At 31.6% G+C, this 111,988-nt stretch overlaps 3 protein-coding genes and 2 non-coding genes across 7 annotated transcripts; 3 read left to right on the top strand and 2 right to left on the bottom strand.

Moving 5' to 3' along the window:
• Positions 1-8,208: 8,208 nt before the first annotated feature.
• Trnap-ugg (transfer RNA proline (anticodon UGG)) lies at positions 8,209-8,280 on the top strand. The gene has a single exon. It is a non-coding gene; the product is annotated as a tRNA-Pro (tRNA).
• A 6,538-nt stretch (positions 8,281-14,818) lies between these two features.
• Positions 14,819-35,396, top strand: LOC126739881 (fibrinogen C domain-containing protein 1-like). 2 transcript variants are annotated; one of them, XM_050445700.1, is made up of 6 exons: positions 14,819-15,098; positions 16,145-16,352; positions 25,698-25,854; positions 25,916-26,244; positions 26,650-26,883; positions 35,008-35,396. In XM_050445700.1, the coding sequence occupies exons 1-6, from the start codon at positions 15,039-15,041 to the stop codon at positions 35,205-35,207; spliced, it is 1,188 nt and encodes a 395-aa protein (XP_050301657.1). In that variant the 5' UTR covers positions 14,819-15,038; the 3' UTR covers positions 35,208-35,396. The 2 variants fall into 2 exon arrangements, with proteins under 2 accessions (XP_050301657.1, XP_050301656.1); XM_050445699.1 differs by having other exon boundaries at positions 14,820-15,098; positions 16,145-16,364.
• On the bottom strand, positions 35,286-81,070 carry LOC126739878 (valine--tRNA ligase-like). 2 transcript variants are annotated; one of them, XM_050445695.1, is made up of 16 exons: positions 80,881-81,070; positions 75,782-75,965; positions 75,547-75,728; positions 75,196-75,492; positions 74,972-75,148; positions 69,335-69,563; positions 69,120-69,278; positions 68,815-69,061; positions 58,920-59,025; positions 58,746-58,870; positions 58,509-58,668; positions 52,817-53,118; positions 42,305-42,493; positions 35,792-35,909; positions 35,420-35,736; positions 35,286-35,366 (listed from the first exon to the last, which is right to left on the bottom strand). In XM_050445695.1, the coding sequence occupies exons 1-16, from the start codon at positions 80,984-80,986 to the stop codon at positions 35,307-35,309; spliced, it is 2,958 nt and encodes a 985-aa protein (XP_050301652.1). In that variant the 5' UTR covers positions 80,987-81,070; the 3' UTR covers positions 35,286-35,306. The 2 variants fall into 2 exon arrangements, with proteins under 2 accessions (XP_050301652.1, XP_050301651.1); XM_050445694.1 differs by having other exon boundaries at positions 75,196-75,728.
• Trnah-gug (transfer RNA histidin (anticodon GUG)) lies at positions 44,373-44,444 on the bottom strand. Its single transcript has one exon. It is a non-coding gene; the product is annotated as a tRNA-His (tRNA).
• Positions 81,071-81,528: 458 nt separating the features above from the next.
• On the top strand, positions 81,529-111,589 carry LOC126739805 (zinc finger protein 599-like). The gene is made up of 12 exons (XM_050445622.1): positions 81,529-81,696; positions 93,930-94,048; positions 94,102-94,296; positions 94,361-94,453; positions 94,511-94,693; positions 94,750-94,859; positions 94,914-95,041; positions 105,042-105,295; positions 105,448-105,684; positions 105,739-105,870; positions 111,127-111,239; positions 111,295-111,589. Exons 1-12 carry the CDS (start codon positions 81,626-81,628, stop codon positions 111,409-111,411), a joined length of 1,752 nt encoding a protein of 583 aa, XP_050301579.1. The 5' UTR covers positions 81,529-81,625; the 3' UTR covers positions 111,412-111,589.
• The last annotated feature ends 399 nt before the right edge of the window (positions 111,590-111,988 follow it).

Raw genomic sequence — 111,988 nt, 5'->3', positions numbered from 1 at the left:
TTCTGTGACATGGATGTTAGTACTCTATGTTGTACTATTGCAAATAAAAAGCATTTATTATTAAACTCTATTGAATCTATGTTTGTGTTAGTAAAATAAGGATATTATTAAAATACTTTTATTTGTTTCTAAATATCTGATGCTAACCCTATTCAAAAAGGTCCTATTTTCTATTAGTAATCTTTTTAAATAAATAAATAAATAAATAAATATGCCTTTTATTTTTAAAATAACATAAACATGGCTGAGAAAAAAAAACATTATTAAAAAGCTGAAAAAAAAACATTATTAAAAAAAAAGTAGCATAAACCACTGGCGCAGTCTAGCTTTAAAGAGCTACTCTACTGAACCAGAAGCTATACTTTACCATCAGTAAATAAATTAGGTAGTTAAAAAAAAAAGTATCTTAGGCAAATTAATTAGTAAATTACAATAAATTATTAATTAAATATTACAATTAGAAGAAACTAGAAGAAACTTGCATAACAAACATTAAATTTGCCAGAAAAATTGCACAAATAACAAAAGCCACTAAAAAAAATCTCCATTGGTTTGCAAATTAAATAGATGTTCCTTGAATTTTATTTTAAAAGATTGAATTGATAAATTAATTAGGTTTGTTGGTACTTTATTAAAAATATTTGCTGCATTATAAGAATATGACCTCTGAAACATGGCACTATGATGAAGTGGAACCGTAATTCTTTTAGAAAACCTTATATTTAAACCATGAACAGTGTCCCGAAAAATTAGTCTTTCTTTAAGGGAGACAGGGGAAGATGTGTCATTAATTATTTTCAATAAAAACACTGCAAAATGTAATATCCTGCGCATATCCATTTTAAGCCATCTAATATCTCTATATAAATAAGATACATGGTCAAATTTTCGGAGTCCATAAACAAATCGAACGCAAGCATTTTGGACCCTTTGAATTCTTACCCGACTTTCCAAATCTAGACAAAACCCATAAACTACGTCAGCATAATTAAAATGAGAAATACAAGGGATTCACATAATTGTTTTCTTAACTTTACATTTAACATATGGCGGTTATTATACAATGTTTTCAGGGACATAAAAGTTCTTTGAAAAATTTTTTTAAGGTGTTCCTTAAATCTTAATTGTTCATCCAAAATAACCCGCAAGTTTTTACCGTTGTTTACAAATTCCAATCTTGTATTATCGAAATTAATATTTATATTAGATTTTAAAAACTCACTTTGATTTTTGTTACCAAATATCATAAGCTGGGACTTATTAGGATTTAATTTTAAATTGTGATTTTTTGAGTTTAAGCCTAGTGCTTGCAGGTCTTCATTTATGAGTGATTCGGCCTCTTTATAGTCGCTGTAATCAAAACAATAATAAATTTGCGTATCATCAGCAAATGCCTGAAGCTTACAATATTTAAGCGATTTTAAAACATCTGAGGTATACATAATAAAAAGCAAAGGACCCAAAATAGAACCCTGCGGTACTCCACAACTAATACTTACTTGTTCAGACTTTCTGTTATCGGAAAAAATCGTTTGATATCTATTAGACAAATAGGATTTTAAAAGCAAATAGGAGTTATTATTAAAACCGTAATACTTAAGCTTAGCGCACAACAAATTATGGTTAATGGTGTCAAACGCCTTAGAATAATCCAACAGCACTAAAACGGTATGCATGTTTTTATCACAAGCTCTAAATAAGTCATCAGTTACATTACAAAGTGCTACCGAAGTGTTAAAATGTTTCCTAAACCCACATTGTAAATTTGGTATTATTTCATTAGATAAGCAATAGTTATATATCTGATTATAAAGAATTCTTTCAAAAATTTTCGAAACGGCAGGCAAAATACTTATAATGCGAATGTCATTAAGAGCTGTAGGAGTAGACATTTTAGGCAAAGGTTTTCCCATTGAAGTTTTCCATTGATCAGGAAAGTAACTTATCTCTATGCAACAATTTATAATGTGGGTTAAGTACAAGTCAACAAAGGGGCTACAATACTTAAGCATTAATGAAGAAATTTCATCGGTACCTATCGCAATTGTTTTTATATTATTTAAAATTTTGTTAACCTCATCCGGACTCGTTAAATGGAAACTAAACATATTCGCATCTCTATAAAAGTTATTATTATAATAAGACGTTTTTTCCTCACAGCCTGGATTGACTTGCGCAGTTAAGTCAAAAAAATTATCTCATTGGGATCAGAGAGAAACGACGGAATTAGACCATCCTTATTCTTACAAATATTAAAACTTTTTAGTGCATTCCACAGCTGACTCGGTTCTCTTTTATTTAAAAAAAGTGAATCGATATACTTCCTCTTCTCTCTCCGAACCCGAGACAAAGTAAAATTTCTTAAACCTTTGTAAGTATTCCAATCTTCCAATAGTTTTGACTGTTTGAATATACGCAAGGCATCGTCCCTTTGTCTCATAAAGATTTTTAGGTTTTCTGTGAGCCATGGTGCTTTAGGCTTAGTAATGCGAGATTCTCGGACAGGCGCATGCCTATCGAAAAGGGTTAAAATAAAATTATTAAACATAGATATCTTCATATTAATGTCATTTTCGTAAAAAATATTATCCCATGGCAAATTGTGCATGTCTGCATTGAAATTGTATACATTAAAATTTTTAAAACAACGGTACCTAACAATTTTTTGACTGCAATTTATTTTTGCTAAATTTAATTCACAATATATAATTTTATGGTCGGATACGGCATCAGCCGATAACACACCCTTATTAGAAACCAACAGCACATTAGAAACAAATATGACATCTAAAAGAGTACTTACATTTGCCGTTACTCGTGTGGGCTCTTCATTTACTTGATGTAGGTTGTAGTTTTCAAAAAGTGTAGTAAGTGGATTTTGAAGACTCAATAAATTAATATTAAAGTCCCCTAAACAAAAAGTTTCTTCTACAGCAGGATAAAGACATGAAAATATATTATCAAAGTCAGCGGTTAATGCACCAAAATTTAGCGTTGGTGGCTTGTAAAAAACACAAAAGCCATAATACTTATTTCCCAACCTAATCTTAAAAACAAGTTATTTAAGTTTAGGATTAATATTAAAATCAAAAGTCAATATATCAACTTGATATGTACATTTAACAAAAGCAGCCACACCTCCCCCCCTGCCGACCCTATCTTTTCTAAACATTTGGTAACCCGGAATCTTAAATGCGTCAGAATCATCCCCCTCAGACAGCCAAGTTTCAGACAACAAAAATATCTCAAAATTATTTGCTTCTATCATATCACGTAATTCAGCAAAACCCGTAAAGATAGATCTTACGTTTAAGTGGCCAACTTTGAATTTACTAGTAGTCATCATCCAGTAACCAATTTGATTCTTATTAACAATAATATATGTATGTATAATTATAGCAAAAATGCGGATTTTTGATTAGGCGTTTGCTCTAGATGTTGCAATTAAATATTAAAATTATGAGATTTATTATAAAATGGAATTTGAATTTTTCCGCCTTACTTTGGCCACGGCTGTCTACCATTTTCATTGGCCCAATTAGATACGTCAAACTGTCATATTAGTTACAACAGTTTCCGTTGCCAAGCGAGAGGACGCTAGTAGAGTTGTCAGAAGAATCTCTTTCAGTTTGTATGCAACCACTACTTCTCTATATTTTTGTGTTTTGTGAATTTAATCAGAGGCGGATTTACGCAAAGGCTAAGTAGACTGAATCCTAAGGGCCGTTTCACATGTAGTCGACGCTCAGCGCTGACGATCAGTGCTGACCATCAGCACCTTTACCACAGCATAAAGAAACCAGCAGTCGCACTTCAATAAAAATACATTGGCTTGAACAAGCGAGTTCGGTGCATGTGTACTAACGCAGGCGAGGCATATTTGCTTATAGTAGGGATGCCGCTGACACTCGCTACGGTCCACGCGGCTTTTGCCTTGGCTAGAGCCGGACTTAAACATTTTTTTAGATATTATTATCTTGTAAAATAAAAATACCTACATAGTACAAATATTAATTTTTTAATATTAATAAAGTTCATACAATAACAAAATATTTAAACAAAAGTAAACATCGCATTTCTACATCTAACAACGACGATATAGAAGAATACGTGCAGGACGTTAATTAGGTATGTACCATAAATTTAAGAGACCATTCTTTGAATAATTTTAAAACAAAAAGTTCATATAAACATATGTCCAAAAATTCTTCGTTCTCAATATACAGGTTAAAATTTAACAACAACTAAAATATACGCAACTGACTTTTGTGCAATTTTTATTATGTTCTGTGGATTATACAAATAAAACTTTTTTGTCTCTTGAATTTTTTTCGTATCATGCTTAGTTAATAATAAATTCCAAAAGAAACTTTTCCCCAAATTCCTTGTGTGATCCAGGGATATGCAATTAAGTGGACTTTTTTTTTCTCGAAAAATAAGCGAGATACGAAAAAGTTGTATTTGTATTTGAGTGAATCAAATAAGATATTAAAAATGGCACAAAATTCAGGTGCCCCAATTTTTTTGCCACAAATATTTCTTCAGGTCCCGTTCGAGATTACACTGAACCTAATAAATTTAATCATATTAGGGGTAAATTAGCTCCTTAATATTATAAATAACACCGCCAGAGAACTTGCGGACCTATGTTCATATGAACTTTTTGTCTTAAAATTACTCAAACAATCGCCTGTTAAATTATGTATGGTACATACTTAATTAACACCCGGTATAGTAACGGTTTTAGATTAACATCTGACTACATAGTAGTTTAAGGACAACTAATTATACAAATAAAGTAATATTTCAAAACAAATAGAAACTCTTAGGCCAATAAATAAAGACAAATAGTTGGCAACAATTCAAAACAGTTCTAACATCTGCGAATTTTTGTTATATTATTAAGTACCAACTAAAGTAAAAGTATACAATTTTGCAACTCTCTTAAATATGACAACACTGTTAAAATGGCAGAAATATAAATAATGTCCTTAAAAATCCAAAAAAAATATTACATTGCTGCAACCTTAATTGATGCTTAATTATGTTATTTAAGCCATACAGCCAAATTTGCAGCTATTAAAAACTTTGGCAAAGTCAATTATTTTGCTTCATTAAATTAAAATTAAATTTTTGACATACCCCTCTTTTAATACGAAAGTTTTTATAAAAAACGCTACGCTTTGTAAAAACGCTATTAAAATAGTCACTAAGTACGGCGCTGAACTAGGCGATACACCTATGAACACAGTTCGATAAACAGTGAGCTCGGCATCCGGAGAACATGGCTGCGGCATGGCTAAGGATGCTATAAGTTCGCTTACATTTTCGAGCGGAGTGCGACTGCTGGTTTCTTTATGCTGTGCCTTTACTATCGCGTTTTCACATGCTGCGGATGATTAGTTGTTCAGTATGTATCTGCGAAACAATATCGTGCGCGCCGTTGCCGTTTATATTATTTTACGTAGAAGACGACAACAAAAACCGAAGAAAAAGATGTTGTGGATACACCCACTTGTACTAGAGCGAAACGTGGCAGGTGCATTCCACATTATACTCCAGCCTCAGAGAAGATGAAAGAAAATTGTATAAATGAATCTTTCAGGCTTTCAAAAAAAATTGCAAAAGCATGTTGTCTCTTACATAATTTTGTACGAATAAGAGACCGTTACTATTTTCACATACGTTGTCAATAAGAGGTTTAGAAGATATCGACATATCTACTTCTTCAACAAGATCTGCCACTTCTGTTAGAAACTCTTTGGCAAATTATTTTACTAGTTTAGGCAAACGCGTCTTGTGGCAAGACTCGAAAATTTAAATTTGTTAATTGTGTTAAATATTACTTATACAATAAAAGTTATGCAATCTGATACTATTTTGTTTTGCTTACCTGAATCATCATACGCACATATATTCATCATCACTGACGGTCAGCGCTGACCATCGGCTACATGTGCAAACGGCCCTAAGGCAGGAATTATTAGAGACGGCAAAATCATGATTAGAAAAAAAATTATCGAAAATTTAAAATTAATATATAATCTTAAAAAAAATAGAGCTGAATTATAAACAATAAAAAGTAGATTTCTTCTTTTGGTTCTTCGTTTTCAAGTTTAAACAGGATTATAAATTCATATCATATGGTTGGTGAGGGTGACTTATCATTTTATTTTTAATAGATGTTTTTAAATTATTTTTTGTGCATACTTTTATTAAGAGGTATAGCGATTTAGGTAAAATTTTGACAATTTTGTTTAAATACAAACTGGCGCATCAAAATCGTAACAGAAGCAATTTTGGGCAATACGTTAGGTTTTTTTAAAGTGTTGGGCTCTATTTTATAAGTGAGGTAAAAAAGATTATTTAACATTTTTGACAAATGGTAAAAACTAAACAAACGACTGTCTAGAAATCAATATAAATATATAAGGGAAGAAAAAAAAGAAAACGAAAGAAATTCTAAAAAGTTTTAAAATTGTATAAGAAACTAACCAACTCGTATAAACATGAGCAGGTCGACCAGAAGTACAGGAAGATTCTTGCTCTAATTCTGTAGATTTACCTAAAGTCCATCTAGAACCACCGACTACATTTTTACGCTAGAATAAGATGCATTGTGCTGAAGATTATCCTGGACCATCTTTAGCACAAAAAGAAGATAGCACATCTTGTCATCTCTGTAATTGGATAATAAACGAATATACATGTAACTATATAGCCAATCAGAATTTTAAACAGAAATGGTGAAGAAACTAGTTGAGACTGGATTGCTTATTTGGTAAAAATTAGGTCGAGTGTTTTGTGTTTGCTCGCTTTTAAAAAGGATTAATTCTCAGTTTGGCTCGGGTGGCTATTTATGACTGGAAAAATGTGGTTAAAAGGGTTCAAGAACATTCAAAAGAAGAAAAATTCAACCAGCAAATTTGACATATATGAAAACGATGCGAAGAAAATTTGTGTACTAATTGAAGTAACGAACCACATGAGGAGAAAAATAGCTAAACTACGACTAGGTGAAACAACAGATAACCAGGTAATTTTGACTAGAAGAAATAAATTAAGAGCTTCAAGGTTTTTACCTATAATTGATTCCTTTCTAGTTAAAATTATCAAACGGCGGGCATGTATTCACATGAGCGCACAAATTCACATGATTTGTGTATTTTGTGTTATCGGCCACTATGGTCGCGCTGTAGTCCTTTTTGTCCTCGTGTTATATAGTATATAATTGTAAAATTGATTGTGTATAATTTGTATATGTATATATTGGGCAAATAAAGAAGTTTTTTTTTATTTGATTTGATTGATTTGATATTACAAAGAATTTGATAAAAAAAATTCTTTCTTCCTAGATATTACTCAACTGAGGAATATGAGTTCTGGTGAATTAAAAAGAACTGTTTCTACTGTATCTACAGCAGAGCTATCCCAACGACCTGGACATAAACTTTGAAGGTGAACCATCACATTATCTGGAGCATGAGTTACATTCTAAAAAAGTGGCTGATAAATAAGTGGTTTAAAACAATGAACTTAAAAAGTATATATCCAAATACTAACATTGCATTTAGATTGTGATTTATCGATCCCAAACTGTTCTGCTAAACGAAGTTTCTCTTGTTTGAAACGCATTAAGATATATTTAAGATCAACCCTTGAACAAGAATAAAGACTATAGAAGCTTTGGCAATATTAAATATTGAACCATAATTTGTGACAAATAATATAAATTTCATTGATATCATTACACTGATTTTGCAAAAAAAGAAAGTTCGAATAAATGTAGGACTTATTTTTAAATTGTGCATTTTACTTTTAATTTTTATATTTTATGAAATACAGAAAATATTGACTTTAAAATATTAAATTAAGGCAAGGTGGCAAAAAGTTAAATCCGGTACTGATTTTGATAATAATAAGCTAATTAGAAATATATTGAATACTATAAAATTAGCATCTATATAGGTATATTCTCGTTCTCGCAATGTTAAGTTACTTTTAATGTAATACATTTTCCCTAAAAATTCTTAGTTTTTCCAACTTCTGGAGTTCTCATATTAGAAAAATAAACTGTATGGATTACTTAATATATCTTATAATGAAGTCAAAAATGTATAAAATTGTATCTTTATAAAAATATGTTTGCATTTTCATATACATGAATATGTACATATCCATCAGGATAAAACGTAAGATACGTATGCAGGCTCAGTGGTCTAGGGGTATGATTCTCGCTTTGGGTGCGAGAGGTCCCGGGTTCAAATCCCGGCTGAGCCCGATTTTTTTTGAGCAAATAATGAATTTTTAGTGCATTATTTATTTATTAGAATATTTTCCTTATACATTAATTTATATTAAAATATTAATTCAGATTCTTTCCTTATACTCGTACCGTTGATTGAATATTTTACTCAAATGTTCAATCAACGCTCGTACTGAATACAAAATTGAATAGTAGGTAGTTATACAAAATATTTTTATGATTTGAAAAACTGTGAGTATTTTCTTATACGCAATTATTTGATTGAAAAAGTTGTTTTGGGACTTTGGATATAAATGATTGTATCGCTTTATTTTGCGACTGTTTATTTCGGGCTATTCAACATTAAGTATGTACCTTTAAAAACATTTGAGACATCAAAGATTATCCTTTCCAAGCGACGAATTGCACACTTTGATCATAGATAAGAAAAAAGCTCATAAGTCATGCATGGAGTCAGCCAATTCAAATTCAAACGTAGCTTTATCATCATTAAGAAGGTTGTCAACAAAGCCCTTTTAAAACTAAAAATGTAATCAAAAGCGAACTTTTATAATTTAAACAAAGGTGTCAATATGGCTGGCAAGTAGTTAGGTCTATAAAAAAATATATACCAAATGCAATCCCACTAGACAAAATTAGTTAGCTATAGCAATAAAGAAAAGCCAACAACTATTATCAGGTTGGATCATCACTAAAATAGTCCTCAAGAGTATAATAAGACTAATTAACTAAAATTTCTGGGGTTACCTTTAGTTGCTCAATATAAGGACTGTCTTAGTATAACACATAGTTATAATTTAAGAAATAGGTATCAAAAATGTTACGCCACATGTTTAACAGATGTTCTGCATACTGTGCTAAATTTATTAAATTTTTTTATTATCAATATTAATTTTACTAGTAATAATAATTCATTAAAAATAATAGAGATATTCAGCATTTAAAGGAAGAATCGAATTTCATTCCCTATTACAATATTAATACACCCAGTATATTATTAACTAATGATTATTTTAATATTTTTAAACCGTATATTAAGTCATCGTAAAAGGAATGATTGAAGCCGTTTTGCAAGACAATAAAATATATTTTTCTTGTATAATTGACCATTGTATTATGCAAAGGGAGTGGTGAAAATAATAAATAAATTTACCGTTCAAGGTTATGTTATGCACCTACACAATATCGGTTAGAAGAACTATTTTAGTGTTTGCTACCAAATATATAATTGAAAATACAATGATTCAACTGCAGAAATCAAAATAAGAGATATATACATATACAGGATCAACTGTCTGCCAGAAAAACATGAATAAAAAAGTGCCTAAATAAAATAAAACTTCAACTGCTTGACAATGACAAGAAAAGTCCTTCAACTGCCCGAAATAAATAAGATATAGATGGATAACTTGAACTACCTAAAAAGAAATATAACGAGCTGCAAATGACTGAAAAACGAAACAAGAATTAACTGTCTGGAAATGGAATTGCTTAAAAAACAAGAAATCTTATTGAACTTCATAACATAGATAGAGATAAACAATTTCAACTGCCTGAGAGACAAAAAACGTAAATAATGAAAAACTGCTTGGAAAAAATCAAAAGATCAACCGCTTAAGAACAACAATAAAAATATGAGAACTTTAACTATTTAATAAATGAAATAAAAAATTATTCAACTCAACAAAATAAATACGAGATAAATATTAGCTTTAACTGCCCCGAAGGAATAATGAAAAAAGCTTCAAAAAAAGGAGATAGAAAAAAATCAGCCAGAAAACCAAAGGAAGCAACCTTAACCGAAGGGTTACAGTTGTATTAAATAATGTAGCTTATGTTTTCTTAGTGCGGATGCTGTATTTTCCCTTCCAAAAACCGAGTTAATAGAGCTGATTAAAGAAATTGGTAGTTGGCTCCTGTTCGGAATCCCGTCTTAGAGAGTATCCTAATAAACGAATTGTTTTGTCATTTGACTTTCCATATTAACTTCCATTTTTTAAAACTGTATTGACTCAGCTTAGGGTTGTATCACACAGGTAACTTATGCTTCCTTATTGTGGACGCTGTATTTTTCCTCCAAAATCGGAGTTAATAGAGCTGATTACACAAATTGGTTGTTGACTCCTGTTCGTGATCCCTTATGTTTTTTTTTCACTTTTCCTTTGGAAAATATTTGCCCTTAAACAACGATTAAAAAATAAATGAATTTAAAAAAATCTAATATTATATTCTTTAGTTTCTCTGAACTTACATATATTGAAGTTCGGGATATTATTAATAATAAAAAAAATTAAAATATAATCTCATTATAAAATTGCTTAAAACTCTCACAAACATCATTGTGATTTCTCTTACCAAATAGTGATAGATAGTTGTATTGCTGAAAGAATAGTCAAAGTAAAAAATAGCTTTATTGTTACATAACATAATATGTTGTTAACAAAGCATTATATAAAACCTTAAAGATAGTTGACAACATAATCTTTTACAAAAATTTAAACAATTCTTACATACATAGAATATAGAACACACGCAACACAATTAAAAAAGTAAAAGAAGAAAAAAAAGAAAAAGTAGTAAGAAGCCACGTCACGCTACGCAAAACTCTTCGCTGTCAAAAAGTTGTATTTAAAAACTCGTCTAGAGAATAAAATGCTTTAGCAAGTAAAAGTTTCCTTATATTTTTCCTAAAACGTTTTTCACAATTTATTAGCCTTATATAAAGGGGTAGATAGTTAAAAAGCCTTCTGCCCCCGTGCACAATAGAAGACTTAAATTGCTCACTTTTTGGGATAGGCAGAGGCAAAGAGAAGGTTGTTCGAAGACTGTAACCCGAGGAGGGGGGGGGGCTAAGTTGATGGCGATATTTTTTGTGGATAAGACAAACGGTCTCTAAAATAAAAAGGCATAGCAATATTAGGACAGAACGTTTTAAAAATAATGGCCTACAGAGGCTACAAAAGGGAGCTACACACATGTAGCGTATGGCTCTTTTTTGCAAAATAAATCGAGAGCTGAACAAATACTGAGAGCACACACCCCAAAACATAATACCATATCTCAGATGAGACTCAATAAGAGCATGGTAGGCAATTTTAGCCACATCAAATCCCAGAGAATGTGTTATTACTCTAATAGCATAACAATTGGATGATAGCTTCTCTATTAAAGAGGAGATATGATTTTCAAAGTTTAATTGCTTACCAATTGTCACACCCAAAAATTTGCATGTTTTAGAAGGACTTATTGTTTCATTTTGCAAAGTGACAGTTCCAAAGTTACATTTAAAAGTTAAATAAAATATCAGTTTTAGAAATATTATAAGTTAATCTATTAGATTCACACCATGACTTTACAAGAATTAAATCTTCATCAACAATATTCTTTAACCTCTTGGGGTCAGTGTCATGCCAAAGTATTGTTGTATCATCCGAAAAGATAGTAAATTTGCCCCTAATTGGAATTTGAGAGATATCATTGACATATAGCATGAACAACATTGGTCCAAGAACAGAACCCTGGGGTACACCCGCATCCATATCCAGACGGGATGACATATCATTATCAAAGAATACCCTTTGTGTTCTTCCAGATAAAAGAGCAACTCCTCTGAATCCATAGGTTTCTAGCTTCTGCAGCAGTATTCTTTGACTTAGACAATCAAACGTCTTGTCACAGAACACCGCCGCCGCACTCTCCCCAGTGTTCAACCCCATGTACAGACATTCCAAAAAATTGAAAATAGCATCAGAAGTACCCAGTTTCGTCCGGAATCCAAATTGCTGATGGTTAAGAACATTATGCTGTGCGGTTCCAGAAATTCCATCATCCTAGTTTTTACCAATCTCTCTACAAGCTTGCCAAGCGTGGGAAGCAGGGCTATGGGTCTGAAATTTGATGGGCCATCATAGTTTCCACCCTTAAATAATGGTATAATCAAGGCATCTTTAAGTAAATGTGGAAAAGAATCAAGGGTTGGTTGCGGTAGCGCTATTAGGACCTTTAGTGACAGCCCATCCCATCCAAAAGAGTTCTTAATTTTCATTGAGGATAGAGCTTCCACTATTTTACTAGAATCTGTTGGTCTAAAATGTTTCAGGGACCTTAATGTTGTGTAGGTATGAGCGCGGATCTATATAATATTGATAGACCCAAAGCAACACCCTGGAAAAAATGATTGATGTTTCGGCCGACACCGTGTTATTAGAAACAGAAGGATTCCCACGTTCACCACGTAAGTCATTAACAATTTTCCAAGACTCTCTAGACTTATTTCTTGATTGGTTTATTTTACTTGAGTAGTATAAGTTTTTTGCCAGTTTCACTGTACCGCGGTAAATTTTGCGATATCTATTAAAGTGGGATATAAATCTGGAAGTGTCTAGGGCAAACTTTCTTATGGAGTGCAAACACCGAAGATTTTTACCAGAAATTAAGCCCTGCTATACCAGGGTCTTCTCCTTTTTTCCCTAATTCTCATCGTGGGGAAAGTTAACTCAAAAACATCCACTAAAGGTGAATGGAAATTCTTAAAAGGATCGCCGTTGTTAAGTATGATACCATTCCAGTCTATTGAACTACAACATTCTTTAAATTTACAAAAATTTTTTCTCGTGAACAACCTTCCCCTCTTTTTTTTCTTGAGGTACACTTTTTTTCACTCAGAAGAAAGGAACATAATACAGCCTCATGATCAGACAACCCAGCATTTACAATTCTACATACAACCTACGTTTCACAGAGCGTAGAGCAAACATCACCTAAAATTAAAAGATTTCAGTACTCTACATATCGACAAATAATTGTTAGAGTTATTGCAGTCTAAAAAATTTACATGTCACCTGTCAATATTAGTGATGCATTTACTGATATTTGGCTTAAAATATAAATATAATATTTCTAGCTTTTCTTAAAAGAGTTGTAGTTATCATAAAAAGGGAGATCCAAAGGTGCCAGAGAACTAAAGACCAATATCTGAACTCTCAAAAATATTTAAAGTCATTGAAAAGTGTTTAGGCAAATCAGCTCATCACATTTTTTAAATTGACAATCTTTTTTCTGAGGGTCATTTTGGCTTTAGAAGAAGAAGGAACATGGTTATGGGAAAATTGGATTTACTCTCTGGTATTCTAGATATACATCCTGTTTATACCAGCCTTGAATATAGCTCAGTCTTGTCCTGTGACTTAAACTAAGATACTTTATAATATAGAAGAGCCTTGTAGTGAACTTATTTGAAGAGACCGAGTCCACTTGGTCAGGGTGTTAAACATCTCCCTCAAGGGTCGGTATTTGGTTTCTAGTAAGCGCAGGGAGTAAATCTATCTGTTTGCTGATGACACAATAATCAGGGTCCGTGAGAGCTCATTGGATTTGTTTTTATGAGATCTGAATTGACTTGCGAGGTAACTGAGGAGTGGTTTTCAGTTAACAGGCTACTGTCGAATACAGAGAAGACAAACAGTATGGTGTTTGGCTTGGGTGAACCGGGGGACTTAAATATAGGTACTTCAATTTATATTTTCATCTATGTATTAATTCCACAGGAATTCTGACCGGATCGACTTGTAAGTAACATTTTCCTATTCCGTAACTTTAGTTTACAAAGGAGAGCTTTGCGTTGCATGGCAAGACTATAGGGAAGTATTTGGTTCACTAAAATTTTGACATTTCCATTTGATTAATTATCTATGAAAGCCTCCTATCCAAACATTGAGATACACCAAGATGGGCATTCCTATCCTACAAGACACAAATTGGATGCTGCAATTCCTTACAGCAGACTAAAGAGATGCGAAACAGCAACAAGGTATTGAGCGCTTAAATATATAAATAAAAAAAGATGAAATTAGGATCTGTTGAGTACTCATTCATTTAATTCTTTTGATGAATTTTTAAACAATACATTTTAATATATCTTTGTGTGTGTATCTAATTCTCTACAGTTTTGATCTTAGGTAAGAAGTAATTGTATTATATGTAAGACTAATTTATTATATTAGTAGGCTCTTTTTAATTTTATGGTTTTGTATTACTAAATTTTCTCTAACTATGACGTGTCTAAGTGTATTTGTAGTATTAATACCATGACTAAAGAATTAATGAATAATGAAATAAATTTTAAAAAACATATTGAATTGCCTAAAATTAAAATTGGAACTGCTTAAGGTACGAAATAGAAATATTGTCAACTGGACAAAATAAATAAGAGATGAATAGAAGAAAAAGGGAAAAAGTATTAACTGTCTGCAAAGCAATTAAAAGAGGTTCAATTGCATAAAAAGCAAGAAAAACAAACTCTAACTGCATGAAATAAGTAAGAAATAAATAGCTTCAACGTCCTGAAACAAATGCCAATAATGGTTGATAACGGATCTCATATCCAAATTATTATGAAGAATCATAATGAAATATACTTAAAATCAAAATGACATGCACTTTACAGACAGGCCGTTGGCCTAATTCGTTATTGGGTAAAGTACCATCTTCTCAATGCATTCTGCGCAGTCCCATATCAAAACAAGTATTTATTCTTCAAAGATCGAACGGTGGTTAGCGGTTCATTGTAGTCAATGAACCACTTGTTTTAAAACCGGCTTATCCTTGCGGGAAGTGCGCGCGGGAGGTCTCCAATATATACATATATTTCTATTTTTACTCTCCCGAAATTTTTTTATATAATGAACATAGACCTAGTTGCCCGTTTCAGAAACTGATTATCAATTTGTGAGTAATTCCCATAACATTTGCGAACAGAGACGCGTAAACAACCATGACATTTTTATTGGGTGTTTTGGGTGTTATTGTTAGTATTCTACTGGAAGCTGAAGGGGTAAGAGTCGAAATCTTTATTGTTTTTTTTTTGCAACAATTAATATTGTCATAATATTGCACATATATCTTGGTTTATTAATGCCAAAACCACGAATGTGCAAATTTTAAATTTTTCGCCTATATGTCAAAACAACGAAAGAAAATAAATAAAAAAATTAAAAATCAATATAAATTTAATTTGCAACTTGAACAGTGACCAATCCTAATTATACATTAGCATTCTAAAAAAAAGGATGTATTTTTAGTGCTCATTCCAATATTAAATGGGGGTTTTCTCAAAACTACAAATTTGCACATTCGCGGTTTTGGCATTGGAGGGACGATATGGGATGTTTGAAGATTCGTAACAAGCAAAAGTTGACGATCACTAGAAAGAAAATTATTGAAGCTATTGTTTTTACTGTATTTTGGATTTAATTTTTTTTATCCAGGAAATTGTATTTTGCTTCTTAAATAATTTGGTCAAAAGTCTGGTAGATATAGGGATGAAAGAATTTGTCATAGAATAATTGTTTTTCGTTTTTTCCAAAAAATATAAATTTTTTTTATTTCAGGCAGATGTAACATTTTCGACTGCCTGGAATTAATTAATAGTTATTTTGTCGCAAAACTAATAACGAAAAACGGTAAATTCCCTTTTGAATAACCCCTGTAACTAACACTACAAGGCAACTTCCTTAGTCCAGTTGACACACGTCACGTGATCGATTACATATTAATATGCGGAAGGTCACGTGAGAGATCTGTCCAAACTAAGCTCCTCCCACTTCTTAACGTGGCAATTCAAGATGGCCGCCGAGAATGACGTACCAGGGAAAGTCGATAAGATATAGGGTTCAAACAGTTCCTCATAGAATATTTGTTAATGCATTTTTTATTTCTTTAGCTGAAATAAATAAATAACGGTTTTATCGCGAAATTGTGCAAAAGTCATTATTCTTACTTCCTGAAATGTATGGGAATCACTCAAAATTCTAAATTTCTTAAGCTAAATTCCCGTCCAATTTCAATAATCTAATGTAATTTTCTTTTAAAAATACGAAGGCTACAACTGAACGCAACTCCAATTTAACTCCACCTACACGGCAACAATGCGACTTAAGTCTTCTGGAAAACCGACTCCAATTGATAGAGGAGCATCTGAACGAGAAGTTTAACGGACTGAGGCGGGATATTTGGAGTAGCTCCCGGTCAATCGAACAACAGACCGCAGCCACCAGGAATGTCGTGGAAGAGTTACGAAGAGGAATCGGTACGGAAAGAGGTACAACATTAAATACAAAAATACAGATTGTTCCCTATTTTTTAAATAAGTATGTACCAAAGAAGACTTTGACAAAATGAATGTAGGATTCAGAAAAATGAATGTTCTACTTATATTCCGAGCTTATAGATAGTAAGTTATTTATTTTATTGAGTATTACCTCACTATTACAGTGAATATCAATTTAGAAAATATATCTCATACGATCAATTATTAAAAGGAACTTCTTCAAGTATTTAGAAGAAATATCAACTTAAATCTTTAACGATACCTTTTGTTATATTTAATTGTCTTACCTACCCAATATCTTACCTAACATTATTTTTCCTTTAATTGAAATTGAAAAGAACAATGAAAGAAAAAATATAGATAGTAGACATATCTGAGTCAATCGTAATATATTTCTTAAAATCCTTTATTAGAATTTCCTTTTCCAATATAAATTTTGAATGTTATTCATACGTGTTTCTGAAAGATGGCTCACCCTTAAACTTTGTTATTTTTAAATATAAAAAAAAGTTAAGTTTGGCAGTACCCACTCAAAACATAAAAAATTACTGTAAAAGCCTGGAATAAAATACAAAATTCTTAAAGAAAAAATATTCACATTCCTGAAATAAAGTGAAAAAATCTGAAGAGATCTAAAAAGAAAAAAACTTTTATTAATCCGAAAACTAAGCATATATCAAAAGTTATTTAAAGTACTTGAGGTAGATGAGATGCTTGACGTTACATGCTTGAAATAATATGAAAACTTACTTTACATGATTGAAACTTATAAAACAATATAATAGTTACTCCAAATCCTAGAAAACACCTTTTACATGCATTTAAATTTCAAAGCCTGAATAAATAATGAAAATTAATCCAAATGCCTGGAATAAAATAGAATGTCTTTACACATCTGGAAGAAAATACATATTCCATACATATGAATGACTCCAAAGCCTGAATTATTAATTGAAAGGCCTAAAATTAAATAAAATATCTCTACAAATCTGGACGAAAACGCATTTAAATAATTTCGAAGCCTTGAATCCTAAATGTTATAATAAATTAGATAGTACTGTTTAAAAGATACTTATAAGACATTATAAACAACAACAATAGGCAAAAGATAACAGCTTAATGAGAAAATAGAAACTCTATATCACACTGGTTTTTAATTGGCTCAAAAAGTGATTTCTACCTACAAATCTGAGTTGAAAAAAGAAGTGCATGCATAATTTGTTGTGTGAGAGGAAGCTGCTTGTCAATCTACCAGGAACATAAAGTCTAATTTTGTGGAATAGATCAGATCAGAAGATGAATTATTGGGTGACGAAGGTCATAAAAGTAGGTCCAATTATCATGTTTCCGATAGGTCTAAAGGCTAAGAAGATGTAGTTCACTTTCAAATTCTTTATTAACTATATGTAAACGATATACAGACCTATATTTAAGGTGAGGACGAACCAGAGTACAGTAAAGGAGTTTTATGAAATTTGAGAATCTCTGGAGCGTCTCTTGATGAAGACCAACATTTGTATTGACGGTCGAGATCATGCTGTACTTTAAGGCAGTCACTAAGATTTAAAACTTTGCAATAGATCATCGTCAATCAATAGAAATATACAGCATTTAAAACAACTAGCACTAGCAATGTCATTGATGAAGAGAGTAAAAAAGTGGGACTCTTGGGGAACACCGGAAATACCTGAAATCTCATTCTAGTTCTAATTACACACCCTCACAATTTACTTACTATTAGTCAAGCTGAGATAATTCATTTAACAAAAGAGTATGATTTACACTCTTTTGTTAAATGGACCTGACTTCTTTCTTCAAAAACAAAATCAACCAAATTAAGGACATTTAGCTCAGTGGACCGTTCTGTCATAAAGCTGAATTGTCTGTTATTTAATTCAATGATAAGAAAACGAGCAAGATAATCATGGACAAGTTTTTCAAACAGATTGGGAACAATATTGGCTTATAATTCTCAATCTGAACATTATTACCAGATTTAAGAATAGGCTTGATAAAACTGTATTTCCAAAATTCATCATAAACCCCAGATTTCAAGGGTTAACTCAATATATAATGAAAATTAGTTTAAATTCTTGAAATAATTTAACATATGTCTCTACAAATCTGGAAGAAAATACATTTTCCATGCCTTAAAATGACTTTAAAGCCTGGAATAATAATGAAAATTAGTCCCAAAATCATTAAAACAATCAGTTTAGTTCAAAATCCCGTCACCAGATTAGGAATATTCGCATCAATGAAAAACTAAATATTTTATGAATTTTTAGTCTCTTTTTGAATGTTTAATGTAAAGTTAAAAAATCTGATTTGAAAATATTTTAATAATAGTTGTAGTATATAAATAATGAATATGATTTGATTTTTTAAATAAGTGTCAATTACATGGTATGAGTGAACTCGTAAAAAAATGAAAAAAGAAGCCCATTACTCCATTTAAAAATTAAGTAAAAAATATTAATTTTTCCAAGTGGAATTGGTTTCCAATAGATTTTCTAAGTGGTTCCTAGGAGAGAAATTTGGCGCTTCCAAATTGCTTCAAAGGGCAAAAAAAGCACCAGGTGATACTGTTAAACCAGGTGATACTGTAAAAATTAAGTATTTTTCCACCTCCTTAATAGTTGTCCTAAATTTAATGCACAAGTTGACATATGAGAGGTCATTCTACTCAACGTCATTTTCTATCAAACACATTTATAAGTAATATCTTGGAGAAATTTGAGATTTCCTCAGTATACTGTAATATTCTTGGGTAGGTACATTCATCGAAGCAGCTAAGACATTTTTTACTTATAAATCAGATTCTACCTTCCTATGATGATATTTATGAAGAAACTAATTGTTCCAAGTTCCAAACATGTTAGAGTATGTCCCTATGGAAGAAATATCCGCAATAGAACATATTTGTAATGCGACGGTATGTTGTGGAATTGATGTAAATTGACCAGTTAATTTATATTCTCACTGAAGGAAGTCAGTATTTCTAAAATAAAAATTTTATCAAATCCTATTAAATTTTATCAAAAAAAAATTGTAATTAACACATTTTAGTTATTTTTTTTTTCAATTTCCCACGTTTGAGCAATTAAAGATATCGCCACTATTACCGCGGTACCTAATTTATCAATGATGTCACTCGCGCATACTGCATAATTAGGTTAAATAAATAAAAATACATCAGTAAAATACCAATTAGTAATATAATATCGAGTAAATTCTTTTAAAAGGCTCATATTTAAATTAAAATACCATTATAATGAGATTATCGGATGAGACATAAAATGGTGTTTCCCATGTCTACTAAACAAAATCGTCATGTTATAAATATTTTTCATGGAAATTGGAATATGCTTAGAAAGTGCTAAAATGGCGGTTTTTAGGTAGGAGTTTTACGACCTTACTGAAATGTTTTTTTATGCATATATTATTAATGTTGGTACCTTTGACATGTGTGGAATTCTTATAATAAATTTGAAAGAAAGATACTTTATTTGCTTAAGAAATAAACGGCTTCATTAGATTGGCATAATTTTTTTGTGTCTCCATTATATTTCTGTTTCTTTTTACATTTTTTTGACTTTCGAGTAGGTATTTCATAAAACCCTTTACAAGTATTTTTTTTGGCTGGATTTTATAATAATTTTTTATGTTATTCCAAGCATGTGACATAATTTGGGTATGTTCTCATGGAATTTAAAACCACAACAATTTCTTGGATTTTTAAGACATAAGAAATCTAAAATTTGACAAAAGTTTCACTGTATTTTTTGTTACAAATTAGAACAGCACCTTTAGAATTTCTGTAACCAACTTCCTTTGGAGCATCCTGAATGTATGCAATTAATTGATAATGTTATTCATATACTGCTATTTACGAGATATGGTCATATAACCGTGATGAAGTATTACTTGTGTAAAAAGAGGAATAATGAAAATTATTTTTTATGCAAAATCTATAATAGATACTGGGTTTATATGCACATTTTTTTTACTCCATTCGAACAAATTATTACCAAAGGGACAAAATTAATGAACAAGCTTAATGAAAAATAAGAAATATATACATAGCAGAACGTCGATTACCCCGGGTAAGCTAGCCGGATCCGAGCCTTCTCCAGATAAGCGAAAACACCAATAACCCGAAGACCTCATTTTAATTTTTTTACTAATTTATTAAACAGAAGATAAAAGTTTGATTATATCTACATAATGTATATGCCATGTATAACCGTATGCATTAAACAATATTATGTAGGCATATAAATATTATACAGGGTGTTCATTTGAAAACTTCCCACCACGGATTTATCGAAAACCCCTGTTTAAAAAAAAACGTCGAAATACGTCAAAAGGTTTGTCAAGGGGGACAACTTTCTATCCTAAAATTACTTCACCTCCTTTCACCCTCTGCCCACCAGGGTCATCCCCTTAAAAATTTTAAATGGCAAGGGGTATCGAGAAATAGCTTGTTTAAAAGGTCTTTCGACGTCTTTTATTTTGACGTTTGATTTTTTTAAATCAGTCGATTCGTTTTCGAGAAAATTAAAAAAATCTTTGTTTATCTTAATTTGTTCAGATAGAAAACAAAAACATGAAAATATCAGTTTTTATTTCAGTTCAAAGTGTCAGTTCAAGTGTTCAAAATGTTGCCCGTTTTTTGGCCAAACCTTTTTTGGCCAAACATATAGGCGATGTTCAAATTCCTGACGAACATTTTCAAAAACATGTTGTGGGATATCATGGCAGCTGTCGATGATGCGTTGACGAAGTTCATCCAAACTTTCAGGTTGGGGATTAAACACAATATATTTCAAATGACCCCATAGAAAAAAGTCTAACGGCGTTATATCAGGAGATCTAGCAGGCCATTCTATAGGCTCCCTTCGCCCTATCCATTTATCTGGAAACTCGTCGTCTAGCCATTGCCGAACGGGAAGAACATAGTGAGGAGGAGCGCCGTCTTGCTGGTAATATATTTCAGAATAAGAAGTTGAACATCGCCTATATCATTGTTTGGCCAAAAACGGGCAACATTTTGAACACTTATTGAAATAAAAACTGATATTTTCATGTTTTTGTTTTCTATCTGAACAAATTAAGATAAAGATTTTTCTAATTTTCTCGAAAACGATTCGACCGATTTAAAAAAATCAAACGTCAAAATAAAAGACTTCGAAAGACCTTTTAAACAAGCTATTTCTCGATACCCCTTGCCATTTAAAATTTTTAAGGGGATGACCCTGGTGGGCAGAGGGTGAAAGGAGGTGAAGTAATTTTAGGATAGAAAGTTGTCCCCCTTGACAAACCTTTTGACGTATTTCGACGTTTTTTTTTAAACAGTGGTTTTCGATAAATCCGGGGTGGGAAGTTTTCAAATGAACACCCTGTATACAACTATGTATGTAAAAAAATCACTAATTTGTATTTGTTTTTGGGCTCCATAAATCCTGCAGTATATAATTTCTTTTATTTTTCTAAGCTGAAATACACGAATGCCAACAGCTCCAGGCTGTTCTTCAAAATAATAAATAAGTACATTTACCTACGCATTGATCGTCATCCATGATGACCCTGTTTCTTGGTGATCACATTCTATCCATTCTTGTATTTCTTTATTGTCCATTTATTCCACATTCATTTAAGCGATTACCGTTTTCTCTTCTATACCTATTAAAGTCATTATTTTATGAAATGCTTTTTTAATGTGAACCAATTTCACTTCACTCCATGCGTGAGCTACTACATAAATTGCCTCTTTCAAAATTAGAGGTTTCCAAAATCCCACAATGACACATTCTCCCAATGGTCTCTATAACTGCGGTATATTGGCTGAGCAATAGATATTACATTCGGAGGATAATATGCTATCTGCTGACTTTAGTTGTTATACATCAGGATACGATGGTGCATTGTCCAGTAACAATACAGCCTTTGGTGGAGGATTATTTTGTGTTAGATAAGCTCAAACTTGAAATATATATTTCTGTCTTAAAAATGACTCAATCCATCCAAGCTGCCTTTTCAAAATAATAATCAACAGGCAGTGTCTTTGTAAAGCTAACCTGGTGCACTAGTTTCTGAGCCTGCAACAAGTGTCTTTCTCGGCATTGCTTTCCAATAAAGTCCAGTTTCGTCTCCATTATATACTTGCTCAGGTTTTAGGTCGTGCTCAGTTATAAAATTTTTAAAATCGTAGCAAAATTCTATCATAGCTACATTATTAGTACTTAATTTCTCCCCTTGAACAGCTAGTATTGCATGACGTTTTTTAAATCTCTAGAGCCAACCATAAGATGTCGAGAAGTTGCCTTTAATTTTCAACTGCTCATGAAAGTTTTAAGCTTTGCTAGCACACATATGTCCTGATACTAGACCCATTTCGATACTTTCTGCAAGAACCTTTTGGCATCATCAATTTCTCGGAAAGTAAAACCTTTTAGAGACTTCCCGTCAGAAATAGGTCTTGTACTGTCCGCTTTAGCTACAAAGCTCTGTAATTCGGCTTTTTTCGTCACAATATCACGGTTTGTTTTCCAATGTTCTATGTTTTATCCAACACAGCAGACTTATGTATTTTTTAAATTGTTTTAAAATTTTCATTAGCACCCGTACGCTACATTTTGTACGTCTGTTTAAGTAACGTTTTACGTTTAACTACTGAGCCGGTCGACGAAATGTGTGTAGACAGAACGGTTCATACATACATTTCAAGTATATTTAATTTTTGTATATTCTTTTACAGATTTCTAAAAGGTTTATATCTATTTATCTATATCTCACTTGCATTAGATTTAAACAAATGTTCTTATAGAATTTAATTAAAATAGTTTTGCGTTTATTGGCTTAGAAATATTTTACAGCATTCTTATAGTTACTTCAAGTTATTTAAATGTATAAATCAAATTTAAAAAAGTTTATTACCAAAAAAAAAATATAATTATATGAGAAAATAAAATTTGACAATTTTTGGTAAAAGGAACTGCTTCGTGAAACAGGCTTTAACAAGAAAATGACATTACAAACCATCATATTGAAACTGAAAAGATTATAAATAAACACAAAAAAAAAATCCTAATTAACCTAAAAAAGAACAAAACTAAAACTAAAAAGGGCAGAAACTAAAATGGCAATGCAATTTGGCTGGCATGCGACGGAAGGCAACAAGAATAGACAAAAGATAACTACAAAAGAAATATTAAACAGGCCAGCTTATCTTTGGTCTCAGTTGATTTTGCAGTTTATGTTAAACATACTATTAGGCATCTCGTTGGGAGTCGAGAAGAATTTGCTTAACCTTGGTGTAAAATTTATTAAATGGCAAATCTTTAATATTATTTGGCAAGTTATTCCACATTGTAACTCCGACAACCGAAAATGACTTGTGGAAGTTACTTGTTCTATGTTGAGGTATTCTAAAACTTACGAGTATTGTGTAAATGCGAGAGAGTAGTAAATAACTTATTTAAATAAGGGGGTTGACCCGACTTTATTATTTTATATATAAAGGCATATATGTGTAATTTTCTTCTCCTTTCCTTATTTAAAATTAAGACTGTATTTTTAAATCTGTACAGATTTAAAAATGAACTGGAATTTTTTCTCCATTAATCTCAATATTTATACTTTCATATAAGTGTCTCAGAATTCCTGAATTACAGCCACATAAAATGATGTTAGATTTAGCAGGGTTAATTTTTAAGTTATGCTCATTGGAATAATTAACTATGTTTAGTATAATTATCCGATTTAATTTTTTGCTCAGAAATATTAAAATTTAAAAAAATTAATGGCACGTATATCTGAGAATCATCAGCATATTGTTGTAATTTACAATGTTCAATACAGTTATGCATATCCGCAACATAAATCGAAAATAAAAGAGGTCCCAATATGGAGCCCTGAGGAACACCAATTTCCAAGTCAAAATACTTTGAGGGCTCCAAACTTCCATTGTTGGTTTTTAACAACACCAAATGTGATCTATTTTTAAGATATGAATCAAAAAAAGAAACCGTGGATTCGGAACAACTTAAATATCCTAACTTTGCAAGGAGCATTGTATCAAGTGATTTATTGTATCAAACGCTTTGCTAAAATCAAGCACCGCCATGCAAGTACTTTGTTTACGTTCTTCGTTAAGTCTTATATTATCTAACATTCCCACCAGACTAGTCGTTGTACTATAATTCCTCCTAAATCCCGATTGCGTATCTGGAAGTATACCAAATGAGTTAACAAAATTATAAAGTTGTTGGTGAATATGCTTTTCTAACATTTTAGAAACTACTGATAAAATACTTATAGGCCTTATGTCTTTTAGTTCTTTTGGATTAGAGATTTTTGAAATGGGTCTTATAAGTGCTTTTTTCCAGATATCGAGATATACATTTGTAAGAATGCAAGTATTTAAAATATTTAGAAGTGGGTTTTTACAAAAAGGTAGGCAAAGCTTGATGTCATTTATACAAAGTCCGTCAGCTCCTATAGCATTTGATTTTATGGTTTTAATTATACTGTTAACGCTTTCTTCATCAAGAAGACTTAAATTTAATTCTTGATTACTATTATTTCATTTATTTTCATTATAAGAATTTAATTTGGTTTGTGATATATTATTGTTAATTTGGTTAACGCATTGAGAAAAATAATTATTTAGGACTTCTGGATTACTAAAATTATAAGGCAAATCGGTATTCTTTAATTTAGTTAGATGTAGTTTATTAGCATTTTTCCAAAAATCACGATTTTTTTTTGTAGAAAGTGTGTTAATATATGATATTTTTTTCCCGCTGAATAGCATGTTTTGTATAGTTTCGCAATTGCCTATAATAGTTTAAATTTAACTCAGTTTTATTTTTTTAATACTTTTGCAGTGCTTTATCTCGGAGCCTAATAAGCAATGTAATATTCTGTTATCCAGGAAGTAAATGGTTTATTTTTAATAGTTTTAGTCTTAATTGGAGCATGTTTGTCAACTAAACAAAGTATATTGTTGTTAAAAGCCAAAAGTTTATCGTTAACGGAATTTAGGTAATAGATACTATCCCAATTAAGTCTTAAAGCGTCATGCTCAAATAAATCCATATTAATAACACTATAATTCCTACAATTCATTTTAAAATGTCCCTCTTTACTTTTAGGAAACTCAAGACAATAGAATACGAAAGTTGTGATCACTAATGGTTTGTGGCAAAGACAACGAACCGACTCCATAAATTGGGAAATTTTTATTTATAATAATGACATCACATAGATAAATGATTATATAATATACGTACCTTTTAAGGAATTTCGATTTTTTACTAGAAAGACTTCGTCGCGACCCCCATCTACAATCCCAAAGTACCGATCTTAGCCAAAAACTAGAACGAGAACTTCAAACAGTTATATTATCACTCAGGCTACTAACGTCCGAAGTAGCCGTCATAAGGGAGAATGTTTCAAAAATCGTAAATTCCACTAAGTAAGTATAGTCCATTCTCCATTATAAGTTCGTGTTTTATTACATATTAATTCTTTTATAGTGCCATGAAAGACCGCCATAATATAGAATCCAACATCCAGCAAATATTCAAGCCATCATCATCAAATGCCGTACCTTCAAACTGTCAGGAAATTAGGCAGAATAACCCTGGGGCCGCCTCAAGTATTTACTTGGTCCATCCGAGGGGTAGTAATGAATCTTTCTTTGTGTATTGCGACATGGAGGCTCAAGGGGGAGGATGGCTCACCATACATAATCGCTTCACTGGAGAGCAAGATTTTTATCTGGATTGGCTTCGTTATAAAATCGGATTTGGAAATGTTGCTGGGGAACATTGGTTGGGGTTAGAGCATATTTATGAGATAACAGGTATAATAGAAAAAATCTGTATACTTGGGTGTTAAAATGTTTATTTTTGCTTTAAAAGGTAACAATAGGAATTAAAAATATATTGTATTAGAGCCAATTTAAGTTTCTTCCCTCCATTTTTCAAAATTTCAAAAGCTAAAATGCACTTGAATATTAATCCAGATAAAAAAACTGCTTTAAATTTACTATTATAAAATGAAGGAATATGCAAGAATACTGGACAAATTTTCCTTTCGCAAATCTATAAGCCTTCCAAAAACAAGTTTGCTTCATAGTATTCTGTTCAAATAAAAATTAAGCCTTGTAACCTTAAATATAAAATTGAAACGCGAACCAAAATTCTAAAACCTTTTTATCAGTTCTATGCCCTTTACATTTTATATATGTGTACATTTTTAATTCTAGGAAAGGAAATCCATGAGCTGCTTATTCAACTAGTGGACGTAAACAACGTCAAAACATACGCACACTATTCCCACTTTAGTTTAGGATCTGAAGAAGAGGGGTACCCTTTGAAGGTCCTTGGGGGTTACACTGGTACTGCGGGCGACTCCTTAAGCTACCACGCAGGAAGTAGATTTAGTGCTAAAGATAGGGATGAAGATTCTTGGAATGAAGGACATTGTGCCCAAGCTCATGGTAAGTTTTAGTTCATATGTGACAAGAAAATATATTACGCAATTTCTAAATGTTTTTTTGTCACGCTATAGGGAGTCCCAAAATGCTTTTAGCAGTATAAAACTTCGCCATTTTTGAAGAAAAGATTTGAGCCAATGCTCTTTTCAAAAATATTTTCAAAACTATCCCTAATTAATTCATCCCCGAGAAAACACTCCTATTTTTTTTCCAAATAGCACCCCCATTTTTTTAATAGTAGAAAAGAAAATTTTTATTTATTTAAAAAATTAAATAAAAATGGTGTCATTTGAAAAAAAAAATGTTTGTTGTCTTCCGTAAAAAACGCATTTAAAATTTTTTTTTTCAATCTTCAAAAATGGCGAAGTTCTACATATGCTGTTAAAATCATTTTGGGACACCCTATATAGCGTGTTAAAATTTTATGACAAAAATTACTTTCCTATTAAAATTTTTTTATCACACATGTACTTTTATGAAATTTTGTATACATCATTAGGATGCCATTTTTGATGTAAAAGATATTTATCATCTTTACCAGTGATGCCCCTATGGATTTTATTAGAATATTTGAAAGAGTGAAACATTTTTGTCATTCTGTTCATTCATATTTTTTTTAAATTTGGTTTAAAAAAATATCTACTTATTTTTTTATTTTTTTTATTTAGATATTTGGTTTTTTACCAAATATCTCATATATTTGGTAAAAAACCATTTTTGATGTTGGAAGATATGTGATTACTGTTTAAATTAAGTTTTATTGATTTTAATATAAATTAATAAATTGAATAGTTTTACCAAAAAAAGTTAAATAAATAAAAATATTTAGCTGCTTCTTGGAATGTGATAGTGACCAGAATGAATAATTATGAGTGTTCTGGGTGTTTAGGTAAAAAAAAATTAGAAAAAAAAATTATTTCTTTGCAACTGTAGAATTTTGACTTATTCATACTTAGGGCTCTTAAGTATAATTTCAATATGAATTATTGCAAAAGGAATAAGAAAAAATTACTCATTAAATGTTCAAATTTTTTAGTATATTCAAAAATTTCTGTCCATTAACAATTTCATACTTAATTTCAAGAAAATTGCCAATTTTCCGGATATCTCCAAAGCCAGAATGTTAGGAATCTTATGTTTCTACATTACTATATCGTTCAGAAATACTCCTAATTTTGAGTTCATGCTGAAGCTTTACAAGTGCTCAAGAACAAAATAAAAAGTAAAGTTACCAAAATGCAAAGGTATGTCAAAACCTATTATAGTTTATACCGTAATAATTCCCTAAAATTAAGCTAAGATTTAATAAATTTAGCCTGTTGGCTAAATAAACTAAACAGTTTTAAGGAATCCAAGTTGATTAAAATAAGTAAGAAAATAAATCAAAGAAGGATAAAAAAGATTGCTTTACGTAAGATTTAAAACAAAAAAAACACAAAGTTAGTAAAATTAGAGAGGTTCCAGGCTAAAAGATTTATAATTTCCAGAGGTTCCAAAAAATACAGCTTTTAATGGTCCATTTTTTATTAATTTATTTAATTAGCCCGATCAGAGACTTCATCAAATGGCAGTTAAAAAAGACGATAGAAAGTAAAATATAAATTTGTAATTATGTTACAATAATTAACGTACCTGGAATGCATAAAATACTTAAAATAAAAACAATAAGTCAAAACGACCAATTTACTAATTTGACAGAACTTTTTGAAGAAAACTCTTGAACTCCTTGTTTGAATTGCCTTGTTCTACGTAGAATACTTCATCCAGCATTGATTTTCCAGACCGTCTTATTATCGATGTGTATGTGAAATTTTAATTCTAGTTCTCAGAATTTTATAAATACAATTTCTATTTGTTCGATTAAAGATCGTTTTTTTTTAAACTTGATGAGTACATTTTCACCGAAAATAAATTACACATTCCGGGAGGGAATTCAACTGCTGGTATCATATACACGAAAATGAGATACACCATAAATTTAAAAGATACAGTATAGACAATTCCTTACGTTTTTTTAAAACTCGATAAGTACACAGTCTACTTGATAACTCGAGAAGTAATGAGGCAAAAATTATTATTAAAAAATTCAGGGTGTTAGTTTGGCGCAGTTTGCAATAAGATACAGATCGGCGCTTGCCGTCGTCATGTGCTTTTGTTTTTAAGCGTTTCTTTTAATTTAAATATTAAGGGAAATTATAGTAAAAATGTGTACCTCGCGAAACAGGGAAGAAAGTTTTGTATTTCTAAGTAAAATCACGATCAAGCTAAAAGATCAACAATTAAGGACTATAAAATAGAGAAGTTAAGCGATGGTATTACCTGTAGTCTAAGTATCATTTTGAGAACAAGGCGAAAGGCGTAGTTTGTAAAGTATAGGAGAACTAAAACTGTCAAGGAATTAAATACTTTGTAAATACTAAGGTAGATACAGACAACATAATAATACCTAAAATTTACTACAGAATTTTGAGAACTACGTGCACAGGACCCGTGCAGTGTCATTTCTAACACTCAGAGTAGAACTTTTACAGGCCAATGCTTTATATTTCACTGTAACCACGTACATACAATTTTATCTCTTCGGCTTTCCGAGATTATGGTACATGGAAACGATGCGAAAAAAATAAAGCAAGATAAAATATAATGCAGGTAGTTGTGCCTAAGCCTAAATCCAAAGAAGCGATATGGAAAAAGACCTGATCCTACACCACCTCGTGAGAAAGGTGGAGGGTGCTATAGGTCATGGTAGGATCTACCTGGGTGCGTTCATAGATATTGAAGGGCCTTTGATAACACCCCTTTCAAAGTAATCTGCCAGACATTCAAGTGCCATAGCTTAGAACCCTGTTTGGTGAGTTGGATAGAGGCCATGCTATGTATCTGTTATGTATCTGCTCAGCTCAACAGTAAGGTTGTCAAAACGGTGGCGGCTAGGGGCTGCCCAAATTGAGGAATATTATCCCCAATCTCGTGGTGCCTAATGATCGACAGCTTGATCGAATATGTCGACAAGGCCGGCCTATATAATAATAATAATAATAATAAATCGTCTTTTATTAATCATGCATATACATTACACAGATTTAAATGTTTTATAGGTATATACATATAAGATTAAGGTTAAAGAATACAAATGGCGAAGTTTAGCCTTAGGCTACTCTTACACTTAACCATCCCTATTCTAAATCAAAAAAGAAGTGAAAAGTAAACATAATTCATAATGACACTAAGTATTTTGTAAATTTAACAAATAAGTTTTAAACTGAGACCTAAAGCCGTTTAAACTAATATCTCTTAAATAGGGATCTAAGGAGTTATATAAAGATACTGCATTATAGGCAAAACCTCTTTGAAAGAGTGCTGAATGATGTTGTGGCATAGTAAAGTGATTTCCATAACGAAGTTCACGGTTATGAATAAATGTTCGAAATACTAACTTTTCCCTCAAATATACAGGAATATTTGATATTAACAACCTCATTAGAAAAGTAGCAAAATGATGCTTTACCACACCCGACATATTTAACCAATTTAATTGTTTAAATTCTGCTGAGACATGATCATATCTCCTCAGACCAAATATGAAGCGACAACAGTTATTTTGCACAACTTGCAATCTATTTTTTGTCACTAAATCTAAACAGGGGTAGTACACTATATTACAATAATAAAAAATTGGCAAAACCAGAGATTCACAGAGTTTTTTCCTAATATTAAAGTCTAAGATATATCTGTTGGCATAGAGAACTTTCATTTTTACATAACTTTTTTGAAGTAACTTATTCACATGATCTCTGAACCTTAAATCAGTATCAATGATAAGCCCTAAGTTCTTCGCATTTTTAGAAAATCCCAAAGTTGTGTCGCCCAGTTTCAGGTGCAACCTACCTTCTAGCAGTTTTCTTCGCTTTTCTGAACAAAAGAGAAGTACCTCTGTTTTTTCAGGATTTATCTTTAAGTTATGTTCTCTTGAGTAATCATTGATGGATTTTAGATCGTCATTGAGAGATTCTTCAGCTTCTGCTAGTTTATTGGGGTCAAAATAATGCAAAACCTGTTTATCATCTGCATATGACTGTGAATCTGAATTTTTGATTACCTGGAAAATGTCAAAAATGTATATTAGAAACAAAAGTGGTCCAATTATAGATCCTTGTGGTACACCAGATATCACAGTCTCAGCAGAAGAAAACTTGTTACCAATTTGTACGCGCTGTTGTCTATCTGTCAGGTAGCACCTGAAAAAGGAGACAGAGCATTCGTCAAAGCCCAGATATTTTAGTTTAGCACACAGTAAATCATGGTCTATCAGATCAAAAGCTTTAGAGTAGTCTAGGGAGACTAGGACAACCGCAATATTTTTGTCTAATGCCCTTATTATGTTGTCAGTTAAGTTCAGAAGAGCAGTAGTAGTACTATGTCCAGACCTAAAGCCTGACTGATGAACTGGGAGCAAATTATTAAGATTTAGGTAATTTAATACTTGTGTGTGAACAGTTCTTTCAAGAATTTTAGATAAGACAGGCAACAGGCTTATGGGACGAAGTTCATTCACAGCAGTTACTTTTCTGGTCTTAGGAACAGGAAGAATTATGGACTTTTTCCAGTCCTCTGGAAAATACCCAGCTTCTAGGCAAGAATTAACAATATGTGTCAAATGAGGTAGGATAGCAGGAAGGCTAAGCTTTATCATAAAAAGTGTCAAATTGTCATGACCAGAAGCATTGGACTTAATGGAATAAATATTTTTTTTCACTGAACTGGAATCTATCATATTAAATTGAAAGTGCAAGTTGTTCTTAAGTTTATTTGTGTTATAGAAATGTATTTTTTGGTCACATTTATTTGATTTTTTAAATACACTCAAAAAGTAGTCATTTGCACTATCAGGATTAACAGAGTCAAGTGGAAATTCACTATTAGAAGTTTTTGAGCTTACATTTACATTCATATTTTTAAGATTTTTCCAGAGTAACTTACTATTTTTTTGTTGTTCCAAAAAACTTAAATAGCCCTTTTTTTCCCTTCGAATAGAAGCAAGTGCAAAGTTTCGAGCCCGCTTATAAGCTTCAAAATCAGCTAATGACTTTGATTTTTTATATTTTAAGTTAGCCTTATCACGTTCCTTTAATATGGTCTCTAGAGCTGGTGTAAGCCAAGGTGCTGGGGGTTTATTAACGCGGACGGTCTTTATTGGTACATGTTTGTCAAATAATTTTATTAGGTTCTGTGTCAGAAATTGTACTTTGTCATCTATATTTGGAAAATAATATATGTTATCCCAGGGTATTTGTAAAAGCTCTGTATTAAAAAGGTTTTCATTAAAATGTTTGTAACTGCGGAATGATATTATTTTCTGGACTCTTTTAAGATTTGGTAAGCGTATATTACAAAATGCCAACTTATGGTCACTTATCCCGATAGCAGAGATGGTGCCAACATCCATAATACATAGGCCTACGCTGTTGACCTGGTAAACCTGTGCTCGGGAAAGGACGTAACCACATTGCAGGGCTCTCGATGATGAGGACTCTCCGTATAGTAGTCAAATTCCTAAAAAAGTATCGCTCCTACTATTCACGAAGAGACGGAACTTTGGCACACTAGCTGCTGTGTCGCGGATGGAGTGCAGTTGCAATATTCCAGGACACTTTGATTTCTTCGAATCACATTAAATTCCAAACTCTTCTAACACGATCAAGTAGACACCACAATTAGGAAGGCTACTTGCAGAAGGGCTTTAGACACACCTGGAGTCTGCCCCCTAAGATCCTTCACTGGATGTATTAATCTTTTATCAAACCTTCTCACATTCGGGGTGGTTTGGTGGCCATCTGGATAGAGTCTGGCTCCTTCATGTCTCAGCATAACGAGTTCCATGCGAATGGCACCAACCAGAGCGCTAGAAACTCTGTTGAGTCTTCCGCCATTGGATCTGGTAGTATAATTCGGGGCAACAAGGACTGCACATAGGCTACATGTCCTTTGTGAACTACGGGCTGGTGAGACTGGTCATGCAAAAATTTGGTCACAAGCCGTACAGGAGTACCCTCGCCGTCTGGTGGGTAGTGACTGTATGGCACCTGAGACCGTGGATTACAAGGGTTTTGTGACCCACATCGCAGGCAGAAAGGATGGGCATCACTCCAATGAGCCTACACTGCTAAATAACGGGACAATCTGGTATACAGATGGCTCCAGAATGAATAATAGAGCGGAGGCAGAACTCTGAAGAAGAAATGGTAGGATGCCACATATCAGCAGAGCATACTCGCTAGGGGACCATGCTGCTTTCTTCCAAATTGAAGTTTTTGCCGTGTTGAAATGGGGAAGGAAATGCTAAACTGCAGACCCCGCCATACTGTCGTATCAATCTGAGGAATTGGTAAAGGTGGGCTGCAGGGCACAGCTGGTCTGGGGACATGGTCACTTAGGCCATTCTGGAAACGAGAAAGCGGACTCCTTCGCTAGACTAGGATCTGCAGAACAGCCGGTACGGCCTGAACCAATCGACATGGGTAAATGCCTAGCAGTTGCATCAATAAAGAGCCTGCTAGACAATCGGACCCTCTGACGAAAAAAATCTTTCTCTGGTTGAGAAGCGAGGAGGTCGAGACCCAAAACAATTTGATTAAGATATTGCTAAAGCTATAAAGAACCTCATAGGCAATTAGAAATGTAGAGAGAGTCACTACATACGTGTAAAAGTCGAAGAGGTTACCTACCTACAGAATCAAATGTAAAGAAAGTATACAATACCTTTTGCGATACAAGGTTTTTTAAATATTTACTAGCTAAGTAAAATAACATTTTTTAAACAAATTTTACCTTGGTTTCGGAAACCCGCACTTAGATACAATTTTTGGTGAAAATTAAAACAATAAATGAACTTGTTACTAGCTCTCGACTTCATAAGATGAGAGCAAAAGCATTTTTCAAATGCTTTTAAAGAAAGCATTTTTAAAGTCTTTACTTAAAGTTTTCTATTCAAGACAAGTTTGGCTTTATAAATTGGCCCTTGCGCATTATCAACTTTTGATTGGAAACGCAGGAAGGTCGGGGCTGGAACGAACTAACCTCTGGGCTGTTACATTATATTAGAAAGATTGAAAGTAGACAATGTACAAGGATCTAATTTTGCAGTTATTTTTAAACTCTTGCAGCAGAGAATAAGAACAGCATAATGATGACTGTACTTATTAGCTTTTTGGAAAAGTCTAAGATGTTTAAAGAAATTCGTATTTTTTCCTTTAAAGAGTCCTATGCCTTTGTTAGGAAAGTTGAAAAACAATATCGGAAACGGAAGAAAAAATTTTAGTGCCAAGATAATATTGTGAAATGTTGAAAAAGCGTGCTTGACAACTTGAACACTGGATAAGTCAATATCGCAGAATATTTTGAAAAAAAACTTCCTTTTAAAATAACTGAAGGTCCTGTCCTTGGCCAGTATGTACCAGAAAATAAGTGAGGCAGTCGACTGTAAAGTTCGTACTAATTATATCAAAAATAGAAGTTAGATATCGGCAGGTCAACAAATTCCAGCAGTTTGTTAGCGACCTTAACAACAGGTGTTGAGGTTATCGATTAAGTTTCTTCTTTCTATAATGAACATCTTTATTTTTTCAGAATGCAGTTACATATGTAATTTTCATTATGCGGCAACAATAGTTATCGAGTTTTCATAAAACCGCATCTTTCTTTAATTTTTGTAATCTAATAATAAAGTTTATATTACATTACAAAAGTTGTTTTTACTTCTTTACTCCTATTTCATTAAACTATGGATAATGATAGTCTTTGACAATTAACTGTACACCAACAATGTATTCTGTAATGCAAAAATGACAATCACTACCAGTCTTTAAAAGGTACTAAATGCTGTACAAATTTCGTTTGTACCTATTTCGTAAATGTGGAACATTTTGTGAAATAACATAGAGGGCGTTCATTAAAAAAAAACATATCTTAAAACATTTTTGAGAATGTAAATGTAAACATATTTTTAGTTTGTAGATTTTTGCCAACCCTTCAACTTTGCTATAGAACTTTTTGCTCTATCATTGCCGTACGACTGATTGTCGCAGCCTCTATAATAGGTTTATAGATTATTGTAACTGATTTTTATAGGGGGCGCCTGGTGGTACAAATCCTGCGACAAAAGCAACTTAAACGGTAAATACTTACCAGGACCACAGCCCGATATGTTCGCTTATCAACCGATGTACTGGGATACATTTACCGGCCCGCAGACCGGACTAAAGTACGCTAGAATGATGGTGCGTCCCAGGCAGGAAGTCGGGGAAACTTTAACGTCGATGAGAATGTAAAAATATGTTTTAATTTGTATTATTGCTGCCATATTGTTTATTACATAGAGGATACTGTGTATGTAAATTAACTAGCCATTGAAATGTAAAAGACTATCTTTATTGTTTTAGACTTTGTATATAAGTAATTCTATCTATTTTTTCGTTAAGTTGGGCTATCTGAAACAATAAATAATAAATAAAATTTGACGCTTGTTATAATCTTAATTTACCTTTCTGGTGGCGTTTTGTTGTGTTTCTGGAGAAGCTTTTTCTCTATATGCGGCTGCACTAATCATTTGATTAAGTTTCTCCAACTCCTTGAGCAGTTTTTCTTTTTTCTGTTCCATTTTTCCGATGTCAACTTCTAAGTTTTTCCTAAGCTCTTCTGGAACGACAACGTAAACAGTGTTTTCCCTCACTCTCTCTTTCACTAATCCATTTGTAGTAGGTTTATGGTCTAGAATGTTAAAAGTATACAGATGGGCGAGGTCTTTTATCACTTGGTGAAACTTCTGTGACCTGTCAACTGTAAGAGTTTCTAAATACGCTGAAAAATTCATTAAAATATTATATCATAATAAGCATTATTTAGCAACTTTTACCCTCTGGTTTATACTTGAAAGTTATATTAAAGATTTTCTTTAGTCGTCTAATGCAGGTTATAACATCAGTGATTTCTTGTACCTCGGCTTCCAATTCTGAATTTTTTAGATTTAAAAGCTGGAAAAGTAAATAAATAATGGTAAGTATCAGTGTGTTCCTACACATATTGTTCAGAGAAGATTCAATTAACATAATCGTAATAGAATGATGCTTTTTCAATGTGATTGGATAAGTTTTGCTACAAAAATGTAATGTCTAGACGGTCCAGAAATTATTTACTTTTAAAAATTACAATATTATAAATAAATAAAGAACATTAATTATACCATCACAATAATGTGTATAAGGTGAGTAAGTTAAGTAATGCCTAAAAGTGTAGTTTAATTACCACCTAATAGCAAAGACTTAAAAAATGATTTTAAACTATATATAACTTAAAATAATCGAAAAGTAGTTGGTTCTATGACGTGGTATATCTATTTGTTTTCTAAACCGTAAATTCACCCTTTATCATAACAACTTCAGACCTGTAGAGAGGTTCCTGGTATTAATAACTTTATGCATTATGCTGCTAAAGTCGATACAAATATACTAAATATTTATTTATATCATAACAGTTTTCCACAAGTAAAAAGAAAACGTATATAAATATTTGGAATACTAAAAATTGTAAGACAGGATGCATATATGTACATGAAAAATTAGTTGAAATCACCAAAATTATTATACTCTCTAAAAGATCTTTACAAAATCCTAGAACATATTCCTGAGGTTAAAATAAGCCGATTTAAAGCAACTTACCTTGGTCCAAAGTTGCGTCGTTTCTTAGTTATAGGGTGGTAAATTTTAAAAAAATAATAATTTATTTAATTTTTTTAACATTTTGAGACATATCACTTTGAAAATTGGTACCTAGGGGTTTTTTGGTATGAGAAACTCGGTTAGAGGGCATCCATACTGCACTGTTGATGGTGTAAAATGGCCACAACTTTTTTGCAATTGTGGTTTTTTTTTGTAAAGGAAAACACTGACTCAACTAACGGTTTTGAGTAAAAAAGGTACTTTTATTAGAACCTGCTAAAATTAATTGTTACTAAGATATTTCGTGTTTTAGTCTTTGATGCCGCACCGGAATAATAAAAAACTGGAGTGAAATTTTCTGTGTTGTTATTTTAACGTGGTTTGAGAAAGATTTATTTAATTTAATGAGGAACTATAATTTATTTAAAGTAATTTTAATTATTATTGGTTAACGTTGGTCAAAATGACCTCCGTCAACATGAATACACATATTAACACGGCGTAAAAAGTTAAAAAGTACTCTTTGCATCAACTCCTCATCGTTTTTTTGTATGTTGGCTGCATTTTGAATCCTTGCCCATGACTCTACTTCTGTATTAATTGCTTTAGAGTACACCAGACCGCCACAAAAATAATCTAATGGAGTCAAGTCGAGTGGGCGTGGTGGCCATCGATTTGGATATTGTTGATGCAAATAATTCCAAAGATTTAAAGTGAAATGCGATGGAGCACCATCGTGCATGAACCGTATATCTTGCCGAAGTTGAAATGGCAATTCTTCTAATAAATCTGGCAGCGTATTTTGTAAATGTTTTAAATAATTCACACCAAATAGTCTTGGTGGAAAAATTACAGGACCGATTATAAAATTGACAATGATTCCCGCCCACACATTGACCCTAAACCTGTTAAAAATGACTTATTTTAGTGACATTGAGATTCTCATCAGTGTACACATGTTCATTATGAAAATTAGTTACACCACTTCTCGTAAAGCATGCTTCATCTGTAAACAAAATTTGCTTAGCAACATTTAAATTTTGTTGTCTGTTTTCATGACAGAAGCTCAAATGTTATTTAAAATTCGTAGGCAAAAGGTCTTGTATCTTTTGGTGTAGTGTGGATAAAGCTGCTGTTCATTCAACGTTCTTTGAACCATATCCTTAAGTGCATCTACTTCTAAACCTAAGCATCTGATGCTTAATATAGGATCTTCATGTTTTTTTCCAAAATCTGTTCCCCCATCTGTGGAGTCCTTATCATATGGTGTCGTCCATAATTGACAGTTACAGGAGTAACATTACCGGTTTCGCGAAGGTGTCTCTTAATAGCAGCAAATGTTTGATGATTTGGTATACGCCAATTTGGAATTTTTTGCCCATATACCCTAAGACTTTTTCGGCCATTTCCTTCACAATACCCAAAAACTAATCCGTCATTTCTGCAAAATTGTATGTTTCAGCCATTTTAACAAATTAGAAATTTAATTTTTACTAACAAGCTTAAAACACGGTATTTATTTTCGCACTAGCAAATTTTCACTGAAACACTTATCGTACGAAACCAAACAATGCATGGGTGGTAACGAAAATTCTTTGCAATAAAAACATTTGTTTAGTATTACTTTTCTACACATACTAAGACTTAAAAAAAATCATTTGGCACTAATTACTGACTGAATATCATTAAAAATAATATTATTATTTCTTAAATTCCGGTGCGGCATTAAAGACTAAAACACAAAATATCTTGGTAACGGTTAATTTTAGCGGGCTCAAACAAGAGTACCTTTTTTACTCAAAAACGTTAGGGAAATTGTTTCCTTAACTCGAGTTTCTCTTACCAAAAAACCCCTAGGTACCAATTTTCAAAGTGGTATGTTGTAAAATGTTAAGAAAATTAAATAAAATCAATTTTTATTTTTGAATTTTAATACCCTGTAACTAAGAAACGAAGCAACTTTAGACTAAGGTAAGTTGCTTTAAATGGGCTTAGTTTTAGAAATATGTCCTAGGATTTTGTACAGACCTTTTAGAGACACCCTGTATAAATATTCATGTATACCCTAAAAACTTTTTAAAATAAGACACTGTTTGACTTTCGACTTAAAATTTTTTAAATAGAAAAGGTCTGATGTGAAGTGGTAGCGGTACAACTCAAGGACTTTTTAATTCAATGAGAAAAACTGAACCTCTTAGTCATATATTTAAAATTTTTGCTAGACCGTTAGATAATGTAACTAGTTGAAGACTGATCCCAAAATATTCCCTAATTTTTAAGCGAATTAGGCGATTCGATAAAAGTTATGTTGCTAAAATAAGACTCTCCTTTACGAAAAATTAAAATTATTTGTATAGCTTTCAGGTGATATTTGGGAGGTAGGAAGCTTATTTATTATTTCAGATGCAGCTTGGAGATGAAATGATTAAATTCATTAGGCGAAAAATTATGTATGTCTACGTTTATTTTTTAATAAATTTGAACTTTCAGCTTCATTCCATAAGGCTTGTGGATCAAAATTATTTCTTGTTAGATAGAATTTAGGAAATCCCTTTTATCTCTCAATTCTTCATGAAGGTTTAAACTGGGATTATTATTTTTCATTTTAACAATAGAAATGGCAGCATTCATACTGTCTTACAGAAAATGTATGAATATTTTCGAGTCGAGAATTTAGAAAAAACCTTTTTTTGTGAAGGGTTGGCATTTTTTATTTGGGTTGACGTCTTGTGTTAAAAAAAGGCCTTTCTACAATTCTTTACAATTTTAAATGGTCACATAGATTAAAATAATATGGATATGCCTCTGCATTTGGTAAATTTAAAAATTTAATAAAGTCTATTGATGGAGTTAACTTAATCTGTTAATTATTTAGTTTTAAACCCACTTGATAAAAAATTTAGCACTTTTTAGTGCATGCACAGGATTTTTAAACGTAGTCATAAATTTTATCAAAATTCCACAAGGGTGGTCTGTAGAAAGTAATTATTGTTAATTTAAGTTCATCTGATTAAACTAGGCTTATTTCGCATTGCATTTCAACTGATATGGCAGATATATCATCTCTTCCACCATTTAGATGAATACTTATAAAGAAATAAGTGAAAGTGGAATATTTTTCTACCTTCTTTCTAACACATACTATATTAAAATACAGCTGCAAAGAATCAATTTCAAGTATTTTATTTCTTAGAAATTGAACATTCAAATGCATTACTGAAACCTTATTATATGGTAAACTATAATTTATTTTTATATTATTTACTTGTGGAAAATTTAATTTCAACATATTTATTTTATATCATAGTTTTACCAATGTAATAGCTTTTGCTCTCTGGACTTCTTAAAATTTTAACTTTATTAAAATAGCATATAATTTTAATACAGTGAAACTTCTCTAACTCGAATCTTCAAGGGACAGACTAAAAAATTCGACTTATGGAAAAATCGACTTACAGAAAAAAATGCCTAATTAAGGGGTTATTGTTTATTAGTACCAAAAAAAGTATTTTCTTCGTATAAAACTAAAATTTTGTATGTTGAATGTGTTACATAATATGTATGCATATCAATATGTTTATAAATTTTTAAGAAAAGAAGTCAGTTATTTTTTTTTTGTGTGAAATTGGTCCATTTTTCCTTATCTATAAAATCTTCTAATAAATTTAAAGAATTGTGTATTTCATATGGAATATTTTCTCTGGATAAAATAAAACATCTTATCTTTTCAATAGCAGAAATCGTCTCGTTAATTGTAGGTGTCGGAACAGTCTCACCTTCGCTTTGGCCATCATCTTCATTTTCTTCAGGGTCTGAAACAATACAAAACAATTCTTACAATCTAAAAAGGCATAATCTAGACTAGCCTATCTTTTTTATTTGGAACAAGATTTTCTATTACGCTTTCTAGGACCTTTTCATCAGTTGGAAAACCTGTTGTTTGTACATTATCATCAATCGTCACATAGTCTTCAACTGAAACATCACTCATGTTTATAGCCCTTCTGTATGAGGTCCACAGGGTTTTTAATTCAGATAATGGAACAAGGTCATCCTCGTCCCAGTTATCAGCATCTTGTTGAACTTTATCTTTAACAAATCCTGCTTTTCTAAAGCAATTAGTAATGGTTTGTTCTGTTACGTTCAGAGTTCACGTTTTATTAAGATCTTGAATTGCGTCACAGTTGTAGGAGTTGCCACTTCCATATGGGCTAAAACTTTCATAACAATCCGCTTCCTATAATGTTGCTTCAAATTTTTTATAATTCCTTGATCCATGGGTTGTAAGATTGACGTAAGGTTAGGCGGAAAATATTCAAGTTTAATATTTTTTAACTTAGATTCAACAGACTTGGGATGTGCAGGACAATTATCAACGAATAGTAAAACTTTTCTTCTTTGGACTGCAAATTTCTTATCAAGCTTTAATAGCCATTTTTCATAAATCTCACTTGTCATCCATGCTTTTTTATTAAACTCATAGTCCACTGCAAATGATTTAATGCCCTTAAAACAACGTGGATTCTTTGACTTACCAATGATTAGCAACCTAAGCTCTTCAGTCCCACTCATATTACTTCCAACCATAACTGTAATTCGTTCCTTGCTGTTTTTGCCACCATGGCATTTTTGTCCTTTAAATGCTAGTGTTTTGTTGGGTAAACATTTAAAGAAAACTCCTGTTTCATCAGCATTAAAAATGTCATCCTTATCATATTGACTGATCAGAGTGGGCAATACATTCTTTTGCCATTCTTCACAAGACGCCAAATCTGCAGAAGCACTTTCACCACATAAAGACATTTGAACGATGTTATGCCTAGTTTTAAACTTATCTAACCATCCTATGCTAGCTGCAAAATCGTCCCGCCCTAAAGCAGTTGGAAACTCCTTAGCTTTTTCTCTTATAAGAGTTCCAGATAGAGAGAGATTTTTATTTCGTGCCGTAGTAAGCCACTTAAGCATTGCTTCATCAATATCTTCATTCACACAAGGTGTAAGCCTTCTCCTCTTACAGTTTGAAGCGTAATCATCTTTTTTTTCTAAAAGTCTATCCTTGTTTTTTAGGATTGTTGACAGAGTATTGGGTGGTATCCCAAACTGTTCGGCAATATCCTTCTTTTTCTTTTCACCTTTTTCCACTTCAGCAATTAATTTCAATTTCTCACATAATGGTAAACACTTTAAATTTCTCTTAGCCATAATTATTTTTAATAAAAACAAATTGTCTTAATTCGCATACGCACCAAAAAACTGTAACCACAAAACCACGTCGCGATGAGAGCCTTTTGCCGTTTGAACTAATAAAAAGAAAAATGATGCAATAGCAAATCCATGTAACAAACAAGTTTTTGTCCTAGAAAAATGTCTGTACTTCCCCGCAAAATTCGAGTTAGCCATCGGCAATGCGTTAAACGTTATTTCGACTTATAGAAAAATTCGAGATAGAGAAATTCGACTTATAGAGATAAAATATCATATAAACTTGATGATACCTTTTTTAGTATAAAATATTCGAATTAGGGAATATTTCGAGATAAAGAAGTTCGAATTAGAGGAGTTTTACTGTATTCAATTTAGGTCTGTTGATGCCGTAAGGCGAAACGCATAACTCAACAAATAGACGCTGCTTTTATGAGACTCTGACTTGTATGTCTAGGTTTTTTTTCTTGTTAATTCATAATAAACTTGCAACTAAAATTTTAATATACCTGTGGAAACGACCGATCACACCCAATATTCCATAGATTCGGAAGGTGTTTGTGTAAATGTTGAGATAATGCCGGCATAAACGGGGCCAAAGCTCGAAGGCACTTGTCTAAACAAGTCAACAAAGTTATACAATGTACTTTTGCCACTTCTTCTATGGTTTTGTCTTTGAGATCGGTCTTCACTGCTTCCTGAAATTAAAAAAAAAAAAAACATAAAACTTTAAAAAGTAATTCCTAATTTATATAGGATATGGGGATTAGTAGGACCTTTAATGCTTGAACATATTAAAAAATATCGTCGGTCATGAAACAACTTCCATTTTTTTTAAATATTCTGTATACATTAGCACATACTTGGCCATTGTTAAATTAGCGTAAACGCATCAGTCTATTTGTCTGCATGTAAAAATAAAATCCTATAATTTTTTATTATTTATGATTTTTTTAAGACAAAGCCACAGTTAAGGTTATAAATACATTTTCGATTAGTTTTTGTTACTTGGGTTGGTTTTGGAGAACAAATTTTTGAACAGGATGCTTCAGATTTTTTATATATTTTTTCCTCCTGTATTGTATCAATTTTATGCGTTCTTATATGAAACATATAACTGCAAAACCAGATTTGATGATATATAACATATTTCATCTATAATAAATACCAAAATCATAGTTTTAACATAATGAACTTCCAGTTTCGTCTGAAATATTTAAAATTTTGATAGCAATTAATATTGCATCAGTCATAAAAATATAGCCTGTCCGTAAAATAGTTATTTATGTAACAAGTGTGTAAAATGATAATTTCTTTCTGAATGGAAACAATTAGCCGTAGGCGAATGCGACAATACTCACGAAAAAAAATTCTTCACAATATATAAAAAATTACTTTACGCTGTGTGTCAAAAAACGTCAAGAAAGTGATAAATTATAAATTAAATGTCAAATAAACGTAATTAAATGAAACATTATAAACCCTGGGAAGTGTCTAAAATGAGTACTTTACGTACGTAAAAAAATATGTCGGGTTTTGCACCTGAGAGTAGCAAATATCTGCTATTTCATCTAATTTTGTATTTTTTTAAATTCGCAATAAAGTTTAAAAAAAAAGTTTATTTTTAAGTTTAATACTATACAGGGTGTCCTATTTGCTATGTGTGACTATTGCTATTTCCGAAACTATAGGATATATAAGGGCGGTAAAATTAGAAAAAAAGCTGATGCTTATTCTAAATCTAAGTTTAATAGTTCGTGAATTACAGGGCAATTTATAAAAAACGCCAAATTTTATTTTAATTATAATTTCCGAAACTATTGGTTTTAGTAACTTTTTATAACTTATTTTGAAAGCAATTTTTATTCCCTGTAAAATGGTGTATCTCATTCATATGTTTCCCAACGTTTTAACGTATTAATAACCATCATCAGGAATTTTTAATTAATGTGGGCCTGATTTTTTTAAAATTGTAAATTAATTACTTGTTAATACAGTAAAAATTCTATTTTTTTGCTGAATAACATTATTGCTACTAAATGTTAAACATCAATAATAAAAGGAGGTATTTTAAAAAATAAATATTACAACAATACAAATCAATGATTTGACTAACTTTATAAGTTTATTTTTAATAAACAATATAATAATGAACAAAAATAAATCCAGAACTTAAAAATAAATAAAGGCTATTAAATATTATGTACATAATTATGAAATAAATTATAATTAACCGCATTGCAGCCAGTAATGAATCATCCTAAACCATTGTGGTATTCTGGTTTTTTTCTCCTGCAACCTTATAAACGATTATACTGTTTTAGGATTAAGACTGGATTTAAAAAAAAAAATGCAAATAGACTTAAAATATTTGTACCGAATTTTTTGACACCCTGTAAATTTCTTACTTTAAAATATTTTATTATAGTCATCTAAAATAAAATTGCAATTAAAGATTTCCTTGTCTTTTTTATAATAAACGTCCTTTGATGAATCCACTGAAATTTGTTTTTGACTTAATAAATTTTAATATCTTAGAAATAAAAAATTATCTCCGCCGTGACAATGTTCGCACATTGCCGTGACCAGGATTCGAACCTGGGTTACTACGGCCACAACGTAGGGTCCTAACCACTAGACGATCACGGCTATCGGAGACGTGAGAGTCTGTTCGCGACGCGACGTTATAAACGTGAGGCTTGCGCGTTATCGGTTTTAAGATAACTGGAGCGTGAAATCGGGCGTAGTGATGACGTTGTTGACAATCAGAACAGGGTATTTTATAAACCACGCCACTTTGTAACTCATTTGGTGTTTTATCTTTGCGTTTTGAGAAGTATTTGTTGATAGTTTTTTCATTTTTGAATGCTATTTTGACTTCATCATCAGAAACAACTCCTGTTAGCCTTTCAGACAAACCTTTGACATAAGGAATTTTTGCAAATTTATGGTTTTGGTTTTCTTTGACTTTAATAGGTGTAGGGTTGTTGTTAAGGATTTTGTTTAATAGTTTATTAGGAAAATTGTTTTTTAGTAAAATATCTTTAACTTTGTTAAAATTTTTTTCATGAAAACTGGAATGAGATAAGGCTATTGCGCGAGATTTTAGGTTGCTAATTATGTATAATTTTTGTTTAAATGAGTGATTTGATTGGTAGTTAAGAAATCTCTTAGAGAAAGTGGGTTTGTGATACCAATCAGTGATGATTGTATTATCTTCTGTTCTGATTAATAGAATGTCTAGAAATGGAAGTTTGTTATTTGTTTCACACTCTATAGTGAACTGTAATTTAGGGTGGAAACTGTTAAATGTACTTTTTATGTTTTCTATTTCAGTTTTTGGAATACACGTGGCAATGTCGTCAACGAATCTTTTAAAAAATGGTAACCTACATTTTATTTTCCCCATGCAATATTTCTGTAATTCTGACATAACTAGATCAGAACTTATAGGTGATAGACAGTTACCCATTCCAAGACCATAAATTTTTTTGTAATATATATTATTGAAAGTGAAATAACTATTTTCAAATACAAACTCTAAAAGACTTAAAAATTCTTCTAAAGGGATGTTACAGTGGTCTCTGATAAGGTGCCATTTATTTTGGACTATATTTTTAATTTTAATTCAGTTGGTATGTTGGTAAATAAAGATATTACATCTATTATTATTAGAATAAAGATATTAGAATAAAGTCAATTGGAATTTTAAAATTTTGCAATTGCGTGACTACTTCAAAGGAGACTTTTGTGTAGAATTGATCTTTTTCAAATGCTAAGCTAAGTAAATTTGTTAAATATTTACTGACATTATATATTGGGGAACCTATAAAACTTACAATTGGTCTTAGAGGAGTATTTTCTTTGTGTATTTTTGGTAAAAAATACATTTTTGGAGGCACTCCGTTATTGCATTTTAGTTTTTTAATTTGATCTTTTGAAAAGAAGTTTGATTTACACAAGTTTACTAATAGTTTATTAAGTTTGTTCTGAATAGAAGTAGTAGGGTCTTTGTTTAAAATTTGATAGGTATCTGTATTTAAGAGAAGGTTTGATTTTTGTAGGTATTCTTCCTTATCTAACGCGATGGTGACATTGCCTTTATCAGCCCTAGTTATTAAAATATTATTATGTTTTTTTAAGAATTCTTTCGTTTCGTTACTGTATTTTAGGTTTTTTTCAGATTTATTTAATTTATGTAGAATAGAAGAGTTTATAAAATTAGTAATTATGTTAATAGATTGGTTTCTTTTTTGTATTTTTAACTCATCATTATTTGTAAGGCCAATAGCATACTCTATATCGATAATAATCTGCTCAAGAGGAAAGTTATGATTATCATAAGGTAGATTAAATTTATTGCCCAAAGCTAAAGTTACTTCTACATTTTTTGGAAAGGTGTACTTTGTTAAATTTTTAAACCATTTTTTGTTTGTTGTTATACTGTCAACACCAGTCTGCTCTAAAATAAGACTTTGTAATTTCTTTTTTTGCTTTTGTTTCTGTTCTTTAAAATGACAATTATAGTACGAAAATTGCGATAGCTCAATATTTCAAAAATGAAAATACCATCAACTTCTCAAAACTCAAAGATAAAACACCAAATGAGTTACAAAGTGGCGTGGTTTATAAAATACCCTGTTCTGATTGTCAAGGTCTGTATGTGGGTCAAACGGGCAGGTACCAGAATTAGCGAACACGAAAGAAGCATAAAACCAACGAACTACGCAGCATCTGGGAAGACTGCTCTAGCAGAACACTCCTTCAACCAACAACACCAATTTGATTTTAACAGCACTCGGATCATTGGCAGAGAATCAAATTATAAAAAAAGAACTTTACTAGAAATGGTTAATATAAAAAAGTACAAAGAAAGTATTAACAAAAAACAAGACACCGATGATCTGAGTGCAAGTTACTATAATTTAATTAATTTATTACCAAAAAAAATAAAACTAAAACACAAAAATTTTATTTTTGTCAAAGAGTGTATGTCCCAAATTTAGATCTCACAGTGTATTCAAAAAATTAAGTTTCTGGTTTTGAACGTATAGGTACATACATCTTCCTTATCTACTAATCCTTAACTTATCAACATAACATTGAATCGTTGATTGAATATTTGGCCCAAATATTCAATCAACGATTGAATCATAAAAATTAAATAAATAAACGCTCGAAAGGAAAAAAAACATTTGTTTCTTGGCTTATTGTTGATTCTAGTTTGCCCATAATAATACCTACAATTTAGCCCATGTTAAAAATAATTCTACGCTCCTTTTATAAATGTGTTTTAATTATAACTAAAGAAACCTAGACTTAGGTAAGAGATGTAATGTATAAAAAATTAATTTTATATTGTTTTTTTTTATAAACATTTTTTTTAACGGATTGTATTTGAATGTAATTTTAACTGTGTCGTGGTTTTTGTTTTTTGTTGTTTTAATTTTTGTACACGTAAAGAACATTTATTTTAATAGTGTTTTTTATGTATTTGAAATGACTAAAGTCATTTGAAATTGAATCCATTTCAGTGTCCTGAGGATGACTTAATATAAGTCGAAACGTCGACATTTAGGTAAACAGGTTTCTGTTTTATTTCTGACCCCACCCAACAACCCTCCGCAATATTGAAGATATTGGGTCACAAACACGAAACTGAATAATAATAATAATAAATAATAATAATAGTATTATTATTAATAATGACAGTTTACCAATAAGTGCCGGTTTGATCCCAAAAGAGATGTTTATTGTGTTTATTGTGTGACCGTTTATTGTCCCAACACAAAGTTACCTACATGATATAATACTAATTACAAATTAAGAAAATATGAAATAAAGCGCAAGGGCATCAGCATTTAGGTATGTTCAGATTCAAAATATGTGATTTTATGTTTGTCACAATCCATATTACAATATAAAATTACAAAACATTAATTATCTTTGTACACAATACCTCTCGATTATACAAATTGTTACTCCTTGCTAAGCCTACGCATAACATGGGTGAGAAAACCCTTAATGGTTAAAAACTAAAACTAAGACTAAAAAATAGACCGATAATGCCTTAAAAAGAAAATTTACTATGGGGCATCAGAGATCGCATAAAAGAAGTCTAGAGATATAGCAGTATTGGGAAACAATTTAGCTAATATTAATTGTAGTTTTCGAGAAGAAAGTAAATCTTTTCAAGCGAACTGTCTCTGAAAGTTTATTTATTCATATTAACGATACAGTAAATTGTAGAACAGATACCTAAATCATTAGTACCCAATATAACCAGTTCCTGTACATCTAAACACATGACATTAAGTCACCAACGTAGGAACATAATCTTATTACACAATAAAACAAAAACTACTCTCTTAAAGAATCTCGCTAATAATATTCCGACAGTTATTGCTCACTGGAATCCACTGGTGCATAGCTTGATGGATTTCAATCGCAGTCGCCGATGAGTGTATTTAAAAGCGGTTTTGTTTTGTCCCTTAAATTGTGGAGTTTTTCAAAGAAAATTTCATGAAAATTTCATTTTCATTTCCATTTTTCATTTTCATTTTCTTACTCCTCCTTTTTTTGTAAATTATGTATATTATTTGTCTTTAAAATTTGATGTAAACATAATAACATTAAAACTGCCCGTTTTATAGTTGTTTTTTATTTAATGTTTTAATTAATTTATTTATTTGTTTATTTAATTGTAAATTATAACAACGAGCCTTGTCATTTCCAGCCTTGAAGAGAGCCTAAATAAGGGCCAAAACGTCAGCAATTCTTCTGAAATAAAATCAGTTTTATTTCAAGTCCTATCTAAAGTGGTATTATCCCAAAATTTTTAAAGTATCTACTGTGATCCCTATCAAGCAATAAAAAAGAAATAAATAACTATAGACCAATAGCGTTAACAAGCACAAATCATAAAATCTTAGAAAAATGCATTAAATTGAGACTATGCTCGTTCTTGGAAAATAAATATTTAATTTCAAATTATTCATTTGGCTTACTAACTCTGACAGATCTATATAGCACAGGTTTTTCAAATTTGTTTATTTTGCCATAAGTGTAATAATTCAATAATAATCTACTTAAAAATAATGTAATTGGCATATGGACAAAATAGGATTCTTTTGCGATTATATAAACGATTGCAATAGATTCACTTGCAAGTAAAAAAAAACTTAAAATTATTATTGATTATTGTCAATAATGAAACTAACGTATGCATTATCTGCTCTACTTGTTACAGAAAAATATGTTGCCAAAATACGTTTGTTTAAGAATATAATGTATTCTAGGAGCTTACTATATAAGAGGTCAATCTATTAAATATTAGACAGTTTTTTATCACGATTATTATAAAGTTTGGTTTTAGAAATGGTATTAGGCATCTATTGGTACAAGAGCAAATATAAACAATGTGCAACAACTTAGGATTTAATTGTCCAGCAACTCAGAGACTAATGTATCTAGTTAAAAAAAATAAAAACAGGATTGTGAGTGCTCCAGAATAATTAGGAGATTATTTTTAGAATAGTTAAGATATTTATAATCTTGGAAAATAAACTTTTTAATTTGATTTGAAGATCCACTATATCATAATTCCATATTGTTAGAATTTTTCTTTACTTGTAGGCGGGTTTCTTGTAATTGTATTATAGGTTGAGGTGTACTCCAGCACGAAGCTGGTCGAGCCTCACGAATGAAGAAATATACCTGATGATGGTCTGAATTAAACGAAACAGTAGTATGAAATTTGAGGGATTGTTATATTCTTGTTTTTGCCAACAATAGTTCTTTTGCCTCTAGTAGCTGTACTTACTCTTGAATGAAAAAAAAAATATGTTCGTTTAAGTTCTACATTTTAAGCCTTGTAAACCTTAGTTTAACTGCAAATGTCACATACATCCCAATAAACACAAATCAAGTGTAAAATTTTTAGTTCACTAAGAACATAAGCCAAGTAGCTTATAGAACATGCTGATAACAGATAAACGTCGAACGTCACAACATGATATATAGATTTTGAAAATAGAAAAAAAAAATAGGTTTTTACAAAAGAAATATGTTTAGCCTTAGTGCTTACGAATATTATATAAATATACCGCTAAAATGTTTTCATTTGTTGGGTTTATTTAATAGTGCAAGAAATAGGCCAATTTTAGCCATAAATTCTTTGAATTACTTAAGTACCTAATGAACAAGTTCCTTTTAACCCTTATAAGTAGATATTGTCTAGGTAGGTAAATATGGAGGTGTAAGTATTATAGGTACCTAAATTGTGCAATATTAAATGCAAACAGGTAGTTATATTTTATGGTATATAATGTAGATATATCCTAAAAACTTAATTTATTTTTCAGTATTGTTGCGCATTTGTTGTAAGAATGTCTAAGTTTAGCCCCGTAGTGTGTAAAGTGTTTTAGATTTTAAAGCAAGGACTATAGTACTAAACGTACATGATGCATTTGTGCATCAAATGCCTCTAAGTACTGTTAGAAATCTAGTTTCTACAAGTGCCAATATGACAGGCATAAGTAAAGCAACAATTTACAGACTTCTTAGTGACAGAAAAAGTGAAAACCGTGAGAACTTGCCTAAGAAGAGTGTAAAGAAAACTGCCGGTAGGAAGCCGATAGCAGTTGATGAGACAGCAAAGCATATCATCAGGAGGACAGTACATTCATTTTATTTTAAGAATGAAATCCCAACTATCGACAAAATTTTGACACTTATAAAAGAAGACGAAAATGTACCAGAAATGGGAGAAAAAAAAATTTGGAAAATTTTACACGAATTACATTTTTCTTGGCAAAAGAAAATAGAAAATCTATTTTAATAGATAAAGAAGAAATAGTCTGTTGGAGAAGAAAGTATTTCAGGCAAATTAAGGAGTATCGAAAGGAAGGAAGAAACATTTATTATTTGGATGAAACCTGGCTGATAAAAATGTTTATGGAAGCTCCCGTCAGGCTTTTTTAGAAGGTTTATCGACTGGCTTGAAGTCTCGCTCTGGTAAGGGTCACAGATTAATAATTACAAATATTGGGAGCTATAAAGGATTTTTAAATGGCGGTCTGTTTGAATTCGAATCGAAGTCAACTAAGGATTACCACGAAGAAATGAACGCTAATGTTTTTGAAGATTATTTTTCCGAAATGATCAAGTCAATTCCCGAAAATTCGATTATTGTTATGGACAATGCCAGCTACCATTCAAGATTAATAGAAAAATTACCATCATCCTGCTGGCGAAAAGGGGAAATAAAAAGCTGGCTTACCGAAAAAGAAATACGTTTTGGAGATGACGCGGTAAAAGCAGAGCTTCTGACAATAGTTACAGAAAATAAATCAAAATATAAAAGACACGTTGTTGACGAAATGGCAAAACAACACAATATAACTGTACTTTGTTTTCCACCTTACCATTGTGAATTAAATCCTATAGAGTTAATTTGGGCTCAAGTAAAAGGATTTGTGGCTAGAAATAATAAAACCTTTAAATTGAAAGATGTGAGAGAACTTCTGAAAGCAGCAGTGGATAACGTTACCCAAGAAAACTGGAGCAATACTGTGAATCATGCTATAAAAGAAGAAGAAAAGATGTGGACCCTCGATAATCTTCTAGAAGAAACTGTCGAACCCTTAGTTATAACAGTGAGAATGTCTGATTCGGATGAAAGCGATGAGAGTAATGAAATGTGTGATTTATAAATTGATTTTTTTTTGTATATTATTTCGTAAATATTTGTATTGTAATATATGTAACTATGGTTAATAAATTAAAAGATCCTTATATTTATGTACCTTTCTTATAAATGACAAGATATGTTTGGAGAGTTGAATTTTTTATTGGTTGGTATTAAAAAAAAAAAAAAAATTACAACAATTTTTTAAACATTTAAAAAACAATCAAATTGTATTAATATTGTATATATTAATATAGTATAATATATTAATATTGGTATTAATCAAATTTTTATATTTCATTTCATTTGCCATAGTTTTATAATGAGGCTTTTTCGCTTTTAAGAAATGTTTCTTGTTAATTTAATAAATATAGGTTATACCTACCAATCATACTTTTTCTAAAAATCTGTATCTAATAGATAATAGATAAAATCCAACATTATTTATAAATTTTCCATAACAGATAATTATTTAACTTAAAAATTAAAATCAATATCCATAGTCGACACTGGCAACCGACACTGGCAACCCGAAACCATTGTTCCGAATTTTACGACCTATTGTATTTGAGACCATACAGGACTTGTCCACTTAAAATTGGTAAAAACAGCCTGGTTTATCATTTTGTTACATGTAGAAAAATGGAAGACTCACCCTATATTTATGCTACTTCTGCATAAATAATGAGGCACTGTGCTCTCACCAAAAAGGAAATAGAGTAAGTTATAAATAATAATTTTTTTACAATATGGTTATACTACCAAAAACATTCTGAAACGTGAAAAAGATTAATTGAATATTTTTAAAATGTCGCATAATTAAGATATTTTACGAATATTCCTCCGCTGAATATACAAATATTAAATATATGGACCTGGCACGTAAATGGGACATACTTTTAAACACAAGGTCAAGACTATTTTGAATATAATGGTATAAAAGTAAAATACTATAAAATCTTTCTATGGGACATTTTTAAGATGTTCATAAAAATTATTTTTTTAATTTACTTGTTTGTAGAATCTATAAAAGTACTAAGATTAAGACATTTTATAAATATCTATTTTGCAAACAAAGTTTTTCCTGCATTATCACAGCAATATTCCAGTACTTTACAGGATATTTCTATGATACTAAAATATTTCGCTGTAAAAACGTTAATTCTCAGTTTCAAAATGGCAAATCGATATCATTTTGAAAAAAAAAGGTTATCTAGTACCACCAAACTGATATTAATTGTGCAAGGAAAAATTCTCGACTTATTTATATAGTTTTTAATAAATAAAAAACCTAATCCAATGTTTTACTATTTTCAAATGTATATACACTTACCAAGTAAATATCACAATATTCATAATACAGAAATTGTTTCAAAGCGGCCGTGGCAATATAGAAATCGAAATTATCCATGGCATTTTGCACAGTGCCAAGCATATGATCCAATCGACTAAGCACCCATCGATCCATAAGTCCGAATTCTTGATAATCAAACCGGTTAACTTCAAATTTATTTGGGGGCTGAGCCTCTCGCACTTTATTTATCCATAGCAGAGTGAACTTGGTCGCTTGCCATATTTTGTTACCGAATAGCTGGTTTGTGCGGCATTCGTTTACGTCGAAGTTTATTATGTGGCCTGAAAACAATTATTAAGATATTATTAATGCATATTTATGGCACAGTGTGCCAAATTAAAGGAATTTAATAAAAATTATGGAAAATTAATAACGTCCTTAGTGTGAAATGGAAAGAAAGTGTCGCAGGTTAAGGACTTCGAATAAAACTGATTTTATTTCAAAAATGTCGACATATCGGCCTTTATTTAGGCCATCTTCAGGACTGGAAATGACCCGTTATAATTTACAATCAAATAACCAGATAAATTATTTAAAAAAAAATTAAACACTATAAAACAGGCAGTCTTATTTTCTTATGTGTACATTATATCTTATAGATTACAAAAAAAAGGAGAAAGCATTTATTTCAATCCCGACTAAATACAGTAAACGATAGTGTTAAGATGTACATACCTATTTCTGTTTAAAAATCAGCCAGTCATCATGTCCAGTGATGAAATAAGCAAATATTATGAAGTGTTGCGCTTTATCTCTACGCTATAAAATTTTAAAAAATTTAGAATTATGTCCCTACATTGGTAGTTTAATACCATGTTTATTATAATTATTATAATAATTATCATTATAATGATGCAGAAACCGAAATAAAAAGTGATGTATTCAACATTTGCCAGTATAGTAGAAAGCATGAACTGAGGTTAAATACTGATAAAACCATGGTCTTACTCTTTACATCAAGCCCCAACTCACCGAGTTTCTCAGGGGATACATTCATCTTGAGATGGAGGATCAGTAGCTTGTCTACTCGAACACAGCTAAAAATTTGGGAATTGTATATGACACAAGGCGTAGGTTTGAGGATCATATTTCAACACTGAGTAAAAGGACATATGTAAGTTTAAAAGTTTTATACGCAAACAAACATATTTTGAACTTTAAAGTGCGTAAAAAATTATGTGAAACATATGTTTTATCAAAATTGACTTACGGTTTAACTCTCTTTTACCCATGTCCTACATAGGTTGAAAAAATGAGGCTTCAAAGGATGGAAAATAACTGCTGTCGATTTATTTATGGACTCAAGAAATTTGACCACATTTTGACACTTTTAATGTTTATTTATAAATTTCTAAATACAAACTTGCCTTTATATTTAAGATCTAAATTAATATTTAGGGATGAGACCCATCAGCGCTCTTTGAGAGTTAGAAACAAGTTAATTATGCCACAACATACTACTGCATTATTTCAGAGAAGTTTTTCGTTTATAGCTGTGTTTATTTATAATCATTTTTATAATTATTTTCATATTTCTAATTCTCTAATCTCAATTTTTCGAAAAAATATAAAGAATGTGTTGTTGTTTCATCAAAATGTGTAGTTAGTTTTTTTCCAGTTGGACTAAGATTACAGTTTTACATTGCATATTATAAAATTTTTTATTCAACTTTTAGTGGATTGTAGTAATAATTATATGTATAGGAGGACGTATTAGTATTTATTTACTTTTTTCTTAAAGACATTTAATAAATGCGTGTATAATTTAAGGGTTAATTTAAAAGTAGCGGTTTAGTGACTAAACAAGCTAGAATTCGCCCTTTAAGATTTAATAATGTAATAGTGTTATTATTCTTAATAAAGACATTATTTATTTTATGTTTATAGACGTACAGAACTGATTATATTGGGTACTAAGGTCTTATGTGTCTGTTCTACAATTTATTGCGTCGTTAATATGAATAAATAACATTTCAGAGACTTTTGGATTAAAATTTACTTCCCTATCCAAGATCGTAACTAAAGATTTAAAAAAAATTATATCGTTTTTGCAAACAAATCCAAATATCATAGTGATGAGGTCAGATAAGGGCATCTCTACAATTAACATATTCAGGAATGAATATACTATTGCAATGAAAAATCTGTTAAAAGACCCCACAACTTACAAACCTATAAAGTCTGACCGAATTTCTAAATTTCAAACAAAAATTAAAAGTCTTATTAGGAGATAAATAGCATGTGAGTATATAGATAAAAATATCTATAAAAATCTTATAGGTACAGGGTCTTTCCCCATATATTGACCCCCCCCCCCATACAGGGGTAATGCGAAAAGTAAAAAAAAAAATTTAATACAAAACTTTTGGGGTTTTACTTTAAATTTTTGAATCCGATGTCAAATTTTTTTTTTCGTTTAGAAACGTCAAATTTTGACAGATGATCAGTTTTTTTATGGAACACCCTGTATATGACTTCATAACGTTAGTAAGTTGTAAGTAACGTGCGTAAGTTGCATTAACGCTCCTGTAACTTTAAAAAAATAATATATTGAAGATCTTGGTAAGCGCTGCATTGTTATTGTTTGGCGTTTTTTTTAAGATAAATGAATTGACTAGAAACAATAAAAACAGAAGATTTATTATTACTAAGATGATATTTAGCATCTTTTTGTTGACAAGGATAAATTATTTTAACAATTGTTAAACTTTAATTTAGACGTAATTATAACTATAACTGCTCTATATGACCACCATCATTATCAATAGAGTTTATATAATCCTGCTCAATTTTGTGTATTGTATTCCTTATAAACTGTCTATGATTTTGATTGAAATCATCTATCGCAGTAATAATTTTTCTGCGAAGCTCCTCGACATTTTCAGTTCTCTGTTCGTAAACTTTATTTTGCAGGTAACCCCACAGAAATAAATCAAGAGGTGTCAAGGTCTGGACTGTTTGGTGGCCGACGAATTGGTCCAGTTCATCTAATCCACAGGTTATATCTTTCATTTAAAAATCTCAAAACAGGTAACACATTATGCGGTGGGGCACCATCTTGATGCCAAACTAATTGCTCGTATTGCCTTATGGGTAGATCTTCAAGTTTAGCTTCAATTTGATAAGTAAGCATCTCTAGGTATCTCTCTCCCGTCAAGTTGCCGTTATAAAAAATAGGTCCTATGACCTGATTATTTAAAATTCCACACCATACATGTAGAGATTGCCGCCCTTGAAACTTAATTTCCCTTATTATTCGGGGGTTTGTTCTTGACCAAAAGCGAACATTTTTTCAATTGTAAATGCCCGCGGTTGTAAAGGTGCACTCGTCGGTCCACAAAATTTTTTTAAATAAGTTATTATCTTCTTCTTTTAGCTCTAGCATCTCTTGACAAAATTCCACCCGTTTATTTCTTTGCTCTACGCTTAAAGTTTGAACAGGTAATATTCGATAAGCAAAATATTTGTACTTTTTTAAAGTTGAATAATTTTTTTTTGGCCGATCGATCAAAGTAAATTCTGGCATCTTCTATGGAATGATTTGGGTGTTCTAAAAAGAAATTCAACATTTTTGATGGGCAATTTGAGGGAGACAAAGGCCCGAACATGATAGCGTAGATCTAAATGTATTCAAAAATTACTAAAAACTTACCTACCTTCGAAATATAGCTAAATATGTAATTCTTCTTCTGGATCGACAAGAACTGTCCGACGTTTTCTTCGTAAAGTTTTCCTGATGCAAAATGCTCTATATTTTTAAACGTATTTTTTGCCGGAATGGCACGTAAAGGAAAAGTTCGACGATATTCCTATTGGCGGCATTTGCGTTATTATTATTTTTAAAAAATATACGGACGATGTCACATTTTTCTTCATCACTGCACGGCATTTTTTAACATTTATGGGTCAACAAACAAGAAATGACAATGTCATTTGAATGATTTGTTTTTTAATAAATGTCAAACAATAACAATGCAGCGCCTACCAAGATCTTCAATATATAATTTTTTTAAAGTTTGGAGCCCGATATTTCCGAAACGGTTTAATAAAACATAGTTAAACTATATATATATTTGAAATAAAAAAATTCGGCTCTTTTTAACTATGAAGTCATATACAGGGTGTTCCATAAGAAAAAACTGATCATCTGTCAAAATTTGACGTTTCTAAACGAAAAAAAAATTTGACATGGGATTCAAAAATTTAAAGTAAAACCCCAAAAGTTTTGTATTAAATAATTTTTTTAACTTTTTTAGCATTACCCCTGTAGGGAGGGGGGGATCAATATATAGGGAAAGACCCTGTACATAACGGTGTGTCTAAATTGTATGGCCTAAGAAAAACCCCTAAAACGAACTTAAGTTTTACGCCCTGTTGTAAGTTGCATTAAGGCTCCGGCTTATCCTCTAGCTGGATTTGTCCATTCTATTCTGTCACAAGTTACCTCAACTTTTCAATTTAATATCATAAACTCTTTCGATTTATTAAACTTTGTACATAGAGCTTCTCTTTCAAAGGGTTATGTTCTTGTTTCTTTGGACGTAGGATATTTGTTTACTAATATACCAAAGAAATTAGCAATCAATATTATTAAATCTAGATGGTGTTATACCTCTGCCTATACTACCATGCCATGTGAATTATTCTATGAAATAGTTAAAACTTTATTTGAAACTAGTTATTTCCAATTTAATGGTAAGTTTTACCTTCAACTTGATGGCTCAGCGATGGGAAATCCAGCTAGCCCAGTACTGGCCAACATTGTGATGAACTTATAACCAAAGTGTTAAAACCTCTTCCATTTAGATTGGAATTTATAAAGTTATGCGATGACACAATTTTAGCCTGTCACCAAGAAAATGTTCACCACGTTTTAATTTTCTTTAATAATTACCACCCACATCTTTAATTCACTATGGCGTTAGAACAGAATAACAAAATATCATGTTTAGATATTATCCTCATTCATAACACCACTGGTATAATTTCTACCAAGTGGTATAGCAATCCCACTTGCTATCTATCTTCTTATGCCACAGTCCACAAGTCTGCAATAGTCAAGGGTTTACTTTACAGATCATGTCATATCAGTAATCCGGAATTTCACGAAGAAAATTAAGAATTTACTCAAGCAAAACAATTATTCTACTTCCTTTGGAAAAAACAGAATGAGTCCATACAGGTACGATTGCAATATCATCAATAAACATAAAATGGAGGCTTTGGAACTACTATCACTTTTCATTGGATCATAATTTCGATTTTTCGAAAGTTACGATCTTGGATAGGAAAGCATTTTTTTTTCAAGAGAAATGTCTCTGAAATGTTATTTATTCATATTAATAAAGTAAATTGTGGAACAGTCAGCCAAAACCTTACTACCCAATATAATCATTTACTGTACATCTATCAACATGACATTAAACCACCAATTAGGCTTAATTCTTACATAATGTTTACTTATTTCATCACTTAAATTTGTTTATTTATTCATTCATTTATTTGTTTATTTAACTATAAACTGTAAAGTGTCAATTCCACCCCTGAAGAAGGCCTAAATAAAGGCCGGATCGTCAGAATTTCTTCTAAAATAAAATAAATTTTATTTGATGTCCTAAACCTGCGACACTTTTTTCCACTATAGAAAATACTTAAGTGTTTATTTTCTTACTTTTGATATTATGAGAAAGTAAAGTATATCTTAAAGCATCCGCCCCACATTCCGGAATCCCATTTGGAAACATCTTTTTCTGACCCTCGAGAGCTTTTTTTAACTCCTCCGAAGAAAGAATGCCAGTCTTATAGTTGTGCTTCAAAATTTCGTTCATTTTCTGAAGAAAAAATGATTTATTAGTAAATTTAAAATATCCTGGGGATGACAAATAATTGTCGGTCTAAAATAAACTACCTCCAATGTTGTCCCCTTAATAACATCTTCCGGAGCAACTACATTGCCCAAGCTTTTCGACATTTTTCTGCCATGCGAGTCGCATATAATACCGTGCAAAAGGATTTTTTTAAACGGCAACTGACCTTAAAATTAATAATTTAAAAATATATACAATCAGTGTTGTTGTATTACCAGTCAGGTGTGACCCTAACATGACCATTCTCGCCACCCAAAAGAACAAAATGTCGTGACCGGTCTCCATAAGGGATAATGGATAATATTTTTCCAAATCTTCAGTCTAAATAATAAAGTATTAACGTAATATTAATATTTAAAAAGTAAAGTGAATTTTTTATTAGTTGCATGTTGCATGACGGACCTAAAATAATTCATACTTAATAATAGAAAAAGAACAATGTGTCTCTGAATGACTTCAATCTAGTTAACATGAGCATAAAATATGTTACGCCTGTTTTTGTAGAGTATTCGAGATGAGCTGCGTAATCAAAGTAAAAAAGGGGAAAAACAATTTTAACTCCTGATGAAGTTTTTAATGAAGAGAAATTGTTGTAAACTAAAAGACCGAATTAAATTTTTTTAGTCTTAAGGTTACAGTTAAGCTAGAGTCAGAGTAATTAGTAAGAAAACTCCAACTATGGAGAAAAGTCTAGAACATATTGAAATTGAGAATAAGTTACACGTGTTTTGTCCATAAAAGCATCATCAGACCTGATCAATAGCTTCTGAAAATGACATCTTTAAGAAACAACAGTGTCCGTAGTTTGGACGACTTAGACTTGCTGTTTTTTTAAGGATGTGATCTTCAGAAGCCGTGGTGAAAAACGTGTAACCTATTCTCAATTTAATGGGCAAGACTTTTAACCAAACTTGTAGTTTTCTTGTAATAAGTAAGTATTTCTTTAAGAAAAAAATCAACGACTACTTTCAATTTAGAATAATTTATATTAAGTTCTCTAGATAGTATCATAGATACAGGTATTGGATTCAAGGAATTAACAATTTAGTTTGTTAAATAAAATAACTTCTGCGTTAAAACATTTATATATACATATTATATATTGTATTGATTTGTTGATAGGTACATACCCCTGTAGCCACGTCAGTTATTTTCTTTATTATGACTAATAACAGAAAATAACCAATATAAGAAAAAAAACGGATTATTTATACAGAAATGATTAACAAAATACAGCGTGAGTCGGGAGGAACGCACCAAACTCCAGATGAGTATTGCACATGTGAAAATAATTAAAAAAAAACCCATATGCTCTATATTGATTTGTTTTCAAAATGTAGCGCCATTACAAATAATATAAACATGGAATATAAGTATAACATATAATATAACTAATTATAGTGCTGTTTTATCCAACCCCTTCGGAGCAGGGACTCATTTAATCCAGAGCTTCAATCCTATCACACCTTATCCTGAAACCTATCTAATGTCCAATGAAAACTTATAAACAAAAAGTAATAAAACGTACTATAAAATACAAATTAATTAGGACAAACATTTCTTTCTACATCAATTATTATCTATAAGACAATAAAAAAGAAAAATATACATATACATTTTATAGAAATGGGCAAAGGCCATTTAGAAATTATTTTCTTTAAATTTGCGTTTCTGGTTTTATTCTTAAGTTCTTTTGGTAATAAAAATTGTATCCTTATTATCAAAACGAATTAATTGCAATAATGAAGATTTATAATAAAGTTTCTAAACGGGCAAGACATTAGTACTCTTAAAAATATTTTCCGAAATTGGTACGTTATTGATTATTTTAATTAATCGCTTTTGTAAAACTGCCAATAAACCAATAAAGTATTCTGATATGTCGCTCTCCAACCAGTTATACTAAAACTTTCGTACGATCTCTTTACTGCCTACATTATCTAAAGTCATCGAAAAGGTGGTTAAAAGAAGGATGTTCAATTTTCTTCAATGATTTTATTTAATAACTGCTAAAGAGCTTGGTTTTCAGGAGGCCAGGGGTACTGATGATGCTGTCTACAGTTTTCTTGATGATGTATATTTTTAATTAAATCAGGGAGGCTTGATGACAGCCGTGTTTTGTGTTCTATTCAAGTCTTTAGGTTGTGTAGGTTACCGAATAATGCTGTTAAAGCTCGAGGGATATTCAGCGGTACTCTCTAACTCGATAAACATAGAAATAGACAAGAAAAAATATAGAAAGAAAATATCTTTCTATGCGCGATTAACACTCGCTAACCTTTTCTCTATGTCACTCGGCATCGTTTGGCTTTAGACATTCTTATACTACCCAATCTATAAACATTAGCCTATTTTTATAGCTAATGGGATTTTTCACAGCCCACAATGTCAATTACTGAAATGTCATTCGACATTATCGATATTTTAAGTAATAAGTATGCTTTGTTATTGTTTCTGTTTTCACCCTATATCCATAAGGGATGCCGATAAGGGAAAAGTTTTCTTATAGATTTTTAAAGTAATTTTAGGTATCAATAAGACGGCGAATTTTATGATGGATTCTCCTAATTTTATCTTATCTCTTTCCTAGTGTGTATTTATAATAACTTAATATATATATTTTTTTTAATTTAAATATATTTACTATTAAATTTATATTTTAATATTTGTCTTAAAATATAGATTTAAGATAATAATATTATTAATTTTGCCTTAGAAATATATTGCCTTATATATATATATATATATATATATATATATATATATATATATATATATATATATATAGTATTTTCAAAATTTGTGAAGAGTAATAAAACCCATTTTATTCCCTTTTGTGGAATCACTGGGAATTTCCCAATTTCGGGGCGTAAATAAGCGTGGATAAACTATATATGACCTTATAAACTTAATGATCGTTTTAAACCTGAAAAAAGTAGTTAACAAATTATAGTTCACTCAAAGATATACCGTTGATCTTTTGACCGCAATAAAACCCTAATTATCTGTTGTAACCAAGTGATTTAAGTAAGTTATTTTTTGTGGACTTTTATAGTTTAACATTTTCTAATAAAATACTATTCTTTATTTAATTAGTAAGTTTCATTTAGAATTACTTTCAAGCCGACTCTATTCCCTTTATCGATTCTTAAAAACGTTGGTACTTGCACAATGGGGCTTAATGGTCTAATATGAGAATTTGTTGATTTTCAAATCTGCTACAAAAACATCCCCACAACAAAGATAAATACATTTTTCAATGTACTAAAAAGAGACGAAAGTAATAGCAAGACCATACAGACCATACTCTTTCTATATTTCTATTCCGAAGGTTGCCGACGGCAACCCGAACTCTACCCGATCGAAGCCAGTTGAGATTGAGAGTAGAGTTTAGACTCTTTTTTTTTATAATAGAAAGAAATTTTCTTTCTATCGAGTTAGAGAGTTCGCTCGATGGCTTTCGACGCCTGGCTGTTTCCTGATTTCGATCTTATCTTGATTACCATTATCAACATGTTGTGTGCAGGGGCAAAGTCCTCATCATTGGATGTTAGCTATGGTATCCCACATCCAATGATTTGGGTCCTATTTTGTTCCTGCCAGATATTAATGAGTTGAACATCTTCAGATGCTTCACCTTTTCGCCGATGATAGATACTTGAATACTATGGCAGGACATCACTAAAGAATAGTTCGACTGCAATCGCTTGTGTTTAAATCTTAGCAAGACTCACTTAATGGGATTAAAATGTGATCTGACGGATTTACTTTTTAATGGAAATCTTCTTCCTTGGGTGCCTGTGGCTAGCTTCTTGGAAAACTCTCTTCAGGATGCTTTGCGGTGAGAAAAGTTAGGTAACAACTGGGTCACCAATTCGCTAAAACAATATATTTTTCTTTATTTGAGTCACATCTCAAGGTCTAAATATCCTCTTCACTATTCAAAAGAGGGCAGTTAGCTTTATTGTAAATGTGCCTCTGCAGGACTCCTGCAAAACGCACATTGAGGAATAGAAGATCATGACGTCTGACTTCTCTCTTACACCACTGTATGTGACTCGTCAAAAACTTAATTTACCCTTCCTAAGAGTACTTCCATCACTTGTTCAGTTTTATTCACTATTGGTTTTAGAGCCATTAATTCATTAAAGGGTTTTAGAGGATTGCTATAGAAGTTACTTTTAGCAGACCTTATTATAACTTGGGAAAGTTCTACACGGGACATCCTTGAGGTTATTGTGGAGTTTTTTGGATTCCTTTCTTGCTGTGAATGAGGTTAGAGTTTTATTTATACAGTGCATCCCAAAAGTTATGTCTAAATTCATTTAAAATTCAGGGGTGTGTTCGAAAAAAAAACGCTCGGACCCGTCGATTTTTATTTCAAGATGCGCATTTTTGTACGTGAAGTTGGTATATACAGGGTTGCTCAAAAATAAATTACGACCTTCAACTTAATTTTTTCAAATGAAAGCACCTTTTTTTTATTTCATTTTTGAATTTCGCTTGGAATTCTACGTATGTTTCATGCATCATGTCCTATACCTAAAGTCAACAGTTATCGAAAAAAGACGACGAAACATTATTATCGAAGTTCACCTTACGAGTCACTTTATCACCGAGAATTTTTATACAGAGCAAAATTCCATTCATTCGTGTTTTTTTATTGTTGGCTGATGACCGTGTATTTTCATAGAAATTCTATGACAGCTGTACGCCAAACAGATATTGTCAACTGTGAAGTGTACGAACAAAGTTGCGGTTTTCACAATAGTAAAGTTAACGGAACGAGAAAAAATAGAAATTCTGTGCATGGTTGGGTTTGGTGATAGGACAAGTACTCAAAGAGAAGCTGCTCAATTATTCAATGAAATCCATCCTGATCGTCCTCCGATATGTCAAAAGGTGGTGAGTAGAATAGAGGCTAAATTTAGAGAATTCGGTCATGTTAGAGATCTGCCGAAATCTGGTCGTTCTGCTCGAGATGAAAATAAACAACTTGACGTTTTGCTTTCTTTGGAAGATTCCATGCACTCCTCTATGGCAGATTGGGGCAAATTTACACATGGCGAAATCTATAGTTCACCGAATAGTTAAAAAGCACAAATATCACCCCTACAAAGTTATTCCTGTGCAAGAGTTATTTGATGACGATTTCGATAGGCCGAATGAGTTTTGTGAACGCTTACAAAACATGTGCAATCTAAATAATAATTTAGTAACAAATATTATTTTTTCCGATGAAGTCATTTCTGTTTGAATGGTAATGTGAACAGACAAAATTGTCGATATTGGGCAACAGAAAATCCTCATTGGATGATGGAGGTAAACACCCAGTACCCTCAAAAACTAAATGTGTGGTGTGGAATAGTACGCGACAAAGTAATAGGTCTCTTTTTCTTTGAAGGTATTTGTTAATAGGCCAAATAATCTAGACGACTGAAAGAGAGAATTCGCAGAGAAGTGCGCGCCATAACTCCGGAAATGATTGAAAATGTGCAGAGACTTTATTGATCGCCTTGGATATTGTCAAGCCGTGAATGGCAACCATTTTGAACATTTAATCAATGAATCACTTAATTTTTGTTCTTTTTTTTATTTGTTACATGAATCGTCTTTTTTTCGATAACTGTTAACTTTAGGTATAGGACATACGTAGCATACATGAAACATACGTAGAATTCCACGCGAAATTCAAAGATGAAATAAAAAAAGGTGCTTTCATTTGAAAAAATTAAGTTGATGGTCGTAATTTATTTTTGAGCAACCCTGTATATACAAACTTCACGTACAAAAATGCGCAACTTGAAATAAAAATCGACTGGTCCGAGCATTTTTTTTCGAACACCCCCTGAATTTTAAATGAATTTAGACATAACTTTTGGGATGCACTGTATATGTTTTTTTTAATTAGTTTTATAGTATATAATATACATTTTACTTTTAATGACTTTTTTTATAATTCATGTTTTGTTGGATTTTGATATTTTAATGCTTTATAATAGAGTTTATAATTTGTTTTACTATTTTGTATATTTTACCTGATTTTATTATCACACTTCTTTAGTGAGGTATAATTATTTTCCGTATGTACATATCTTGTTGAGTTATATTTTAAGTATAAGTGCATGCATATCTCTTGTCAGCAAAAATGTATATTTTTTTAAACAATAAAGGCTTTGATTTGACTATGTTAACTGTGACCGGACAAATGCATGATACACAGTTTTTAGGTTTTTTTTATTGGTAAAATAGTTTTTAATTGTCTAAATATGTATAACAGCAATCGAAGTTTCTTAGTTAACTTTAATATGTAAATTCCATTTTAAATGGCGGACAAAGATAATGCCCAAATATATTGCATTAGTAGACTCGTTTCGCTTCCAAAGTTCATTATTTTTACTTAAAAGCATAACCTTAATTGAATTATTGGATGGAAATGCATCTTTATATAGTGAAAAACGCCAATAGATTGTATCAAGTCAATAAATTTTGCAGTACATTTTTTTTTTTTGAGTACAGACTTGTAGATATTTTATCTATCAAAAGAGCAATACCATCATTGATCTTCCCTTTAGAAATCCAAATTTTGCATCTCAAATTACTTTTATTAGTTTTTATATAGTTTGAATTAGGTTTTATAAAGTTGTAATCTAAGTCTGGCGTTTATTAAATTGTGTATTAGTTTTTTTAAGAGTTGTTCATCGTTGACTTAAATTATTATTGGTATTATAGAAGGTATAAGTACAGTTGTGGTCACATAAATAGCACACTTAGCCTTTTCATATATTACTTACAAAAAACAAATTCCTGACTGATAAGAAAATATTTAAGCAGTTAATCTCCTCCTAATATGCAAGACTCTATGTTTATTATAAATATATATGCACATACAGAATTTCATTCCAATATTAACGTTTTAAGGCTGGACACATAAATAGCACACCTTTCATTCTTATTAAATATATCGAGTGTTAATTAGTAAGTATTATTTTAACTTTTAAATTTTTGAATATTGTCAAGAGTAGTTTTGTTTTTAGTGGGTAGAAAGAAACATTGTGGACCAGAGAGGAGAGCTCTTATTATAGAAAAGAAAAATCAAGGCTTTTCTATTTCTGCTATAGCAAAAGATTTAAATTGCTTTAGGAAAATGGTTTATAATGCTCTGGCTCTCTATGAGACCACTCAAAGCACAATGAACAAGAAAAGATTAACAAGGCCTCGAAAAACCACGTATAACATGGATAAAATTATTATTAGAATAAGCAAGGGTAATCCATTTTTAAGTTCCGCCCAAATAAAACGTGAAATAGCAGACCAATATGGCGTCAATATTTCTGCAAGAACAATAAGAAGAAGATTATGTGAAAAAGATCTCAAAGGTTGTGTAGCTAGGAAAAAACCACTTGTTTCAAAAAGAAATATTAAAAAAAGATTGGCATTTGCTAAACAACATATAAATAAGGACATTCATTTTTGGAAAACCATATTATGGAGCGATGAAACCAAGATTAATAGATTTGGAAATGATGGAAAATGCTATGTTAGACGTCCTCCCAATCGTGCCTTAAACCCTAGGTACACAATTAAAACTGTTAAGCATGGAGGAGGATCAATTATGATATGGGGAGCAATGTCATGGCATGGTGTTGGACCTATTCATCGTATAGAGGGAATAATGGACCAATACAAGTATAGGGAGATTTTGCAGAATGTTATGGAACCATACATGGAGCATTTTATGCCAATTACATGTAAGTTCATGCACGATAATGATCCAAAACATTCTGCAAAATCAATAAAACGATGGTTTACTAAAAATGTGGTAGATGTTTTGGAATGGCCGCCACAAAGCCCAGACCTGAACCCTCTGGAAAATTTGTGGGATCACGTTAAAACCAAAATTAAGGTATTAAATCCCTCAAATCTGGATGAACTATGGCAAAACTTCCAAGAGGCTTGGAACAGTATTCCGGCAAGCGTGTGTGCAAAATTGGTGGAGTCAATACCCAAGCGATTAAGTGAAGTTATAAAAAATAAAGGATACCCAACAAAATATTAAATTGGTTTTGGTGAAAGTAAATATTTTTTAAGTGTGCTATTTAAATGGCCAGCATTTCTTTAGTTTTTTTGTTATGTTTCTTATATATTTAAAATACTCTTTTAATTTTAATTAAATACAACTCTTTGTAGAACATCTAAGCTAAATATATTATAAAAAAAATACAAAAAGGTTTTTAATATTTTTTATCGCAATTTAGAAAAGTGTGCTATTTATATGACCATAACTGTAGCTTCAGTTGCACTAGAGCTGTACAGAACCGGCCGCCAACTCTATTGCCTAATGAAAAAGTTGTTCATTAATAATCACTGGTCTTTCTATTTAAATATTTTTTAATATTATATCTTTATCATGCTCATGTTATGCCTCATATCATCAGAGCCGATTATCATAGCCTGATGTGTTTATAATTTTAAAAAATATAATTGTTAATTCGAAATTTTTGCCTTCTAAAAGATAATTGAATTTGTCTACTGGTACCCAACTAGCAATTTTAGTTACGGCTACAACATTGTTTGACTATATTACTTTATTCAAGTAATAAATCGGTACCTGGTACCAAAAAAATATCTTATAAGTTTAAATAACTGCCAAGTAAAAAATAGTAGTAAGAAATACTTAATATTAACTTAATACTAGACTATATAGTAATTATTACTTTGCGGTAACTCTGATGGTAGCTGATACCGCTTAGCGACCTGAACTAATTACCTTTACAACGTCGTTACTATAAAGTAGAAAATATTGGTCGGCGATTAAATGGGAACTTTTAAGTAAGCGCGATTACAAAGTTAAATTTCAAGTTCTTGCGACTACATAGGAACATCAAAATATTACCACGCAGTAATACGCTTTGAAGTAATATTCTCAGTAACAAGACCGAAATAGTTAGCCTTATTTCTTCTTTAAAGTAATATTTACCACCTTGGCTATTAAAGCAAATTACCTTTAAGTAATTATTTCTACTATGCAGTAAAATATACTTTATAGTAGCATTTTTTTGAAATAATTTACTTATTCCTAAGTCATTTTTATTTTGAAGTAACAAAAGAAACTTCTTGGTAACTCTAACAACAATTCGCCATATTTTTTTTAATTATTTGACTCCATTTTGTGAAAAGGTATTGCACGATTTTATAAATTTGCTAAAATCAGAATACTTTTACATTTTATGCAATTTTTATTAAATTATAGACTAGAGGAGTGAAAAAAATTATCTACCTTCTTTAAAAAATTAAATTTATATATTTAGACTTATTTTATATTTATATTTAGATATATATTAAAATATATATTTTATATATTTATATAGGTATATTTTTTTGTTAAAAGTCATTATTTTAATAAGGCGTTCTCTATTTTCGTCCTATATTGCCTATGTTTAACAGTAAAATTTGCTTCGTTTACATTTTTCCACTCCGGTAGGCGATAATATCAGCTATATTAAATACAATATGAATTAGATTAACCCCGATACAACGCCATCACTTAGAATAAAGACGGACATATAAAATTATTTGTGTTGACAAAGAAAGAGAATCAAAATGTTTGCATAATATTGTCTCAGTAACTTCTTAGTAACTAGCACTGCACGATTACTACTTTATGACATCCCGAAAACCACTATGGGACGTTAAAAAGAAGTTCCCGGGACGATAGAATTACGTATTTGCTACAGCAAAATCATTTCTAATTTTGGTAAAAAAGTGGTAACAGAATGGTGCCTAAACGGTTCCCGCGACTAGTAACCACAACTTTAAAGTATTCTTTATAGTCGCAATTACGTAGCTGTTGCCAAAAATGCTAGTTGGGTACAAAACAATTTACATCTAAAATTCTAGTATTCACCAAAAACATGGAGAAAAGAAGTTTTTTCTGACGACTCACTTTTTGTCTCTTCTAATGATTTTTTTTTATATACGAATTATTATTGTAGGTCTGCCGATGCCCTTATAGCCAAAACATGTAACCAATAAAACATTCAGAATAGACTACATTTTAAGTTTAAATTTTCTCAAGAAGCTAATTTGATTTAAAAAGCACCTTATTACCTTTTCAGGCCATCCATGAACAGAAAATGGCTGTAATCCAGAAGAGAACCATGTGTCCAAAACATCTTGATCCTGAACACACTCGATATGATTAATATCACATTTTAACAATTTGGACGCTTTGGCTTTCGCATTTGATTCATTTTCAGCGGCCACCCAAACGGGCTCGTTCATCGATTCTTTTTTATGACATGAATACGCTGGTATTCTATGTCCCCACCACAATTGTCTGGATATGCACCAATCTCTAAAATTTATTCAAAATTAAATAATTTGGTCCCTTTCGAAGAACATGATTGCTATACCTAATATTCTCAAGCCATTGATACCACACTTTCTCAAAACCAGCAGGTTCAATTTGCAGTTTTCCTTCTCTGACATCTAAGACGGCTCTTTCTGCCATCTGGGAACAGCTTAGGAACCATTGAGGCTTTGTTAAGTATTCTACTACATCTTTTGATCGACTAAAATACTAAATTATAAAATTTTCCATGAATATTTTGATAGGCGAAGGCGGTACCTACAAACGGGTACAGTCATTGAATGGTCACTGGTTCCTCTTAATAGCTGTACCTCTGCCAGTCGATTAAGGATTTTTTCTCTGGCGTCAAATCGTTTAATACCGGTAAACTCGTCGCAAACATTTGTTAAAAGGCCTTTTTCATTTATTACAGGGATAAGTTTGAGATTGTGACGTTTAGCTGCTTCAAAATCCGTTGGGTCATGAGCGGGAGTTATTTTAACAGCACCTAAATAGATTTTCTAAATTATTTACGAAAGTAGCTCAAAGATTATTTAGGATTGTGTTCACATGTAGCAATTGGAATTATTATTATGTAAAGTTAGCTTAAGAATTGGGTCTGCCAATAAGCTAACTGTTAACTTCGTGTTGGTATAAAGCGGCATTAAAAATAGCGTATGTCGTTTATGACTTCCTGTAATTTTCACTAATTTAATTTACTTTACCATATTAAAAGTATAGAACTTAAGAAGTTTTTAATTTTACCTCATCAGCAGGTGGTGGGCTTGGGATTTGTTGGAAAAAAGTAAATTCTGTGTTGTGGTGTATACAAGCATACAGTACCACTTAAAAGTATTTGCCCACCATGTATTCTTTTTAATATTTTAAATTAGATACAAAAATCTTATCTTTATACCATGAAAACAAAAAATATTATCATTGGGCTTCATAAGGCTGGAAAGACTAACCGTCAAATTTCGACGGATTTGGGAATTCCAAGGCGGACTGTCGATTGTAATGTTAGGAAATTCAACAGAGAAGGGACTATTAGCAACAAACCTCGATCATGAAGGCCAAAGGCTATAAGTTCAAAGGAGGATTTAAATATCATAATTACAAGCAAACGCAATAGACGCCTTACCGCCTCTGAAATCACAGCAAAAATCAACAAGGAGTGTAAAAAAGCGGTCAGTGTTTCGACAGTAAAACGGCGACTTTATAATGCTGGTCTTAAAGGACGTTTAGCTGTATCAAAACCGCTACTGAAGGATGTTAATATGAAGAAAAGACTTGAGCGGGCCCAATCACACAAAGAATGGACCATTGATGACTGGAAGAAAGTTCTCTGGAGTGAAGAGTCGAAATTCGAGGTTTTTGGAACGAAGAGGCGAGTTTTTGTTCGCCGTTATGCCAATGAAAGGGTCGCTGAGAACTGTACAGTGGCCTCGGTTAAACACGGTGGTGGTTCGGTGATGGTGTGGGGTTGTTTCGGAGGATCTGCAGTGGGCGATCTAATTAGAATAGAGGGAATTCTTCGAAAAGAGGGTTACAAAACAATTTTAAATGACAATGTACTTTTTTCTAGTACTCGAATAATTGGGGAAAACTTCATCTTTCAACATGACAATGACCCCAAGCATACGTCGAAATTGTGCAAGCAATATTTAGGTCAATTACAAAGGCAACATCTTCTGAAAGTTATGGTATGGCCCCCACAATCACCGGACCTCAATCCTATCGAATTACTGTGGGAAAAACTGGATAGACAAGTGCGAAAATCATGCCCCACATCAAAAGAAGACTTGTGGAGGATTATCCAAGAAGAGTGGCACAAGATACCTCAGGAAACTTTGGACAAATTAATTAAAAGACTACCGAAACTCTGTGAAGCTGTTATTAAAAATCGAGGCGGACATGTAGATGAATCCAAAATTTGATTTTCTTAAATTTAATTAATTGAAAAATGTATTGTTTATATTCATTTTGTTATAAATAAACCGTTTCATAAGAATAACTGATGGGTTTATTATTTTTAGTTATAACTTTAAAACAGTCATATGTGGGCAAATACTTTTGAGCGGTAGTGTACCTTTTGTATTTGAACCTTTGTGAAATTGTAAGAGAAGTATTAGTAAAAATGTCCGAAATGTCTAATCAAAGATCACTTAATATATTTGATGGGATAGGAGTTGAAAATTGTGGGTTCAGGATAAAGTTGATACTTGAGCACAATGATGTTCTAGATATTATTTCGGAGGGACCATCTACATGAAACAATGATTGGTAAGTGGAAAAAGAAACACATCAAAGCCAGGAATCTTATAGTTCAGTTTTTGGCTGATAATATTTTGGAATTGGTCAAAACAAAAGTGGCAGCTAAGGACATTATGGAAACTTTAGCAAGAATTTAAAGAAAGTGGGTTGGGTATCCAAATACAGGCGCGAACAAAACTAAGAAATCTGAGATATATGGATAAAATTTCACCGAATGAATTCATTATAGATTTTGAGAAAACTGTCACCGATTTAAAAAACTGTGGTGGAACCATCAGTGGAACTAAAATGTCTAAATAGTGGTTATGCCTGGAATTTACGTATTGACCGCTATTGATATTTTTTAGCAAAATCAAACAACAGTTACTTGGGATTTTGCAAAGCCAAAGTTCTAACAAGAGGAAAAGAGGTGTGTAGTGGGACCAAAGAATGCCAAAAAGAACAAAGCCATGCGTTTGTAACTTACAAGAAGTTTAATAAAGATAAATTTCCATTTTAAGTGCTATAATTGTAGATTAAAGGAGCATAAGAAGGCAGATTACCTAAAATTAAAATAAAGTGCGTTTGATAATAGAAATAAGAAAAAATAGAGCATGTAATATGGTGAACAACTCAGAGAATAATGAAATAAATCCCTTTCCTGACCTTTGTCAAGAAATTTGTCAAGCGGTTCTCTTATAAACGTTATTGTGGACTCAGGTTGTGTAATTGTATTTTTATACAAATCATAGTAACAAAAAAAATTAGTACGTCATTCTATAAGGGTTGCAAAGAATGATGAAGCAGTACAAGCACACATGAAGGACACTTTACATCTGAAAACTCAAAGTGGACTGGAAACCAATATTGGAAAATTTGTTAGTGTATAAAAGGTTGACACACAATCTGCAGTCTGTAAAGAAGCAAGAGGTTTTAAAGTAATCTTTGAGGGAGAAGCCATCAGCATCAAAAGCATAAATGATATGTAACTAGAAAAACGTAAATTAAAGAGAAATATGCATATAATAACATTTTATTTTCAAGAGAACATTGAGGCCAAGCTAACAATACGAAAGTCAGTGAAATTTGTATAAAAGGGAAACAGTCGATAGCCTTTCAACGCATTACCACCAGAGCGTCAAGTGATGTCTGTAGACCAATGAAACCATCGAGAATTGATAGTAAAAAATACTTCATTACTTTTATTGGTATTTTTTCTCACTTTGCCATTGGATACTTTATGAATACTAAAAGTGAAGAACTTGATGAATTTAAAGAGTATTTGGCTTTGGTAAAGACTAAATTTAATCTTTTTTCTGAGAGTCTCATAAATTTAAAAACTTATATAAACAAAGCGGCAAAAAATTAGAATATACAATTCCTAGAACATCTCAGCAAAATGGCATATCTGAGAGCTACAGTCGTACTTTAATAATATAAATTTTGAAGCAGACATGGAAAAGCGATTTTGGAAAAAACTGTCAACTGCAGCATACCTTACAAACACCCACTTCTACCATGGCAAACAATATGAAACCAGATGATCTTTGCTATGGTCACAAGTACAACCTAACTAAAATTAAAGTTTTTTAATGCACTTCATATGTTCACATTCCAGTGGAAAACCGACAGGACAAATTAGATGCAAAAAGCCAGGAAATGTATCTCGTAAGCAATACTGATAATTGTTATCGATTATGAAACCCTACGGATAAAAAAGAGTTTTTCTGCAAGAAATATAATCTTTGATCATTTGTCGAGTAGAAGAAATATGAAAGATAAATTGACAAGTCAGAATATGAAGTATATTCAAGAGGAGGAAGATGACAGTCATGAAAAGTTGAATGGTAAACATAGTGATGAAGATTGCAATGTGCCTAATCATAATGAAAATTATGATGAAAAGAAATTAGATGTAAATCCTACATCTGACTGAACGAAAAAAAAACAAAAAAGTCTGTTCTTTCAAAGAAACTAAGTGTCAGTCCTTGCCAGGATGATGAAACTTACTATAATATACAGAATAGGAGAATATAATATATATAAGATATAATATACAAAAGGAGAGAATACTCTTCTCTCTAAGTATTCAGGAGCACTTATTTTTGTCACAATTGGACATTAAGTGTGCTTTTTTTAAAAGGTGAACCGAAAGAAACTGTCTGCATGGAAATACCAAAGGGAATAGAGAATAACGACTTCAAAAGTGTGTGTAAGTTAAGAAAAGCATATGAACTCCAACAAGCTCTTAAATGTTGGTACGAAAAAATGAATGTAAACCTGATTTAAATGGGGTCTAAGAAATCGCAATGAGATCCATGCTTGTATTTTACTGATGATATGTTTTAAGTAGTTCAGTTGATGATTTAGTTATATTGTCTAGGTCTTAAGAAAAACTGAATAACTGTAAAAATGAACTTGAATGTAAAAATTTGAAATAATGAATTTATGTAGCAGTATATCAAAAACTGACTTGAAATTTTTAGGATTAAATATCATAAAAAAGAGTCATATCTTTCTATTCACCAAAAAGAGTTAATTTAGAAAATTTTGAAAAAGTTTAATATGCTTGAATGTAGAGCATTATCTATCTATTCCAGTACAACCTAAAATTGACTTAAAGTTAAATGACAGTAACAAAATTAATTAGGATTTTCCATATAGGGAATTGATTAGATTTAAGTTTTAGTATTACCTACTATAGTCAATTTCATACTAGTTTTCAAAAAGAGCATTGGGTATTTTGAAAGATTTTAGACATTTGAAATCAACACCGAATTTTGGTTAGAAATATGTCAAATAATAAATATCTTATCTTAGTATTTACTGATACAGATTTTGCAAGTTGTACGATAGATAGAAAGTAGAAGTCTATCTGAATTTTTCCCAACCTTTCAACATTTGTATTTTTTATAAACATGTCATACATTGGAAAAACCAAAAAACAAAGTATAATTTTATTATCAAGTTCAAATAAATATGTTTCTTGATTTGTGAAATTTTGAAGGTTAGTTAATCACTCGAGTAATAAGATGGCCAGAACACTTGAAACGAAGCGTACAAAACAAGCAAGAGGAAGACATCAAGAGATTCAGTTGATAAAGAAACTGTAAAGCTTAAATATCTTAAAGATTAAATAAATGATAATTGCAGGATTGAAAGGGGGTGATTATTAAGTAAAATCAGTTTAAGAATTGGGTCTCTCTTTGTGTTGGTGTGACGTGTGACTCATGCATCAAATAAATGGCGTATGTTGTATAAAAATTAACTCTATATAACTTCCTGTAATTTTTACTAATTTAATTTACTGTACCACATTAAAAGTATAGAACTTGAACAGTTTTTCATTGGACCTCGTTAACAGATTGATACTTTATATTCGATTATTTTAAGAGCAACCAAAGGTGATATATATTATTATTAGTGCAGATTTTTCCTGACTTCTGACTATAGAATTAAGGGTATAAACGTGATTCTGAGTTAAGGGCTTAGGAAATTACAGCAGTTTTGGTTGGGGCATTTTTTATACTTAAGAATAATTTAAATAAGATATTCTTAGAAGGATTTTAGTCAAAGGAAGACTTTTTCTACCTACTGGTTTCAAATTAGAAACGTTCCTTGAACCCCACCCTTGTATGCTCTTTCTCAAAAGTTTCTTTTTACCTGTTCCGAATTCCGGATCAACAAACTCATCAGCAATGATAGGAATTCTCTCATGTCGAAAGGGATGGTACAACATTTTGCCTATTGATCTGCTATACCGTGTGTCTTTAGGATTCACACATACAGCAACATCTCCGAGCATTGTTTCTGGGCGAGTTGTAGCCACTATTACTTCCTCTAAAATTGAAATTAAAAAAAAAATTACATAAAATGAAAATACTGACCTTCAGAATCTGTAAGCTTATAAGCAAACTTAGTTAAAAATCCAAATTGCACTGGTTTATCATAGCCAGGAACTGTCAATTTTGTGAGGCCATTTACTTGAATATGCTCCACTTCTATATCAGAAATTGCAGACTGTAAAGCACAAGACCAGTTTACTAAGTGGTCTGCCCTATAAATTAAACCATCTTCGAACAATTTTATAAATGCTTCTGTTACTGCTTTTGAACGCTTTTCGTCCATGGTAAAGGTTTCCTTGTCCCAATTTAAATCTATATTTAAGCACTTTAATTGCTGAACTAAAATATTGCTATATAAGCTTAATAAATAGGAGTAATAAAAAGTGTGGTTACTTATGGTCAATCCTTTCTCATTCTTCCACTTTAAGACTTCTTTTTCAAATTCACTTCTGCCTAAATCGTGTCTAGTTAAGCCCCTTTCTTTCCATAATTTCTTCTCAACAATAACTTGGGTCGCTATACCTGCATGGTCTAGGCCTGGGACCCACATTGTTTTTCTGCCCTTCATTTTATGCCTGAAATTTAAGTTAAATCGATTTTTTAACAATAAATAAAACGCTAAACTCACCATTTCACTAAAACGTCTTGAATTGTACTGGTGAGGGCATGACCTAAATGCAATGTACCGGTTATATTTGGTGGAGGCAGTATGAGGCTAAAGGGTGGTTCATTTGATGCCACTTTGGAGCAGAAATATGTATCTTGCGACTTTGAGTTTGCTATTTCATGGGGTTTATAAGCTGCAGCTAATTCTATAGATAAAACAACTTCATTTATAATATAGTTAAATATATTTTTTTTAACTAAATTAAATGCATTTTTTAATAATTAATGTACATTCTCCGCAATAGTAGTACTGTTTTGATTCAAATGAAACTTTTTAAAGCCAGTTAAGTAAAATGTTTAGCAAGCAAGTAATGTTGATAATTATGTTAGTATGAGCAATTATACATACATGTATAGCTACCGTTTTTTTTTGTGAAAGTGTGTATGCAGTTTTTTTTATTGGACAGTCAAAGTATGGCAATTTTGACTCAATTGTACGCAAATTATACCATTTTGTTAAAAAAATATAGAGGTAAGATCTGCAGTACCTCAGGGTGATCATCTGTGTTTTTTATCAATGAAGCATAACTATTTGGAGATGACCTTTACAGTCAAATCTTGATATCTATGTAGAGTGGGCACACAATAACCATTAATCTCTGAATGTTACCAAATTATATAAAGCAATTTTATAACCTTTTATACAGGGATTGAGCATTATCATCCAGAAGAGAAAATCTGTAAATTGGTCTTCTCTACTTAGCAAAATTAATCCTACAATCCCCTCTTGTATCTAACCCTTATCCTATGAAATCCAACCCTAGATCCTTTTGGAAGCTCACTCCAAGTCTTTAAGAATAAATTTAGTTTGTTAGATATATAATAGAATAGACTGTAATTTATATAATGTTTTGTTTGTAACTTGTGTATTACTTATGGGTTTATTATTATTTTAGATGTCTTTATGTTCTTTCCTTCAGATAGTAGTATATTTGGTTGTATATACACTATCGGACAAAAGTAGAAAAAGTTTTTAAAATTCCTTATATTTTAAAAACCTTCAGTATTTAAATTACTATTTCCTAAAAATATTGTCGGTCTTAAGAATGGCGTTTTTTTCATCACATTCCATATTCCTTTTCTTATTTTCATAATCCATATATATAAATATATGTGTATATGAATCCAAATAAATATAGGTTGGACATAAATAGAGAAACTCATTTCGCTTTACTTGAGATCTGTTAATAGTTTTTTAGTGGATATGCCTCGTGGAAGATCTTCATACAAAAATAGTTGTTGCACACAAGAGTGGTGTCCAACAAGTCGTCATGAACAAAATGCTGAATTAGCAGTATTGTAAGCAAGACAATTTCTAATTTTAAAACACGAAATTCGTTAAAGAGCATTTAAAAAAGTGCCTGTCCGAGAAAAATAATCAAAAAAATTAAAATGACAAATTTTAAATGAATTTTTTCTGAAAATCTTTGGTTTACGTTATATAGGTTATTACTGTTTCTTATGTATAGACTGTATAACTCCCGGCATATTCAAATAAAACCTAATTTTTAAAAGTTTCACGTATTAAGATTAAAACTTTGTATTTCAATGGGGTATAATATAATAAGTCTTCATAATTTAATTAAACATTCCAGCATTATCTGATCCATGTTTCATGAAGGTTTGAATGTTCAGAACATCACGTCATGAACATTGCTGGTATAATAATAATAATAGTAATAATAATAAAATAATAATCTTTATTCAAGTATAAATATATACATATACAACGAAAAGGAAAGAGTGCAGGGGAACATAATTTGTTCAGCTGATTTATACACCTATCCTTAAGAAGAAATAGATATACACTACTTCAATAAATTAAAAGAAGATTCTAAAACTGACAAATTTAAAAAGAAAAATAATTTTTTTTTTAATCATAAAACTACTTGAAGGGCAGAGGGTAGACTATTAAAGAATTTTGCCAGGTCATATGTAAAAGATCTCTCGAGTTTTGTGGATTGATGTCTAGTATGATGGTGAATCGCAAATTAAGGGTATTAACATCTGTCCTGAATGTGATTTTTTAAAACAAATATTGAGGAGACCTTAGCTTCAATATTTTATTATATAATACACGTCTATGAATAAAATGCCTCTGTTTCATATTTACCCACCTGGAGGCCTCCAGTTTATGACTTGCTGGTTGTCTGTGGCGAATACTAAATCTTTAGACAATATTTTTGAACTCGTTCTATTTTCTTACAATACCCTGCAGTTAAACAAGGTCTATAAAAAACATCAGAATGATTAAAAACAGAGAGCCATTAAATCACATATATTTTTTTTAGTTTTTGATTAAGAAAATTTCTAGAGTTATATAAGGCATGTTGATTTTCTATACATTTTTGAATGCACATAGTAATGTGTTTTTCAAACCTTAATTCGTCATCTAAAATAAGCCCCAACTGTTTGCATTCTATTTTTAAAGGAAGAATGTCATTGCCAATCTTTACAACAACTCTTTGGTATACAACTTCAACTACTTGGTATATTCCGAGTTTTTCAGGGAAAATTTCTAGAAGAGAATACTGATTTTATAATTTTTTTTGGCATTCATATATGACTCTGAAAAATATATCTTAAATTCTGAAAGTACACTAGGTAACGGCACTGTCTAGGTAAGGGTAATAATAAACACTAGTTGTTCTGCAATTTAGGTGTTCTAAATATTTTAAAAGTATAATGCTGTAATGATTTGATGTTATTTGGACTATTTTGTGATACCTATGTTGGAATTATTAATGTTTTTCTAGCAATGTGAGCCTCAGGTCACAAACAGAGTCACAATTTGGAAGTGTGGTATCATTTATAATATAACCAAAGTCAATCTCATATTTTTTTTTACATCCTCTATCGTTATTAACAAAGAAAAATTGTTCTAAACAAAGCTACCTTAAATTACTACCACTAAACTTAACCACTACACCCCATACACACTCGAGTTCTAAAACAAATCAGAAAACAATACATAAGAACAGCAGAAAAAAATACATAAAAAGTAAATTAAATTCCACAATTATCCCCTCAAGTCTAAGACAGCAAAGAATTCTAACCATACAAACAAATCAAATAAAATTCAAATACTGTAAACTTACACTTAGGGAAAATTAGAATGTGTTGACGTAGTATTCATCCAGTGAAAAGTAACATTTTTCGGTCAAAAGTATTTTCAATTTACGTTTAAAAGTGTCAATACATGTTGCCTCCCTGATTCCACCTGGTAAACGATTGAAAATTTTGATTCCCTCGTAGAAAATAGATTTTTTAGTTAATGTGGAGGAGGGGATTGGAAGATTTAGATCGTTCACTTAACGCGTTAAGTCTCTTGGATTTGGGGTTATAAATTGAAAGTGATTTGCAAAAAGTAAGCAGGCCACTTCCTGAATGTAGAGGGAGAAGACAGTGTGTAGGCCCAGCCTAACAAATAATGGGTGACAGGAATCTCTTGGTTTAGCCCCACAGATGCAACTTACAGCACACTTCTGTAAAAGAAGCAGCATTTGTAGAAGGTAGGCAGCTGCATTACCCTAGAAGCAAATGGTATACCTAAGGTGGGATTCAATTAATAAAAAATATACAGATCTTCCAAACTCCATGCCAAGCTCCAGGGTAGCCACTCTGACTGCAAAACAACCTGCAGACACCTTTTTGCCAAGGATATGCTCTTCAAATCTGAGCTCTCTGTCAATGAATATACCCAAAAATTTTGTATTATCAAACTGCTGAACTACTGAATTAGAAAAAGGCATGTGGTCTAGAGGACACTTAAAACACAATAATTTGGTTTTTTGAGGATTTAGTGACAGCAAGTTTGATTCAAACCAGAGATCTACTGCCTGAAGATCAGTTGCTAATGTAGTTCGCAGAGTATCTGTATCTGGGCTGTGCCAAAGAAATGTGGTATCATCGGCAAATAGAATAAATTTCCCCTGTACATTAAGATTGGTAAGATCATTTATGTATAGGAGAAAAAATATAGGCCCCAAAACTGAACCCTGAGGAACTCCCAAAGTGATAGGATGGTAATCAGAGTACTTAGATCCTACAAGCACTCGTTGTTGCCGATCTTGCAGATAGGATGCAAATCAAGAAGATGAAACTCCCTGAAATCCATAATGATGAAGCTTCCGCAGCAGAATCCTATGGCAGACACAAATCGAAAGCCTTCGACAAATCACAAAAAACTGCCGCCGATATTCCACCATCATTTATCTGGGAGTAAAGCTTCTGAAAAAAATTAAACATGGCATCATTGCTACTGGTATTTTCACAAAAGCCAAATTGAAGTCTGGTGAGGATGTTTTTGGACTTTAAAAATGACATTATTCAATTTTTAACCAGTTTTTCGATTACCTTTGATAGCGTAGACAAGAGAGAGGTGGGACGAAAGTTGGAAGGATTATCAAGAGCTCCACCCTTGTGACTTGGGATAACTTTACCTGATTTTAGGCAAGATGGAAATATCCCCTTGCTCCAAGAAAGGTTAATTGCGTCAACAAGTGCCTTTAGCGCCGTTTCTGGAAGGTTGAGAAAAATCTTAGCTGAAAGGACAAAAATATTTGGTGAATTACTGTCCTGGCAGAATATTTATTGGATGCTCTAAATATTGTAAACAGATATTACTGTAATATTGTATTGTTATTATAATTGTTCTGTGATAGCTGTTGTACAAGTTTTAATGTTTTTCTTCCAATGCTTATGCCATTCTGGCTCTGCACTGCAAGAGAAATATGATCAAAGGTTTACAGTTTGTTTATAATATGTTAAAGTCTATGGGGGATATAAAAATTGGTTAATAAGTATGAGCAGATCGTTAAATTGGATAAAATCGTTTTTAAAAGGGTTTTCCTGGAATAGTTTGTTTGATTCATTCTCTAATATAAGCTGATCCTTTGAGGTAAAATGAAATCCTATAAACGGATGATTTCTCAATGATTTTAAGCATTCCAAATCTAGTTCTAATCCAGAATCTATTTCTACTATCTTCAACTGCTATAGCTACGTTTCTAATTTAAAACAAAGGGTTTAAATGGACAAAACCTCATAGCAATCTCTTACCATTTTTTACGCTATTTTCAGAAAAATATTTCCTTCTTGCAGTGTAAGAACTTAAAAACTTTGAACTATGGCTGCATAAAACGCAATGCCGGGAAAGTATTAACATTTTAAAGCCTATTAAAAAGGAAAACTTATAAAATTATTCTCAGTTTGCAGTCTGTTTACATTTTGGTTTCGGTGTTGAGTTGAGGTTATGTTACTTGTCAAAGTAGCAGAGACAGCAATATAAGTGTAAGCGAGATAGAAACCGTAAGCCGGGCTGTAGGCTATAGGGTTGAATTTTTAAAAATGTTTTAAAATTTGGTGAAAGTACACATCGGGAATTGTTATTGCTTGGAATTGGTTCGTGCTTAATTAAAACTTCCAGCAAAAAATATGTCTTACGATTGAAAGTTAATAAAAATCTATTTTTATTGATTTTACTTTGAGACTGCGTGAAAAGATGGCGCCACGTGCTCTTCAACATGAAATTTAATAAATATTACTTATTTATAGAGCAAATTTGTTTTATTTAACCCTGATATTTAAAATAGTTAATTTCTTTAATCTTTTCCATTTATTTTCTTTAATCAAGAGACATTTTTGATACACGAAACTTAAAAAAATACAATTAAATTATTTGCACACCCGCGACATTCAAATTTACTGTTAAAATGGTGACCAGGCCGTCGCCATTTTCTGGTTACCAACAAAATTTTACCTTTGCCGAAAAATAGGTACATTTTTTTTTGTCTGAGAGAAAAACATGGAATGCAATTCGTTTACCGAGGCGGAAATTTCAAATTTGCAAAGATTAATCGACAGCGGCCATAGCGGGTGAGTTGCTTAGAAATTTCGTTTATTTTATTCATTTTTTTATCGAAAAAATTCAATTTTTTTAACATTTGACGGTGAAAAGTCGGTTGGAAAATGGAAACTGTCACGTTTCAGTCATTGAGATGGAAGTTAAATTAGTAGTTTTTTTTGTTTTAATAGATTATCGTATTAAGGGTCATATATTCACATAATTTAAATATTGCTTATAATTACTATAATATCATAATACTGGTTTACAGCCATTTTTTTCTTAAAAAATAATAATAATATTACAGTTTACGTCTCATTTTAATGTTTTCTTTTTATTTCTTACAACTAATACACCACAAAGACTAAATAAAATAATTTAAATAAAACACTACATTTTACAGACAGATTGTGGAAGTGAATACCTTAACCTCAAATTTGTAATTATAACCGCATTTTTATGGGCACAAATTAAATTAAATCCCGAATTATGATATAATTCAGAATTATTCATTCTCCAATGAATGTCCTACATTGGTTCAAACTTTGTCGAAATGTCCATGAATTAATTATGGACTTCCTCTAAATGAGAATTTTGTACAATCCAATTGATTTTAAATTATCTTTATCCAGTGGAGTTTCATTGGCCTTCCAAAAGATGTTTTGAAAAGTATAGTAAGTTTACCTGAGTTCAATGGATAGATTTTTTAACAAGCCATTGACTTTGATTTTAATATAAAATTTTGTGATGTTCACTATATTACTAGTATTTTGTTTTTGATATTATTTATCACCCAAGATTATATTGTTAATATTACATTTAAAGTTCAAAATATTATTGTTTTGGAGATAATAACAAATGTTAAAAGATTGGCATCCGCATACCAGATTATAAGGGAATCCGAGCAGAACTACGAAATTGAGTATTTTTTCGACCTCGTTTTTGAGGCCACAAATAGAGGTCACAAATCATAAATGCTACGACCTTGCAGATGATCTTGTTCAGGGCCGTTCCTAGGGTATCTGCCGCCTGGGTGCGAAAAAAATTTTGTCGCCCCTCCTTCACCCCACCGAATCCGGCCTGTGATAAACATTTGTAAATCAATAACTTAAAATAATTTAACGTTAAAAAAAACAACATTTTAGAAACATAAACACTTTATTTTATATTAAGTCATAATTTTATTTACAATTTATTTGTAAAGTAATGCATTAACAAATAAGTTGTAATTAAATACAAACATTTAATTAATATACATACATTTAAGTTGTAATTAAATACATACATATTATTTACATACGCAACATGCACTTTATAATATGTATACATAAAGAGGCAGGTAGCTAACATATCCAATGATTATACAAAGTTTGCTTTTCTCGCTTTTTTTAATGCACATGTTTTAAAACAATGTTAGACACATCTATATTTTCTGCAATTTCTTTTTCAATACTAATTATTGATAAGTCAGAAAGCCCCTCTTGACCCATTGTGGATCGTAAATAATTTTTTATTATTTTGAGTTTAGAAAAGCCTCTTTCTCCACTAGCTACTGTGACAGGTAATGTTAAGAAAATTCTAATGGAAATTACTAAATTGGGAAAAACATAGATGAGGTTATTTACAAATAGGTAGGTAAGAACATTTAAGGCATTCATTTCAGGGGAAATATAGGGTGCAACATTATCAATTTCATCAGATAAATCTTGAGCTAAAATATCTTTTTCATTTTTTGATGGATCATATAAAATTTTCTCAAGAGCTTCACATTTTGCAAACCTAATTGATTTTTCTGTTTGGAGAAAGCTATGTAGGTTGTTAAGAAAATTAAACAACGTATCATGTTGCTTTATTTGCTCGAATCTTTCTTCCAATTTTAATAATGTAGTATCTAATATAACAAAATAAAAATTAATTTTAAACTGATCAACTGGATTTTTAGGGGCCTCGTCTACACACTCATAGTCATATAAACGCTTTTTTGTTCGGGGTCTAACAATATTAATCGGAGGAAACGAAGGGTCGCAATCAATATCTTCGGCAACTTTTTTGGCCTCCTCTAAAATGTCAGTGAAACCTTCATCTGATCTAATACTAGATATATATGTTTTAGTCTGTTTTAAGATTAAAATAATATTAAGTAGGGCAACATTGGATTCATGCATCACTTTACTTGCAATATTAATTTTTGTTAACACATTATACCATATAATAATGGAACAAATAAATTTAAACGACTTAATTTTTAAGAGTAATGAATTAGCCATAGTTTTGGTATCGGAGTCCCTGTTATTATCAGAGTAAATTGCAAATAAAGCGTCATATACAGGGTTACTGGTAATTCGATACATTTCTTTGGAGATGTGATAGGGGAGGGGGTAAGAAGTAAATTGAACCCTAATATGTATTATGCAAAAGTTGATAGTTTTCGACATATTTAATTTTTTCTGTTTTTCTTCAAAATGTAGACCTTAGTGGTTTAAAAGGCAGTTTCCAAAAAATCCGCTGTATATTTTTTTAACTTTTTAGGCAAAATACATGCTCAACACAATAGTGTTACGTTTGTAATGGCAAAAGTCCCGCAAATAGTTGTAACCATAGGTAAATTCTCGATGCAAAGTGTAATTTTTTTTCTTAAATAAAATACTACACTTTCTAGTGGAAATTTTTTGAAAAAAAATTATGCTACATTCTTCAAAATTTCCTTAAAACTTCCTTATTACCTAAGCTAGCTCACAGGATACAAATGCTTAAAAGTTAGGTGACATGGTTTTGTATTTTTATTATAAATTGTAAAGTCACGCATTTATCAGTATTTACCTTCACAAATCTTGTTCAAAATGAGAGCCTCTATTGCGAATACAGGCTCGGCAGCGCCTTCTCATTTCAGTCTTAGTATTCCTGATCTGCTGGGCAGCGTTGGTTATTCTTTGGATAAGATCTTCCCGGGTAATTATTGGGTTTGCATAAACCAGTGCTTTCATTTGACCCCATATGCTATAATCAAGCGGGGTTAAGTCAGGGCTTCGTGCTGGCCAAGCTATTGGACCTGACCTACCATTCCAACGATTCGGGAAACGTTCATCCAGGAACTGCCGAACTGACCGCCGAAAATGAGCTGGACAGCCGTCATGTTGAAATATCATTCGTCCTCTAACGGCGAGAGGAATATCGTCAAAAAGATCTTGTAGGTCATGTCGTAAAAAAATTTCATAAATATCCCCGTTTAAATGGTCTGGGAAAAAATGTGGTCCTATTACATCCCGGCCAATAAGTCCCATCCACACATTTACAGAAAACTTTTTTTGAAAACTCTTTTCTCTTGTTAAACGGGGATTTTCTTCGGCCCAAAAATGAAGGTTATGAAAATTTGTAATGACCTCATGACTAAACTTTGACTCGTCCGTCCACAAAATGTCGGTTAAAAAAGTTCTATTGTCTGCATCAGAATGTATAATAAATCTGCAGAATTCTACCCTTCTTATCGGGTCCCCCCCCTTCTTCCAATCCTTGGACAGGCGTATAATGGTAAGGATGGCTTCCCATTTGCCGAATCGTGGACCAAACTTTCCATTGCGATGATCCTGTTTGCTGCGCATTAGTGCGGCATTAGTGGATGTGGTTGGATCATCTTCAAAATGTCTTAATATTTCCTCCTCATCTTCTGCTCGATATACGCGAGGAGCGCCAGCGTCACCTCTTCTTGGTTTTACGGATCCAGTTTCAGCGATAGCTCGGTAGGTCGAAGCGAAAACACGGACATTTGGAATGCGGCGGTTCGGAAAGCGACGTTGGTATTCTCGGCGAGACTCCGCGGCATTACCATTGCAAAACCCATAAACAAACATAATATCTGCATATTCAGCGTTAGTAAACGTGGCCATAGCGCAGAAACCAATAGAATACCTTCTTTGAAAACACGAGAAAAATAAACTCGAAACTCGTAATTTAACTACTTTCCACAACAATTATTGCTGTCAGACTATCTACACATCAAATTTTTAACAATAAAATTAAAAAAACAAATTGTTGCTATAGTACTTAAGTACCATAGAAGTAAATACCACTTGGCATTTTTCAAGTGCGTTCTTACTATTAATAATAAAAATACAAAATTCTGTTAAAATTTTTGGTAGCATTTATAGCCTATAAGTTAGCTTAGATAATAAGAAAATTTTACGTAAATTTTGAAGAATGTAGCATAATTTTTTTTCAAAAAATATCCACTAGAAAGTGTAGTATTTTATTTAAGAAAAAAAAATTACACTTTGCATCGAGAATTTACCTATGGTTACAATTATTTGCGGGACTTTTGCCATTACAAACGTAACACTATTTTGTTGAGCATGTACTTTGCCTAAAAAGTTAAAAAAATATACAGCGGATTTTCTGGAAACTGCCTTTTAAACCACTAAGGTCTACATTTTGAAGAAAAACAGAAAAAATTAAATATGTCGAAAACTATCAACTTTTGCATAATACATATTAGGGTTCAATTTACTTCTTACCCCCTCCCCTATCACATCTCCAAAGGAATGTATCGAATTACCAGTAACCCTGTATATTTCCTAAATTATGTCTAAGAACTTTCAGAGCATCTATTCTGCTTTCCCATCTAGTACTAGAAAGAGGTTTTAGTGTTAACGTTGGGATTTTATCTTTTAAAACTTGCCAACGTTTAGTTGATGCGGAGAAAAAAACGTAAAGTTCCTGCACAATAGCAAAGAAACTTGTAATTTCTAAAGATGCTTTTGCAGCATCATTAACAACTAAATTTAAGCTATAGGCTGCACAAGGCACGTAAAAAGCTCTAGGATTCAATTCAATAATTTTTTTTTTGTAAACCATTATTGCGACCCTCCAAAAAATCCAATAAAACATTAGTTAAGCCTTGTCCTGTCGAATCTGATATTAAAATGAATCCCAAAAAATGCTCTCTAATTTCGATTTGCTTTGATGTATTATTTAATAAAACAAACCTTATTACAATAGTTAGTTGGTCTTGATGACTCACGTCAGGAGTCGTATCCAAAATAATTGAAAAATATTTACTAGCATTTAACGTAGATATAATGTCATGTCTTATTTGCTCTCCCAGAAGGAAAATTAATTCATTTTGAATATGAACACCTAAATATTGAGGCATATTTGATGGAGTTCTTTTAATCCTGGTAATTGTGTCGATTAATTTTAAAAAGCTTCCGTTTTATTGCTCGTATATCTTGTTATTTTCACCTCTAAAACTCAAATTTTGACCGGCTAAAAACTTGACAACATAAATTATAATTTTCAAATCAGAAACCCATCTATCTTTTTCCTAATTTCTCGTTTAGTGAATCAGTTGTCGTTTTAGAAGAAATTGATTGTTTTAAATCAAGCCAAGATTTTGTATTACAAATATGCCTCTTTGACTTTTCATGTCTTTCTATAAGTTGACTTAAATGTCTCCAATCGTTATAACCCTCATCCAAACCACTACCACCAGAAAAAGTTTTAAATATTTTGCAAGGAAAACAATATACAAAATCTTTTGATTTAGAATATACTAGCCAAACCCTCGAAATTATTTCTCCATTACACATTGTTTTTTTTTATGATAAATAGATGAGAATCCTCTATTGTCTTTATTTAAAGGAAATGTCATATCAGCCTCCGTTAGTTGCGTAGGCCCTAACTCTATCAGAGTTAATTTAATTTTATCCAATAAAACATTTGGCCAATAGCCAGGATCCTTATAGACATTGATATTTTCAAAGCTTACTTCAGATCCTTGTTCTGCTAATAAAACATCACCTTCCACTATAGTTTTGGTATTCGATGAGTTCTCCTTCTTTTCTCCTTCTCTTCTCCGCTATTGACCATTATACATATAGTCTCCGTCACTTTTTCATCTCGGGCTTGGGAACTTGATGGTTTGTCATGTGATCTTGTTGGGATTAAAAACGCTTGGAGTGAACTACAAGCCTTTTTACTTTTTCACGCTTTCGTTTTCTGTACTGTGCTCCAGAAAGCTTTTTTCGATTATCAGACATCTATAATAAAACAGATCCAAAATTAAAATAAATCCAAGTTATCCTATATTTTGCAGAATGAATAAAGCGATATATTTTTAATGTTTCAAATAAAAAAAAAATAAATATTAAGATTAAATGCTACTTTTTTATTAAGCAAATAACTAATATTTGAAAGGTGAGTAGCCAAAGGGAATTAGTGGATGAGTGCGACTACTGGCTATTTATAACGCATATCATTTTTTCATTTTTTCCTCAAGTTCAAAATTAATTATTATTTTTTAGTTATTATATTATTTGACTCTAAATAAGTCAACATTACTTTTTAAAATAAAATTAATTGTGCTAACAAAAATTTAAAAAATCTCAAGAGTAAAAAAGTTGGGAGATTTCTAATAGGAGTAATAGGTTTCTAAAAAAAAGGAAAAAAAAACTTAAATTTCAGGAAAAATAAAAAAATATTATGCATTATAAATAGGCAGTAGGTTCAATCATCCACCATTTCCGTTTGGCTACCCATTTTCCAAACATCCTATATATTTCAAAAATATAAAAACGATATTTAAATTTTATATGATAGCTCAAAAAAAATCTAATCAAATTAACGTATGTGTAGAGATACTTACCTTTTTAATTTTTACTGTCTGTTTTACCACAATACTAAACAAAAGCTTTTAATAACGTTGCGATTTACACGACTACAGGCTACACGCTTAAAATTTAAAATGAAATAAGTGCACGCACTGCACGCATTTATATGCCTTGACCACAGACAAGTATTTTCCTAAAAAATCTTCGTCGCGACATATTTTTTCCAACTCGTTGCGACCTGAAGCGGACTGAAGCGTATATCTAGGTATACCTATTAAATTTGAATCGGAAATATAACTAATAATATTTACATATGTATAATATTTGAAAATAATATGTGTGTAATAGTTTTTGAAACAAATTTTTAAATTTTAAAAATATTTATTAAAAAAATATTTATTTAGTTTTTTTTGGGGCGGCAAAAGCCGTCCCTCTGACCTGCCGCCCGAGTGCCCTGCACCCCCTGCACCCCCGGGTAGGAGCGGCCCTGGTCTCGTTGAATTTAAAATGACGAAACTAAGACAAAACCGTTGAAATTTTCCCGATAGCATCTATAGAAGCCGAGATATCAGCGTTCAAAGTTTGGGTTTTTTCGTTTTTCGGATATACGTTATTGTTCACGTTATACGTTGTATACGTTATTTATTTATACGTATAGATTTTTAAAAAAAAAAATTTTTTTTTCGAATTCGCACTAACTATACCAGCGGATTGTTCTCATCAAGTAGATCGCGAAAATACCGGGTTATAAGGGAATCCGAGCAGAACTAAGAAATCGAGTATTTTTTCGACCTCGTTTTTGAGGCCAAAAATGGGCATCAAAAATGCCATATCTCGGCTATTGTAAGAGCTACGACCTTGCGGATGATCTCGTTGAATTCAAAATGACGAAACTAAGATAAAACCGTTGGAATTTTCCCGATAGCTCTTATAGAAGCCGAGATATCAGCCTTCAAAGTTTGGGTTTTTTCGTTTTTCGGGTATATCCCTCCGTATCGGCGGCTTTAAAAGCCATTTTACAATATTCACACTATGCATGTAAATGAACAAAAATTGTATATATTCCAATACTCTAGGCAAGTCATTAAAATAGAGGAAACACAGGAACGGACCCAACAATGAACCCTAAGGAAAACCAGAATCAATCTCCATATAACTGGATCGACTTGTCTATACAGATTAAACCTTATCGAACAAGTAAGATTTGAACCATTGTAGACAAGTTTCTCTAATACCTCCCTACCTTTTTTAACAAAATACTATGACAAAATCGGAGGCTTTTGATATGTCACACAATACTCCAGAAGCAAAAAAGCAAAAGAGAAATTGGTCTGTAATCAGATGGTATTTCTCTATTCCCTTTATTAAAAAGAGGAACAACTGAGGCTTTCTTTGGAAAAGCTGAAACAAGAATCTTGTGTGCAGAGTCAGGTATCCTAATAAACACCTAAACTGACAAGTTATACCCACCAGAAGATCATTTATTATTTATTGACTGAAATACTTCCTTAAGCTCCTTAAAATTCAGAGGCCTAAGACAAAAACTGTCCTATACAGAACTGCTACCTAGCAAGCAAATAGGATCAATAGCATTGTAAGTCTTTGTAATACTGGGTACCAAATTTTCAGTTATCGAATAGTAGAATATATTTATATAATCAACTTCTATAACTGAGGTCTAAACTCGGTCAAGGAATGTGGAGGAATGATCCTTAATGTTGCGTGGAAGTTTGTTAAAAATCCTCACACCTTCAAAGAAAACATTTTATGACCAATGATAATGTGAGGATAGGTTGATACAGATCATTTTTCCGACAAGTCTGATATCGGGGATTTTATGAAATTATGGTAATTTTTGTGAGTAATTTTGGATTTCAAGTATAGAAAAACCGGCCAGTGTTAGAATATTTTATTGAACAAATAAATGTTTTTTAGAAGAAAGTTTTAATTTATTCACCTTATCACAAACGAAAAAGAAAGCGAGAGGCTACAAGATGTTTTGAGGTTTAAATCTTAAGCCTACGGCTTAAAAAAAAAGAGAACCAAAAGAAATCAAATCTAATAAAAAGCTACTGAACTCATATCTTTGTAGATTTATCAATGTAACTAAACTGTGTAAAATGCACTAATGTAACTAAAAATAATATGGACTATGTCTTACAATTTAGGGAATTTTCAAGCCCATGAATTGAAAAAAAGAGCAAAGCCATTAGACGAACAGAAATGAAAAGTCACTGGATTCTATTTTTCTAGATTCACTAGACGTCCATCTCTTTTCGAAAACTTTATCTTTAATTTAATAAATATATTGGATGTTTTATGGACTTACGATATTCTTAATCTTTTATGGCTTCAATAAAATAAGAAGTCAGTAATCCAACAACAATAAAAAACCATTTATTATATTGGACGATTCCAATGGATGTGTTTAAAATCAGAACCAAAATAGTACCGTTTAATGGCAACTGAATGGCCGTTCAATGGACTTTTTGCACCGAAATTTATGTTATCATTCATAGTACCTTCATCCATTCGTTATTTCGTAGTTATTTGGATATATTATGGATGAGGAAAAGTTACTATCCATTGGACTTTGTATTTTACCTATCCCTTTGCATTAACGAATTATCTGTCCAGTGGAAATTTTTTTGTTGGATAATCCTATAGACATTCATTGGTTTTTTTTCAGAAATTAAACGGAGGTCAACTAGACATTCATATTTCAAAAAAGAGGAAACCTTTGCATATCCATTGAATAGATTTCGGCTGTCTGGGTACATATTATACATAATTATAAATGTTGTTGATAATACTAATACTTTATGATATTTAAACGACCGCTGACGGCGTTGACCAATCAGAAGTTGTTTTGACTGTCATCAGATTTATTAAAATTATGGGCAGAATGTTAAATGTAATTATCCATTAACTTATTTTTAAATGATTTGCTACCAAGCAATTGAGCTCTACTGTAATATTAAATTTCTCTAATCCCCAAGTTTAGAGAATGTTTCAATAAAAGCATTCCAGATTTTGCTTAAAATAACACTTAATTGGAATGTTTCTTTCATTAAATTGAAAATAAAGCAAAATCCAAAAATAATACAAAATTTGCAGATTTTTAATTGCAAAAAATATATTCTTGTTAATGCATACGTTATTTGTTATTATTGGCATTATCATAATTATTAAAGTTTTTTGACGGGAATTTTAAATGAAATTTTTGATTATTTTTTTTAAAAGATACTTAAAATTTTTTCCAAGCACTTTAACTTGATTTTATAAATCCCTGGAATAGCTAACTAATATCCTAAAAATTGAATGCTATCCTAAAATTGGATTATTACTGGTACGTATGTTTTAGTTAAATGAATTTCTAGACTTGGCTCAAAAATCAAATTGAAAAAAATGATTTTTCCAAAATTAGAACTTTAATTAACATTATTTAAAATATTTGATTTAAATTTTAAAAAATTAAGCTGTGTTAAAATAAAGTAATTGATTTTTTACTAAAATCTGATAAAAATCCGAAAAAATGTGGGATATTTCAGGACTCTCCATTGTTATGATAACACAGTTTTTGTAGAAATCTTCATAGAGAACATCGTGAAGTCTATACAGGTTAAGCCTGAAGCAACTACCAAGAAGGCATGCAAAATTATTCCGAATGTCTTTTATTAGAACCACAATAATTCATACAGAGCTAAAATTTTAGGTATAGAAGATTTGCGCAGCTAATAGCTACTCTTCTAAACCAATCAGCACACCTTAATTGAGACCTATTAATATGTAGTGCATATGAATGAGAAATAAATAGGTATATAAAGCATGTTATTAATAATAGTACATTTTTTTTGAGCCTGTCTCGATTAGAACATATTTTTCAGACTGGGAACTCAAATTTAAGCAAAATAAACAACAAACTAATAAAAAATTAAATTCAATGAATTGCAATGTTAGATACGTTGGATATCGATAGAGTAAAACCGTTAAACTATTAGGCAATCTAACATTTAAATAATGAATATTTCTGTGGAAGATTCAAGCTTTATTGAAGGGTAAGGGAAGATGGATCATTAATAAAAAAAACAATAAATTGCAACAGCCTTTGAAAATCCATTAACGGATTTTTATATCTCGATATAAGTGAGTTATATGGTCGAATTTTCTGAAACCATACAAAACTAAACCATACACTATACTTTTTTAACTTAACGTTTAATATATGTCTATAATTGTAAAGGGTCTTAAGTGCTAAAAAATTTGTTGAAAAATATTCTTTAAGTATTTTTTTAATCTTGTTTAATCTTCCGAAATGATTCCCAAATTTTAGCAGACTCAACATATGCATATTTCATATTATTAATATAAATATTACTATTAGATCTTAAAAATTCTTTTTGATTATTATTTCCAAAGGTCATGAGTTGGAAGTTCTGAATTGAAATAGATTGACTTTTAAATTATGTTAAAGTAGTTAATATTTTAAAATCTAAATTGATGTAGAATAGAGTCTCCCTATAACCCTTTGCCTCGAAACTAAAGTAAGTTTGAGTGTCATCTGTAAATGCCTGCATTTTGCTTATATCGATCTTAATATATCAACCCAATATTGAACCTTGAGGAAGACGACAAGTTATATTTATTTGATCTGAACATCTATTATCTGAGCATAGGCGCTGACTTCTGTTGGTTAAATATGATTGGAAAAGAACAAAAAAATTATTGTTAAGTTCGTAATATTTGAGTTTAGTCAGTAACAAAAATTGATTAATAGTATCACACGTGTTAGAAAAATCTAATAATACCAGATTTTTTTTTTAATATTTCTATCCCGAGCTCCAATTATGTAATCTGTATGCGACTGAAGTATTAACATTTTTCCTAAAGCCGCTCTGTGTGGTAGGAATTAAATTATTTAGCTTACAATATTCATATATTTGATTGTAAATTATTCACTCAAAAATCTTAAAAATTGCACGTAAAATACTTATACGCAGATCATTAAATGCGAATGTTGTGGTAATTTTAGGAAGAGACTTACTGATTAATATCTTTCATTGGTCTGGAAAATAATTTGACACAATGCAACAGTTTATAATGTGAGTTAAAAAAAATCAATAAAAGAAATACAATACGCTAATTAGTTGTTGGATTAGTTAATGACGAAATATAATCAGCACCGATGCATTTGTTTTAGTAGCCAAATTTGTTTTGTATGTAAATGACTGTAATAGAATAAATAACTTAAAATACTTGAAAGTAAATTGAAGATTGCTCCAAAAGTTTGCAATATATAAAACCTATAGAAAATCAGAAGGGAAGTTAAAATGCCATTGAAGACATGAATTTTTTTTCCAAAAACCTGGAATATAGCAAAAGTTTCTTATTTAAAAAAAAGGAAAAGTAAAGATAAAAAGTAAATCGATAAGCCTAAAATCTATTTAAATATCCCAACTGTATGTACATCTCTATAGTATTCCTCCTATGTAATTTAGTTACTGGATTAAACTCTTCTATTAAATATTAAGAAAATTGTATATAGATAGATCAGGAAAGTGAATTTCTACTATACTTTAATTTACCATCAATGATTATAGATTAATTTCTATTAATTTATTGATTTTTTTAGACCTTTTATTAACGTAACATTCTAATTTCAGGTCATTTACAGAAGATGAAATACGAGACAGCGATATTCTCTACTTTTCCCAATTCGGCGACTTGCAGGGAACTGAAAATGATAAAATAGAAATTCTCCAAGGAGATGACTCTTCTAACGGTAATCTTTATTTATCAACCATTTACACTTATACACAATACTCAATTCTATAGCAAGCTCCAGTGTGACATCATCTGAAGAACTGACCCGAGCTTTATCAGTTCTTCCTTCGACCTCTGACTATTCGTTTACGGGAGCGGCCAGCAGCGCTACTGTCCCAGTGAAAACTGAAGCTTTTGGCAATTATGCTATTGCCAAATATAAAGAAATTAATGGGAAAAGCATCAGGGTCTTTGAATGTGGAATATGTATGAAGAACTATTTTAATTTAAAGCTTACTCTACAAATATATTTTTTTAATTTTCGTTGTAGGTGGTAAAGAATTTGGACAGCAGTACACCTTAATCCGTCATTTACCAACACATACAGACGAGCGAAATTTCCACTGCGATCATTGTGGAAAATGTGACAAATTTCCATTATCAACAACAATTCCACAATTTAATATTAAATTCCTTTCAGCTTTTCGGCAAATGTCCACTTTATCTCAACATAAAGCGATTCATTCCGCCGAAAGACCGTACGTGTGCGAAGTTTGCAATAAAACTTTTAATCGTGTTTCCACGTTGATTTCCCATAGAAAAACCCATACGGGCCTTAAGCCGCACCGGTGCCATTTGTGTAATAAAGCGTTTCACCAGAAAGGTTCATCATAGTTTCATTTTTTAAGAACTTGTATAAAAATCGGAAAATACTTTTAGGCAACTTAAGAAACCATATTTTTACTCACACGAACGAGCGTCCTTATAAATGTGAAGTATGCGAGAAAGGGTTTAATCAGATGTCAAACCTTGTGTGCCATAAAATTAAGGTATAGTGGAAAGTATGTGAATTAATGGAAAAATATTTTTTTTTTGTTTTATAGGCCCATCAATATCGAATGGATGCCATACAAAAGTATCAATGTAAAATTTGCGGAGAAAACTTCTTAAAACGTGTTAATTTACGAGAACATGAGCAGGTCAGTCATGGAACAGCTAACCAGCCTGGCAGGTAGGATATGATGTTTTTTTTTTAAGGCAATAGCTTAAAACTGATATGTGTTCATAATATATTAGTCACTTTAAAACGAGCAAAAAAATCTACTTGACATATTACGTTTTCTTTGCAAAGTTTGTTTTTCTCGAATTTCCCGAATTTTGGGTTAATTATTCCAAGTAGTTAAGTTTCTTCCTGATATTTAAAGGGATTTATTATTGGTTTGAGCTATTGGAACATTTTGCATCTTCTTGGACATTAACAGTAAATTTTCTTTGATATAAGCTTTTGATGACATTTTTTTACATCCAACAGGTATTTAGGGTTTAGTTTGTTTGAGGTAATTTCTTATTTCCTTTGGGTTATATTTAAACATGATTCATATCCTTCACCTATTTCATATTAGAAGCTATATTTCTAATAAGTAATTTTTTATGTTGTTAAGAGCTTTAAGGTAGTTTTCCTTTTTATTCCAGGAAGTTGAAGGCATTTTAAGTTTCCTCATGGTATTTATCTCGATGGATTGTTAATAATTATTTTTTAATTTGTTTTTAATTTCTTATATCTTTCAGACTTTTGGAATAATTTCTGATTTTATTTCAGGACATTGCTTTTTGGAATAAAAGTCGTTTTAAACATTTTCCTAATATTTGAAACAATTCGTTCTAAGCAGACAAAATCATGAATTTTTGCTTTCTAAACATACTTGCATATTCCAGACTTTCGGTGTAATTTATGTTTTCTAGGAATTCAAAGGCATGAAACCAACTTACGAAAATGGTAAATTGTAACTTTAAAACTGTAAATTGTTCTTCACATTGAGTGTAAATACTGACAAAAGCTACAGTCTCATTCACTAAACCCCGCGCCTGATCCACCATTTTTTATTTACGAAACTTTTTTGAAAGAGTTGCACTTTTAGCTCTAATTATTAGTAATTAGTGGAGTTGTCTAGCTGTCTAGTAAATTCCAATGCATCTATATGATTCGGGCAATATCATACCTTCCAATAATTGATTTTTCTCTGAAACCCTAATTACCTCGCTTAGGGTGCTGTTGGATTCATCTAAATTAGGCAAATTTGTGAAAAATTTAACCTATAGGAAAAAACTATGAATTTCTATGGGTATTTTCAATAATTTCCATTAGTTTTTCTTCAAAGAACCTTAGTTCCGATTTAGTTCAACTTTCAGAGAATTAGTCAATGCAATCATAGTTAAACTAATAAAAACGGAAGCGAGGACAGAAGTGCTACTTACTGGAGATACACCTTTTGCCTTAAGTTATGGTTTATCTATTTTATTTCTTCTCTCTTATTTTGTTCTAGCGTTTAAAGGAATTTTTTTCATATTCCAGGTTTTTGGAGCAATCTTTATCAGTCTTAATCGTTTTTTCTCGACATTTATTTGTTTCATATGTTCCACACTTTTAGAGTAATTTCCAATTTAATTCCAGGCATTTTAAGTTTCCTCATAGTATTTAAATTTATTTCCTATGCATTTCAGCCATTGGAAGTAAGTAAAAACTTTTTTCTAGCATAGGAAGTAGTGCCTTTAAGGCAGATGAACTCATGTATGCTTTCTTCCAGGTATTTAAAGTAAGGTCTTGCATAGTTCAGACTTTCCTAGATGTTTTTTGTGCCATACTGACATTTATTGAATTTTAAGATTACTCTTCATTTTCTATATATTCTATTTTTGACTTTTGAGCAATTTCCAATTTTATTCTAGACGTTTTTAGTTTTGTCCTTATATTTGAAGCAATTACTTCAATGCAAACATCATGGGTTAATGCTGCCTAAACATATTTGCATATTCTAGGTTTTTGGACCAATTTTTCATACCTTCTAGGTATTCATTCGTTTCAAGTTAACCTAAATAGAATCAAATAAATTAACTCGCTAAAACCTATAAATTGCTCTCCATATTGGGCGTAAATACTCGCAAGACTACAGTCTCATTTAATAAGCCCCCCGACTCCACGATCCACGATTTTTTATCTACCAGACTTTTTTTCAAAGAGTTGCACTTTTAGCTCTAATTATTTGTAATTTTTTCGCCTGAGGTGCTTTTGATATTCTGCTATTGGACAGTGGCGAAGCGTACGAGTAGACAAGGTAGACACTGTCTACCCAAAATTATCCAGTTATTTGTCATTAATTTATTACGTAATTATTTTATGTAATTGTTGAATTACAATTAAAAAAAATTAACACAGAACGTAGTCGCTCCTTACTATTATTATATAGTATTTAAACGGCTATAATATCTATCTATCTATAATATCTAAGGCGCGCCCCGCCTGACGCACCAATTAAAATAAAAATGCAGGGCTGACACCCAATTATTGTATACGAGCCCCAGAAAGACACATTGATATTTGTCTTCCGAAATTTAGAGCAATTAATCGAACCATATACACATCAAGCAGGTGGCAGAGGTCCGGCCGCATCAGCATTCAGCCTATTACGTATGCAAAATTTACTCGCGGAAAAGACATTCGAGCTTTTGTCTATCGAAGTCGACCAGCTATTTTATTATGCTATTGAGGGTTATTGTTTATGGACACGCTTGATCTGGTCGGCCGCAATACATCTTACAGGTTTTTCTAGTGGTTACTTATGAACGACTGTTCGATATTGGCAATTGTATTTTAGTTGTGTTTTTATTTGTCTTTAATTAATTTTAAAATAATGGATATTATGGATTTATAAGTTATAGTTATACCTATGTTGTGTTTTTTTGTAAGTAGTATTTATTTTTATTTATCTATCTTTTTATGCTAGTAGTAATTATTTTTTCTTTTTTATATCACTACATAATTTTTCTCTTTGAGTTAATATTTCATGCGCTTTCATTCTCTATTTCATTAAATGAATAATATTGAATACACATTTTTTCTAATTAACGATTTTTATTGTTTGTCTACTCGGAAAAAAAGTTCACGCTTCGCCACTGCTATTGGAGGACTTAAATTAGGCAAATTTGAATGGTCCTCTTGAAAAGTTTAACTTATATGGGAAAGGACTACGGATTTCTATGATTATTTTCAATCATTTCCATTAGTTATTCTTTTAAGAATTTTAATCCATTTATAAAGTTTACTTTTATAATGATTTTAGATCTGATGATGCTTAATTCTTTAAGCGAATCATGTAACCATTTTGATCGATGATTTTATTATATGATTTTTCGTTGCCTTATTTAAAATCATATTGGTATCTCTTCGAGTGAAATGGACGAGTTCTTTCAACTTTAATCCCGATCTTGTTCAAGTTTCAAAGAATTAGTCAATGTAATATACGCCGCTTGCCTTGCTTCGGCCTTTAAGTTATGTTTTATCTATTAACATTTCCGCTATTTTCATTCTTTTTGGTATTAAAATTTGTTTTTCATTTTCCAGGTTTTTGGAGTAATTTTTTCTCTTAATTGTTTTAATTAATGTCTGCCGGGCATTCGTTGTCACTTTAACTTTCCTCCTCGTTTTCTTTACATTCTGTACATTCCACTTTTGGAGCAATTTTCAATTTTTCTAATAGCATTTTAAGTGTCTTCTTTGTATTTGAAGCCTATATATTTCATTTTAAACATTTTCTTGATATTTAATGTAATTCCTTCAAAGCTGACAAAATCGTGAATTCTTGCTTATTCTAGGCTGTCAGAGTAATTGTTGATGTCTTCTAGGCATTCGTTTCAAATTTAACCACAAATAAATCAACTCGCTTGAACCTGTAAATTGCTCTCCATATTGAAAGAAAGAAAGAAAGAAACAAAGAAAGAAAATGTACTATATTACGTAAGACAACAAAATCTTGTGTACAAGCATCCTAAAAACTAAAAAATTCCAAATTCACTTTAAATTAGGGTCATATTAAATTAAAATACTGGCAAAAGTTAAAATCGCATTCACTAAATCCCCTCCCCCCTCGGCTCCAAGATCCACGACTTTTTTCTCTGCTCATTTGTAATAAGTTTAGTTGTATAGCTGTCTAATGAATTCCAATTCCTCTATATAATTCGGCTAATATTATACCTTCTAATAATTGATTTTAGTCTGTAACCAACCCTGATTATCTCGCCTAGGGTGCTTTTAACATTATGAGATTTGATTCAGCACCTAGGCAAATTTAAGCGGTCCATTTAAAAAATGTAGCTTATAAGAGAGGATTACGGATTTTTATGCCTATTTGCACTCATTTTCATAAGTTTCTCTTTAAAAAAATTTAATTGTAAACTAGTTCTATTTTCATAAATTTAGCCAAAGCAATCATCGTAGATTCCATAAAAACAGAAGCGACAAAAAAAGCGATGCTTACTAGAGAAACGCTTTTTTTCTCTTCTCTTTTATTTATGTCTAGTATTTAATTTAATGTGTTGTTTTAGTGACCCAGTTTAATTATGTTAACTTTTAGGGGTTAAGTTGGTCAATTAAAATCCAAGGTGTTGAAAAATGCAAAACTTTTCGGTTAATATTGAGTCTTCTTCAAGCCGAACAAAAAAATTAAAGCTTTTCCTTAGACTGTAAAAAGTGAAACATAACTGTATTTTTTTGATGATTCCATTTGGTTTATTACTTTTTGAGGATATCATACTACTGGTGTGTAAGCAACAAAAATGATGAGTATTTAATTTTTGTTTCCATATTCCAGGTTTTTGGAGTCATTTTTGCCTTAATTGTTTGAATTAATGTCGTTTGGGCATTCGTTGCCACTTTTTTTCTGTATCTTCTAGGCTTTTGGAGCAATTTTTAATTTAATTTCAGGCATTTTAAGTTTCTTCCTTGTGTTCTCTTTATATTTCAGTCATTTGAAGTCATTAAAAACTTTTTTTACTATAAAAATTGCTACCTTCAAGGCTAATGAACTCGATTTCTATATTTTTCTTCACGGCATTTACAGTAAATTCTTTCATATTCCAGGCTTGAAGAAGTTTTTCATGCCGTACAGATATTTGTTGGATTTTAAGTTTCTTTCTCGTTTTCTATATGTTTCAAACTTGAGCAATTTTCAATTTTACTCTAAGCATTTTAAGTTTCTTCGGTGTACTTGAAACCATTACCTCAATATTTCCATAAATTAAAGTAATTTAAAACATTTTCCCGATATTTAAAGCAATTCCTTCAAAGCAGATATAATCATAGATTCTTCATTGCGTCATTTGCATGATTTTGGAGTAATTTTTCATGTCTTCTACTTTCAGATTCAACCTGGGCAAACTTCAAATATATCAACTCTTTGAGATCTGTAAATTGCTTTTAATATAGAGCTCATTCACTGAGCCCCCGATTCCAAGATCCACGATTTTTTTGAAAGAGTTGCATGTTTATTATTAGCTCTATTTATTTGCAATTAGCGTAGTTGTTTGGCTGTCTGATAAATTATCAATATTATACAGAGTGCGGCATAACTGTCTCCCTATTTTTAACCTTCCCTCGTAATGCCGTACGGCGTCGCAGAATAGTGGGGGTACCGCCACTAAGAGCCGTATGGGAAACAGTTTTGTTTAAACATGTTTTAGTCTGAAGCATCATGTGGACCAACGCATGATTCGCCGTGGAACTGTACCTTCGCGAAAATCGGTCAGTTATTGCCGCGCAACGAGCGTTTCGGATAAGGTTCCAAATTCCGCGAAATGAAGGAGTCCTGGACCGAAAATCAATTGTGTTGTGGGTTAAGAACTTCAGAGAAACTGGATCTGTTATCAAAAAAGGAGGTGGACGGCCACGGACAGCTCGGACACCCGAAAACATCGAGACTGTGAGACGCTCATTTTTACGGTCACCTAGACGTTCTGCACGGAGACACGTAGCTGCCCTTCGTTTATCTGACCGCACTGTGCGAAGAATTCTTCACAAGGATCTTCGTTTTCATCCATACAAGATGGTTCTGGCACAGGAATTATCAGAACGTGATTGGAACAATCGACGTGCTGCATGTGAAATTATGCTTCAAAATTTACCTCAGGGCGCAGTTTTTTTTAGTGACAGAGGCACATTTTTACTTATCTGGCTGGGTAAACAAGCAAAACTTTCGGTATTGGGCCGCTGATAATCCAAGAGAGATACACGAGAAGCCTCTACATAGTGAGAAAGTGACAGTTTGGTGCGCCGTGTCTGAAATGGGGATAATCGACCCTTACTTCTTTGAAGAAGAAAATCACGCTGTTACTGTCAATTCGGAACGCTATATAGCGATGATTCACAATTTTTTTGCCCCAGCCTTTGCAGGACTCAATGTGCAAGATGCCTGGTTTCAGCAAGATGGGGCAATAGCTCACACATCTCGAGCTTCAATGCAAGTATTGAGAGAAATGTTCCCCAGACGTTTGCTCTCCCTGAGAGGCGATATTTCTTGGCCTGCACACTCGCCCGACTTAACGCCCTGCGACTTCTTTCTGTGGGGTTACCTAAAAGCTGAAGTCTTCAAACATCGTCCAGCGACAACTAAAGGATGCCATCCGCCTGGAAATTCGCATAATACCCCAAGAAATGCTTGCAAGAGTTGTTCGAAACTACAGAAGCCGCTTGCACCAGTGCTTCAATAATGGTGGACGGCACTTGCCAGATATTCTGTTCAATACCACATAGGACAAAAATGTTTTAGTTGTACTTTGAAAATAAAAAAATAAAATCTTTGTATTTCAAATAACATTTCTTTTATTAAGCCTTAAAAACAGGGAGACAATTATGTCGCACCCTGTACCTTCTAATAATTAATTTTAGTCTGAAACCCCAATTATCTCGCCTATAGTGCTTTTTGACATCCTGCCACTGCAGTGGCGGCTCGTGGGAATAGGCAGGGTAGGCCGGGCCTACCCTAAAGTTTTAAGCATACAAAATACAAAAATAAAATTTTAAAAATATTTTATTTTAATTAAATATCATGTTAACACACCAATTTATTTATTATCTTAACCCGCAAATATATTTTATTTAACGCAAAAAGCCTTAAATCGCTTAAACGCACTTAAAAAAACCACTAATAGGCCCGAACGAATCTGGCCGACCCCATCCACAATATATCCCTATAGAAAAATCGCGCGACGCTGGTCAACGCGTCGGAGGATGGATTTTATATGAGCGCTTACGGAAGTCATTTAGGCCCGACACGAGGTGGCCTGCGTTTGTTTTCGCGGTTGAATGTTTGTTTTTAGCGGAAAAATTTATCGATTTGTTCTTAATTTGCTAATTCGTAATTTGAGGGTTCGTGGTTAAATGTTTTCGTAAATTAAAAAGTTGTAGTGTTTTTAATTTAAAAGTTGTAGACATTGGTAAAGTGAAGTTGGTGAAGAACATAATAATTAAACCCAGAAATTTGCAATGTTTTTACAAGGCTTTTGCCTATTACGTTTTTTTTTTAATTTAACACTAGTTGGTTGTGTAATTAAGATAAAGGCGTAAGAGGCCAAAGCCTTTTATTAGGCCTTTATTTTAAATTTTTATTTAAAAATTAAAGGCTAAGTTTGAAGACGTAAATATTACTTTAATAGTAAGATAAATATAATAGACAAAAATGAGTTTATTTGAGCCTGAAGTTTTACCAAGTTACAGTACTAGTACCAATACTGTTATGTTGGCACTTGGCAGTGGATAGGGCATTATTGTTTCGTTGTTGGAATTACCATTGGCTAAAAGACCTGAGGCTGAAAGACGAAAAATTATTTTGAGTGACAGGCCTATTCCAAAACTGTATTGACCAAAAATATGGGAAAAAAGTACGTGCTTTTAATATCTCCTGGTATGATGTGTATAAATGGCTGTGTGGAAGTTGTATTACAAAGAAACTGTATTGTTGGCCATGTTTGTTGCTTTCGAATAAAAAGTGTGTATGGAATTGTGAAGGATAATCCAATTTAAAAAATATATCTGCATCGCTTAAGAAACATTCAACTTGTAAAGAGCATTTAAGTAGTTCTTTGTCCTTTAAGGATGTACAAAAAAGGGAGTTTTCTGTTCGTGACTTGCTAGACGAACAGTCGAAAATTTCAAAAGTCAAGTATAATGCTGAAGTTAAAATAAACCGAGAACCACGATGGTCACGATGAGTCAGATGACTCTCTAAATCCTGGAAATTTCAAAGCAATTTGGGAATTAATGTTAAATTCAAATCCAGAACTAAAAGATCACTGGCAAAAAAAGACTTATTTTAGAAGCCTCTCAAAAACGATACAAAATGAATCCATTGATCTGATTAAAGACGAAATTTCCATTTTTATTCAAAATGCCATCATTAATTCCTCATTTTTTGCATGTATTGTTGATGAAACAACCGATATAACTGAAAAGGCACAGTGTTCAATTGTATGCAGGTTAGTAGATGCAAAAGGCATAGTTCAAGAATATTTCTTAGGATTCTTTGATTTAGGGGAAGATCGAAATGCTCCAGCGTTACGCGATTTACTGTTTAGTGTGATTGGTAAATTTGACTGTAAAGCGAAACTAATTGCTCAAACCTATTCCTAACGAATTCCTACAAATAGCGAAGTGAGATGGAACTCGAATGCTAAAGTGTTAAATACCGTATTACAGGAGAGAAAAAAATTAATTGAAGTATTTCAGGAGATAATGAATTGTCCAGAATTAAATGCGAAATCAATTAGGCAGGCAGATGGGTTTAAAAGAAAACTGGATGATCTGGAAATCGTATTTTTATTAAACGTTTTTAGCGACATATTTCAACAAACAGAGCTCTTATACAATGTGTTACAGAAAAAAAATAATGACATCCAGTTTTGTAACAGTTCCGTTTCCAGATGTCTTAAAGTGTTAAAAAGCTGGAGAAATGACCTGACCTTTTCTAAGCATATTAACGTTGCTGTTAGCGAGACAAATACAGAACTTACCTTAAATCGTAATGAACTTGGTGGTTTACCTAAAAATGATATTAATCAAAGCACTTTGGATAAAGCCAAAACTTAATTTAGACGAATATTTTTTGAAATTTTGGACAATAATATAACTCAATTAGAGCAACGTTTTTCGGACTATAGCAAGCTTCAATTTCTGCAGTTGGGTGATACTAAAAAATTTTCAGAATATGGAGGAGTATTTCCGCAAAAACCATTGGACTCGTTAATAAATACTTATGGAGCACTTTTTGATAAATCATTATTGAAAACAGAACTAGAAACCATTTTCTCACCAATACACCGTGAACAATTTTACGATAAAAGTTTGTTGGGTCTAATTAAAAGTATGTATGATAACGACACAAATGAAATTCTTCCTGAAAGTTACAAGTTTGTCTGTTTACTAGCTACAATACCTGCAACCAGTGCTTCAGTTGAAAGGACTTTTTCTACGTTAAAGCGAATAAAAACATCTTTGCGGAACACAATGACTCAAAATCGGCTTTCATCCTTATCTATTTTATCAATCCAAAAGGACATTCTCGCTCAATTAGTGGAAACTGGGGACACATTTTACGATAGGGTAATTGACAAATTTGCACGAAACAAAGATAGAAGAATTAACTTGCTTTATAGGTAATAAAACTCAAAACTGATAATTTGTTTGTGTTCAAAATACTTTTAAATGACTCCTTCTTTCTGTGCCATTTTTAGTAGTTACTTGTTACTTTTATGTACGTAGGTAACAATAATTGTACATATTAAGCTTAATTACTGTCGTTTCGTTTCATAGTGTCCCCCTTTTTAGTTCTCCAGTTCTCCCAAATTTTTTAAATTTGATAGAGAAAAAAAATGTTTTTTTTTGGAAAAAATTCTTAGAGTTAATGTTTCAAATGTATAATTACTTGACAACACCGGCCTATTATATGATTCTTCGGGCTTCATCGTGAGTGGGCACTCCTGCTATAGCCTACCCAAAATTTAACCCCACGAGCCGCCACTGTGCCACTGGAATCGGCACCTAGGCAGATTTGAGTGGTTCATTTGAAAATGTAACTTATAGGAAATGACTATAGATTTCTATGGCTTTATTTTCAATCATTTCCATTAGTTTCTCTTTAGAGAGAAAGAAGTTTAATAACTTTACCCCAAACTATTTCAACTTTCAGAGAATTAGTCAATGCAATCATAGTCGAACCAATCAAGACAGAAGCGATGAAGAAAGCAATGCTTACCGGAGATACACCGTTCGCATTGCTTCGGCCTTTATCGGGTGTTCCAGTGCTGGTGCGGGTACTCCCGGCGGGACCGAAACAGCTTCTTGTGCCGGCTACAGCCGAAGATCTGAAGAAGTTCAGTCATATTTCTATTAAGGCTAAAGTGCCTGACGAGAATCCTGAGAGTGAAAATGACATTAAAATTGGTAAGAATAGGAGATTATTTTATTTAAGGACAGAGACTATACTAATATAATAATTTTTGCACCATCATGGACTTCAGCTTTTTCTTTCTGTTTATCATTTTTCTAGTGTACTATATTTTTCTATCCCATTAAAATTCAATTATTCTTATTAGAATCAAAAGGGTGTGTAGTTCAAATTAAAGTACCCGTAGTAGCAACAGTTATCCAGAAACTTGGTCCCAATGGTTCCAACAATCCGATGACAATTATGAGTCCCGACCATAAAGACGTTGTAGATGAAAGAGGCGGTCCATTATTCGATTTAAACACCGATAGTTTCGTGTATACTTCGACTTTTTCCTGCAACATGGACAATTATGAAGAGAACGAGAATAGCCTGGAAGCATCCGGTAATACTACAGACAAATTGAAGTCCTCAAGTTAATTTTTCTGGCTATTTTTAGCGTCTTCCAATACGGTGGATAAATTTTCGTTCGCTGAGAAGTATGATCACTTGATCGGTAATATTCAAGATACCGGTGCTGAGTTTATCGGGGATGAACATATTGGTGGTGACTCTGAAAAGATGTTGGATGGTGAGTAGCTGAATGATGTTAGTTTAAAAATAAATATTTCAATACCGAGTAAATATTGCCAGATAGTGACTGGGAATTTCTGGGGAAAAGGCAGATATTTACAGAACTGTATAATAATTTAGGCCAACTTATTATACAGTTCAAATTACTCCACTTAGATTTCTGGAAATTGCCACTCAATATCTAGTAATATTCAGTTGTTATCTGGAAATTTCCAATAACCAACTAGTAACTAGGAATTCGAAAAAACTTGGAATAATTAAGAATTTCGAAACTAGAAACTGTAGGAAAAAACTTCAAATGCATGACTTCAAATGCATAGAAGATATAAAAAAAGGCTTCGAAAGCTCGAAAAATAATGATATATTATTTGAAATCCCTGGAATACATAAAGCTATCACGTCAAGTGCCTGAAATAAATTGCAAAATTTCTGAAAGACTGCTAAAAATTGTAATATCTGTAAGTTACAAAAAAGTAATCCAAAAGCCTGAAAGATGTGATATAATATTTAAAATTCTTGGAATAGTTAGAAAATTAAACTCTTGGGATAAACCGGGTGGTATATCGTCCACCTGGCCATAGGAAATTCCATATAAATCATGATACTTTCAAATATTGGTTCTCCTGTATATTTTAAAGAAAAACTGTATATATCAAATTTCATTACTTTTTATTGAAAGGTTTTATAAATAAATGCAACTAAAGGGTGTTTTTTTTAGAGGCGGAGAACTTTAAATTGAAATTAAACACAAAATACTTCATTGATATGAACGAATTTGCTTTTATATTAAAGATTTTTTTTTTGGCATTAATACTTAAAAATGATTTCGGGCATGTGACCCCCATGGCTGGCGCAATCTAGAGGTCCAATTTTCACACACTCTTTCCAGTACTGCAGGCTGTATTTCGGCAATCACCCGTCGTATGTTCATCATGGCTTCCAAGTGCTCAAGTGTTTCGGGTTTATCAGCGTAGACATGCGACTTAACATAGCCTCAAAGAAAATAATCTAATGGCGTCAAGTCGCACAAACGAGCTGGCCAGTTTATAGGTCCATTCCTTGAAATTATTCGTTGCTCGAATGTCTCTTGCAGTAAATTAATTGTTTGGCGCTCTGTATGGCACGTGGCACCGTCCTGCTGAAACCACATTTCTGCAACGTCTGCAACGGCTTCCAATTGAGGCACAAAAAAGTTGGTTATCATGTTTCTGTATCGCTCACCGTTTACTGTAACGTTCTGACCATCAGCATTTCTGAAGACATAAGGACCAATGATTTCACCGGCCCATAAAGCGCACCAAACGGTTAGTTTTTCTGGATGTAACGGTTTTCCGCCAATAGCTCGTGGATTCTCATCCCCCCAAATTCGGCAATTCTGCTTGTTTACATAGCCATTTAACCAAAAGTGTGCTTCATCACTGAACAAAATTTTCATATGAAATCGTGGATCAACAGCAATCTTTCCTTCCGCCCATTCAGCTAATGTAGGGCGCAAAAGATGATCCTGGGGTTCCAATTCCTGGACAAGTTGAATTTTATATGCTCGCAATCCGAGATCTTTGCGCAAAAATTTCCATAAAGTGGATGGACATAAGTTCACTTGTTGAGAACGACGACGAATTGACACATTTGGATCATTATCAACACTATGCTGCAGCTATCGCTTGTTGCGTGCGCACTGTACGGCGTCTTACGGGATGCGTATTGTCGATTAGAGTAAAAGTATTGCGAAAACGATCAACAGTTTCTCGAATTAATCTCTCTGAAGGACGATTATGAGCATCATAAAACTCACGTAATGCCCGATGTGTTTCTCGAATAGAACCATGTCTTTCAAAATAAATTTAAACAATTTGGAAACATTGCTCCGGCGTGAGTCTGTTCATGATGAATTGCCAAACCAAACTAATCTAAAAATAACCCAGAACTGTCAGGTCGGCTGTCATAAAAAACAGTGTTGCCAAATGAAAGTTCTCCGCCTCTAAAAAAAAACACCCTTTACTTACAAGCAACCAACAAATAAGAAAGCAAAACCAAAACAAACACAAAAGTATTAAAAATTAATCCAAAATTATTTTTTAAAGTAATACATTAAGTTTTCTTAATCAACTGCTCAAACAATCCTCTATTTACCGCCAAACAATATTTTAATGGGTTGTAAAATTCGATTCTTACATTACTAAGCTGATATGCAGTTATTTGATTACATGCCGTTAAAATTGTCATTTTTAACTTTTCTACATTTTGATAACGCACATATAAATAACACGTTTAATGTGAACCTACAGGAAAAGTCGTTTGGTGAAAGGTCCGGAGACCTGGCTGGCCAATTAGTAGTGTAATTTAGCCCAATTACACGTATATTAGTTACGTTTTGAAGATATTTAAAGACAGCCATCCATTTACATTCATAACTTATTTTCAGGTGCAACTTCTTCCAATGCTGTTTGATTCCAATTTAATTTTGTAAAAGTTCCAAAAATAAGGTCCAATAATTTAATGACCAAAAATACCTGCCCAAACATTTACCTTTAGACGGTACTGGGTCCTTGCAAGAACATATCTGTGTTCGTTTTCTTTACTCCAGTAACGAAAATTCTAAACATTTGGCTCATTACTTAGTAAAGGTGTATTCGTTCGTAAAACAGACATTTTATAAAAAATCCTTGTGGTTATTCGCCCTTTCCATAACCTCAGAACATAAACCTGCTCTTCGGATTTCAGCGCCTTCCCTTTGTTCCTGATGTTTTTGATATTTAAAGGAATGGTATTTGTATTTTTTAGTGAGCGCAGTACTGTACTGCGTATGATCTTTGATCTGTATGATCTTTTCCTACTTCTCCAAGAGTTCTGTTGTTAATTCCTTTATTTTCTTCAACACGAAGTAACATTTCAAAATTTGAATTATTTACTCCAGCTCTGCCATCATTATTATTTTGCTCTGAGTATTTGCATTTACTAATTATTGTACCCTTAGTCTCAAAGCTATTAACAATATTTTGCACTATTGTTTTATCTAAAATATGCCAATCAGGGAAATTCACAGAGAACATTTCGGAGACTTTTCGAAAACTATTCCCCATATGTAATACCACTTAATCATAGCTATTTTCTCATTTATTAGTGTGATAATTATTCATACTGACCACTAAATAAATATATGACAATACTTTGACATAATATTTGGATAATTTGACTGTTGGCTGTTGACTGTTTTTTTTATCAAATAAATTTTCAGTCGCCTATTAGAAAGTAATGAAATTTGGTATGGTGGCTTATCTTACTCGCCCCTATAAAACAGTCTAATACAGTTATTCTGTAAATTATACAGGGGAGCCAATATTCAAAAGTATGTATCATAATTTATATATTATAATATGGGATTTCCAGCTTGAGCCAGCTTGGCCATGTATGTACCACCCGGTATAAAAAAATGACAAACGTCTGAAATAAAATGAAAAATGCGTGAATGACATTAAAGATTAATTTTAATATCAGCAAGATACAAAAACAGACACCAAAAGCCTGATAAAAATTAAATATTATTTAAATTTTCTGGAATAAAATGTAAAAAGACTAAAATACCTCAATGATTAAGGTAAAAGGACATCAATTGCCTGGAAGGTACAAAGAAGGACTTTAAAGTGGCAATTTTATTTCAAATTCCTGGACACGTGTCTAAAAAGGATAAAAAAACTTTAGTACCCTGAAAAACATGAGATAAAAACAGTTGACAGTTATATATTTTTATGTAACTATTGGTGGAGATTTTTAAAACCAGTCTAGGTATAAGAGGCGCAACGAAACTAACAATACAATTTTTAGAAAGAGTGCACAATCTAAATCTCCACAAATAAAGATCTACTACCCAAATACAAATACAATTTATATATACATATTTTTATACAATTATACATTTTCAATTTGTTATAATTTTAAGACCTGCCCTGACACAAATTTAATTCGTTACGCATTATAATGCAAAATGACTGAAAAATATACCATATTTTTTCCAATATCTGGAAGATATTGAAAAGATCCAAAAGTGGGGAAAAATATGGCGACAAATACTTCGATAAAATGCAGAAAATCTGAAAGTCATAACAGAATATTTTCAACATCTGTAAGTTACAAAGAAGGATTCCAAAGGCCTGGAAAATAACAAATAATATTTTTAATTTCTGGAATACATAGAAAATTACGTCAAATATCTAGAAGAGACAAAAAAAGTACTCCGAAAGCCTTAAAATTATTAACTAAAATTATAAATTATAAAAGATCTCAAATGTCTGGAAAAAAATTCAAAATGATCTGAAAGATACGACAGGTTATGACAAAGATACGATAACGACAAATGCCTGTAGAAATAATTTTTATATATAGTAAATGTCATTCAGTATTATTTCCAATACCTAGAAGACACAAAGACTCCAAAATGCCTTTAAACACCTTAGAAGAGGCTGTACTAAGATGTGTAATATATCAAAAATGCCTGAATAATGTAAAAAATTACTTTCAAAAGGCTCCAAAGACAAAAACGTAAAATACATAAAAAGCAAAAGTGATTAAAAAAAATAATTTGCTTAAAAAGTAATTTTAGTCAAAAATTCTACCAAAAAAAATTACACAATCTGAAATAGTTAACTGTAGGTAAATTTAAAAACAAAACTTGACTTCACTAAGGTAATAACCGGCATGCCGACGTTTCGATCTGTATTTTATGTGTTCTTCTAGGCAAATATATTTTATATTAAAGATGTTCGTAAATTAAGTTTTCATTTGTTTTCGTGAAAAACAAGGCAAAAAAACAAATATTTCAAAACATTTTTTTAAATTTAGAAATGAAAGAAATCAATAATAAAATTCGTTGCATCGTTCTTTTATAAAATCGTTCTTCCATGCTCTCAATCAAGATCTCGAATGTTTATTCGTTGCATGTACTTCATAACCATAAGTAAAAAACGGTATTTAAAACAAGTATTTGCACGAAGATTTAAAAAACATATGGGTAACAAAACTGATTTAATATTTTTTTTATAACTGCAGTTTTTCTATTTGATCCGTCATTAATTCTCGAAAAACTTGAGCTGCCTTTCAACATTTGTTTAAAAATTGATAAAACTCCAGGAACAAATTGAAAATAAGGTCACATGCATCATAATTATAATAGCAAATAAAAGTCATTATCTTAGTATGGCAATTTTATAACACATCAATAATTTTTCAAAATATAATCCAATTTATGTCATTTTAGCAACCTTAGTAGAATATAACTTCGATATTCCACAAGATGCCAGAGATGATCCCGCTTGTCCTCCTAGAACTTCGCAAGAATCCCAACCAGTGGTCAAGGGACTTAGTATGCCGGTATATAATTTTTTAATTAATCAAATATTTCATATAAAAATAAAATTTATTCCAGGATGTTTCTGATCCGACAGAATCAGAGAGTTCAGCTCAGCCCTCAAAAACAAACTTATCAAATAAAATAATTATTGAAAACGACGGGGAATTTATTGAATTGCCTGCTCTTGTTTGACATAAAATATTAGGAAATTTGATTTTATTGAATGCTGTTTTGATTCTTGTTTCACTTATGGTAATTTTTTTAAGCACCGTGTTAAATATAAGGCATTTAAAGTCACAATTGTCCTATTAATTGTGTTTTGAAATTATTTAATGTTTGTTTATATAGTAATATATGTATTGTAAATTTTTTTATTTTTTTTTTATTTTGCGGTATTTTTTTAACAAGAAAATTTAAAGACTGTGTCAACAAGTATGGCAATAATATTGCCTAAATTATACGATGCAGAGCAAAATGTTATAAAGCAAAGTTGTATGATTGCCAAAACCGTATAAACTAAAAAATATTTCACGTAAAAAATGCTTTACACAATCATTTTGTGAAATATGGGATATTCTATTTAAAAGAAACACATTTCTTATGATAACTTTTTCTTGACGCACCCTGTATATGTAAAAATGTTTATATTTTGTAGATTTTTAGCAACTTAGCTGTAGAATTTTTTGCTCTACTTCGTATAGTTTCGACGCTATCTGTGCCATATCCCTTGTTATCGTACCATTGATAAGAAAGGTTCTATATCCAAAAA

The sequence above is a fragment of the Anthonomus grandis genome, chromosome 8 (assembly GCF_022605725.1).
Source record: "Anthonomus grandis grandis chromosome 8, icAntGran1.3, whole genome shotgun sequence".
Taxonomy (NCBI): domain Eukaryota; kingdom Metazoa; phylum Arthropoda; class Insecta; order Coleoptera; family Curculionidae; genus Anthonomus; species Anthonomus grandis.
This window is presented reverse-complemented; position numbering and strand designations above follow the sequence as displayed.

What these genes read in the sequence shown, in the direction of transcription:
- LOC126739881 (XM_050445699.1), top strand. Translation starts at nt 15,039, where the DNA reads ATGACATTTTTATTGGGTGTTTTGGGTGTTATTGTTAGTATTCTACTG. An exon ending in AGGAATCGGTACGGAAAGAG is followed by an intron (nt 16,365 to 25,697) that starts GTACAACATTAA and finishes ATTTTTTACTAG; the next exon opens with AAAGACTTCGTCGCGACCCC. An exon ending in AAAATCGTAAATTCCACTAA is followed by an intron (nt 25,855 to 25,915) that starts GTAAGTATAGTC and finishes ATTCTTTTATAG; the next exon opens with TGCCATGAAAGACCGCCATA.
- LOC126739878 (XM_050445694.1), bottom strand. Translation starts at nt 80,986, where the DNA reads ATGTTAATACTTTCCCGGCATTGCGTTTTATGCAGCCATAGTTCAAAG. An exon ending in TGATCCGGAATTCGGAACAG is followed by an intron (nt 69,564 to 74,971) that starts GTAAAAAGAAAC and finishes AAATCTATTTAG; the next exon opens with GTGCTGTTAAAATAACTCCC. An exon ending in GTGATCGGTCGTTTCCACAG is followed by an intron (nt 35,910 to 42,304) that starts GTATATTAAAAT and finishes TTACTTTTCCAG; the next exon opens with CTTTTAAATCTAAAAAATTC.
- LOC126739805 (XM_050445622.1), top strand. Translation starts at nt 81,626, where the DNA reads ATGGAATGCAATTCGTTTACCGAGGCGGAAATTTCAAATTTGCAAAGA. An exon ending in GGTCTTTGAATGTGGAATAT is followed by an intron (nt 94,297 to 94,360) that starts GTATGAAGAACT and finishes TTTTCGTTGTAG; the next exon opens with GTGGTAAAGAATTTGGACAG. An exon ending in ACAGCTAACCAGCCTGGCAG is followed by an intron (nt 95,042 to 105,041) that starts GTAGGATATGAT and finishes TTCAACTTTCAG; the next exon opens with AGAATTAGTCAATGCAATCA.